The sequence below is a fragment of the Thermobia domestica genome, chromosome 3 (assembly GCF_964235325.1).
Source record: "Thermobia domestica chromosome 3, izTheDome1.hap1.1, whole genome shotgun sequence".
Taxonomy (NCBI): domain Eukaryota; kingdom Metazoa; phylum Arthropoda; class Insecta; order Zygentoma; family Lepismatidae; genus Thermobia; species Thermobia domestica.
The window spans coordinates 204317971-204462149 of record NC_137456.1 but is presented as its reverse complement, the minus strand read 5'-3'; the positions used below and the strand labels follow the sequence as shown (position 1 = coordinate 204462149).

Here is a 144179-nt window from a genome sequence, read left to right as displayed (position 1 = left end):
TAAAATCAGTTTCTGTATCAAGGAGAATCAATCAAATGGAAAAGCAAAGAAAAACACATTTATTATTACACACAATTATTGAATTTAATTTAAAATTTAAGTATTCCTATTTTTAATCATGCTCTAATGAAAACATAACTACAGGCTTTCTATTAATCAATTTCTTGTTGACTTCACATATAGTCAATATCAGACATTATTAACCCCGCATGCCAAGTATCCAGCTTTTCACATTGATTTTGTTGTCAGAAGCCAACAAAACAGGAAACCACACTCAGCAGTCCGCATACGTTAAAATGGAAAACGACCGGAAAATCATACCTCACATAATTAGCTCTGGCTCTCAAATTTTGCTCTTCAGTCAAAATATAAAATCATTTTCGGTATCAAGGAGAATCAATCAAGCGGAAAAGCAATGAAAAACACATTTATTATTACACATATTTATTCAATTTAATTTCAAATTTAAATATTCCAATTTTTAATCATGCTCTAATGGAAATGTAACTATAGGCTTTCTATCAATCAATTTCTTGTTGACATCACATATAGTCAATATCAGACATTATTAGCCTCGCATGCTAAGTATCCACCTTTTCACATTGCTTTTGTTATCAGAAGCCAACAAAACAGGAAACCACACTTTGCCGTCCGCATACGTTAAAATGGAAAACGACCGAAAAATCATACCTTACATAATTAGCTCTGGCTCTAAAATTTTTCTCTTCAGTCCAAATATAAAATCAGTTTCGGTATCAAGGAGAATCAATCAAGTGGAAAAGCAATGAAAAACACATTTATTATTACACATATTTATTGAATTTAATTTAAAATTTAAATATTCCTATTTTTAATTATGCTCTAATGAAAACATAACTACAGGCTTTCTATTAATCCATTTCTTGTTGACTTCACATATAGTCAATATCAGACATTATTAACCTCGCATGCCAAGTATCCAGCTTTTCACATTGCGTTTGTTATCAGAAGCCAACAAAACAGGAAACCACACTCAGCAGTCCGCATACGTTAAAATGGAAAACGACCAAAAAATCATACCTCACATAATTAGCTCTGGCTCTCAAATTTTGCTCTTCAGTCAAAATATAAAATCAGTTTCGGTATCAAGGAGAATCAATCAAATGGAAAAGCAAAGAAAAACACATTTATTATTACACGCATTTATTCAATTTAATTTCAAATTTAAATATTCCAATTTTTAATCATGCTCTAATGAACACATAACTACAGGCTTTCTATTAATCCATTTCTTGTTGACTTCACCTATAGTCAATATCAGACATTAATTTATTTGTACTCCATGGAAGTTTTAAAATATTTCGGTGTGTTTTGAATCCCTCCTCCCCTTATACCATACGCGCATCTGTGCTGTGCTAATTTTGGGTTGCTCACATGTAATAAGTGCCGCTGTTTTTGTCCTCAGTAATATTGAATTAGATCTTAGGTATTTTCTTTAATTATCTAAGTTAAATTTAATTGGCGCTAGTTTAGCTCTGGTTCGTAATAATTTGGTTTCAGTTAGTTGGTGGTTTTACATCATACATGCGCACGTAGTTCACGTATTTCTCGTTAGGTGTCTTCTTTAGCAGCTGGCTTTTCTCATGTGCGCATTGTATCCATCTCCAGAGCTTAGTCTCTGTTTCGTCTTGTTTTTAACGTTTAATAATAGATGTAGCTACGGTGCCTGGCTATTGAGAAAAGTCCCTTTGCTAAGCATTTAATTATTTATACTATAACTTAAGTGAATACTAATTATTCTTTGCAGTTTATCGCTCACAATTACACCCTTTGGCATAACTGAGGGTATAACTGAAGCCAGTGAATCATGATGTGACAATTAGTGAAATGAAAATGTTTGATGAAACTGGAGTATCCCGAAAAATAGTAATTCTTGTATACACCTGTCTAAAAATTTTATCGTACCTTGATGTGCTAAATATTAAAGTTTATCTATTACCGATTTGAATCCCCTCAAGAGCCGACATTGTATTGCAGTATCCCTTTGACACATGGGTAGTGATTGTTATACTGCTTAAAATGACGTTCATTTGTGTTAAACTTTTATAATGATTTTTGCTTTCATTTGCTTCTAGAACATTACAACAATAGTTTTTGGTGGTTTTAATTACCTAGGTACATCAAGCCGCAGTTACAGTGGACAGTGCGATTTTAGACGCATTATTATTCTATTGCTGATGTTATTCGATCTCTATTACACAATAGACTTTGTGTTTATCCAAATTTAAGAGTGTGTTTATTACAGTACATTTCTCTCATTTTGCTACAGTCAATAGTTACTATTTATATAGCGTTTATTATTCTATTGCTATAGTATTCAATCCGTGTTCAGGATAGAAGCTTATGCCAGGTGTTTTATATTGCTCCAGTTTCGCAGCAAATATGTTCACTATTTCTGAGTTATGAGAAAGTAAAAGAAAAAGGTTTTAAAAGAAAACGACTAAAGAAAAGAAAAATAATCGCTAAACATCACAGCCACTTCTTGACGATTTTGAAAGACATAACTCAACGTGGTAGTAGCATTCACGGACGGATTTTTCCCAGCGGGAGATGTGTTCGTTGACGTTGTTTGACTGCTGTTTTGTGGTTCACTGAGGAAAGGAACCGAACCTTTGTGTTTCTTAAATTGAACTTGAGAAAAGCGAAGGAACCTACACAAGGTGCGTAATTGGACTACGGTTACTTATAACTCATATTATTTCGTGTATAGCGAAGGGTTATTATTATTATTATTATTATTATTATTATTATTATTATTTAATATTTTCACAAAGGAAGCAAAGAAACAAGTTCTGACGCATTGAAACTCTTTAAAAGCCTTACTGATAACATAAAATAACAATATGAAGAAAAAGCTCCCTAATTTCCAAAATCAAAAACCTCAATTATAAAACTCTAAGTCATCTTCAACCTTGTGTTTATATATATGTCATCATCATCATCATAGGTATTCTGCCCTTATTGGCGGGTCACTTGCCGCAGCTGAGAACCTTCCATGCTACACGATTTTCCGCTAACTTCTTCTTCACGTATGAACTTTCTATTTATATGGTTCTGTGCATGTAGCGCCCGTAGACTTAGCGCCCAGTGTTTCTGGCTCACAGAAGGAATTTTATATTGATTTTATCTCACAATCAGGGATGTCCAGTTCATTTTACCATTCTTTCCACAGGTCGTTAATTCCTGTTATTTTCTTACATCCATGTTCCGTGTACTTAGCGTCCACTAAGTAAAACTGTTATGAAGAGGGAGAGCGAGAGAGCGATAGAGAGACAGAGAGACCAGCCAATAGCACTGATTATGACGCTTCAATGAATCATAACCTCCGTGGGAAAGGGTGAAACGCAGAAACGTAGTTATATATATATATATATATATATATATATATATATATATATATATATATATATGTGTGTGTGTGTATGTATGCATGTATGCATGTATGTAACTGTACTCCGTGGTATGCAATGCTCTACAATATTTAAATGTACTATAAACTAAGGTTACATATTTAGCTTTTAATGTGAAAACTATGTAAAACAGACGTAATCTAGAATACCGCAATGAGGATAAGGCATACAAAAAACGGTGAACATATTATCACGACTGAAAACCGGGACAAAATGTAAACTGTCGAAACACCGGGATAAGAGTCTTCATGGAGGTCACGGTGGTTCAGTGGTAGAAACACTCACATTTGGTTCATAGGATCCCTGGTTTTATCCCATCTTGCGTCAAATGGGCTTTGTGGTAGTCAGACGCTGCGTGCATCGATAAACTCGGAGTTCTCTCGTTTTCTCTCACTTTCTTCATTACACCATTTCATTCATTCTCACAATCACCGTCTCCTCTATCCTACTCCTATCTCCTTAATCGTGGGATGTAAAATCCAAAGATTTCATTTCATTTCAAGAGCTTCCAAACCGGGACTGTCCCGGTAAAAATCTGTCATATGGTAACTCTGACCATATAACAACATTGGGTTTGATACTAAAAAAGAAAATAAGTCATATTATCATATGGTATTACACAGTTTCAGAAAAAAAATCTAACAAGCTATCCGCATTAAGTTTGATACATATTTCACAGCTTTATGCGTAATATAAATCTATATAGTTAATCAATTGATATCATACACTACAAGCACTGAAAAACAACGTAACGTTCTATAATAAAAAGAACGTTGCTTTACGAACCAATAAGTTAATCGCTCTACGAACCTTATTGTACACATTATACCCTAAAGTTACAGCCTTATGCAGTAATCAATTCCAATCAGATATTGAACGAGTATGGTGTTTCTTTGAGAATAATTCATCACTAAGTTGAACAAGCGCCTTTGAAGGCTAGTCGTCTTCCATTTTACCCTCTTCTTCGGTAATTCATATCGCTGCTCTTGTTCGATGCAGTTGAAACCATGGCCTCATCCTTTTGTAATGTCCATCCACAAGGAAGGATGGACAGGTTCAACCTTTTGGAATTTCAAATTCGAAGCTTCTATCAATTTACTCGTTCGTGTCTTTTTCTGTAATTTTGCTATATGAACGGGTATGTTGCAAGGAAACAAAAGAGGCTAGCAAAGAAATTGAATCGTAAGATCACCGTAAGATGAAAGTCGCATACTCCAGATACTACCTGATGCGTAATGTTTATCAAAATAAATTAGGAATTCTTCAGTTTCTTCTGGTACGATTTGCTGTAAGTAATCCATCACTTCTGACCCTTGTCAGAGAGAAGGAAAACAAATCCGTCCACCATTCCATAGAAATCGAACTTTCTCATTCTCCCTGTAAAAATTCGCCAATCCCAAGTGCTGCAGTATGTACTTCGTGTTCGTGTGACTTGTCTGGAACGCTTTGGCTTACGACTTCCCTCACTAGCCACGTCTGGTTGTGAGTTTAATTTACATATTCCTATATATGTTTGTTTTATCCCTCCTCGCTGGTCTATTGGCAAGAACGCAAGCCTTTGGCGTATGAGGTTCAAGATTCGATTCCTGGTGGGAGAGCATTGAATGACCAAAGTGGTTCGGATTCCACTATAATCAGTAAATTCAAGTCTTCTTTAGCCTACCTGGCAAAACCATGGGACATAAAACTAAATACAAACCTATTTATTTATTTATTATTTTTATTTATTTATTATTATTATTATTATTTATTTATTTATTTATTATTTTATTTTTTATTTTTAATTTTTGCAAAAGGGAGTTTTTATTATGAAGTAAAACACTATTCAGAAGTATAATATTGAAATTTGCAAGAAGAAAACTTATTTCTGCGTAACAAAATTTAAAAATTAATTAGTCACAGGTAATTGTTTTAGAATTCTCCATGTCTTTTTAGGTACTTTTCACTACACTAATTAGCACTTTGATAAGTCGTGATGAAATGTAAACATAGTTTCGTTGCAATTCTCCATGTCCAGTAGGCATTTTTGACGTACTGTTATTAGCGCTTTTGATATTTCGAGATCAAAGGTTTGAAGGGGTCTGTGTCCCACCCAACCATTTTTCCCACGAAAATACGAAACACATATTCCATATTTTAACGTTTATAATATCTGTGCACAATTTCATTCACTCCGGCTAACTTCTTGTCTTTCGGACCTCAAATTTCTCCAAATTTTGGGTGGAGGCTTTTACCCTTAAAACAGTTTTCCCCAGAAAAGAAAAAAAACACGTATTCGTTTATTTCATGTGTAATATCTACCTGCCAAATTTTATCAAAGTCGGAGTGTTACACTTCGAAAATGTTACATGTCAGTACATTCATGTAGCTTGCATTTGCGTCAGAAAGTTCTTGTTTTGTGCCCTCTTTGCTGGAGAGAATTTCTTAGACTGTTCCTCTTCAGTATGCAGGGAAGCTTCCATTCTCCGTGATTTTTTCTCAACGTTGGCGAACTGCTAACCAGACGAAATGAAGAATTTACGGCATTTCAAACTTTTTTAATGTCTGTTTCTCGTTTGAAATTACGCTTTGATGACACAATACCATAAGTGTTGAGTCCACTTACATCAGTTATGTAAAATACTGTCATAGGCCATTTTGTTCATTGTTTTGTAATCTAACAGCGAGCCATATGATTGTTAGTGGGATCGTGTGATTTTGTTGTGTTGTAATATATGATAACTTTGAGTTTTTCCTCCGCTCTAGAAGTGACCACTTCAGGATAGTTGTGCATTGTGTTTTGCAATGGGTGATCTTACTGGGTATATATTGTCAAAAGAGACAGCGCACCCAAAAAATGAGAAATTGTTCGTCTACAGTCATATTATAGGCCTATGTAAGAATAAAATTATATTGCAGAGTGTGTGAAGAATCTGCAACTTCACAAATTAGGAACAGTTCATCATCAGGTATTCTAATAGCGCCGATGTTGTCATCAAAACATAAGGCAGCCCATGTAGGATCGCTTTTCTCCGGAGTTTTGCTTTTTGCATTAGCACGTGCTTTTGCAATAGCTATAGGTGCTACGCTTCAAACTTCTAACCAATCCTCTGGATAAGAAAACTACTCAACGTCTCATTTCAATATCGGTACCTGAACAAGAAACTTCAGTTGCATTTGTATATAAGTCTGCTAATATCTTATCGTCTGTCGGGAATCAATTTCTTCATTGTTTATTGATTTACCAAAAATATTCCTCCTCTACCATCAATAGTGACGTGCATTGTTAGTGATCTGTTTGTCTACCACGTGCAATGATCAAAACACACTAACTATAAACAAAACTTTACATACAATCAGTGGCAAAGCCAGGATTTCTATTCGGGGGGGGGGTCAGTGTCCTACTCCGGAAAACTTTTTTGTTAATGTGGAGACTGAAAGCACAAATTTAGATTTTATTCTAGCAACTTTTTAAAATTTTGGTTCTTGGGAGTTCATATCCCGGGAAACTCCCCCTGGATACGCAACTGCATACAATGGAAAAATTAATACAGTTTGATAGACAAAAGCAACTATTATGCTTCTGACAATGGGCTTATATAAGTGAATAAATAAAGAAAAGCTGCTACTAAAATAAGCAAAATTGCAAATAATTAAACCAATCAAACTAAATAATAACACATAAAGTTGCAATATGTTATATCTGACTTCATTGGGACAGTTAGAAGATTATCAGAACGTTCACTCCGCTACGAGCCACAATCTCAATCTATTCTGAATCTATCCTCATATTTCTTCATTAAGGCTCGAGTTTAATGGACCCACTCGGCACCCAATGCTATAAATTTTAAAAACTATCACTTAACTCACGGGAATGAAAAAAAAATACTTAAATAACATAATACAAGAACACAACCAGGGAAATGTCATAGAATTTCAATACTTACTAAGCCTTAATAATTATTACAGAAAGTATGCGTACGAGTGCAATGGACCCACCTGGTAGTCCTAGGCAGTGGCGGCGGTTGGACGTTAAAAGTGGGTAGGCAAGACATGATCTGAATACAGTATTTGTATGTCAATGTTACTTTTCCTGGTTGCTTGTAACACTTTGTTAGACTAAAGGCTGTATAACTATTAGGAGGCTGTTATATAGACTAAAGGCTGTATAGCTGTATAACTATCTTTTTCAGTTAAAATACCGTATATCTTGTTTCATATTTTGTTACGTAAATTGACAAGAGCAACACAAGATACTAACTCTTTGTACTCTTATACAACGAAGGTGTAAGAAGAGATCTGATTCCTTGCTCATGAAATCAAAAAATCATAAAATCATGCATCTTAAAATTCTGTCTGGAAAATTGTGTGATCAGATTAGGGACCTATTTAATAACATATTTGCAAAACAAATAAATAGAAAGGATAATATTAATCAAATAATCATAGTAATGGATAATAAGGCTTGTTCTGCAAAAGTTATATTGAAACTGGAAATTAATGAACAACTTATATTTTTAATTCCATGCATGATATTATATGTGTTATTACTCTTAGAAAGACAGTGAATACTACAAGCATATGCTACGACATTCAAAGAAATATTTTTGCAGCTTCCCGAAACATGTTCGTTGCCATTAGATACAGTTTTCATTTTCTTGGAATACATGAAAACTCAACAATACTTAGTCACTCCACATTCCAGTTATACAAAATAATCCTAAAACCTAGAATTATGTTGAATTTACTAAATTTAATTGTATAACAAAACTGTATATGTACACCCCTAAACTCGTATATTACACTGCAAAATTATATATTCCTTACTGAGCTTCTTCGTGGCTAAGCGGTTAACGTACGCACCTTTGACGTGGGAGACCTGGGTTCAATTCCCGGAGGGAGCTCACGTGGTTCGGACTCTACGTTAATCATTAAGTTCACGTATCATATAGCTTCGCTGCTGAACAGGATGTTAAACTGAAAAAAATCAAATCAAAATATTCCTTACTATAAGAAAGAAGAAAAGAACTGTCAATTTTTCAAGAAAAGAGCTGTTTTAGGAACTGTCAATTTTTGTGCAATTAAAGAATAACTTGTGAAGGACTTCTTTTCTTGCGAAATGATATCTCAATTAGATCCATAGCGGCTTACTAACATATCGAGCCCTTGTAAGATGAAATGAAAGTACGCTCGAATTGTCTCGCTCCAACAGCTTAATTTTTGGGCCATTTTTAGTGGCATTTTTAAAACGCAATTTCTGTAGCTTTCTTAACTTCATGGAAAGATAACCAATACGTACTCATGGAACGACAAATATTTTATGGCACCATTTGTATTCTATGAACCAATAATACATACAAAACTTTATATTTCCAAATGAAATTATATACATTAATGGGTCATTTCAAAAAGTGGAGGGGCAACCTTTGCCCCCCCCCCTAATCGCCGCCCGTGGTCTTAGGGTTAAAAGTGTATCCTTGTATGGATATTTAGATAGAGGAAATACTAGTTCTTGCCGAATTTCTTTAACTACTTACGATATGTTCCATAATTTTTAAACTAGGGTTTAAAATGTGATTGATTGCGTTTAGGGCGGCTTATAACACTTGACACATGTTCATTAGAACGTTTTATTTTCATTTGATATAAAGAATTACCCAGCAAATTTTGACATTTGAATTTTTTGACACCCTGTATTTACGATAGGAAATGAAGTTATGCAATGTGCATAAATAATTGCTGTTTTCCATGCAGTAGTATTTGCATTAAGGTGCGTGTAATTATTATTATTTGAAACTATATACATTTTAAAATAACGCTGGCACATGAATTCACATCCATATATGAAAATGTCATAGGTGATATGGTAATGCTCTTAAGTCGTAATTAAATTTTACGTAATTACAGATGTACATGAAAAGTCAGAGTGTTAGACCTGACGGTAATAAACAGAAGAGGAAGAAAAGAACACATTTCTTTCAACTTGCCTAAGGCGTTTTAAAAGTGGCATGACAATTGTGCAAGAAGTTTTTGTCCTTTTGTCGTCAAAAGAGAGGGGATGGGATAGATGATTTGAGTACGAAACTACATTTATACATATAAACTAGTTCTCTCTTTGGTCAACCCTAGCACACTGATAAGCATCAAATATTTTTTGGGCGCTAAGTATACGATATTATATGTGGGCGCTAAATCTACGGGCGCTAAGTGCACTCCACGATTTATATATCGTCGATTAATTGTTGCCTATTTTGTTCTATCCCGCTCTTTCCTGCCACCATACCCTCTAGCACGTCCCTCATGATACAGTCAACTTTAAAACCTTTAACGGAAATTTTTGTGAGTTCTGTTCAATTTCCCTAGGTAGTTTTTATTATATGCTAATTCCAGAAATGATTCTCCGAGTAAATTTATTCTTTATTGACAGATACTAGGCGCATTCTTTTTATTTGTAAATTTATATACTGTATATACAGGTATATATAGGTATATATTCAGGTAGGTATATATTCAAGAAGCTTTGGAGGCTTACGGAGCTGAAAATATTAAAGGCGAACTTGCGTTTATCAATACTCATTTCAGTTCGTGTGGTCCGCAGTGGCTCAGTGATAGAGCGTTCACCTCTGGTGTTTGGGGTCCTTGGTTAAAACCCTGCTCCCGCCAAGTGAACTTTGTGCTGGACAAACACCGTGTGCGTTGGTTTCCTCGGGGTTCTCCCGCTTCCTCCCACTTTCTTCATTCCACCATTTCATTCGTCTCTCATCATCACCGTCTCCTTTAGCCTAACTGGCATAACCGTGGGACGTAAAACTCAAAAAATTCATTTCATTTCCATTTTAGTTCAAAATCAAAAAATTATAACGAGATTAGAAAAGCGATTATTAGGACTTTGTAGTGCATTAGAGCAGTTTGATCCAATAATGAAACAGACGCCACCAAGACCAATCGGACAAGAATTCCTTCGAAACGCAGTCAATAGACGCTAAAATTTCTGGCATAAAATTCTTGTCTGATGTAAATAAAGTGTTCCTGAGAACAACGACTCACGAATTTCAGATTTATCGCCAAGTAACATTCCTTCTTTGAAATACTGTCTCTTAACGACCCGTGACATGGAAAGAACATTTTTCATATACAGTAAAGTTTTGACAAATAAATGAAGGCAGGCTTTTCCCAGAAAACATCGAAAAGTACATAGTTGTATATTGTAGCATAAATGCATCATAGTTATACACCAAGTATATGTAGTTCATGTAATACGCCTTTTTTCTCTACATATAATAAAATTCCTCATTTAACTTTAACTTTAGAATGGTGCATATTTACAATTTTTAGTACATATTTGCATATTTTCGTAATTTTTAACGCATATTTACATGCATATTTTGCCGTTTTTTAATGCATATCGATCCGAAGTCTACTTATAAGTGACGGGCTTAAGATTGTAGATGCCGACAATGTCCACAAATCTGTATAAATAAATCAAAAAATTATAATCACAGAAATACCTTGAGGATGAGGAAGTGAGGTAAATCATAAGAAAAGTTAAATCTTTAATTATATTTTTGTATTAATGTTAATAAAAGTAGAGAATCACGAAGTAGCACAATTAATTGGGATGTTTCCTGGAAAAGAAAAAAAAATATTCTGTACTTAAAAACATCTAAGTGGAGTGTAAAGTTCGACGACGGTGCACATTAAAATTAGCAATGAGCGCAAGAGTCCTGGTATCCAGTTTTTGCAAGAGTCTTGCATGCAAGACCAAGACCAAGACCAGGACTCAGCAGTCCGCATACGTTAAAATGAAAAACGACCGGAAAATCATACCTCACATAATAAGCTCTGACTCTCAAATTTTGCCCTTCAGTCAAAATATAATATCATTTTCGGAATCAAGGAGAATCAATCAAACGGAAAAGCAAAGAAAAACGCATTTATTATTACACATATTAATTCAATTTAATTTAAAATTTAAATATTCCAATTTTTAATCATGCTATAATTAAAAAATAAACTACAGGCTTTCTATTATTCTATTTCTTTTTAACTTCACCGATATTATATATCAGAAATTATTAACCTCGCATGCCAAGTATCCAGCTTTTTACTTTGCCTTAGTTATCAGAAGCCAACAAAACAGGAAACCACACTCAGCAGTCCGCATACGTTAAAATGGAAAACGACCGAAAAATCATACCTTACATAATTAGCTCTGGCTCTCAAATTTTTCTCTTCAGTCCAAATATAAAATCAGTTTCGGTATCAAGGAGAATCAATCAAATGGAAAAGCAAAGAAAAACACATTTATTATTACACACATTTATTCAATTTAATTTAAAATTTAAATATTCCTATTTTGAATCATGCTCTAATGAAAACATAACTACAGGCTTTCTACTAATCCATTTCTTGTTGACTTCACATATAGTCAATATAAGACATTATTAACCTCGCATGCCAAGTATCAAGCTTTTCACATTGATTTTTTTATCAGAAGCCAACAAAACAGGAAACCACACTCAGCAGTCCGCATACGTTAAAATTGAAAACGGCCGAAAAATCATACCTCACATAATTAGCTCTGGCTCTCAAATTTTGCCCTTCAGTCAGAATATAATATCATTTTCGGTATCAAAGAGAATCAATCAAACGGAAAAGCAATGAAAAGCACATTTATTTTTAAACATATTTATTCAATTTAATTTAAAATTTAAATATTCCAATTTTTAATCATGCTCTAATGAACACATAACTACAGGCTTTCTACTAATCCATTTCTTGTTGACTTCACATATAGTCAATATCAGACATTATTAACCTCGCATGCCAAGTATCAAGCTTTTCACATTGATTTTTTTATCAGAAGCCAACAAAACAGGAAACCACACTCAGCAGTCCGCATACGTTAAAATTGAAAACGGCCGAAAAATCATACCTCACATAATTAGCTCTGGCTCTCAAATTTTGCCCTTCAGTCAGAATATAATATCATTTTCGGTATCAAAGAGAATCAATCAAACGGAAAAGCAATGAAAAACACATTTATTATTAGACATATTTATTTAATTTAATTTAAAATTAAATATTCTAATTTTTGATCATGCTCTAATTAAAACATAAACTACAGGCTTTCTATCATTCCATTTCTTGTTGACTTCACATATAGTCAATATCGGACATTATTAACCTTGCATGCCAAGTATCCAGCTTTTTAATTTGCTCTAGTTATCAGAATGCAACAAAACAGGATACCACTCTCACCATACGTTAAAATGAAAAACGACCGGAAAATCATACACCACATAATTAGCTCTGGCTCTCAAATTTTGCTCTTTAGTCCAAATATAAAATCATTTTCGGTACCAAGGAGAATCAATCAAGCGGAAAAGCAATGAAAAGCACATTTATTTTTAAACATATTTATTCAATTTAATTTAAATTTTAAATATTCCAATTTTTAATCATGCTCTAATGAACACATAACTACAGGCTTTCTACTAATCCATTTCTTGTTGACTTCACATATAGTCAATATAAGACATTATTAACCTCCCATGCCAAGTATCCAGCTTTTCACATTGATTTTTTTATAAGAAGCCAACAAAACAGGAAACCACACTCAGCAGTCCGCATACGTTAAAATTGAAAACGGCCGAAAAATCATACCTCACATAATTAGCTCTGGCTCTCAAATTTTGCTCTTCAGTCAAAATATAATATCATTTTCGTTACCAAGGAGAATCAATCAAACGGAAAAGCAATGAAAAGCACATTTATTTTTAAACATATTTATTCAATTTAATTTAAAATTTAAATATTCCAATTTTTAATCATGCTCTAATGAACACATAACTACAGGCTTTCTATTAATCCATTTCTTGTTGACTTCACATATAGTCAATATCAAACATTATTAACCTTGCATGCCAAGTATCCAGCTTTTCACATTGCTTTTGTTATCAGAAGCCAACAAAACAGGAAACCACACTCAGCAGTCCGCATACGTTAAAATGGAAAACGACCGAAAAATCATACCTCACATAATTAGCTTTTGCTCTCAAATTTTGCTCTTCAGTCAGAATATAATATCACTTTCGGTATCAAGGAGAATCAATCAAACGGAAAAGCAATGAAAAACACATTTATTATTAGACATATTTATTTAATTTAATTTAAAATTAAATATTCTAATTTTTGATCATGCTCTAATTAAAACATAAACTACAGGCTTTCTATCATTCCATTTCTTGTTGACTTCACATATAGTCAATATCGGACATTATAACCCTGGCATGCCAAGTATCCAGCTTTTTAATTTGCTCTAGTTATCAGAATGCAACAAAACAGGATACCACTCTCACCATACGTTAAAATGAAAAACGACCGGAAAATCATACACCACATAATTAGCTCTGGCTCTCAAATTTTGCTCTTTAGTCCAAATATAAAATCATTTTCGGTACCAAGGAGAATCAATCAAGCGGAAAAGCAATGAAAAGCACATTTACTTTACACATATTTATTCAATTTAATTTAAAATTTATATATTCCAATTTTTAATCGTGTTCTAATGAACACATAACTACAGGCTTTCTATTAATCAATTTCTTGTTGACTTCACATATAGTCAATATCAGACATTATTAACCTCGCATGCCAAGTATCCAGCTTTTCACATTGATTTTGTTATCAGAAGCCAACAAAACAGGAAACCACACTCACCAGTCCGCATACGTTAAAATGGAAAACGACCGGAAAATCATACTTCACATAATTAACTCTGGCTCTCAAATTTTGCTCTTCAGTCAAAATATAATATCAGTTTCGGTATCAAGGAGAATCAATCAAGCGGCAAAGCAAAGAAAAAGACATTTATTATTACACACATTTATTCAATTTAATTTAAAATTTAAATGTTCCAATTTTGAATCATGCTCTAGTAAAAGCATAAACAACAGGGTTCCTATTATTCTTTTTCTTGTTGACTTCACCGATGTTCAATATCAGACATTATTAACCTCGCATGCCAAGTATCCAGCTTTTCATATTGATTTAGTTATCAGAATGCAACAAAACAGTAAACCACTCTCAGCATACGTTAAAATGAAAAACGACCGGAAAATCATACCTCACATAATTAGCTCTGGCTCTCAAATTTTGCTCTTTAGTCCAAATATAAAATCAGTTTCGGTATCAAGGAGAATCAATCAAGCGGAAAAGCAAAGAAAAACACATTTATTGTTACACATATTTATTCAATTTAATCTCAAATTTACACATTCCTATTTTTAATCATGCTCTAATGAAAACATGACTACAGGCATTCTATTATTCCATTTCTTGTTGACTTCACATATAGTCAATATCAGACATTATTAACCTCGCATGCCAAGTATCCAGCTTTTCACATTGATTTTGCTATCAGAAGCCAACAAAACAGGAAACCACACTCAGCAGTCCGCATACGTTAAAATGGAAAACGACCGGAAAATCATACTTCACATAATTAACTCTGGCTCTCGAATTTTGCTCTTCAGTCAAAATATAATATCAGTTTCGGTATCAAGGAGAATCAATCAAGCGGCAAAGCAAAGAAAAACACATTTATTATTACACACATTTATTCAATTTAATTTAAAATTTAAATGTTCCAATTTTGAATCATGCTCTAGTAAAAACATAAACAACAGGCTTCCTATTATTCTATTTCTTGTTGACTTCACCGATGTTCAATATCAGACATTATTAACCTCGCATGCCAAGTATCCAGCTTTTCATATTGATTTAGTTATCAGAATGCAACAAAACAGTAAACCACTCTCAGCATACGTTAAAATGAAAAACGACCGGAAAATCATACCTCACATAATTAGCTCTGGCTCTCAAATTTTGCTATTTAGTTCAAATATAAAATCATTTTCGGTATCAAGGAGAATAAATCAAGCAGAAAAGCAAAGAAAAACACATTTATTATTACACATATTTATTCAATTTTTATTTCAAATTTAAATATTCCAATTTTTAATCATGCTCTAATGAAAACATGACTACAGGCATTCTATTATTCCATTTCTTGTTGACTTTACATATAGTCAATATCAGACATTATTAACCTCGCATGCGAAGTATCCAGCTTTTTACTTTGCTTTAGTTATCAGAATGCAAAAAAACAGGAAACCACTCTCAGCAGTTCGCATATGTTAAAATGAAAAACGACCGGAAAATCATACCTCACATAATTAGCTCTGGCTCTCAAATTTTCCTCTCCATACCAACTATAAAATCAGTTTCGGTATCAAGGAGAATCAATCAAGCGGAAAAGCAAAGAAAAACACATTTATTATTACACATATTTATTTAATTTAATTTAAAATTTAAATATTCCAATTTTTGATCATACTCTAATTTAAACATAAACTACAGGCTTTCTATCATTCCATTTCTTGTTGACTTCACATATAGTCAATATCGGACATTATTAACCTCGCATGCCAAGTATCCAGCTTTTCACATTGCTTTTGTTATCAGAAGCCAACAAAACAGGAAACCACACTCAGCAGTCAGCATACGTTAAAATGGGAAACGACCGAAAAATCATACCTCACATAATTAGCTTTTGCTCTCAAATTTTCCTCTTCAGTCCAAATATAAAATCAGTTTCGGTATCAAGGAGAATCAATCAAGCGGAAAAGCTATGAAAAACACATTTATTATTACACATATTTTTTCAATTTAATTTAAAATTTAAATATTCCTATATTTAATCATGCTCTACTGAAAACATAACTACAGGCTTTCTATCATTCCATTTCTTGTTGACTTCACATATAGTCAATATCAGACATTATTAACCTCGCATGCCAAGTATCCAGCTTTTCACATTGATTTTGTTATCAAAAGCCAACAAAACAGGAAACCACACTCACCAGTCCGCATACGTTAAAATGGAAAACGACCGGAAAATCATACTTCACATAATTAACTCTGGCTCTCAAATTTTGCTCTTCAGTCAAAATATAATATCAGTTTCGGTATCAAGGAGAATCAATCAAGCGGCAAAGCAAAGAAAAACACATTTATTATTACACACATTTATTCAATTTAATTTAAAATTTAAATGTTCCAATTTTGAATCATGCTCTAGTAAAAACATAAACAACAGGCTTCCTATTATTCTATTTCTTGTTGACTTCACCGATGTTCAATATCAGACATTATTAACCTCGCATGCCAAGTATCCAGCTTTTCATATTGATTTAGTTATCAGAATGCAACAAAACAGTAAACCACTCTCAGCATACGTTAAAATGAAAAACGACCGGAAAATCATACCTCACATAATTAGCTCTGGCTCTCAAATTTTGCTCTTTAGTCCAAATATAAAATCAGTTTCGGTATCAAGGAGAATCAATCAAGCGGAAAAGCTATGAAAAACACATTTATTATTACACATATTTTTTCAATTTAATTTAAAATTTAAATATTCCTATTTTTAATCATGCTCTACTGAAAACATAACAACAGGCTTTCTATCATTCCATTTCTTGTTGACTTCACATATAGTCAATATCAGACATTATTAACCTCGCATGCCAAGTATCCAGCTTTTCACATTGATTTTGTTATCAGAAGCCAACAAAACAGGAAACCACACTCAGCATACGTTAAAATGAAAAACGACCGGAGAATCATACACCATATAATTATCTCTGTCTCTCAAATTTTTCTCTTCAGTCCAAATATAAAATCATTTTCGGTATCAAGGAGTATCAATCAGGTGGAAAAGCAGTGAAAAAAACATTTATTCATATTTATTTATTTAATTTAAAATTTAAATATTCCAATGTTCTTAAGTTACGGTTTGTTCCGACTGAAGTAGGCCCAGGAGCGGATCCAGAACGGACTTCTAGAGAGGGGCGTTAGGTTGTAATACTGCTACTTAGAGTTACTTTTAAACAGCTCCAAACTCTGGGATGGTTTTTATTTATATATAAAATATGAAAAACACTTTCTTTTTGTTGGGACGAGCGATGGCCCCGATAGCAGCCCTGGCAGCTTATAACTCCGAAAGCAAGCATTTGTGCACCCAGGTTGATCTATACTTTTCTTCTTCTCTTGGTGTCAAGACTCAACTCCCAAAATTTTTCGGTGTCGTTTTGATTCAACCTGTATAAATCAAAAGACCACATAGTCACTGACTAATACTCTAAATAGGAGACACCCGTTTGTTCATATAAATTGAATTTAACTTTACCTTCAACAGTGCTGTTAAATGAAACTTTAACCTACATGTGATCTGAATCACTCGAGATTGTACCGCCGGATGGCGTCGTGACATGGAAAATCAGCTCCCGGGGCGAAATATACGACGGCGCCCCCTAGTATATATGAGTGAGGTCGACAGACCAGCCGCAAAGCGTAAGGGGAAGCATTGGACGAAAAACCTAAAGATATTATCTCATTGTTTTTAAACATACGTAGTAAAACACAATGATATTCTTGTATTGTTTTTCACTGTAAGATAAAGATGAAAAAAATGAAAAATTTAAAATAAAAGACAAATAAAACAGGTCCATTATGGTATGTGAATAGTGGCAAAAGTTACAAACCTCCCTTTTCATTCTGCGACTTTCGTTTCACAGCAACTTCCACTGCACAACAGGTAATAATTGACACGCGCCAAACACGCCACTCCATTTCCTTTCCTCACGTATAATACAGTTTTTTTTCTCTCTCTCTCTCTTTTATACACTTCCAGAAATTCACAGGCTCGGTTGCTGTCTTCCCTGAAACCACAAAACAACATTCAAATAACCTCAACCGACAACCCGCCCGCTGTGACAACCCATCCGTCAATCTTGTATCAAGAACGAAAGAATATGATGGTCTTTTCCTTTTTATTTCTTTCTGTTAGCTTTTTAAAATCCTTTTTTCAACACAATTTTCATTGACTTTCCCGTTGCCCGAAATAGGAGCAATGTAACACAATAATCATAATCGTCTCCCCTGAACGCTTATCGAATACTTTAGGAATAGAATAATAAACGCTATATTAATAGTACAGTAAATATTGACTATAGCGAAATGTACTGTAATAGACCCCATTTCAAATTTTGATATGCAGGAGAAATCAGGTTTCCTTGTCTCTCCTCGTATTTTTTTCAAGTTACGCCTCGTCTCACTTTGAAGTTTTTTTTTCTCTGGTTTCGATTATCGAAAGGAGGTCCTCAACCCGTGGACATACAAAATTTATGACCTCAATTTATGACCTATGCATAAAGGTCTGAAGTTTTATAGAACGACTTTGTCCGTCCGTTCGTCTCCCGTTATGTTTCAGAGCAACACCGGTAAGAGATATAGAGAGGAGGTCAGGGTTGGATCCAGGACAGACTTCTGGGGGATGTTGTAATACTGTATAGCTACTTTTAAGAGCTCCAAACTATGGGATGGGCTTTATTTATATATAAAATAAGCAAGTTTCCTCTTCTGGGGGAGAAGACGCCCCGATCGCCCCCCTGGATACGCCGCTGGAAGAGATACTTCACCATCGATTAAGCTTCACAGAAACAGGTTGGCTCAGCATTACTGGTTTGAATATTTATCAATTATCATTATAGAACAAAAATTATAATAGACAGCGAAAAACATTTTTCTGCAATCGATTCTGGGCAGTGTTGGGTAAGTTACTTGTAAAAATGTAATGCGTTACAAGTTATTTTACTTTCCTTTAAAATGTCACGCTTTACTTGTCCCCAAAAAGTAACTGTTACCCTACTTCCAAAGTAACGCGTTATTTTTAGGCACGAAAGAGTCATTTCCATTTTCCACTTAGACCCCACCGCCACACAACTGTACAGAAACTTTACATTGACTAATCAACGTAGCTTTCCGTACGGAAGACAAATGCAACATAATTATCAAGTTGAGTTAACGCTTTCAAAAATGTTGCATGCTGAATTTAGCAAGAAACGCAGTTCCTAGGAAGTTTCCAAGAGACGATATCAAGGCACATCCAATGGATCTAGAGCAAGGGGGAACGGTCAGAATAGCAGAAGGGCAAAATGGCAGGGTACATAATGGCAGGAATTAATGGTAGGAGAACGAAATGGAACGCGGATGAAATGGCAGGAGGACATAAAGGCAGAAAGTATAATTTGAATTCTCGGGTTTTAAACTATTTTGTTTCTTACTTGGTAAATGAAGATTTCGGCATAAATTTTTGATTTATTCATCATGTTCCAAAATTCGAACTGCTAATAATATTTCAATTCTGAGAATTCTGATGTAAGAATTAAGAGAGTGCCATCAAGATTTCCACCGGAAGTTTGGATTTCTGATGAGGCAACTTTGTCTAACAATCCTCGCACAAATAACTTATGTGAGGGGTGGAATCTTAAGTATTTCCATTTGGTTGCACATAACCACCCAACGGTATGGAAATTCATACAAAGCCTACAGAAAGAGAATTCCACCGTTCATTCTACCATTTCCTAGTGCGAAAGAGGACAATACCCCGTCAAGAAAACTAAAAAGGTTTATGTTGATCTGCAGCATAGATTGAGGAACCAGTGTGTGGATTATTACACAAACAAAAGATCTCTTGAGGAATTCTTTCGGGGAATTGCTCACAACTTTAAATTAACGACAATGTGAGTAGTTAGTCATTCTTATGATTGCAAATTGTTTTTGTAGTCTATTTTACGGTTTATTTTATTCCGACACTTCCTAAGAGACCACCACTTTTACGATACTTTTTCGATACGAGACAAACACAAACTTTGTCTCCTAGACTATTGTCATGGTCTGTATATGAGTAACTTAAGACACAATCTATGCTACATTTGCGAACTGTTCTCTCGGGATTCCAGTAAATTTGATTCAAACGCAAAGTTTTCCGCGGCCCAATGCTTATTTTACTAATTTTAACGGCCCATATGTAATTTGCATATTTATGGGCCTTCATATATCCGAAATTCTATCATACACTACTATAACGCTTGGTAACAAAATTGTTTTATACTAGTTTCTTTAGATGGAACTGGACATGAGTGTGGGTATATACAAAACAAATTGGATCAAGTATTGGATCAAAGAATTGTTGTGAATGAATATTAGTCTAGTAGTATACTGAGTAAATAGGCAGAACGATATTGAGAAGAAATTTATCGTATAAGCACAACAGTGGCTTGTGATTGAAGAGGACAAAATTATGTATTATGTATTATGTCAGAAATAAGATAAAGTATGGATAATGATAATATATTGTAGATATTCACTATTATTATTATTATTATTATTATTATTATTATTATTATTATTATTATTATTATTATTATTATTATTATTATTATTATTATTATTATTATCAGAGAAATGAACTTGTTTTTCCTATTGCCTTTGTAAATAGCTGTGGGATTCTTCCTGTTATTTGAGGAGTGTCTGCAAATTTTGACTACCATAGCTTTGCTCAAATAAATGACACACTGCCGCAGAAAAGTAATATTGTTCTTCTATTTTTATTGCCTACTATAAAAAAGGAAAGAGCTTAAAACTATTCAGTGAAGAAAAGTCTGAACCTTTGTAGGGACCTCTGATTACAGATTCCGTTTGGTGGTAACTTGTTTACTTGCAGAGTTGGAGGGCTGTTGAACAATAAACCACACGTGTTTAGTTGAAGTCCAGTATCAATCTGTAAGAAAGTTTGCCTCCAATGAATAAAATAAAAAAGAATTTCCGGCCATACAAAATATTAAGAAGCGAAATAAGCACTATATTTACCATGATATGTGGGGGGCGCGGAAGCTCAGTGCTAGAGCGATCACCTCCGGTGTTTCGGGTCCCTGGTTCGATCCCAGCTCGCACCGTGTTGACTTTGTGGTAGAAAAACACCGTGCTCGTGGGTTGTTTCGGGGATCTCCAGTTTCATCCCACTTTCTTCATTCCATCATTTCACTCATCTCTTATCATCACTGTCTCCTTTAGCCTAACCGGCATAACCGAGGGACATAAAACTTAAGGATTTCATTTCATTTTTACCATTGTATGATAGGATTTAGCGAACATCATGATAATTGTCACTTCTGATGAAATTAAGTTATTAGGTGGACTGGATTGGTATTAAACCACAAGGGAAACTTGTTTGTTATGTGTCATTGTATCGAATTGCATAGGAATGATGAACTTCCTTTTCATACTTACTCGAAAGTCAGAAAATGTGGTATACAAAGGGTGTTAATGAACTATACCAACAAACTGTAAGATGTGATACCTTACAACAAAATAAGATAAAAAGTTCATATGGGTCTCTGGGGAAAATGCCATAATTTCAGAGCTAGGGCTGCCCATAATTGCGAAAAAGCCAAATATCAACAGGCCCTATTTCAAATTCCAGAAACTGTGGATAGTGGTCATTATCAGCGTAAAGGAAGTCACTCATATGTTAAGGATCTTCAGTAGCACGGTTTCTCGTACTCGGGGAAACGCATGGTGCAATGTTTTCATTCACGCTTATAAGTGAATAACACGTGAAATATACCGTGACGAAATACATAGCATCACACATTATTCAGAACACAAAAAAACAGTTTGTATCCTGTTTTGTATCTAACTATTTTGTATCCTCCTTGAAATCAGGGTATATCTGAAAACTCTATTGAGAGCATATCTAAGAATTACACCCTGTAAGGAATACTCCGTAATACTGTTGTAAATTCCTGGTGGAAAAAACGGAAATTTTGGGTTTAAAAAAAACGGTTTTCTACAGCTTTCCTTCCCGAACTTGGAAAAATCCGTAAAAATTGGGAAACATTGAAATTTTCAATATTTTACTACATTATGTTTTTAAAATGAAAACTATTTTATATTTACTAATTTTCAGTTAAGATCATTGAGTAGTTTTGTTGCTTGTATTAGAATAGGGAACTTCAGTGTCAACAAATATATTTGTACCACTCCTTTAAAGTTAGCAGCGTGGTAGAATGGAGTTATGGCTACAAAACATCCTAAAATATAATCCTAATTAGATTAATTAATATATACAGATTTAAATTAGCTTCAGTAATCTTATAAAGTTACCGTTTCATGGCGGGAAAGTGTTAAATAACAGGCCAGAATAAGTTTGGTTAATACCAGTATCTTAAAATATATATATTATGGAGATACGTGTTATCCTCGTGCTGTGTAAAATTTTCGGAAAATTTCAACCCATTAGAAAAAAATCTTTTGTTCGGAAATATTGGTAAAACCCGGAAAATAGAAACAAATTTTTGTTCGCCTGATGCTAATCTTATTTGCTGTAACATGTCTGTAGCATATATGTATACAATATATTTCGCTAGCAGGAAAAATACTTAAAGCAACAGTTTTTCATTTTACTTTTCAGTTTTCTGATAAAATAATCCTTCTTTATTATTTGTATATCTTTCGAACAACTTACAAAAAATAGATGATCATATTTACATATACACACATACACAGCAAAAGTGCGTAAATTTGAGCAGTGACAAATACATTAAAGAAATTAACATATGAAATTTCCGTTCGTTATTATTAAAGTCTAGCATAACTTAGGGACATCAAAAACTATGATTTCGACATGAGTATCAGTCATTTTCAATTACTTTTACATGTCACTTTCCCCTTTTAGAAGTAAAAAATGGGGGCTCAATTTGGATTTAAACGGCATCGGAAATATCACTCTTCATCTCAGCCACTCCGAAAACTATGGATACGACATTAATATTGGCCACTTTTTTTCAATTTTTATATATCCACCCCTTCTGCCTCCCCCAAGTTTTGGCGCTGAATTTGGATTTAAACATCATCGCAAATGTCACTGCTCATCTGAACAACATTTGGCTTCTTAGCAATTTTGACAGCTCTAGCTCTCAAACTATGCACTTTTTGCCATAGGTCCATATGAACTTTATCTCTTATTTTGATGTGAGGTATCACTTCTTACAGTTTGTCGGTATAGTTTATTAACACCATATATATATATATATATATATATATATATATATATATATATATATATATATATATATATATAGACTGCTCCATAATTCGTGTAATTTTCTACAGCACTGGAAGAAGATGATGTTTTCAAACTATTTACGTGTAATTTGTCACTCTTATTAAAAAAATATCTGAATGTTTCGAATTTCTATAGGAAATAAGAGAATATTGCTTTTTAGCCCCTCTTTTACGGGTGTAAACACGAAAGTTCATTTTCCTTATGGCAGATTCAATGTTAAACTTTGGAGGCAGCATTCTTCAATAATTATTCGTTAAGATTTTGGGGCAAATGAGTTGTATTTGTTACAGAACACTCATTCACGAAGCTAGTAAAGCCACCTCAAACATTATTTTGGGAAGGTCCCCCTTTTGGGGGGCAAGGGGCGTAAAAAGGTGGTGGATGATGTGTTACCAAAATCCAAATATTTATTTTCGGAATGCCAGTAAGCGTCAGATTAATCACAAATGTCACAGAATTAGTGCTCCAATGCTCCTTACATGTAAGAGTGACTGATAATGGGGTTACAGCCCCCTTTCAAAAATAATATCTTTCGTAGGGACATACGAAAAGCAGGCATTTTTTTTAATTAACGTGAAATTTGTCGTCATTGTAGACAAAAAGTATGCGTTTTTCAAATCTGGAATGTTATTTTGGTAACGCACCGCCTAAGGGGGGCACAGGGGGCGAAGCATTAGAAGATGGATCTGTATAAAAATTCAAAATTATGTTCCGGAATTGCCAGTGAGCGTTAGATTTTTCACAACTGTCCCAGAATTAATATTCTAATGTTCCTTGAATGTGCCACTGACTTATATGGGGCTATAGCCCCCTTTAAAAAATAAATCACCATAAAATCTCCACAATCCTTAGTAGGGACATATGAGACGAAGGCATTCTTTGTTAATTAATGTGAAATTTGCTTCGTTGTAGCAAAAAGCTATGCATTTTTCACATCAGGAATATTATTTTTTTAATGTACCGCCTTAGGTGGGGCACAGGTGGGGAAGCATAAGTTGTGGATCTTTATAAAAATTCCAAATTTTATTTTGGAAAATCCATTGTATGTCAGATTTATCACAAATAATACAAAATTAATATTCCGAAATTCCTTGTATGTGCCATTGACTGATATTGAGATGCAGCCCCCCTTCCAAAAATCACATTAAAAATTCCCGATAAATATCCTTAGCAGGGACATACGGAAGAAGCTATAATTTGTCAATTAATGTGAAATTTGGCTTTCTGATAGTAACAATCTGGAATATTATTTTGGTAACAGGAGGCACAGGGCACGGTGGGTAATTTGGTACCTTTGAGGGTCATAAGGGGGTTACTGAAATTCCAAATTTTATATTGATACTGCTCATGAGTGTCAAATTAGTTGCAAGATGCACAGAATTAATGTTCCATACTACTTTTATGTACCAGTGACTAATATGGGACTACAGCTCTCTTTGAAAATCATCATAAATTCAATATGATTGTTCTTACCCAAAGACCTAATGGCAGAAGCATTTCTTTTTAAATAATTAATGTAAAATTTGGCATTATTTTAGAAAAAAAATGTTTGTTTATAAGAATTGTTAAGTGACAATAAGATAATACCCATGTGTAGATTTCTTTTAGGGGCATTGACTCAGAATTTCTTTTGCCTAATGAGAGTGTCAATGTGAAATATTGAAAGCAGTTTTCTCCAATTAATTGTAGGAATTTTGCAGTAAATTTGCATTTTTATTTAGAAAATACAATAACACTCTTTCGCTTGTACCTATGATGGTGCATGCGTCTGGAATTTTATTACGGCCATTCCTTCTTATATTGGGTACCAGTAGCGACATGAAAAATTCCAACTTTTCGTTATTTGTGTTATTGGCGGTAGCGTAAAAATAATCACTAATATCACAGAATTTACGCTCAGAAGCTATTTCCATGTGCCGGTGGTCCTTGTGGGGCTACAACTTCCCCTTTCCGGTCCCAAAATCACTTTGAAAACCACAATAAATATCCACGCCACCTTTTTATACGACTACAACTATAAATCTATAAGTTTGGGGAATGACTTCTTTCTAAGGGGTGAATTGTCGAATGGCCATCAAATAGTCCAGATCTTCCTCCATGAATTTTTTTTTGTGGAGATTCCTTTAAAAAGTTCTATCAAAAATCATGTAACAAGGGCGCCCATCAGGGTAGGGGCAAGGTGGGGCGCTCGCCTCCCCCCGTTTAGAGGAAATTGTGCTTCGGAAGATGGAAAACCCAATAGATATTTTAGAATAGTTACTGCAAAAATTGAGACTACATTTGAAATGTCGCTTATATTGCACCCTCTTGGAAACCATAACATGGGCGCCCTTGTAGATGACTTAAAGAATTGTCCAGAGCGTAGAGATGATCATTCCAGATATATTGTACAAGGTGTTCACAGTGGCTTTAGGAGATCGCATTAATTCATGTCTTGTTCGTTCACGAGAGCGTGCTGAATAAAAGTTAGTTCATTTTATCTGTCTTACACTCAGATTAATGAAATCTTTAAACAATTTAGTTACTGACAACTGAGCAAAAAAAAAAAAAAAAAAAAAAAAAAAAAAAGTTTTTTAGAGGTAAGCTGAAATGTTTTCTTTGGTTTATGGTATAGCCTTACTCAACTTTATCCTTATTCCTCGCAAGACATTTGTTTTTAGTACAACCATTTGTCCATAGTATTCGATTTCCTGACGTGCTCACATGTACAGTACACGAGAAAGCTACTGCGCGGAAAGTGGGATCATACAGTTATTGTGTAAGAAGCAGAGCCGTAGCTAAGGGGGAGCCAGCGGGGCGCCCGCCCCGGGCGCTGATAGCAAGGGGGCGCCGAACAAGCAAGGAGAAAGAAAAAGAGATTTTGGACATGAGTAAAAGACAAGTCGCCCCCAGAATGTATTGGAGCCCTGTTAGATCAATATTGCTGTCGGTTATCAATGAAATACGTAGATTTCTTAAAAATTTTCTTGCTCGCTTCTCTCGCAATCCAAGAGTTTAAATAAGTTACAACAATTATTTACTTATTACATAAACAGTTATTATAGATGATTTCTTAATGACGTGTGATATAGAAAATGCCCAGTGTACGCAGGAGAATTTTAAAAATCAGAAACGAGCAAAGTTGTGTTCGGCGTTTTGAAAGTGATGAGTTTGTTTAGTTCAAAACTTTTTTCTAGCCAATTGGATTAATCACGACGCACAGTGGGGCCAAAGCACTGAATTCTTGGCAAAAATAAGAATTCGCAATATGAATCAGAAAATTGAAAGAAAACCAATTAGTTCGGTATGTGCAGTGGCTACAATAATGTTATTTCGACATTATTTCATCAAAAACATAGAGTTTTACATCATAAAGGGAAATATTCCTTATATTCGCGCCTAAATTATATAACAGATTATATGATTGGCATAAACAAACGAGTGGGCAATATGCTTTGATTTGGCAATTTACGATTGGCTTACATTCTTAGGCATGAAAGGAAAAAAGTGTACTTATTCATTTTACAACTGAAGAGTAATAAAATTGAAGAAAAGTTCTTGCTTCTCAAAATTATTTCAAAGTTGTGGAAAATTCGTTATGACAATGAAGATGCAAGGATGCTTCAATACATAAAAATTATCTCATCACAAGTTCTCGATATGAATATATTATCAGATATATTAAACATATTATCATTTACAAGCATCAGTAACCTGTTCAGGTTGTTTCATATATTGCATCGTGCATTATGTGAGCTCATTTCAGGGCTTGATTGGAACACTCTGAACTGGAGCGAACGGAGGCTCATTACAGTTGATTCCAATGTCACTTCTGCGTACGCATCACAAAAAACACAATACTGAGTTGATTAACACCATTTTTAATCTGGTTCTACATATTGGTCCATAGATTGTTTAGCAAACATTGGCGTTTCCAAATGTCGCCACCATTAATCAATATGTTTGACTAGAGTTTAGTTCTGTTGGTGAATGCCAGAGAAGTATGACTAGATGTTGGAAACAAGATGGGTCCTGGGGGCGAAGCCCCTAACGCGGTCTGGGGGCAAAATTTCCAGAATCGACCTATATTCAACTTTGTCACTACGTGCATGGGGAACACACGTCTAATAACCTAACACTTGTTCTCACATTCATCCCACCTCAATTTAAAAGCAACATTGCATCCAGAATGCGTTTTTCTTCAAACATTTTCATGCGCTATATTTCCCAAAAGTGCAAATATGTGCAGGTTTTCTTTTTGCATACAGTAAGAACAGCTTCCGCTAAGACATATAAAAAATTCAGACATATTTTCTACTAAAATGCCATTCTATCGTTTGACCATAGTTTATATGCTTTCAGTACCACAGCATTTTCCAAATATGATATTAAGTAGGGGATTATCATAGGGATATGATAATGATATTAGCATAATTCCAAATATGATTATTGACTACACATCACATCAACATTCTAAATATACAAAACGATACATACATGTCGGTCGTGTCACCATGTTTACCAGCCACTGAATATCTACACGCAATGTAGGAATAGTAGCATTCAAAGTCAATTTCCTATCTTCTGTCACTAAGCAGCGCCTCTCCGGCTTCGGCAGATAACCAAATTTACACGTCCCATGAGTTCATTGTGAACTGCTATCACTTCTTTTCCTGTGCACTATCTTATGTGTACACTATTAAGGTTTCATTATAACAAATTATATCGAGTCAATCTTTTACTTCATTTTTCAAGTTTTTGCTAAGAATTACCTGGCCACACTGTGCGACGGTGAGAATGAAGGTATGAAAATGAGAAGAATGAAGAGACACATTCAAGCTGCTGTTCGCGCGGGAATATTAAAAATAAAGGTAAATGGGGTGAACAAATAACATTTTCGAACTTCAAGCAGTTGTGGAATAGGTGCTTAAGGGATCAGAACTTAGCCCAACGAAGTTCGACTTTTTCAGACACTAATCACTACCAATGATTTATTTTTAAATTCCATTGACATATCAAATGCTTCCAATTTGGAGGAATTTATTGGGGTCATTTTTTCATCAACTATTTTTGTATCGCCAGCATATTATTTTGTGCATACGTGTCTAGTTGTGTGATGTTTTTATCTATCTACATACATACAAAACGTAAGTACACACACATTCTTTATACATGCACGTGTTAGTGTATTTTAATATGTTAATCAATAATAAGTATCTTAAATTCGGAACCTTCATTCATTAAGAAATTAAGTAATTACTATAATTTCAGACATATATAGTAGCCAAAGTATATTTTGGATTTTAAGTACAAACATTGAACATATTCTTCACCTCCATCGATCAATACTTAGAAATTCACAAAGAAGGCTTCTTCTGAATTTCCATTACATTTCACAAAATATTTTTACCGTAAAATGATCGAAATTAAAATGCTATTGACGTGGTCACATACAGAATAAAATTAAAAAGTTTACAATTATTGCTGGAAATTAATACTGTCACCCATTTCGAACAATTTAAAAGCACATAGTTTCTAATGTATTGAAATTTCATTTCTTATCAATAGTATGAAACGTTGTAAATAGTAGTAACTTTCCATAACTGTTTTTCTAGTAAATCTGTATACAAGCAAAGGTAGTTTTGTCAAGTTTAACAAAAAGTCCAAAATAAGACTCTTGAAAACAGCTCTTATTTGAAAAAGGATACATAATGATCGTTTTTGGTTGTTGCAATGGTCTTTCCAACAAAATTAATAAAAATTCAGCGTAGCATAACAACAAAAGCTGTTTTTCTTATATATATATATATATATATATATATATATATATATATAGAGAGAGAGAGAGAGAGAGAGAGAGAGAGAGAGAGAGAGAGAGTGAGAGAATGATCAATGAAAATTTGTGACAGCTGAGGGTAAGGGTCGGCCCTTTTCAACAACAACATGTTTATGACATTTTTCTCACGGTTTAAATAAAGAGTTTGAAGATTGTTGTGTGCGTTCAATTTCATTAGTGAAAGCAAAAGAAAACAATGAAAATTTTGATCTTCTTTCATACCAGTTTTATTTTTTTCAGGATATGTACACGTGTAAAAAATTCGAATGAAAATGTCTTTATCTTCATAAAGATAGTTATAGTGCAGATGAACGCAAATGTCGCTTTATTATATAACCTTTTCCTTTCTCGAAATATGATTTTGGATCCAAAGAAATAGCCCCCTCTCTCCTGACTATATGATTAGCTTGCACCCCGGGAGGTGCTGATCTAGTTCGGTTCAGTATTGTAATTACTCTCTGATTTTGAGAAACGATAAGGTTCATTACCACACTTAGCAAAAGCTCATAATATATATATATATATATATATATATATATATATATATATATATATATATATATATATATATATATATATATATATATATATATATATAAAATAATAATAATAATAATAATAACAATTAAAACTAGTTTCTTATGAATTATCTTGACTATATAATGGGAAAAAAAGGATAAACATACTTCATTGCAGTCATAAAATTACATTCATTCATTTAAACTAATGTAAAAGAATGTTATTAATTATCTCTATTAACATTACATTCAAACTTAAAAAAACACTCAATGCGATTTTTACGGGCGATCAGTGTTTCTGTTATAGGGATGGTATCGAGACTAGACTTTGTACAGTCTCGATCTCATCTCGGTTGATAAATAATGCATCGAAAAATTGTGTTTTCTTTGTATATTAGGGGTGGCTAAATTTTTGAACAGCATCTAAATCGAGTTTTCGTATTTTATACGGAATAACCACACCATACTGACTTAAGTGATACTTTGGGTTTGGCTACACTATATGTAGTTCTTCATATATAAGGCGTACAAGGAAATTTATCATGGCAACATATTTGATCTTTTGATCCCAAATAGAAAAGAAGTACATATTAATATACATAAGTACTATATTCGTTTTTATTGTTTTGCAATTAGTACTATGATAGATGAATATCTAAATTAAACGACAAGTTACTGGGAGAACTTTTTATTCTTTACTTAAAGATACTACGGTAACTAATTGTATACTGCAATGATAGTTATTGTTTACTGGTATTTTCTATGTTGGCCGATGATAACCATTATTATTTCATCACACATCATCAAAAGTTTATGATCAAAGGAAATGTAAGCCCTGGGAAGTGTCTTGGCGTTCGTAAATATATTCCGTTACCTATACTAAATTATGATATAATCTATATGATATCTTTGACCGTCTGTTGAGGATTTCCATATAAATGTTGTATTGTGCTGATTGCATTACCGGTACGTGTTGCTGAAAGGTAGGCAATTTTAAAATCAGGAATCATACAAATACTACCAGTTGGGAATCGCATACTCGTATTTACCTTATAGTGGCGAAGCTAGTAGGAAGACTATACATAGAATGTAACTTATTAATTCAAGTAAATATATTTAGTGTATATACACAAAGTTTCGTCAGCATGAATTTACATGTATATGGATATATAACCCTTAAGGACTTTGTTAATCAAAATAAGGTCACCATGCGTTATGTACAGCAGTGAAACATGGAAAAAATGTATTTGTAACTAAATGTTGTTAGCCAGAAGTTTCATATTCTTTTCGAACTCTCAGACTATATAGACATGAACTAAAGGCTTAATGAAGGTCCCTAACCAGCTACATTCGCACAGAGATTAAATACAATCTAAGTTTGATTTAAATTTAGTGTTCCGTTCAGCAGCACGCTATATGGGACGTCGACGTACAGTTTAACGTTGGATATGACTAACATGACCTCACGGCAAAAATAGAACCTGCATCTCCCACGCCAAAGTCGCATACGCTATTCAGATAGCCAAGAGTGAGTTTCCCTTTCCAGCGAAAGATTGGATCATGGGTCAACATTTGCGAGTGAGTTGTAGGTCAAAAGGGCGTGAACAACTGCGACCCACTACTTCCCGTTACCCACTGTGACCCACTGACGCACTCCGATCCACCAATGCACTCTGATCCACCATGACTCACAAACCCAAAATGGACTACTACGATCCAGCGACCGTAACACTTACAAGTATATTGTATACATAGTCTGAACATTAGTAAATTTGTCTACGTTTTACTATCAAGGCCTTCGTTTTTCTTCATTCTTCATTCGTTTCTATTTACTTAACTGAGATGAGTGTATGTAAGTGAAATAGAACTTTAGTTACATTTAAGTATAGCTATTGGTAATTGTACTAATAACAATAGGACTTACTGCTTGACTTTTGAGACAGTATGTGTTTTTGAATGAAATCTTACAGTTTTATGTCCCACGATTATGTCGAGCAGACTAAATCAGGCGGTGAAGATGAGAAATCGAAGGAAGTAGTGGAATAGGAAACGGTAGAAACCCAAGAAAACCCATGCACACGGTGTTTGTCCACCAAAAAGTTAACTTGGCGCCAGTGACTTGTTTTTAAATGAGCTGACGACTTGAATATATATATATATATATATATATATATAGATTGATTGATTGATTGATAGATAGATAGATAGATAGATAGATAGATAGATATGGGGTCTAGGTCGGATCCAGGATTTTCTGACGGGGTGCACATAGGCGGACTGGGAGTAAAAGGGGCCACACGGAGAATGATGCTTAAGGGTCTTAATGAAGACCGCGTTGGTCCATGGTGGCCTTTTAGAAATGAACCCTTAGCTAGGGACTTGGATGGCTAAATCCCCGCATCCACGAAATGTAAAGTTGTGTATGCTTATCTATAGGCAAATATTATGTCGCTTTCTTAATTTTCTACAGTATGAACATCTTTGCAATGTATCGTACATGTCCCTTGAAACCAGCGACTTTTCCTATTGAAAGAAATCTAAATATGATGCGATTCCATCTTAAACATGATGGGGAATTTAATGTTCATGAATAATGCATGCAAAGGAGTGAATAAGTTATAATAAACTTAATTTTAAGCCTAAAATAATAGTGTATCGTTGTAGATTTGTTTTCATGATATAGGAATGAAGAACATTGATTAACCATCTAATTATGGAGGTGAGAAATAAGAAAGTAACATTTTGAAAACACAGAAAGTGTAGATAATTGGTTTTTAAACTTTTTTGAAACACCACGTAAAATTTTATAATTAACTTCTTGTGGAATTCATATAAACTTACGCTAATTAAATTGGAACATTAGTACCATATATTAGCATTACAGCAAAAAATATTTTTTCCACTAACAGCAATTAGGAATCACCCTCTCAAACTCAAGAAAGAACAACGAAACGAACAAAACTAACTTTTGATGTAAAAATTAGCATACTTATTTACTACTTACAGATGATAGCGCATTTATCAGTCATGTATTTGATGCATTTCTTATAAAATACGTGAGTAATGAAGTTCATTTATCAAACCAACTTTTACAGCAGCACTTTTCTAAGTACAGTGGAAACATATATGTTATACCTTAGTGGCAACACAAGTAACACTGCTTACACGGATGATTTTCGTTGCATATCTTATAAGACTTGCTTCTGAAAAAGAGGTGATGCATTTCTCAGGTTCACTTTCGCCCTCCGAGGCACTACACTTATTAGAACTGTCGCATTCTGCAACATCTACATCGGCTATGACTGTATGTCAGTATAGTCTTTAATATTTGATTTATCATATCAATCAAGTAGTTTTCGAAAGTTTTTTTTCTTAATTTAACCAAAATTCAACAACTTAGTATTCAAATTTTCATGCTCAACTAAACATGTTCCCCCGTCCGATGCAAAGCACTTGGAGCACCTTCATATAGTAAAGTATTAAATCGGCGAGGATCAAGACAAGAAGCATCAAAGATTAATTTTTGGTTGTTTGTAAATCTATCCTTTAATCAGACGTGGATTTGTATTCCAGTGCCAACACCCCGAAATGGGACCTTGTTAATATTCGTGCACTATTGTTACTTATACCGAACTAGAAACCCCATCTTGCTATCCCAATTCCTCTTTGTGGACTCGCACTTTGAAAAAAAAATAAATTGCATCAGCAATGAAGACCTCCTTCTAGCCGAGGTTTGTAAACCAGTAATAATAATAATAATAATAATAATAATAATAATAATAATAATAATAATAATAATAATAATAATAATAATAATAATAATAATAATAATAATAAATCATACGATAAAAACTAAAGATTTTCAAGAAAAGAGTGATGTGTTTCCATTTGGGTCTACTATTTCCCGTGTACTTTACATATAAAAATAAATTGTACCAATCTAATGCCCTGTTAATTACCACAGCTTTCTAATATGTTTATTACTTTTTGATAAGAACATGTAGAATATTCCATGAAAATCATCCTACATTAAGGCAATCGTTTTAGACATGGAGTTGGAAACGCCAGTTATGTAGTTGGAAAGAACCGGGTTTCATGAGCACAGCGGTTATGTTATAAATCGGTTCCGTGTCCTGAAAACAAAGAAATCGGGGCCCACGTGTTAATTCTGTTCGATATGGAAAAAAAAACTCTTTCTCCTTTCGCTGACATCATAGGTACAATTAATATTAATTTCAGAAGCTTTGTAGATTCGCAAAATAAATTTTCTAGATTGTTGCGAACAATTCATTAAAGCAAACCAAGTTATTGACAGTGATTCAAATTCCTCTACAGCGTAGATTGAAGACAGTTCGTGGCATATGTTAGTGTTATAAAAAATGTGAATTGATCACACTTTATTCAGAATTTATCTAGGAAGATTTAAAACAAATTGTGGAAATGTATCTAAGGCAAGCAACATTGCTGCGATAAGATGTATTGTGGAATCCTGGCTACGTCCCTGCCAGCACGATCCTAAGAGGGTGGATATGTTGAAAGAACAGACGATATGCTCGTTGCCAACAGGAGAGAAGGGTTATTATGTTATGTATACTTAGCAATTATCTTCTCTGATGTATGTATTTAGTAATGTTATCATGTAATTGTATGTGTGACACTGCTCCAGTGTACAATGATTATTTTAAATTGTCATGACAAGCTTTTCTGTATTCATACACTGGAAAAGTTCTAGGTTCGATTCCCGGAGGGAGTTCATGTGGTTCGGATTATACGTTAATCAGTAGGTTCACGTCTCATATAGTCTCACAGCTAAAAGGGACGTTAAACTTAAAATAAATTCTTTTTAACTATCTTCATTTCTGTCATCTAGACTGTGGCAGCACCTATCAGCGGTGTCTGCGCTACCAGTTATTACAATGACATAATAACATATTGAGACGATTAAAAATGTTTCTGTTTACTCTCAATATATTGTTTATCGGAGTATCTGATATGAAAATAAATCAAAAATACTGGAGAAATAGATGACCTACTCCGCTCCACACTAGCATTCATATGTGAAAAGTTACAGTCAATTATACTGTATATTAACGTTGTATTTTTTGTTGTTGGTTTGCACAAGAATGTAGACCACACATGTGCATTGCCCCAGGGGTTGGTGCTTTTCCAGAAAGTTGCAGGTTTGGTGAGAGACGCTTTACCTCTTTTGTCTAGTGGCAAGAAAGTTTTTAGGGACTGACTAGTGGGAAAGGGTTGAGAATGAGCAACAATAGACAACACCACTAAGGTTGTTGTTCTCTTCTTTTGAGGTTTAGTCTCAGTGTGTCCGTTGAAAAGTCTGTAGCTGATTCTTCCAGTCCAGAAGACTGTTGAGAAGAAGGAATATGTTTCAGTAGTTAGTGTCAATGAAAATTCTAGAGTTAGTTCGTGGAGTAAACGATAGTAACAAAAGTAGTGAATTTCGATTTTACGTGTTTCGGACGATATATAAGATGCTAACTAGAAGTTATTATTATTATTATCCTGAATATTATCGTTGGTTTTGTTGTATTTTTACGCATCATATACTAAGATTTTGCTATACCGACTGTGTTAACAGTATTGTACCTCAGCTCGTCTCGAGTTACTTTTCGAGACAACGAGAACTTAACATTCAAGATGGTCTCAGCAGGGTGTAGTTACATAGTGAAACAGGAAAAGTGTTTGTGATATAAATAATTCATAATCGGCTACAGCCTTAATTTTAACGTAGTTTGATTTGTAACTACACCACTTTCTGAAATTCGAGACAACCATGGTATGCCAGCACCTCTCTTCTTAGGAGAGACTAGTTTTTCTTCGAGACTAGTTTTTTGGGATGCAGTAACCCCCCGTAGCTCTGAGAGGGCCCCCCGGAGTAGACCAAAATTACACGTCTATAATTTAATAAGAAATATAATATTATCAGCAGTGCCCCTCACGGAATACTATGTGTGCCCCACGGAACATTGTTTCAGAAAGACACAGTGGTACAGACTGTTTGGAGGACTCCTAATCTGACCTTAGTTAGTGTCAAGAGTTATGTTCAATTACTGCTAGATCTATAAGACACGAACTCTGTAACCACATATAGGATTCGCCTCAAATGGACAAATGGAATTTCTTATGATTTCTTCCAATCAAAATTTGGAAATAGGATGTTGGAACACAGTGGACTGTAAACTTCTTTTTCTTATTTTGTTTTTAAATCAGTAATATGTCGTTATTATTGCGAGTAGATGCTATAGAAAAATTCAGTGTTTTTTAATTTTCCTATAAATATATTTAGTCGAGCAGTGTATCGTGTGCTTCGCTGAAAATATATATTTCATGCATAAATATTGAAATGTATCCACAATGTTTTGTAATTATTGAGAAAAGTTTTGAGTGTTTTTGAGAAGTGGTGCACCTCATAGATATAGATGTGTGTGTGTGTGTGTATAGATATGTCTACATGAGTGTTTATTGGTGTTTTTCATCATTCTTGAAGTTAAAAATTTAATTCCTACGCTTGGATTCTGGATGATTTCATCTCTGTTTTGGTAAGTACGATAATGGTCTGCCCTATATAGTACAAAATGATTATCTCATCTATAACTGTCGTATTGTAAGAATATAATTTGATAATAATTTTGAAGCGTAGTTTTAATACCGATAATATGTATATAATCGGGAAATGTATATTTGTGGTAAATTTCATCGGAAACAAATTATAAATACGAAAATTAGAACGAGTGAAACAAAATGTTGCTAAATGGAAAAGAAAGTTTTATTTTAGTTTTATTTTTCTTCTTTACTGCTCTTTTGACATGAAATTTTCAACATACATATATTTTCAGATTAGACACATGTTAATATTATGAGAAATACCTGGCGAATTCGTTATAAAATTTTATTCCTACAACAACATATTTATAGACATGCGACAATAATTTTGGACATTAGTGTACACCAATGTATATTTTTTCTTTCAGAAGGGATATTGTAAGGGTTACCTCTTACGTCTCAGAAAAAAATGAAACCTTCTCTAGTTGGGAATAGGAAGGGTGTATGCATTGGTGCTATTCACCCGGTTCGCACCTGTTCACTAGAACCGGTTGTTAAAATACTTTGAGTTCACAGAGCCGTTTGTTACACCCAGAGATAAACACACACACACACACGACCTAGGCCATAGTAATAGAAGGAAGCCAAACAAATTATATGAAAGGTTGATAACAATGTCAAGTATATTGTAATCTTAATTGTTTTAATAGTCATTGTGTGATACGATCAAGCAAGAGCTCACATTTGAAGTTATACAATGAATATATTTCTAACACATTATGATTTTTTTTAAATCACAAAATAACTACCTTTGTACACTAACAAGTTACTAAGAATGCACTTGTATAGAAAGAACCACGTTTATTTGATAAATGGTCATTAATGCTTACAATGTCCAATTTTGATTCGTAATGTTTTCCATTTCTGTCCTATGTTTTAAGTTTACGTTTATACACATTGATCACACTTATACATAACAAAATTAACTAAAATTTCTATCTTTCAGAGAACCTGGTTTGATGCTCTTACGAAAATAATACATAATATATTGTAATGTTCACATGTTAAATTAAAAACCTCCAAGTGTATTTCACGTAGTCTTATACTGATTATAATACATTTCTCATCTCCCGTTGCAGTGTCTCTGAAACACGAAGTATAATCCATGCACTCCAGATCAGGAAAAGAAATTATATAGAAAAAACATAACATTACATTTCATTCATACTCTAGGCGGCTCCTAAAAGAACCTTGCCGTCTTCATTCTGTACAAATTGCGCTTGTCCACTATACATGTATATATATATAAAAAAATCGAATGTAGGTTAGCGGAAGACCGTAGGACGTATAAGCATCTCAGCTGCGGCAACTAACCTGTAAATAATAACTATGAAGATGATAAACCATGTACATTGCTAAGATTTTGAGGCATTCTGTGAGGTGACGATACTATCTAAGATAGTGAAGTATTGACTATATTCCATCGTGAATTTCTTTTGCTTTACCTGAAATGAATGTTGTGTATTAACAGTATTGTAAGTATTGTGAAGGTACGAAAATTACATACGAGGTATTCATTTAATATACCTTCAGTAGCTGTCATCGAGGTTTGATGTCTATGACCGCTAGGTATAATACCAACTTCCCCTTTGCGGGCCACAGTGGCTCAGTGGTACAGCATTCACCTCTCGTACATGTCTGGGTCCTTGTTTCCATACCAGTTCGCACCAACTAAACTGTGTGGTGTACAAACTCCCTTTGCGTGGGTTTTCTCCCACTTTCTTCATTAAACAATTTCATTCAATTCCCATCATCAACGTCTCATTTAGCCTAGAACGCATAACCATGTGACGTAAAACTTTCATGTTTCCAACTTCCCGTAGCATGACAATGGTTTTAATTCATTTGTTATTGACATTAATCATTTATTTGTTTTAAATTTGTTCATTTAGCCAATATCTACTATTACCGGTGGTGAACCCTTTAAGATGTGGAAGCATATCTCCTCTTTGTCGAGCTCTTTCGTGGCTAAGCGTTTAGCGTAATCATATTTGGTGCCGGAGACCCTGGTTCGATTCCTAGCGGGAGCTCATGTGGTTCGGATTCCACGTTAATCAATATATTCACGTATCATACAGTCTTACTGCTGAATGGGACGTTAAACTGAAAATCAACTCAACATCTCCTGTTTGTTAAAACAGTAATTAAACACACATAGATGGAGGCAGATGCTCTACTTAAAGTAAGAATTATGACCCTAAATATTTTGATTTGGAAGTGAAACACGTAAAATATTCTTTGCTATATTTTTTCCATTCTAGTGATTTTGTCTACGTTATGTACCCAGAAATAAAAATAGATGTCTGGAACATTTAGCTTTTGCTTATGATAAATCAGCAAGTGGCAAGTTGCAACTGTGGTAAATTAATAATATTCATGTAACACCTAAGGGAGTGTACGTGTTTCGCTGAATGTTTTATGAAAACGTTTCTCAAATTATTGTCCGCGGAGCACTATTCGTTGTCGAAGGGGCCGCGGTGGCTCAGTGGTAGAGCGTTCACCACTGGTGCTTGGGGTCCCGAGTTCGATCCCAGCCACTGCCAAGTAAACTTTTTGGTGGACAAACACCGTGTGCGTGGGTTTTCTCGGGGCTCTCCCGTTTCCTCCCACTTTCTTCATTCCACCATTTCATTCATTTCTCATAATCACCGTCTCATTTAGCCTAACCGGCATATCCGTGGGACGTGAAACTTAAAGATATCATTTCATTTCATTTTATTCGTTGTCGATGTATGCACACACTATAGTTGGTAACCTTAGATATGTATTGAATGTATAAATACTACATTACGAATTTTGAATATATAGATTGTACATCTTCTCAGACATTAGATACATGTATTATTATAAAATATTCATAATGAACTTAAATTATTTATTTTTAATTTTTGTAGTGTTAATAACACTTATAACTTATAATATATATATATATAACTTAGGCTAATAAAGCAATTTGTTGTACATAATTAAATTATATCCAGAGCAATTTTTAACTAAAGAATCAAAATATATATCTTCCTGTACGTAACATCACTCGGAAACTCATGTTGAGGGTAAGGCATATGATGAAGAACAACGAAATGATATCATTCAACCCTTTTGTGCGTACATTCAGTAATAACGGAAATAGAGAGACCAAATACGGATAGGAATTAATTACTATTGCTATCATGCTATCTGGTGATCTTCGTACTTCGATACAATACGGGTGAATAGTAGGTACCATGATTTCGTTGGGCTGGCACCAAATTATAGGTCAGTATGGACGTGATGAGATTGAAATCGAGACTGATCGCACCAGGGTTTGCTGGTCATAACCAGCTGTTTAAAAAAATGGTTTAAACAAAAACACGAAAAATGTTCGTAAAAGTGTAAATGTCCGTACAATCTTGATGAGTACACATTTATGGGTTATCACGTTTCACTCCCGTATATTATTCGTATTATATTCAGACCTAAATTCCCCATTCATTACTCAAAAAGATTATACTACAAAAGCAACTTTTGTATTTTTTTTATAAGTTTATGAATGCTTCTTTTGTGATTTTTTTATAGTTTGTTATTATTGTTATGTTTTCAATCAAAGAAAAATTCTAAATATTGTTTCGTTTTAATAATGTTTACTGTTGATAAAATACATCGAAATGCTGTAGTTTTTTGGGGGGAGGAGGGTTCATACAAATCCCACGAGAGGCATTTATTGAAATCAGAAGTATCTTTGGTATTTATTTATGTATGTATAAATGGGTCAGAGCCAAACTGGACTCAAATAATTCGTATCTTTATTCACTTTTCTTACTGATATGCAAATTAAGCCTATTTCTTCTTCTTCTCGGTGTATTTCTAACTTGGACTTATAAAAGTCGTAATGAACTAACTTGGACTGAATTAGTTCTTCTGTACTCTGCAGCATTTTGAAATTGTCCATATGTAATTCTGTATAATGGTTTCATTTGTGCAACTGGTTATCTTTTTGTCCTTCTGAACTGACTCTTGACAGTTACATTAACAAGTACCTAAAGATCAGGACAACGTATTTTTACCAGGAGTCCTTCATGAGTGAGTCGGCAGACATATCGCATTTGTGGTCAATTAGTCCAGGATTAAGCCGAGAAGCGGTTTGATTCCGCTTTAAGCTTATGTGACCTCTTCCAGCATAACCCGGTTGTTGCACAATAACACCAAGTTGAAACAAATTTATTTCTCTCCATATGTGATATAAATACATACAGCAAATTTTTTAAACAAAAAATCTTGTTTAAACCCAAAAAATACCGGGTTTAAACAGAAAATGGGTTTATTGTTTTCATTTATTTAATTTTTTAAACATGGTTTTTGTCAACCCTGCATCGCACCATGCTACTCGTTTCTATGGTCCAGTCACGGCATTCTGTTGCCAGTGTAAAACATTAACCGTTGTGACATATAATGACAAGTAGTAACCTCGTGTGTTATCGGCTTCTGAAGTGCATATGATGAAGCGAACATTGTCTACTAACTATCCGGCTAAACCCCTTATTCAGTTGGGTGTCCGTCTTGGTTAAGGTTTACTGGTGTTCGGTGCAGTGAGCAAAGTTATGAAAACAATTATACCTTGTTCTCTTTCATATGAGTTTCTTTTTACATTGTTAAAGTACTGTAGATTTTCAAATTATGCAGATTCAATATTGAAACCGGAAATATACCTATAACGCACGGCAGGAATAGAGTGATAGTGTGAGAGTTGCAACCTGTTTATCGGAAGCTGATTTATCATGATCTCTTACGATTTTAAATATTTAGGAATCAATATTGAAACCGAAAGTTGTACTAGTTCTTACTTTAATAGAAGACTCAAGCTGAGATGAAATCTATTCTTAAGATTTGGAATCCATACCATAATCGTTTGGATCGTTAGAGAACGTGTCGATATATATACGATATATTAGTAGGCCAATGGCAAAACCCGTTAAATTCACAAAAAAACAAAACAAAAAAAAAACGAGATAGTGGTTGCTTTGGAAACCTTTGTTGTAAAGCTATTATTTCCAAATAGTAGAAAAAGCCATTTTAACTAGTTGAAAATTGAGATTGAAGTATGTGCCAATTACCAAAACTTGTTAAATCCATCATGGCAACAGATGCAAAACCAGTTAAATTCCTCTTCCATATTCAGTTTCATAAACTGTTAAATCCCAAACCTGCAAATAACCTTATGAGGAAAGCAGAATCAAACCCGGTTAATTCCATATTTCAAACAATTTTAGGTTTCGTGCTGTATAGGATTAGTTTAGTAATCTGAATATTTATTGCAACTCTTCCGAAATCATTCGATATTTTATTTGGCAGAATTTGAAGTGTGTGCTTTCATTTTTTTTTATTTTTGGACTGAAAATTGAAAAAAAAATGAAAATGAAATATTTAGTTTTACGTCCCACGATTATACCGGTTAGGCTAAAGGAGACGGTGATGATGAGAAATGAATGAAATGATGGAATGAAGAAAGTGGGAAAAACGGGAGAACCCCGATAAAACTCACGAGCACGGTGTTTGTCCACCACAAAGTCCACACGGCGCGAGCTGAGATCGAACCAGGGACCCCAAGCACCGGAGGTGAACGCTCTACTACAGAGTCACCGCGCACCCTGGACTGAAAATGGAGACATTATATGTCTTAACCTAACTGTTCGTGAAACTTTTCTGTGCTTATTTGCTTTTCTTTAATAATTACTAGACAAATGCACGAAAAATCGAAAGAAAACGATACTCTAGGCAGCGATGATCATAATTTTATTATCAGACAACACCAAAATTGTCTAGAAAACGTACAAGACACATGAAAAACTGGAAACGAAATGTAGCCTAAAAGACAAGGTGAGTGGACTATCCTATGCTTAAAAGTCATTTGTTTTACATTTCAGGGTAACTCTTTACTTTGAACAGAACATTGTTGGATTAAGTTCTTCTCTAAACAGTATCTTCAGCTTCAGCAGAACCTCTTTCTTAAAATGTCTCGTATCAATTATCATTCAAAATTATAACATGCTTCTAGTACAACATGTTAAAAAAACTTTGCCACTTATTTACCATTTCTGATTCTCTTTCTGCCACTGTTTTGCTCAAACTCAACATTTGCATATTTTGTTTTGCTATATTTCAAATTCATATATTGGGATAATTGGCAAATTAATATTCACCCTATGTTAGTCAATAAAAGGTTACAAACTCTTCCAAAATATATTCATTCAGTATAGAAATGTATACGGATAGGTAGGCCTATAATTAACTCCGCTTGTAGTTACGAAGGGTTTAACGATTAAAAGAAGCTCAAAGCTCACGTTTTACAAAGAGGTTTTTGAGGAATAGAAAACCGAGAAAATGGTGATGCACCAGAGGACGACGACGATATGGATTTCCATTTAGTAGATGATGGAGAGGAGGTTACATAACTCAATTTTTTGCACATTTGGATCCATTGTTTTCCATTTAGAACAAAATTAATGTAGCATTTGTGTATAAATATTCATTTGTGCCAATCTTGTGCAATGTATAGTTGATAATACATTCCCCCCTCCCTCCCCCAATTTTTTAGTAGGCATAATACTGATTTCTGACTCTGACTCCCTTTCTTTTTGATAGGTTTTGTATCTTGAGCCTAAAAAAATGGCCGCTCGTCCAGATGCAAAAGCTGTTATTTCCATTTACATACGCAAAAGCTGTTAAATCCAAACTATTTTCTTCAATAACGCAATTCACAGACTAGTGTGATTATGCAGCTTTCGACAGACCCACAATCACAATATTCTTAATTCTTTAATGTTCTCTAGTTTCTAACGTTATTTTACAATTATGACGTGTTTAAACAGTTTTTCTCGATTTGTCACAAATTTTAAAATGTGAATTTAACGGGTTTTGCTATTCGCTTACTCATATATATTCGTATATATCCATGGTCCTAGTAAATACATAAAGGAGTTTTGGTAAATTTAACTTCTCGAAAATAGTTAATATAATATTAATCTATATACTTTGCATTTCTTAACTCTTTATATACTAGGGAATTTTCTCTTATATAATTTCCCTTTAGTTGAATTTCCACGGTTTTTTCTTATTGTCCGCCATTTTAGGCGTAACATGGATTAGACAAAACGAGGATCCTTTTTTTTCGCCTATAATGGCGGACACAAATCTTATCATTTATCTGTCATAAAAGTGTCAGATAATTGGAAAGGCGAAACGAGGATTAGGCCAAACATTCGACACGTGTCGACACGTTCATGTAGGCCTAGGGTTGATTGAGGTAACAATACTAACTATTCCTAAATAAATGTATTTATGACTGCCAGAAAAGAGAGGAGAACCAATAATTTATTTATTATTCGACCTAATTTCGGTACTTCCTTGACAAGATAAAAGGATTGTGTGGTTAAAAATATTATTATGATTGCCGGCTACAAGTCATGAACTTTAAAGGTTCTTTAGAGGCATAAAATTAATCTCAGAAGAATGAAATATAGACTTTTTCTAATGCATAATATTAATCTTCACTGTAGTGGACTAGCCAGAAAAACTGATAATTTTTAACTTAATCTTGCTTTAATTAACAATTTAGTAAAATAAACGATAGCACATACTACAGTAGATAAAAGGGTGAACCCGAAAAAAGTGTACGAAGAAGTTACATTTTCAGTTCATTTCTTAGAGAATACATCAGAAAATAACATCTTTAAAAAATTCCATGCATATATTGCAGCTATTTATTAAATATAACGTGCGTTTTATATCGGTATAATGAACATTTCTTTACAACGCTACTTTCTTGCAGAAACCCTCATATAAGATATTTAGTGACAAATTGTATGCATTTTTTCTTCGTCATCCTCTAGAAAATATGATTGTTAGCCAGTGAGATCGCGTGATAAATTTCAAAATGCATAATCGCATGGAATTATGAACTTTGCAAAAAATCGTAATTCTTGCAATTATTAACCTATTCTGCAATGTATATAGGAACCTATATACAAATGAAAGTGATTATGTTTGTAAGTTAAAGACTGATCTCGATCACATTTTCAACATGAATTAGTTTCGGGCCTGGGATGGTTTTCATCATTTAACTTCGAAGACGCGACTTGGGGCTATATAAAAATGATCGTAAATAATCGATATTAGTGTCGAATCCATAGTTTTCGGGATCGCCGAGATGAACAGTGACAATTCCGTCGTCGTTTAAATCCCAATTCACCCCCGCAAGTTGGGGCAGAGGGAGGAGGAGATATACAAAGAATATGACGAATATTAATGCCCAATCCATAGTGTTCGGGGTCGCTGAGATGCACAATGATACTTGCAATGCCCTTTAAATTATAATTCATACGCCATTACTACTCCTGAAGGCGGATGGTGACAGGTAAAATTCATTGTAAGTTACCGATATTAGTTTCTAATTAATCGTTTTTCGGGTCCATAAGTTGATTGGTGATAATTTTGGTGCCCTTTTATGTCAAAACTGAAACTATTCTCCCCATGCGAAGAACGGATATTCTGCTAGTTATTTACTAAATCAAACTTAGCATGCGCTAAAATCATTATTCTTCAGAATCTTTGAATATGGCAGCTGTTTTAAAGAAATATATATTTTTTCTGGCGGCGAAAGATTTAATGGAAATTAACGGAAATATCTACAGTCAGGGATGTTCGCACGAGGGAAACATGACCTCAATAGTGTCATTACAATTTTGGGGTGGGGGATTGTTTTAATTTAAAAAAATTAAAATTGCCTCTTTTCACGAAAAGACAAAAAGAAACGTAAAATCCAGTTACCAAGTTAATTATTACATTATTGTACCCAAAAAGGGAAAATGGTTAGCCTATAGCAAATCTAAACATGCGACTTTCAGCGTGCATTGCATGCTATGCCTCACCAAGATATCAAACCGTATGATCTTCAACGGGATACAAAGGGTGGATTTCTTTTTTTAAAAATGCTTCTAGAGATAGAGAGGTCACCGAAATATAAAAATGGTATTTCGAATATCAAATTGCAAGAATACAATTGTTAGCAGGAAATCGAATTGATTCAAGTGTTTTGGTGCAAAGTAATGAACTTGTAAATCATCATAGAGAAGTAATGAAGGTTATTCTTGACTGCTGAAAATACTTAAACGAGGAAATGCTGCTAGCTTTTCGTAAGATAGACTGTATGACGGAAAATTAATGAACAGATTTCGACTCTTTGCAAACCATAACTCAGACGATGTAGTGTATTGTGAAAAGGTCATTAGACTAGACGAAAATATAGGAAGATGGGATACAACCTTTTAAGCTACCGAAACATTTTTGACCTCATAGATGTTATGAGCAAGCTCGTTGTCTCGAACCATGCGAAATGGCGTGGGGTAGTTTCATGTGACAATCGCTGGACAATGGCGTCAGTGGGACATGAGGGCAACCGCCCCCATCCCCACTCTGGATTTAAGATTTTGGGCTCAGTAAGGAAGTTTTAGAAGTCTCTTGATAAGCAAAGTCCAACAAAACAAGCTTGAGGACCTTAAACCGAATAAATACGGAGAACACACAGATAATTAAAACTGTAAAGTTGCTCAAGCCCAATTACCAAATGTTAAGCAGGCTCTTTTTAATCCTTGTGCAAAAAAGTATACAACAGAGCAATATAGGCTTATAGCTCCTTACGGCCAATGGAAATGGATTATAACTGATCAAAATTCGTACTTATTAGGTGTAAGGACTTCCAATTTTTTATGTTGGACTTTGCTCAGCCAAAGGTTTCTATGTCCCCAAAACCTGAAATTCGGGGTAAAGGGCGGATGACCTCTAAACGAACACCCCTCTCTAGCGGCAATTATATAAAATTCTAGATTGCATCTTGCCATGTAGTTTTTCTTTCTTTCATCTCTGATTCGTAGTTATGAAAATTTGACGTCAACCCTCATGTTCGACTTGAGTTTTAGCATACATACGTTCGATTAAAGTTCTACGTCATGAAAAAAAGGAAAGTTTCCTTTTTTTTAAAAAAAAAAAAAGTTATTCTCAAGCGCTTTATAGATTGGCATACATTGCAATTTATAGTTGATTGTAATATTTTGACAACCATAACAAGAGAGATGATTATAGTAAGAAGAGAGAAAAATATAACTGTAAATTATGCTCCTTGGATTAATAATCCTGAAACATACTTTGTATATGCGTGTCAATGTTTCGTAGACTCAGTCATACCGTGTTTGTCACCGAGTATATCTGTTGGCTTGAAAGCTTCGGGGACATGAGTGAAAGTTAGTAACTCTTTCCGTCACTGATATAAAAATATCATGGTGCCGAAAAAAATGATTACGTAACAAACTATCAATATTATATTGTAAGTTAGCCATGCCTTATTGTTAAATATTATTGTTTACTTATTCAGTTATGTATTAATATTTAAATTTAAACATGATAACAGAGGTAGAGCGTTCACCTCTGCTGCATGTGATCCTTGGTTAGATACCCGCCTAAGCCAAGTGAACTATGTGGTGGACAAATAATGTTAGGGTGCGTTTTCTGTGAATTGTCCCACTTCCTCCCAATTGTTTTATTCCTCCATGTCCTACATTTCTCATACCCGTCTCCTTTGACGTAGTCAGCGTAATCGTGGGACACAGTAACCGGGTTTTACTTTAAGAAAAAGATGAAAAAAAGAATGAAAATTCAAAGAAAGGCCAAATAATACAGGTCCGTTTATGTGAATTGAGGCAAAAGTTGGAAACCTCCTTCTTTTTATTCCGCGCCTTTTTTTTTCCACCAACTTCACCAGCACAGCCCTTAATAGTTGACACGTGCCAGTTGACTGGGTTGCATGCAACATGCGGTCACTCAAACGGGAGACACGCCTCTTTGTTTGCTTATACAGTTTCAGAAACCCACAGGCTCGGTTCCTGTCTTCCACGAAACCAGAAAACAAAACTAAATAACATCAACAGACAACTGTCCCGCTGTGAAAACCCATACGTCATTTCTCACTCCCATACGCCAACAGCTCACTCATCCGACCCGACTAGAGCCCTCAAAATTTCTCTCAAAAGCTTTAAATGTGCGTTCATACATTAACGTAAAAGACAAAAGACAGGCAAAATAATTGTTTTATAATTCTAGTCGTTAAATTCTTAGAGTGTCTTGATTTGTTCATACTTTAAGTATATATAAGGTATTCCAATGACAATTAACACAAATTTTCTTTATAAGCAGTTAACGTACGCGCATTTGGCGTGGGAGAACTGGGTTCGATGTCGGCGGAGGCTTCTGTGGTTCGGATTCCACGTTAATCAGTAGATCCACGTCTCATATAGTCTCGCTGCTGAACGGGACGTTAAAATCAACTCAACTCAACTGACATTTTCTTTATTGTTATTGGATTTGACTGTTGGAAATATCAGTAAAAGTGTTTAATCATTATCAATTTGGACACCAGCGACATGCTGAGGTTCTCTCAGCCTTCAAAGTGTACGCGCGAAGATGCATAAATTATCAGAAATGAATTTTATTAAAACGTAGGCCAATCTTTTGACTAGAAATAGGGTAAGTTTGAATAATATGGGCACATTAAAAGCAAAATGAAAAAAAATATTTTATTGATATCAAAAATTAATTTGACAGAAACCTGAAATGTCTTGTCTAAAGTGATTTCAATATTGATTAAGTTACTTTTAAATTCCAAAGCATTACCTTGCATCAAGTTTGTCTATTCTCAGCAAGTTTGTTGCCTCGGTTCCAACAAAGGTATGCGCAGGAAGAGATCATTTAGAACACCAATGTCATACCCAAAGGAGGCGCAAGGGACCCATGATCCCACCCACCTAAACCAATGGAAGGTACTAAACACAGCTTCAATCCATTAATTCATCAAGATAGATATACAGGAAATTTATCAAGTTGGAAATTTATACCTGACTGTACAAGAACTTAGATTCGTAATAGTCTTCTTCACAGCCGAATCAAGGATTTCTTTAAACTAGACCCCAGATACAAGAAGACCCATTGAGACGAATATACAGTCACTTCCATAAAAGCCACATCTGACCTGTAGCGAACCAACTCGAACATTTGATCAGGTTAAATGACCTGAGCCTACTTTACCTACTCTAATGGTGCAATTGGTTTAAATGGGTCGACTCACGGCTTGTTCACCACAGAGCCAAGCTCAGAAGGACCGCTCACATGTCACGTCTACCGAGTTGGCCGGATCGAGCCGATGGCTCACTTGAGCAGAACCGAACCGAGCTAATGACTCATCCCAACAGAGCCGGTTCGAGCCATTGGCTGCTGAGTTGAGCCAGGTCGAACCAGGGGCGGATCCAGGTGGGGGGCGATCGCCCCCCAGAAGAGGAAACTTTATTATTTTATATATATAAACAAAGCCCATCCCAAAGTTTGGAGCCTTTAAAAGTAGCAGTATGACAAACCATCGTCCCCCCAAAAGTAGGTCCTGGATCCGCCCCTCGGTCGGACAGAGCCGATTAATCGCTTCTACCGAGCCAGTGCTAATCCTAACCAAACCGGCTCAAGCTGTTCACTCACTTGCACCGAGCCGAGCCGGTTGACATCACTATCCGGGTTCTTCTTCTAATTGGGCTAAAAAATTCAACCAGAGCTCCTTCGTGGCTAAGCGGGTTCGATTCTCGTCGGGAACTCTTGTGGTTAGGACTCCACGTTAATCAGTAGGTCCCGTGTCATATAGTCTCGCTGCTCAAAGGGACGTTAAAATCAAAATCAACTCAATTCAAAAATTCGACCGTGCAAGTCTCAGCCTAGATGGTAAGAACTACAGTAATTATATATTTATTCGAGTCGAGTTTTAGCTCGACTCGTGCCCGTCCCTAGTTTTCATATTAGTGGTACTTGAAGTTTTATCTGATACAGGCACCATGTCTTGGCGGCCATTTTGAAAACGGTGACTGATATGAAAAATCTTTTGCAACAGTGCTCTTTAGTTTTTAAAAAACTAACGAACGAGATATTACTGGATATATATTTACATTTAAATTTTTAAAGTTGGGCCCTGAGCCCCAATGAAGAGCGACCCTGGGAGGCACAGCGACAATACCATTCGACGTACGGTACCTTATGGGATTTAAATTTTAGTTGGACCCCATATATAGGCCTATATATATATATATATATAACTTATTTAAAGTAAAATTTGTAACAAATAAAGTAACGTCTACATACGAAATATTCGATTCCCGGTGGAAAATATTAACATTTGAACCCACTACAGTGGTTCGAATTCCAAGTTAAATGGTCTCTCTGTATTTTATATAGCTTCGGTGATGAGAAAGGCCTATCTAATCTACCTACTTGAAGATACCTTAGTGAACTTAGATTTAACCGATTACACCAGCCTATCAGCATTCGAAAAATGTTTCCAATAAAATTTACGTATCGAATCATCAATTAAAATGACGGGGTTTGTAAACAGTTTTTCAGTTTCGCCGTACACCTCTAAGGCGGAAGGGAATTTTAGCATAGAGAAATTTCTGCCTGCAAAATATAAATTTTATTTCGTACATTTTTTCGTCTGATGCTTTTTTTTTTTCGAGATATTTTGCAGTATGGAATAACAAAATTCACCCTATGTGTACATTTTCATCCCTCATTTTAATGAACCTACTCCATATTTTAAGTCCTTTAAAAACAAGGTCAGTGGTAGAGCGTTTATCTCTGGTGCAAGGAGTAAATGGTTCGATCACAGATTGCGCCATGTGAGCTTATATAGTGATGGGCAGTGGAAATATTCCCGGTGGAAAGGAATTTAAAAAATGGGAATATTCCCGGGTTTTTCCCTGGCCTATAAATTCCCGGGAAGGAATATATTTCCATTTCTTTACTTCATCTTCCAAATTATAAGAACCGTACGACTAATTACATTATTTTAATATTTTATGATTTACTTCTAGGTTTTAAAGAATTTGAAGGTTAAAAAATTTAAAATTCTTTGACAGTACTTTATATAAGTAATAATATGATTTTTTAAGTTCAATTTCCATTTGCACTAAAAAGTAAAGTAATTGTTTAGTATTGTGGGGCCAAAAATAGCCGAAAGTAGGATGATTTACTGAAGAAATGAGTTGAAAGTAGTGTTCAAGTAGTCAAGAAAGTATCGAACACATTTTTTTTTCTTTTTAGGGCAGTAGGGGATTTGTACAAACCGTAAAGGTAAGTCGAAGTGATTTATGTGAGAAAAGAAGGTGAATTGTTGGTAACGAAGATAGAAAACAACGTGCCCTGCGGGGCTATAATCGGCCTTCACTCGCTAACGCTTGCTCGGCAATGCTCTCTAAATTTAATGCTTGTAACGTAATTTAACGTATGAAACCATGAAACAACAACATTGGAATAGAATATCGCAAAAAACTAGGAGCAAAATTTAGGCAGCCAGAATTCAGGGGGGGGCCTAGACCCCCTGAATACGGGCCTGGAGACAACTGTAATAATATAGCTACTGTGATTTAAAAAAAAACGAACTTTGAAACCATAATATAGTAATAGTAAAACTTAAAGATTTCATTTCATTTTCATTTACAGAATTATTAATATATTAAAATAAGTTTTCTGATTATTTGAAATCAGACGCTTTTCTAAAATGAACATTATGACTATCTATTCCGTATCAATACTATAAATTATTAAGCTTTACAAAAGTAGAGGGAAAAAGGAAACCAATCGAGCATATTTTACAACTAACTTTTTATTTATTTATTTATTTTTTAATCGAAGTCTGTGCAAACCATTGAAACATTTCCAAATTACAAATGAAATTATTATTTATATACAGACAAGGTGACCAGAATTTTCACTTGCGAAAACGGGACGCATACGAATCGGCTACGGGGGGGGGGATATCTGATTTCCAGATTGTATTTTGGGACTCAGCAGTGTTCTCAATTTACAAAATACACAAGTAAGAGTGATAACACACCGTTTCTAACTTTACGTATACCACACAACAAATAATAGTTCCCGATTGCAAATTCTGCCCAACAATTCTTTTAATTAGTTGAACACTCAGAATTCCCACTTGAGCCACGAACACACAACTCCCATTTGAAAATTCAGAAGTTCTAGACTAGACACGGCTGAACCTTGGCAACGAGAGTTGGTACGGAAGAGAGTAGAATTTGCATTGACGATTTATATTTTGAATAATAATTACGGGACACCTAGACCATTTTTATTTAAAAACGGGACATTTAGGCGTCCCGTTCGATAATCAGAAAAAACGGGACAACTGTTGGAAAAAAGGGACTGTCCCGGCTAAAACGGGACGTCTGGTCACCTTGTATACAGAATAAATTAAACAAACGATGGGGCAACTTATGGTTTAATCGAATATGATGGTGGTTGCTACGATTTAGAAGAAAGCAATTTTCTGTTGGCACTGGCATCGAAACTATTTGTGTACAAACAAGAATTTCGCATAAGCATTTACTTGACATATTATTATAGTTTACTAATAATTAAATAATTATATATTCGTGTAGAAGGGGTTCCGGTCGACCTTTGGAAAAAAATCACCTCACATATCTATCTAGTTCAATTGCACATACGCGTATGCTGATGAACTAAATAACTGAATGTGTTCCAAACACTGAAGTAGCAACACTGAAGGCAAAAATTATGGAATAGAGACCATGGCGACATCTCATGAGAAGTAGGTAAACTAGAACTGGGACTGTGTAAGTCTGGCTGAGTCGCGTTATATGTGGATGGTAGCGACATTCAACGGCGTAGCAGATTATTGTTAGGATTAGCGTTGTCTTGACGCAAACCATTTCTGAAAGTGTCCACTTCATTGCACATTCAAATAATTTAGATGGTACTGGCACTCTGCGTCTAGGAGACCCTCTCCCAAGCGGCTTGTTGCTAAAGTAAGGACGATGATTTTGCATGAATGTAATGGCGGTGGGGAAGAAAGAGTAAAATTTTAAAACTCATCTGGCTACTCTGGTCTTTTCAGCCTTCCTTTACTGGTGGGGGTACGGTGCATTTGGGTGGCATAAGTTGTGGAAGGCTTGGAGGAAGGCAGAGGGAGCTGGAATTGGAGTATTATAAAAGGGATAACGTTTACTGGAGAGAAACAAAATGTTGTCCAGAATTGCTGTTCCTGCACTTCGAACAGGTATTGCCAAGAACTTAGTAATAGAATCGTTCTTCATAAGACCTTTCTTTCTACAGACTTGATTTCGGGCTATTTTTATTCCTATCTTTTTTCAGTCTTAAATGGGTATCTGCGATTGTTTTTAAACCTCTGGTGCTGATTAAGAGTAGTCAGTCATAATATATCGTAATTCTACGGTTAAAATCAGTGATTAAACATAAGCAATATAGCTTCAAAAAATAATCATTCAACTATGATAAAGAAGACATGGATTTGATAAACACATAATAAACATTAATATCATACTGGTTTATAATAGCTGATGCTTTATAAGGAACACCGATAATGGTGAAGAAGACAAGACAAACATGAGAGGTGCAGGTGGAGGAGTTATTCACAATGTAGGAAAACAGTATTTCATGTTTGTAACTGAAGAAACAATTACAGCAGTTTTATTAGAGTAGGGTTCAAACTCTGAAAAATGAAAAAAACAGCAAATCCTCAAAATTTCCCATGCTATAGGTCTAAGTGTGAAGTATATCTGTTCGGACCCATCCATGGGAACGAAATATATTATTGTAAACAGAAGTGCTTTATCGCCTGTATTCTGCATATCTTTAGTACATTCACTAATAAGCTTAATGATACGTTGTGGCATAAATAAGAAATTGAAATCGGCATTGATCATTTTATTGTATTTACGAGTAACTGCCAGTTTAAAAGGGTTAAGTTCCAAAATTGGGCGTCCGTTTCCAGCAAAATTTTTAAAATTTACAGGGAAGTTATGGAAATTTTTGATCGTTTGTGTGCTTGATAATATATAAGAGTCTCGAAGAATCTGTTTATTTGTTATATATAAGCGGTTGTAAACATGGGACTATACGGCGAGCGGAGGGAACTACTTGGCGCAAGGTAACAAAACAGTTGCATTGTGAAAATAAAAAAAAAAAAAAATGAGCATTTGTTATCAACATTGCGAATGTACAAGGGCAATGAAGTAACAGTTTTAACATTTGTGAAGCAATACGTTGATAACGAACAAAATCTTTTAAAAGTTTGTGAAGAGCACGGATTAATGAACCTAGAGTAACAAATTGCAGGAAGTGTGCAAAGGAGATAACAGCGAAACAAATGTGGTGAAAGCGGACGCCCAACTTCGGAATAAATACCGTTTAAAATTATCGAAACTGTTAAAAAGTAGTATATTAATCTTACGAAATCTTCAGCAGAAGGGGCCCAGCTATTTTTTTCTAAAAACTTATAACTTTTGTTAGTTTCTGTTCACAGGTTAGTTTGTTAGATAAAGCTAGTTTTGGTTAGGTTCTAAAGCACAGGTCCCTCTTCCCATTTAACTGTAATAAAGACTCAAAACTACGTGCACTGCGGGGCTCTAACCGGCCTTCACTCGCTGACGCTCGCTCGGCAATACTATGTAAATTAAATATTACTTTGGTGCAGAAAGGAACCGATATAGCTACTCATCTATATGGGGGGACCTGTGTTCTGTTGGCAAGGTTCTAGAACACAGTTCCTCCTTCCCATTTAGCTGTAATAAATACAGAAAACTACGTACCCTGCTGGTCTCTAACCCACCTTCACTTGCTAACGCTCGCTCGGCAATACTGTGTGAATTAGATATTAAACTTTGGTACAGAAAGGAACCGATTATTACAGTTTTTACCAAAAGCTAGGAGGACGACTAACTTCGCAATACATGTCCTTTCTTGTCCCACATAAGTAATCTAGAGGTAATTAATATTAACATTTTCATCACGGTTAACTCAGACATCGATTGCCAGTCACCATTATCTACTCACTTCTTTAAATCATTGCTTTTTGCCAGTTTTGGCTTCCCATCTCCAAACGATTATCTAGCACAAGTTTGTTTACTTTTTGCGCAGTCGTTTTTATAGCATACATCAGAAGGTGTATTTATACCTGTAAGGTGAAGTAAATCTATACCCATGAATGCAACTCTTACCCCAAGAAACAATTTCTGAAACATTGGCGAGTTAATTTCATATTAAAATAATTGGTTATAAAATTTGGCTCAAATCTCTCGACGTCTGTCGGAAGCCAATAGTGTACAAGTACTACGTTGTCGGATTTGTCTTGCTTTCATGTATGGGCATAATGCGAAACATTAACGCTCGCCCAACGGCGATGGGTCATTTTTGATCCATGGATGTTTTATTTTAACTTTTTCCCTATTTATTTGTCCTTTTGCCGGTCATCGGCTCAGGTATGCTTATTTTAACACGTACTATACAGTAGCATTTGCATTACCCTTGCATTCTTTATATGTCAGCTACGAATAATTCTGTGTGTCTTGAATGACCCGGTCTTCCCTGTTTACGTAAAGGTTTTTATGTTGTCTTATCTAGCTCACACTGTCCGATTTGTTGCCATTTTTCTCACTCTGCGTAATAATTTCTACTCTTTGCTCATTCCTTTAGTACGTTCAAACATCTTAGCAGTGTTGCCAGGTGGCAAAATATTCTCACAAAACCGAAATTCATACCTGTGGCGGGAATGCGAAATATTTCCTTCCAAATATGTAGGATACGAGATAATTTTATTGAAAATATGTGCCAATGGAAACGCGTTGTACAACTTTTGTATATCTAGGTGTGTTTGTGTGCCTTATTTATTTGTGGGAAACATTGAATCGTATTGAAAAATTTCATGTCTACGGACGGGAAATTTCCCTTAACGAGCTGGTAATACTGCCTGCCAGAGTATATATCAAACATTTTAGTCCAGTTTCACTCTTGCAGACGAATAATGCAGACATTGGAGCGAGTTTTTTTATTTATTTATTTAATCTAAAAGTATCTTGCAGTCTCTATTTTAAAAACATTAGTCTACTAAGTCTTTTTTTTTTTTTCATTAGTCATATTATTTGGATAGTGGCAAACGTACTAGAAAACGACAGTAATAAATAAAAGAAACTAATACTGATGAATAGAAAATGCCATTAATACAAGGTAATAAATATTCAGTATGTATGTGTTTGTGTGAGAGGTTGGAGGGATTTTTGTCTCTCTAGAGGGAGGTTGCCAGGGAGAACCTTCTGTGTTTCTTGCCCTTTTTGTTAACTACAAGGGAATTTGCAACCGGTTTCCATCTCTCTTTATTTAACAGGGTTTTCATCGACCTGGTAAACCGGGAAAGCGAGGGTATTCATCTAACTCAAGTCATTGAATTTGATCATAGTCATAAAACCTTTGAAAGTCAAAGAATTTTAAGTATTGATTTATACTTCTCAAATCCAGTTTCTAAACCTTTATTTCACTACAGCAGACTTTTTTTTTTTATTTATTTTTATAACATCCCGACTTAAAAATAATGTTACGGCTTAACGACTATATAAATGTTCATGCAGAGTCAACCCATAGCAAGAGGAAAATATAGATGCCTTTCTACATTAAATGTAGAATTGAAAATGTATATATCATGATCTGAAAAAGTAAGAGAATTCGTACTTGCAAAATAAGTGGGAATCCTAATTTAATTAGTTGTAAATTGAAGTAATATGAGCTAGGTAGCCTTTCACTTTGTCGCAGTGTAAATCGAGCATAGTCTATTTTAGCCTTCGATTTGAGAATTTTCCCTTTAAGGTGATGCATTCCGTAAGTTCCAATTAACTGATTTATACGAGCAAATAAAATCCATATATCTGGTCTTCATGAGTAAAGAAATGAAGTATACAATGATACACGAGTGTCAAATATAAGTACAGTCAGGGGCAAAAACATCGGACACTCCTTGTATAAGTTATACGGGGAGTGCCCGATTTTTTGTTCTTGACTATACATGTATATATTACCTCAGTGTTACGAAACGACGGCATCCGCGTAATATTATTGACTATTATAGGGTAACAGAAGTGAGGAAATCACTTCGCTTTCAGAATGTTTTGTTACAGACGCCGTTGAATGTTTTAAACGTATAATTTTCGCACGTTTTAAACAATTGAACAGTCTATCCTAAAAGATTAGTAAGGGGCTTACGAAACAATTAGCTTTTTGCCACCCTTAAAATGGCGGATCAATTCGATGTATGCGAGTTCGATACCATCAAATTTCCCTGTCAGCTATTATGAAAACTTTTGAGGAAACATACAATGTTTTGTACATGGAACTGCCTGTAAAATCCTGTCAGATTTTGATAGGTATTATACAGGCGCCTGTTTCGGCGAAAACACATGTAAAGAAAATATTACAGGCACATTGTCTTCAGGTGATATGCATGTCGAAAAAGTATCAAGCTTCTGTTGGAAATTTTGCGCGGAAACACGCGTTGTACAGAGCCTGTGCATTAAAATGAGAACATGCAATGTGCACGTAGTCACTCACATGCAAGTAAATGGAGGGAATATGTGCATGTAAAGTACCTTGAATGGATTGTTAACATTCGCATTACATGTAAATACCATGTATTAGCGTATAGCATGGGAAACGCATGATGTAGAATGTTATTTTACATTTATCATTTGCGTGTACATGCGAAGTGTGTAACTCCCCTACGTGCAGTGTACAGGCAATGTACAGGTGAACGGGAACATGCAACGATTATGATTGCCAATAAATGGATTAAACAGATACGTGTGGTGAACAAGGTGGATTGGAACTAAACATTCACGTTATAGGCATAGGAGACATGTAGTATTCAGGCACAAGTCTCCGATTCGACATTCGCTATGCGAGGTCCTGACACATGTATAATACATGGGATTACAACTAAATACATTGCCGGTATTATCTCCGTGTACGTGTGAACCCGCCTATATGCAATGTGCAGGTAAACTGAAAGTGCAATGATCAAGATTGCCAATAAATGGATTAAACAGGTGCATGCAATGAACAAGGTTGATTGGAGTGAATCATTAATGTTACAGGTGTAGGAAACGTGTAATATTCAGGCACAAAGTCTTCAGTTTGTCATGCACATATGCAAGGTCCTAACACATGTATAGTACTTAATGCGATGTACTTCACGTGTATATTCCTCTAACACGCCCACTAATTCGCTAACTTCTGTATTTCACATGTATTTCTCATGTCAATTGCATTTTTATCAAATGAAAAGCAGCTGTCGTCAGATCTTCATAAGAACGTATATGTCAGCTACATGGAATACGCCGGTTACGTACATGTTTTTCCACTCCCTACCAACATGAATACTACATGTTTCCGTGAAATGAACATGCAATGATCGTGAAAAAATCGATACCTGTCTCATGCGTTTAAAAGTGTTCCATTTTCAGGCGCCTGTAAACCACCTGCAGTCTATCCTAAAAGATTAGTAAGAGGGCTTACGAAACAATTAGCTTTCTGCCACCCTTAAAATGGCGGATCTATTCGATGTATGAGAGCTCGATACCATCAAGATTTCCCTGCCAGGGCATTTCTAGTTCTTGTATTACTTCAGTGGAGTTGTAATAAGTCAGAACATTCTAAAATTGTTCTTTTTTGACAAATTTTGTACGTTCTATTACCATCTTGATAGCCGTTCCGTGCACATTATCTAATGTATAAAAAAAACTCAATCATGCATGTACATTGAACCTGCGTGAGGTGAATCCTACGATATTCAGTGCAGAATTTACATATTAGTGCTTATTGACGTCTAATCCGGTTTTTTTTTTTTTTTTGTGTGTGTGTGTGTGTGTGAGAGAGAGAGAGAGAGAGAGAGTGAGTGAGAGAGATGAATAATGGTTTTTACGTTAGAGGAATTCCAGGAACAAATACGAATAGATGCTATAATAATTTATATATTTGTGGCTGTGTCGCGAACAGTGAAAACACCATGGGAAAGTGTAAATTCAGGAATGATTGACTACACAAGAAAGACAGCAATGGTTACCAAATACCTTGGGCAGGAAAACACAGTGAATATGAAGTGTTTTGTGAACTATGTACGCTCATGTCCAAAATTATTGTCGCATGTTTATAAATATGTTGTTGTAGGAATATAATTTGATAACGAATTCGCCCGGTACTTCTCATAATGTTAATGTTAAAGACATGTATGTGGCAAATTTCACGTCAAAAGAGCAGTAAATAAAAACAATAAAACGAAATAATACTTTCGTGTCCATTTAGCAAAATTTTGTTTCACTCATTCTAATTTTCGTATTTATAATTCTTTTCCTATGAAATTTAGCACAAATATACGTTTCCCGATTATACACATATTATCAGTATTATAAATACCCTACAAAATCATTATCAAATTATATTGTTACAAGAAGACAATTATAGATATGCGACAATCATTTTGGACATGAGTGTACATGTGTTATGAATGTTTTAAACAAAGGATTTCATTCAGTTTATAACAGCATTCTGAAGAAACAAAACATAAAAAACGATGTACTGATATTCTTGGAGGAAACCAGTTAGTCTTAACATGCATACCTGTTTCATCAGGTTCTGATAGTCTTCAGTCATCTCAAACAAGCAATAAGCTTCCAGAGTTTACAACAGAGCACAGCAAATGTGAATCAAATGTGCGTATTTACAGTGTCAGGGACAGTGTTACGGTGGCAGAATTGATATGGACAATGATGAGCATTTGTAGCAATTACTCAGCCTATTTATGTACAGATATCAAAGCTACATTTGAAAGAATGTTTCCAGGAGGATTGCCTGATAGTTTTCCCATTAGCACTAAAAAGATGCACTATTTGATCACTGATGCTCTTGGTGTGTATTTGTAAGAAATGTTGGAAGATACCGGCTCGGTGCCATTCACCATTTCCTATGATGTTACTACAAATGTTGAATACAAGAAGGGGCTCCAAGTTTCCATTACATATTGGTCAGATCTCAGGAACCAGGTAGTTAGAAGACATCTTGAGACTTTCTTCACTGGAAAAGCTGATGCAGTTACTCTCCATAATTTGATAAGCAAGGCAATGAGCAATGCCAATTTGTCTCTAACCAGAATGCAGATGATTGATTCTAATGGCCCTAACGTTAACAAGAAGGTTTTCAAATTGTTTAATGAGGAACTTATCGAACTTCGTCAGAAAGGTTTGGTAAATAATAGCACATGTGCTATTCACATAGTCCACAATGCTTTCCTAAAATAGATTTGGGGAAGATGCAGTGACACTAGTGATTAGTGTTTATAATTACTTCCATGCATGGTCTTCACGTTGGGAAGAGTACGAGACTATTCAACAGGAGCTGAATCTGCCATCGCACAGGTTTCTGAAACACACAACCACCAGTTGGTTATCATATATAGCTGTATGTGAAAGATTACTTGAACAGTAGACTGGTGTACGACGGTACTTCTTGAAGTAAATTCCATCTACCAAAAAAAAAAAAAAAAAAAATGTCGTTTTGGACAAGCAGTCTGTGAGGAAAATTGTAGTTCTACTCAAGAATCCTGGAATGTTAGCTCAGTTGCACTTTACATTGTCTTCTGCCAGGTTACATGTGAAATTTATACGTCGTTTTCAGACTGAAGTTCCGGTGGTTCATATTTTACATGCAGAGTTATTAGAACTATCGCAAGCAGTGTCTAAATGTGCTGCTGTTAATGAAGTGAAGTTAGCGTCATATGATTGGATCAATTGTAGGTTGTTTGAATCCGATAATTTACTGTCTTTAAAACAAATTGTCATTTCAGAGGAAACAAGAAAAGAACTAAACTACCAGAAGTAGATGCTCAACAGTTCTTGAAGAGTGTACAGGCACATTATATTTCAGGTGGTAAACATTTGGCGCAAAATACGGATGTCATTTAGTATCTCCCCCCAAGTCGTTTCATGGTTCTAGAACCGAGTACCTTGTTTTTGTCTAAATTGTGATAAAGGTAGAAGTACAAGGGCCCTGGGGGCTTCTAACTCCCTTCGCTAGCTGTCCCTAGTTCACCTATATTTTGTGGAGTAAGTAACGCACTGTAAATCTTATATGTGCATGATTGGGGGAGACACTAAATATCAGCCCAAAATACAGTGACTCATTCTGTTCATATTAAACGAGCACTAGCATTTCTCAATCCTGAGGCTAGAAAATCACAAAGTAGCTGCAGGTACATCAGAACTTGAGCAAGAGCACTATCTGTAGCCGTGCCGGATAATCAACTTCTTGACGAATGGCAATGTCTGCAGCTTGAGCATGAACCTGCTTGAAGTGAAATTACTTCTTCAGTATTGACAGTTACTGGGCTCTTTTTATGGGACTTAAGAAGGCGGATAGTTCACCAAAATTTCCTCTAGTAAGTAAAGTGATGAAAGTTGCACTCTGCCTGTCCCATGGTAATGCAGATATTGAAAGGAGATTTTCAGTATCAAAAAATGCTGACAGAGGAAAAAGACTCAAATGTCTTGTAGAACAAACAGTATTTTGATTGTGAAAGGTGCCTTAGTTTATGACAACAAGCCTCATCTCGTTCCAATTTCTAAAAGGATAATTATCTTTAGTCAAAATGCTCGTAAGCATTACCAACAGTTTCTGGAGGAGCAGCGACTAGCCCAGGAAAGAAGTAGAAGAGGAAGTGGTTCAAAAGAGAACAAAAACAGGAAAATGCAAGAAGTGCTAAGAAGAACATAGAAGAAATTGAAAGCTAGCTCAGTGGAAGGAAGAGGAAGTATAGTGAGACCAAAGGATCTGCACATTCTCTGCTTGGTGAAGCCACAGATAGACTTCGGAAGGCTCTTAAAAAAGGGGACCTGAAGGAGGCACAAATCGCTCAAGAGAGGTTGGAAGGTTTCATGTCATTGAAAGAAGAGGAATGCAAAGAGCACAAGGACATTCGGGCTCTTCGGAAAAGTGTTGAAAAGAAGAGAAATGCTCTAATTACATCGTTTTTTAATGCACAAAGAACAACTGGAATTTATCCAAGTTCAAAAGTTTATGTATATATATAATGCTCCTGAGATGTCAAATCATAATGATGATGTATCTTTTAAAAGAATTAAATCTTCATCCAGAACCAGAAATAAAAGCTTTGTTCTGTTGGAAGTCTTTACAGTTGAGTTGTCCTTATATATGTTCAAAATTTAACGCCTTGGATCATTTGTGAAGATTGGAAAATAGATAAATTTGTTTTTTATTTCTGGTCTTAACCGGCATCTTGGTAGGGGTAAATCACTATAAATAAGTTACATCTTCTAATTTATGACTGAAAGTTGATTTGTGGTTTCTTATCAGAGGCGGGTTGGTGTACAAAGTCTCCTTTTTTTTGCTTTACTTAGTCTACGAAGTCTCCTTTCGTGCTTCATTTGGTCTACAAAGTAGCTATTTTCAATGCCATTAGACACTCCGATGCCTGATAATGCAAATAAACTGTGTGCGTCTGTTCTCTGTGCGGTAATAATGTCCGAGTAAAAGCTTTTCAAAACTTCAGATGAGATATTTCGTAAACTGACAGCTGAAGCTATCATTGTCTGGGTTTTGGCCATAAATGTTCATTTTACTCCAATCTCACTCACCCTCGCTCGCCCTCGCCTTCGTGCTGGAAGCTTATTTTCACCCTCGCGAGGATGGTTGTCCATCGCCCTCGCCCTTTGTCATTGAGGGCGAGGTTATTTGATGGTGAGGAAGCCCTCGTAAGGATCAGACCCTCAATTTTCCAGCCTATTTGCTGAATTATTTTCTTAACATACTTCCTAAACAAAGAAAACTAAACATACCATTGTATAACTTACTACAGATCACCTAAAATGGAACAAATCATTGACTACTTCACGCTTATTGTTACTATGAATATGTTCAGATAAAATTTGAATAGTTTCCTTTACATCTTTCGGTGCAAACTGCTGTTGCCCATGAGACTAAACGAGACCAGATATAAGGTTTATCATCTCGTTTCATGAATTTTTGGGTCTCGTCTCAACTCAAAATCAACTCAACTCAATACTCTGTGTGTGTCTGTATCTGTCTTTGAGCATATAAAACTTGGTTTTGGATGGAGAAGATTAAAAAAAAAAAAAAAAAAAACACACACACACACACAAACATATCGCACCGAGGCTATACCATCCGGGTGTTCATGGACGTATCGTATCACTTAATATCTATTTTTACAACAGAAGTTGGAAACGTAAAGAAATAAATTAGTACTCAATCAACTTCAGAACATATTGCTTGGTTCCAGAAACTTAATACAAACTATTCATTTAATAATTCAGCGTGAACCTCAATGAAATAAATGAGTGCGAGCCAAACTGAGCCCGAGCGCTAGCCCAGTTGAAAGAAATGAGCCCGAGCCCAAGTAAACGCGAGCCCAGTTGAGAGAAGTGAGCGCGAGCTTAGTGCAAAATGGCCATCAATGAACAAAAGTCATTCCGTCAAGTCTTTTTTCCATCTGACTCTTTATACATGACAGTGTAGACACTTTTTATCTAAAAAGTCTCTACCACAGGCAGGGCAACAATGAGGCGCACTCGCTTCTAAACGTAGCGCTATTTCTATCCTGAAACATGCAAATATAATATTCATTTGCATTGTTATTTTTAATAATTATGTGGAAGTACACAAGAGAGATTGTCTACTGCAATTAAATGAAAGGAAGAATATGAACAATCTATAATTTTGCTATGACATCAACTTTTCATCTAGGGGACATGGCAGATCTTGTTTTAAATATTATATTCCTCTGAAAGTGGTCGAACACCAAATTCAAAATAGTTGTTGAGAAAGCTTGTCCTCCCTCGCGTGCCCTCGTTCTCCCAAAGGAAATTGTTTCTCGCCCTCGTTCACCCTCGCCATCGCTGTCGAAACTTGTCCTCGCCCTCGTGTTGGGAATTTCTCCTCGCCATCGCTGTCGGAACTTGTCCTCGCCCTCGTGTTGGAATTTCTCCGCCCTCTTGCGCCCTTACCGTCGCTGTCGAAACTTGTCCTGCGTCAGTGTGGCCGACGGAATTTGAGGGTGAGGATGCCCTCGCGAGGGTGAACACCTCTGGTTCTCGCTGCCCCATTTTTACTTTCTAGATCCGACAATAAAGAGGAATATGATTATGTTCATCAGTAATATCAAGCTTTATATCAAGTGGAAATCTAGTAATACTATGTTTTCCGTAAACACTTAAAATATTGATAGGTCAAAAATGACCCTATGTTAGAAGTTATTTCTAGTATCTTTGTTGGGCGAGTGTTAACGCGAGAAATTCATATATATTGAAAAGCAAATTCGTTCTTAAAAAATTTATTAACTAGTGACATTAATCATAAAAACGTACCTTTGAAGTTGCTTTCTCCTAATCCAGGAACAAAGCTGTTAGACAACGTCGCCCAACTTGTATTGGATATTGTGAAGAGGGGGACAAACCTTAAACGTCAGGAGGTTTGAGCCGGACTGTTAGGATAGGTGCTAGAATATTACGTAATCATTTCCAGTCAGCATTAGTGTGCACATGTATCAATTATGTTAGCATGCGCCAGGATAACAGTCCAGAAGGCCTTGGAGAAATACTTAAAGCAATAAACTACAAAGATTTTTTTTAAACATTTATTAATCTGCAATATAGCGTCTTTTCAGTATAGTTGCACAAATAAAAATGATCATTTTCATTTATTTGCTACTCAAACTTTCAAGGATGTACCGATATATCGGTAATATCGGCCAATTTTGAGAGTATCGATATCGGCAAATAGACACCGATATTTACCAATATATTTTCCGAACTATTTTAAATTTGTTTAGTTCTACCAGTGACACTTATTTTTAATCGATTTCTTTATGCATGTGTACGCCTTTGATTTGCACTACTCGTACTCAACTGATAGTTTTAGTCACTCGATGCCAAAATATTGAAGAATAGCCAAAGGTCCTCAGTCAGGATCATGGGCGCCCGAAGAAAATTTTCTAGAGAAGGCTCATTCCATGGTTGCTATATTACGTCTGGTATTTAATATACGTGGTTTGCTGTATTACGTATACATTTTCGTGAGTCAGGAAGGCTGGGCCCCACTCTGCCCTTCCCCTTCGGGCGACCATGGTCAGGATAGCATACTCGTGATTTCAATCTCAAACGAGACTGAGTTTTCGATTCGGAAAAATATGCTATGGAAGAAACCCACTAGACTCTCACTTTATTATTTTCTCCTACTTACTGGTTAAAAACAAGTAGTCCTAAAGTTAGTTTTATCGTTTTCGACTTCGCTTAAATAACTCTATTTTCTTGTGGTATATCCAGGAACACCTAGCGCACCACGCTTAATTTTTTAAATAGTAAAAGTTTGTAACATAGTGTCCCATTGCATTATATGTATGCAGGGGTGGCGATTACGGGGGCAGGAGGGGCAGTTGCTCTCCAGTTTTTGAAGTGACCCCTTAATGTATATAGTTTAATTTGGAAACGTAAAGCTTTTGTATGTATTATTGGTACATAGAAAAAATTGTACCATATAATATTTGCCGTGGCGTGAGTACGTATTGGTTATTTATCTTCCCGTGGGTTAAGAAACTTACATGAATTGCGTTTTAGTTATCACGGAGGATGGCGCAGAAATCAAACCCGAGTATTTTTGAAAAACCCAACCCACCTGCACCCATATGGGTTTTTTTCGTTTTTTTTCTTTTTTTTTTTCTAAATATTTCAATGTATTTGGGGTAAAAGTGTTAAAATGTGATTTATATTTCAAGATTGTCATTGTCGCAACTTGCAACAATTTTCTATTCACTACTGTTGTGAAAAAATGGCCGCCAATTTGAAATTTTACGTTAGTATGCCGCCAAAATCTATACAGGAAATTTAGTGTGTCGTGCTTGTACCCCGAAAATTTCAACTTAAAAGACCGAAAGTTGTGTGTGTGTGGTACAAGCAAACAAACAAATGTAGCTCGCGTCATCCCAAGAGCCTTAGTAACATTTGTCAAATATGAATACCAAATATATTAATTTAAAACAAAGAATATTTCATGTATTATAAAATGTTTGAAAATGTCTCACATGGCAAATATTTTCCTGCGTAAAATAAATGGTTTTATTGTTGAAGTTCACTTCCGATACTTTGCGCGTTCAATTACGGGAACTTGCCTAGCACTAGTAAGACGGTTCTTTCCCGAAAAATGAATTTAAAACAATTAACAGCTAATTCATATTTTATAAAGTAAATGTTTCAAAATGTCTTAAATATGTTCCAGCTTAGAATAGTTTTATTGTTGAAGTATTCACTTCCGATGCCTTGTGTGTCCAATTGCGGGAATTTACTGAGCACTTCTTTCACGACGGGTTTTCCCCGAAAATGCAACTTTCTTTCCTGTACATCGACATTTCCTCTAGTACGGAAGTTAAAATTCATCACTTGAAATAATAGCGTTACATAGTCTTCGGAACTGCAAGCATTAATCTTCTTAAATTTGACAAGAATTTTTACGCCATTGCTGGTGTTGATTCCACAGAATGCTTATTTGAAAAGTGGCAACTGACGACTGAACTAAACTACTGTTGTTGGAAATCCAAATTTTACTGAAGAATGCTTGTTACCATCAAATGTATGAAATAATACTAATAGTTTTACTAATGTATTTACATATTTGCTGGTGATACAGGCACCTATGGCCTTGAACTCGTCAAACGTATGAGGGATAACGTCCCCCGGCGTCGCCGAGCACACTATTCAGGGAAAGTATTTTTTACAATATAAAATTGCATATTTTACTTCAAATAGGCTATAAAGAGAATCCATACATTAATTTGTTCTATAATTATTTCAAGATAAGGTAAACCTTTTTATTCATTCAGAACTTTATATAGGTCTAACGTTGAATGTTGTATACTTTAATATCAAAGATCTAATTCGCTCAAGGGGGTTCAAAATCGGATAAAAATCACTTTCAATGTGATCACCTTAGTTATACCAATAATATACTAACAAAGAGCTCAAAAACCCAGGTGGGTTTTAGTTTTTTTTTTTTTTTTTTTTCAGGTGGGTCCGACCCGCTTCGAGCTGGGCCCACTTGGGCAAACCCTACCAGAAATTAACCTTTTGGAGCCCAGTAATTCCAGCGTACTTTCATTTCTTCTTACAAGAATTCCATATGTTAGTCAGCCGCTTTAAACTAATTGAGAGAACATTTCTTAAAACAAGGAAAGTCTTGCACAAGTTATTCTTTAATTGCTTAAATATCGACAGTTTTTGAATTGTATTTTCTTCTTTCTAATAGTAAGGAATATTCATTAAAAAGAGAGTAATAAGAATCAACTTCTACCTCTTTCATTGTTTTGTCTTCAGCATTTATTATATTCCGCAGTTACAATTATTAGTGATGAAAGAAAAAAAATATTTCTTTTATACTAGCAGACAACAATACCCTTTTCGCAGACGCAGCAAGACTCTTTTTGTTGGCTTTTCTCTTTAAACAGAAAACAAGAAAGAAACTGTTGAGAATGCTCTAGGAGCATTGCCACAACGAACTTGAAAATAATTATTTTTTTCGAAATTTATGTGAAATTGTATATTAAATGTGTTTCAGGTTAGTTTAAATTAGCTATAATAAGCTGTCACTTTATCACCGTATATATATTGAAAATGAAGATATAACCAATGGCTACCAGTTACTAGTTAACAAAATGTTCGGCATTCTCTTAAGCATTGATCACCACCAATATCATCTCTCTATGACTTATGAGATATGGCTTCCTAAATCTTCCGAAATCTGAACTTTTTTGGCCAATATCTTGGGAGCGGTAAGTCATAGAGAGATAATATTGATGTTGATCAATACCTAAGAGGATGGTAAACATTTTGGTACCAAATAGTGACCAGTGACCACTGAATGACTGGCCACTTGGCAAATCACACAATTTTCGAGACAGAATTTTAAGATGTTCATGAGCAAGGAATCATATCTCTTCTTAGATTTTCGTTGTTTAAGAGTATAAAGGGCTAGTACCTACTTGCGTTGATCTTGTCAATTTACTTAATAAAATATGAAATACGGTATTTTAACTGAAATAATAGTATCCTATTAATTATACAACCTTTCGTCAAACAAAATATTAGAAACAATCAGGAAAACTAACATTGATATACAAATATTCAAATCATATCTTGCTCCCACACTTTCAACTTCCAATTGCCGCCACTGTATGTATGTAAGTAATAGACTAGTCAATGCAATGTAACTATCAAAGTACATTATCACTCTAAATATCAATCACTGACTCTTAGAATTAAGTTTACACTATATAAGTATTTGCTACTTTTTAGTTCATTTTATGTGAACTGGATTAAATTTAGAGGAAATACGTTTTTCTTGCGGAATCAAATATGAAATTCTGCTTTTTGTCTTTGTATGTTAAATTTTGGCCTTATATCTATCATGCCCTATTACAATGTTGACCATTTCATTATTCTGAAAATTCCTGAAAACATATAAAAAATGTTCCAAAAGTATCAGTATCGGTATCGGTACATCCCTAATTGTTTCCATCTTTGGGAACTGTTATATTACATAAAATAAATTGTGCTGTTGTACTTTCTGGATCCATAGATTTGTAAAGTATAGATAAAATGTCTTTAATGTTATTTTCAAAGGGATATGTATAGGTAATCAAACTGTTTGGAGATCATCCCTCTGGCATCCCAAGTAACATAGGAAAACTTAATGCAAATTCTATGCTTTTAACTATACATTACGTCATAGTAAGCAAGCCATGAGGTGAAGTGATATGTGGAGGCGATGTTTTAAGTCAAGGTTTTAATATCGTTTTGTATGCGACAGTGGTTTTTAAAATGTACAGAAGTAATACGTAGTGTTATTTTTTTTTTTAATCTTAGTTTATGCACACGTCCACCGTCACTGACGCGCCTGCTCCTTTTGGATGAATTTCTGCGCTGTCTCATATGCTTCACTCCGCTTCACTTGGATAAATCTTGTTCGTAGTTGATACGTAATACAGGTTGATTTTTGTTAGTGATGCTGTAGTTTCTATGGCATATGTCCGCACGCTGTATTTCTACGCATAACTTAAATTTTCCTCCCAGGAATACAAACTCCTTCCATAAGAAACAATGATTGAAGGTAATAAAAGTCGATTTCCTAGGGGAAGAAGTACAGGGTAAACTTTGCAATGCCCGCTCCAGTTGATATCTTTACACAGAAACGGATACCTACAATAATGTATTTTTTTACGAAATGGGTCCAAACCTTCCTAACCCTAAGCTAGCCTGTCCCTACTATACTATTCTTAAGCGGTACTTATCGATTTCCAGCTAGAGCTTGTATTGTAAATTTTACCTGAAGAAACTTACATAATGTGAATTAATCAACGGATCTATAAACTACGTCTACACCAAGTAAGTACTATATTATTAAGAAAAAAATAGGCCTTTGTGCAGAGTACATCCAGCATATTAAGGCTTATGTTGTTACAGTTTGTTACGTTCTATATGAATGAACTTAAGTTTTCTGTCATAGTGGAGATTTCGTATCTTTGTGTTCTATGTATTGTCGGTGCCTTTTATATAAGCATTGAAATTAGATTAAGTTTGTTCAGTTAGGTTCCATATGCCTAGAGTTACATATTCTGGCCTACGGGAAGATTCCGTAAGTTTGTATACTATATATTATCAGTGCTTTATATATATATATATATATATATATATATGAATAATAATGACATGTTGGTAAACAATAGTGTATTATTACCCACTTCGTTATATGACGACGAACGTAGAATGCACAATACGAGGATATGAAGTCTTCACACATGCAGAAATTGTGACAGTAACGTTTACACTAATGACTGTTACAAGCACAAGTGTTAGCTTCATCGTGCCCTGAACCGGAATGGACGCAAAATGTTTCTATGGACACTAAAAAAGTCCGCATTGGTAAGGAATGTTCTCAGTGCCAAATTTTGTTGAAGTATGTGGGATTAAGGTCCATAGAAAGGGTTCAAGCTTACCTTAAGCCGAGCTAATCCTAACTAACCTACATTTCATAACATTAATATTTCTATAAAATAATGTCCGTGTCTTGCTTCACGACGGAATCAGGAAGATCTAACATGATTTATTCTTACGACACACCTTAGAGAAACTACTGACCAGGGTTGGCAAAAACCATGCTTTTCATTGGGAGAAAAAAATGTTTTTTTGGTTTAAACCGTTTTTTAAATAATTTGCTCTATGTATTTATATGACGCATGGACAGAATAATTTTAGCCTTGGTGTTATTATGCAACAACCGGATTATGCTGAAAGGGTCACATAAGCTTAAAGTGGAATTCAAGGCACTTCTCGGCTTACATCCTTCATTTGAACTCGAAACCGAGACTAATTGACCACAAATGCGATACGTCTGCCGACTCACTCACGAAGGACTCCTGATAAAAATACATTGTACTAATCTTTACATACTTGTTAATATATTTGTCAAGAGTCATTTCAGAAGGACAGAAAGGTACACACATTTGCACAAGTAAAACCACTGTATAGAATTACATACGGATAATTTCAAAATACTGCAGAGACAGAACTAATTTAGTCCAAGTTAGTTCAGAAGACTTTCATTAGTCCAAGTTTAAAAAAAAAAAAAAAATACAAAGACTTAATTTGCATATCAGTAAGAAAAGTGAATAAAGGTACGAATTATTTGAGTCCATTTTAGCTCTGACCGATTTATACATAGATACCAAAGATACTTCTGATTTCGATAAATGCCTCTCGTGGGGTTTGTATGACCCCCCCCCCCCCACAAAAAAAGTACGGCACTTCGATGTATTTTATCAATAGTAACATTATTAAAACGAAACGATATTTAGAAGTTTTCTTTGCAATTGCATAACAATAACAACAAACTATAAAAATATCTCAGAAGAAACGTTCATAAATTTATTTAAAAAAAAAGAAAAAAGTTGCTTTGAAGTATAATCTCTTTGACTAATAAATGGGGAAATTTAGGTCTGAATATAATACGAATAATGTACGGGAGTGAAACGTGATAACCCACAAATGTGTGTTGATTAAGATTTTATGAACACGTACACTTTTACAAACATATTTCGTTTTTTTGTTTAAACTTTTTTTTTTTTTTAAGCAGCTGATTTAAACTACCTTGGTTTAAACCAGCCAACCCCGCTACTGACGTATAACAAACCTAACATAACCGATACTAATCTGCTTTATTATATTCTAATCTAAGCTACGCTACTTTATTCTACGTTACTATCGTCACGGGGACACACATCCACGATTCTTGTGTCTCCATTACCCTCCAACAGATCAGCTTATTCTACGCTAGTCTATTGTACTGTTATTTTACTCTACAACACTGTACACTGCTACACTCTACCCTATTTTATGGTATGATGCTCTGACTTGCGCTACTTTGCTCTTCATTATTCTATGTCTATTCTGCTGGAGCATGTAACATGCATAGGTGCTACCTTACTGACGCTATTTTTATTTTATTTTTTTTTTTCGTTACCTATACGCAACTTCGCTCATGTGTATTTTACACACGACTCTATATTATATTAGCCTACTCTCTCCTACGCTAAAATAAACCTGTTTTATGCTGTCAAAGATATTTGCTAAAAACATATCTATGGTCATTTATTCTGAGGAACATTTAAATTCTTAACTGTAATATTGCTCAACTAGTCCCATCTACATGCCGTAGAGCATGAATAACCATCATTATATCCCGTTATATATAATTAACTTTGTGTTTTCTCTTCCTCAATTTCCAGCGCTGCAGAACATTAGTGGAAGAAGGAAGGAAAAAAAGAACGCTTCCTTCTGGCATGAATTACCTAAGTACAAGCAATAATTTACACTGCTTGCCAACAACACTTTGTTTACGTAATTAATATTTCTCGAATATTCTGGTGTTATTAACATAGTTGTCATTAGTGCATTTCATTTTATTTTCATTCATAAGTCATACGAAGAAAGACAAGCGTATGAATCGGACGCGTCAGTAAATAAGATACAAAGCAATGGTTGTTATTACATACTGAAAAAACAATAACGCTATGGTGTTATATGAAACAAAATTGTTCTGAAATGGCTTGACAATTATATTAACAAGTAGGCATAAGTAAAGATCAGTACGACGTATTTTTATCAGAGCGAGTCGACAGACGTGTCGCATTTGTGGCCAATTAGTCTTCGTTCCGAGTTCAAATGGGGGACAATTTCTCTCGGATGTAAGTCGAGAAGCGGTTTGGATTCCGATTTAAGCTTATGTGACCCCTTCCAGTATAACTCGGTTGTTGCATAATAACACCAAGGTGAAACAAACTTATTTCTGTCCATATGTGATATGAATACATAGAGCAGATTATTTAAACAAACAAATTAAAAAAAAAAAAAAACTGGTTTAAACCAAAAAACCTGATAAACCATGATTTTTGCCAACCCTGACTGTAAATCTTCCAAAATGGGGTGCGCCAAGTATAACCATAACACCAGTAAGTAACATGGTAGATAACGTGGTAAGCTACATGATATGACAGTTAAACATAATCTAACATTTTATGCTAAGCAAAGGTCTTGCTGCTCCTACCCTGTATGATTTAGATACCACTCTTGCTTTGCCTTCGGTGCGAGCGGTCTCGGGTTCGATTCCTCGTGGGGACACTCGGTCGAAAAATTGTAAAAAGGTTTTTCAGACCAGCCATCCTGAATGTTTTCCTTATCACACTAGGCAAATAGGTCCAAGGCCGCTTCCTCCCTTCCCCAGTCCTTTCTTCCTTTCCTTTCCCCGGATAGTGGGCTCGCCGATGGACGTCAACCCTCAAAAACGACAGGCTAACGTGGCTTTTGATGCCGAAAGCCCAGAAATCTAAATTCTACTATTCTCGCTTTTAGTAGCTACCTAGCACAGGTTGGTTGGTGATTTTTGTATTTACTGTTAGTTTTTAAGGCACTGTTCTATTTATACCGATAACAGGTAAGCTTTTCTAAAGTAAATCTGCGTCCAGTAATACAGCTCCTCCCTTCTGCAAGAATAAAAATACCGTTGAAAGAAATAGATATGATTCTAAATAGTGTACCTAAACTGGGACTGCACGGTTTCCACTTACTAATGATTATCCTAGTAAACCGTGCAAATTTTCGAAATGATTTTTTTTAATAATCATATTTTGCATTATTTAATGATTTCTTAATATATTGCAAAGTGCAAGTGTACAATAGTCATAAAAATGGTAATTTTATTTTTAAAAAGAGTTGACTAATCGAAAAAAGGCTAATAGGATATTGATTTCCACAGGCGGAACATTTTTGCAATATGTAGATAAGCACTATTTTATGTTTACAAATGGTATACTACGGTTACGGTGAGTGAGTCCATATGTAAGACTACTGTGTAATATATAAGTTTGAACTAGCGGAATGTTTCTCTATAATGCAGGGAAAGTGTATTTTGTGTTAAAAGGTTGAGTTATTACTGTGAAACCATGACAAGTGCTTAAATCTACACAAGGATCCTCTACTAAAAATTCTTTCATCAAAGTATATACGATGCTCCTAAATACTGTTTTCTTAATATTAATTCCCTTATCCAACACTATTTTCTTTTCTGTTCTCTTGTCACTGCTATTTTAATTTCGTCCCTTAATTATTCTGCTATAACACGGAAAATTGTTCCAATTACTTTCCGCTTGGACATCTTTAAAATTGCTAGTCGATTCGAAATCGACCATAGGAGAGCTAGTCGACAAGTAGCATTCAATTTCGGTTGAAATAATTGAACACACCCACCGATCTGATTCGGCCTAGTCGCTTCGATTTAGTCGCAAATGCAGAGAGGCGATTTAGCCGTGCGATTAAATCGACCAAGTGAATACAGGGTTTAAGTATTGACTTTTGGTGCAGATTAAGAATATGGAGAGACTACTTCCAAGATTTACGGGTGAAATCTGTACATTTACAAAGAAAAAGTAACATCTAAGGAACTTAATTATTAGCACAAAATGGTGGAAATAGTCCAAGCAGTGTGCCTCTAACTGCAGCAATACGGTAGAAGTACCACAACTGCACTGTCATTGTTGTGTAATCTACCATACAGGAAGCAGTTATACACAACATGAACTCTCTCCCAAAGTAGTTAAGTTTAATGAGAAAAAGCAGATAGGCTACTACTCACCGCAAAAAATATATAGCAGAATTTTTTTGTACATGCAACAGGTAGAGCTTTCGGAAAATGCTACTTCCTTCTTCAGCCTGTGGTAGACTTCAAAAAGTTGTAGTTTATTTTTTTAGCATGAGAAATTCTCCCTTTTGTTATCAATGTTCCATGTTCATTGGATAAGGGGCTGGAACGAAGTGCGGATCAAAGGTTAATTTGACGAAGTGTACACTATGTAGTGTGCACTCCATTTGTAAACTTCGAGCGTGCATGCTTGAAGTATGCACTTCGCACTTCTGGGCACGACCTATATTTTGGGTTTATACAAAAGCATGCATTGCATTAAATTGTGCAATATAAAGAAAGTATGATGTAGATACAGCGATCTTGAAACAATCAAATAAATAAACATAGCTGTTAGGTAGCCTAGTTGTTATGAATGCAATTTCTGGACTTCAGTTTAACATTGATCTACCTCAGAAAAGCAAAGGAACTAGAAGCAAGAGTACAAAGTTTTCATCTTCGCGTGGGATCGGTAATAAGTGCTAAATGACGTGAATATACATAAATATAAGCTACTGAAATTCTAATAAGAAATGTTATTAAAAGAATCCTGTCTTTCCTATTGTTCTTTCAGTCGTTGCATACTATTAATTTAAATTGCTAAAATATTATTTTAACACAGCGAAACATCACAATATTCTTGTACGTATTTTAAATATCCAAATTTTGCTTCGGGTGAGACCTAGAATTATCATGAAATTTACGCAAAATAGATTTTTTTTTCTTCCTAATTTATAACTAGAGGAGCACTTTTGTTTAGTTTAACGTTCCGTAGTTATGCACCGAGGCTAAAGGAGACGGTGATTGAGATGGATGATAGAATGAAGTGGGAAAACGAGAGAACTTTGAAAACACCGATACTCATGGTGTTCGTCCACCACAAACTCCAGGGATCCCACGCACCAGAGATAAAGTAACAATCGAATCAGTGTGTATATATATTATATATGTATGTATGTATGTATGTATTATATTATAAAGATTCATAAGTTTAAAGATTCCTCTCATGTTTATTTTGAATGCTAATTATAGACTTACTGCCGAAGGACTATACAGAAAATGAATTCCAAAAGTCTTCATCTGTTTTCCTGAAAATGGGGTCGTTTTAAGAGCAAGAAAGGAACAAAACTTATTCATGTCTTGATCTATTTTCCGTTAATGTGTAATACTGACATCACAAAAAAAAAAAAAAAAAAAAAAAACCTTTGTTTCTTCAAATTTCCTACCCTTTTAGAAACAGACCAGTTTCCTTTCAACCCCTTATACAAAAGATGGTTCGGATGAATCACAAACCAGAAAATAGCAAAATGTTTTCAAATATTCTTGCTGTTACTCTGATTCTAATGGGTTTTTCATTAATTAATCATTAGTTTTCACTCCAAGGAAGGTAACCGAACAAAGGTTTGTTTTGAGGTCACTCAGATTGACAGTGAAACAGATAGCATAGATGGAGATCACAATTCCGTTAACAGCAATATAATACCTCAAATCATACTAGAGATATGTAAAAAAAATGTTAGTTTGTAACACTGCTTAAAATTGGGTAATTCCGAGAACTCGTTGTAATTACACCTATCGAAAAGTATTGTGATATTGTAGAAGCAAATTAAATCAAAAGTGGTTTTGAAAAGTTTCCACGAATACCTCATTTTAAGCATCATATCCAATTGTAAACATCATTATGATCTTTGTATTTATTGAAAGCCATGTACGTAATTCCATGTGTTACTTATGTAAACACTTCCTCGAAAAAGTCTCTTTGAAAACCGGAAAATTTTCAGTTCCTTGTAACTTTGTTTATACTTGTTCGAAATACGTTGTATGATGCTCGCAATATTTGATGTGCATTATTCCGTCCGTCTCACTTCCGTTATTACTGTTGTAGAATCGTCCTAAATTTGGTTGTTTTTTCAATGTTTGTAATACTGTCGCTTCGTTAGTTTTCAACACTACATAACAAGTGCGGTATTGTATGTTTTCCTTTAATATGCATATTTGAAATATGTAATGACCTGAACTGTCCCATTTAAAAAAATATATATAAATAAAACTTCATTTGAGTTGGCAACACTGTTAACCTTCTACTATCACAGAGTATGCCAAACAGTGCCCCCTGGCGATATTTATATGGTACAAAATTCAACCTCTTGTCCATTAGTTTAAAATTTACAAAGAGATATCAAGATAAATATATGTATATATCAAACTCCCTTGCATGCAACAAGAGATCACAACTGTACACTGGCAAGAGAATATAACCTAATCAAGTGGTTCCCAACTTTTTTTTTTTTCGACGGATGACACATTTTACTGAATGTCCACGACGTCACGACACGTTAATATGATTTTGTATTAATAATATAAATTATAATAGTGTAAAAATAGTGTAAATTTGTATAATGTAGAGAATGTAAGCCCTATGTATGAGTAGTAGTGAGCATTGTTGCTGCTACTAGAGGCAGTGACTGGTATAGTATGTGTCAAAATTGATTTTAACTAATTACTAAGTACTTCATGATTTTTAAATTCTAAAATTTCGCGACATACCCTATGCGACTACGTGACAACAGTTGGGAACCACTGACTTAATAAATACAATTTCTATGTAGAGAAATTGAGTTGTGTCTTGTAACTTTCGTTTATTATTTTCTTATACTCGTGTGTTTCACCACCATTATTTTAGTATCGTCTGACTTCCAATACGAACTAATTGTTGTTCGGTACAGTGCGCTCCGTCTGTTAAAAAGTATCGAACTCACAGAATTGACGTTAGGTTGCTTACGTACTAAAGATTAGTCTTGTAATGTATATTTTAGAGCAATCTTTAGTTTAACGATAGATTCTTTGTACTTAGGAATTTCATGTATTTTTAGCTGATGAATTTTGAGGATGTAGTACTCTTAATGGCATAATATCCGGATGGTTGTTATGAGAAATTGCTTAGTGATAATCGTATAAAGTAATATAAACTTGTGGCGTTGAGAAGTACATTGTCTTCTGTTGTGCTTATTAGTTGCTGATTATATTTCTCTGACGTATGTTTTTCTAAGAGATCATTTTGTTTCCAGGCCATCAGGGAAGATCACTTCTACGAGTATGTTATTATGCCACAGAGGCTCAACCCTGTGCTCCAACGACTAAGAAAAGTGACGTTGCAGAAAAAGGTGCAGGGCAAAGTGGTGAAAGGGATGTTGTAAATTTTCCGAGACCAGTAAGATCAGAATTTCCAGGGAAAGTGCGCATGGGCTTTATACCGGAAGAATGGTTCCAGTTCTTTTATTCAAAAACTGGTGTGACAGGTACGTAAAATAATAATAGGTACTCTGCTATCATTTGTAGGTCACTTACCGCAAATTTAGTATCGTCTATTCACTACCAACCTACCTCGGTTGATTTCCTTGTCTTATTTGATTACCATCCGTCAATTGTATTGTTGTACTCCTTCTACCGCACACCAGAGGATGCAGTTCTTTCTCACGGTCAGTGTCCAAACTAGCTTCTTTTCCTAGTTTTAATTGAATCCAATATTTGCTTAACGATAAAAACTGACACGTCTATAATAATAAAATAGTTGATAAATTTATCATCCCATGATTACACAACGTCCTCACTGATATTCATTGCACACTGGTGTGAGAATACATTTATGTTAGGTTATAGTTTAGTAGGTTATAATTTAGTAAAATTTTCGAGATGTACTGTAGAAAATATCTAGTACTTTAATCAATTCTTCCTGCATGGTTATTTTAAACCTGAAGGTGCACTAATAGAAGAATTTTCCATATTCAGGTTATTTCAGCTATAATAAATTCAGGTTATTGAAAAGTATATTTTGCCAATTAAAAAACTTGGTAGAACTATAACAGAAATAAGAAGAAAATTATAGAAATGTTCGAAAATTTCTGTTAACTCTTTCATTCAGGTGAGAGAAAGAAATGAATAGAAAAAAAAACTTATCTAGAAGATACGGGCAGAGTAATTAGAGCGACGAAGGGAAACATTTAGGATTTGATTAAATCGTCATAGATTCAGTGTGAATTGAACAAATAGAATAATATAAGAAAACAAACGACCAAAACTACGAAAACCTATTTTGATTATTCATCGAAAAGAAAGATACCACTAATTTAGAATAATACTTTTATTATTTTGTGATGCTAAGAGAATGATGAAATGCTGTAAACTACAGGTGCACAAAATCAGTTTGTCAAAATGTTTACCAAAATAATTTTGAACCAAACACAGAATTGATTTGATTTTAATCAAGGAAAAGAACTGGCCGTTTTTTCTAGATGATCCATATTTCATACCATGTGCAACGTTGGAATTAAATATGACGAAACAGTTTTTATACAAATAGTGGAAATCCCTGACAAAACTATGCCATACTTCTTTTAGCCACAGGAATTTTCTTTTGGCTATATGATTAGAGTATGTGCCTTCGCCGCTGAAAATCCGGGATCGATTTCCGGAGGCACGTCATGTTGTTCAGATCCCACGTTAAGCTGTGGTCCACGTCTCATAGTCTCGGTGCTGAACTGAGCACTAAACTCTAAATCAACCAACCATCTATTTAACTACACTGAAACAGTGTCATTCAATCTCCTGTTGCTTGTTTCATATAGTGGAGACTATGCGGTTGCAAACATAGTGCTGGGGACACTATTCAGATCGTAACTGAGTTTGAAAGAAGTAAATTGGTGGGACCTGTCGAGTTGTGATATCAGTGACTAAAACAGCGACTTCGGTGTAATACGAGAGACGTATCGAAATTGATGCCAATGTACCCAGTACACAGTCGAAGATGGTCTGCTAATTATAATAGCAGCAGCAGAATGGGAATCACTGAGTAGTGATTTCGTAGAAGGAAACAATGGCCGTCACAATGCTTTCTTAAGTGAATTAGCATATAAAGAACTCGGTGTCAACCAAACCGGTAAGAAACTTATTAAAATGGATATTGGTGGCGCATTACTTGCCAATATTGACAGACCTAAATGATCAGAGGCAACGTAAACAACCTTCCAGAGTTCTCTCCACATTAAAATATTAAACCTAAGTCCTTTCCCGCTGGGCTGCACACAGGAACTTGTCTTTTCTCGTCGTACTGTCACAGAGGGTAACATAATCGTATATTTAAAGAAGATAGTAGACTATATGCACGTCGCTATCAACAGTCATAAGAAAGAGGATAAAGTAAACAAATTGGCATAATGGGTGACAGGTGATTCAAGCTTTTAGACGACACAGATCTAAGGCATCAATGGTGGCAGGCAGATTAATGGCGACTTTTATATCGTCGCTTTCATGACAGAGGGGCGTAAGTTAAATTTTTTTTGAAAATCCATTTTTTTTTTTCGCTAACTGAATCACTTACGTTACATTCTTGCACCTGGTAAATTGATTTACCTTAATTCCCAATAAAAACAAATGTACGGTGCAAAGTTTGTAAAACACTAACATTATTTTAAAAAAAAAGAAGAAGAAGAAAAAAAGAAAGAAAAGAAAAAAAACTTCGGTTTGCTTATAATCTGAGAGAGTAACGAGAAATTCAAATCAAGCAAAATCTGTTTTTTCCGCTCTCCTGTAAAAAAGTGCAAATGTAACTCACGCTCCTCTGTCATGGAAACGAGATATGTAGTCAATAAGATCATCAGGAGGTATTTTTTTGTACACTCGTCTGAAGTTTCGCTGCACCAACACACCTGATTTCAGTTCTGCATACCAACACTCAAACTGTGCTTTCTCTTGTACCGTTGCCATTTTCATAACTTTTGTTGTCACCAATGTTACCAGCATCATCATTGTGATAGTGTTGCCGACTAAAAATTTACAAACCATTGCATAATTTAAAAAGTATTTCATTGCAATATCATATTTAAAACAGTTATAAGCATTTGTCTTATATCGAGGACTTTATAACAGCCCAGCTTGATAGAAGTTAGAAATTATATTCATGTTTTAATGTGTTTAAACCAAGGTAACAATATATTGTTTGGTCTCTAGGGGATTTATTTATACATGGGAGTAACAATTGTTACGTGGCCTCCAAAAGGTAAAGGCTTCAAAAAATTCAAACTTCTATAAAAAAAAATGCCTTGAAAAAATTTTTGCAGACTTCAGTGGTTTACATGTAGCTTAAGATTCAATGATTTTACATTTAATGCTTGTCTTTAAAATAGAGATTATACGACACATGAATCTATAAAGTAATTCAGTAAGATTATGCCATTACTAAACACGATACTTTTAGCTCCTCAAATTAACACATTTGGCATTTTAGTCCTTTTGTGTTGCCTAAACTCAAATCTGCAGGCTAAAAAGCCAGTAATACTTCGAATCAAGATCTAGGACTGAAAACAATAGTGAAAGTACTTAATCAGTAATAAAAATTAGTGTTCATTTCTGTCCAGTGTTGTATACTGTATGTTTCTTACAGAGACTGTTCTGAAGAAATAGTTCGTAACAGTTATATTTTATTCATTATCATTTCATGCTCAAAACGCCCCAAGATTCCTAATAAGAGCCGAAGTATGGAGTTTATCACAAGAATTTCCTCGAACCCTTAAAGAGAGATAGCAGTATGCTTTTCAAATGATGGAAAACAGAACTTCGTCATTCAACTTGATATTGTTCATTATAGCTTTGGAAATATTCAACAATTACAGTAACAATAAATCAAAACTGATCAAAGCACACTTTTGTCAGTTGTGTTTTATTCATATTTGTCATTCAGTGTATGTTTAGCTACCGTGAATGATGGAAACAATTTTAACTTTATATAAAGAAATGTAAGCAAAAGGCTAGTACTAATCGCAAAATCAAAGTATTCTTCTAAGTAGCGCTTTCGGAAGAACTTGCTTCCATCTTTCAGCCTAGAAACAAATCGAAGTGTGTTATGTTCATTTCAATTTAAGCAGCACAGTGAGAATTAGTCGGTGCGACGTCTCTGAATTTCCTCAAATTTGGGTATGTTGTTCTAGAAGCAAAATGCATATAGCAAAATGAAGAGACCCATATTTTTTTTCTTTTGACCTCCCCCCTCCAAAAAAAAATTGTAAGCAAAGTTACAGGGGGGGAAAATTTCGTCAAGGTTACACCTAATTTTCCCATGGCGCTCTCAAAATTGTTAAATCAGAATATTTCAGAAACCAAGAGGGATATTTCAGATCTGTTTTCAATGTCTGAATGCTAGAAATCAGTAATCGATTGGCTTATAGATTGTTCTTCTACATATGAGAGGTTTCACGCTAGCAAAAAATTGAAAAATCGTGACATTTAACTTCACTGACTTCAAAATCCCCATCTTCAAAAATTTTGAAATTTGATATCAAGGAGCACGGTGGCTCAGTGGTAGAGCGTTCACCTCTGGTGCTTGGGGTCCCGGGTTCGATCCCAGCCCCCGCCAAGTGAACTTTGTGGTGGACAAACACCGTGCTCGTGGGTTTTCTCGGGGTACTCCCGTTTCCTCCCACTTTCTTCATTCCACCATTTCACTCATCTCTCATTATCACCGTCTCCTTTAGCCTAACCGGCATAACCGTGGGACGTAAAACTCAAAGATTTCATTTTTTTGATATCAAGGAGGCATACATAGAGGAACAAACCACCAACGGGTTTTGCAGGATCTTACTTCTTTTAATTTAATTACATTTTTACTGTCCGGCTCATTTTTTAAAAATTTCGCTAAATTAACATTTACACAGAAAAACACTGTAAACTGGTAAAATAAGGAAACGTGTTGAAAGCTACGTTTATGAATCATTTCGAAGAGAAAATCCTTTCCACATCCTCAGTGTCTTCCCTAGAGATAGCGTGTAGGCGTCCGGAGGAACCTGTTGGCACTGGTGCACTTACGAGTTTCAAAACATTCCTCAATGGCAAAGAACAAGTGTTCTTTTTGTATAGTTTTATCAGGAAAATTGTAACTCTTAGAGGGATCATGAAGGCAACAAAATGTTAATTAACTTCGTCTAATTCCGTACACACTTCTGCCACCCACCAATTACTATCGTACATACAGGCAATAAATATCCATCTATTGATAGCACTAATTTTTAAGGGTATTTCACGAATGTGTTTCTCAGTTTGCATTGTCTCATTGAGACTAATCACATTTGGGGGATGCTTGAATGTTCGGGATATCGAAGTCGCATCATAGTGAGCAGTGAAAGACAATACATGGATTTTCTGTATACTTCTGACTGCAGGAAAACACTGTCATTCCTGTAACTTCGCTTGACGAAATTCTGCTATTCTTGTTGTTGGTAAGACTTTCAGAGTGATGGAAGAGGTACATTTTGAACTGCACTATCGAAGTCTGATGCATTCTTGATAACTTCTGTATAGCCACGAAACAAGTTGTGGTTCGTTGCAGTGTACTTCAAAGCATGTCCCATACCATCACGTGGTTTCCTTTCCGTGTCCAGTTGAAGTGAAAATCCATTTTTGTCTACCGAATCTTTGGTAAGTTCAAGCAACTGATACCTGTGTTTTTGAAGTGATGCTGCACCATCGCTCAAGATGGTGATTGTCAATCTCGTCTTTTTCTTTCATAATTTCTGTTGTATTTGTGATCGCAAGAAAAGCATGGGCAGAGTCGTGTGAGCGATCATCTGACACCATACCGAAACTTCTGGTTGGTTTTAGCATTGAAGTAGCACACTGTAGTGAAGATACTTGTGGATTTTGCCAGTGGTATGACTGGATTTCATTCGGCAATATAGCTGTCCAGTTCTATGCAAAATTGCGTTAAAGTAAGAGGTGGTTGGTGGAACTTTTAACTAGATTTTTTCTTGAATGCTTTGCCACTAAATATCCTTAATTTTCAAATGGATAACAGCTTTCATGGTCTAGTGAGCCAATACCAATAAAATGCTCTTGGTTTTAGTTTTCTTGATGAGGTCATTCTTCTGCCACAGTGCACAAGTGATTTCTTCAACTATAATGTCAAGTCCAATAGCCTTACATGTAATGCCTGTTTTCCTGGACGTTCAGCCACTCTTGAAAGACACAACTCTCACTGTTAGTATCACATAAAACAAGTGACAATACTAATTTCTTCAGGTCTTCCACCTAATATCATACCTGGCATGCTTTACTGCAGTGATATATAACTGAAAGTTTTCAGAGTAGATGCAGAGACAGCTGTTTTTTTGGGGCGGATGAAGTATCACCCATGAAGGGCGTAAAGCATAGAATGAAGTTCTTCGAAATTTAATATGTGGATACTTCGCTATAAAATTCTGTATATTTCTTAAATGCTTGTCAAGTAACGCTTCACTTTGACAACTTTCTTATTATTTGCAGTCACACTTTTGGCATCCTTTTTGTTGGTACTTTCCTTGAACAATCCAACTCATCTTCAAGATAGATAGCCAAAGCACATCTAACAGCCTCTGGACTAAGTGGGTGGCCTGAATAAGGATCTGGTTCACCATATATCCCCTTTTATTTCACAGTATTTATTGCTTTATCAGCCAGGAAAGGTTGTCAGTAGTGCTTTCCTTCACATAGTTCCAGGCAGTAGTCAGAAGTTTCACCTTGTAATTATAACAACATTTGTAACAGCTGCCCTATGTTGTTTGAAAACTGTTCGCATTGCCTACAACCACTGTCATCAGGCGATGAATTTGTAGTACTGCAACAGGAACATTATAATTTTTTGCTAACTATCCACTGAAATGTTCATCTCTCTTCTGTATTTCCGTTTTCTTAGCAAATACGGTCTGTGCTGATGAACTTTCACCTTGTATGATTTTTTAACAGGAGACACACTAAATAGTTCTGCAAATCCATTTAGTCACGGAATTCAGCTTCACTGTCCACAAACTGCTCTGCAGTAATATCACCACGACCTTCATGAGCCTCAGAGAACACTTCATGTTGCTGCTGATACTGAGATACAGCTTCAAGTTTCCATATATGTTCAGAATAACATGACTTTTTGCACAAAAAATATTCCTCTTACACATTTTCATACTGCTTTTCTGCAGCTAAAACACCCACTTTAAAAAAGGGTCTTCTTTTTACTTATATAAAACTTTGTCTTTGTAAATAATCTGCATACCTATTTCTGTCACCAGAAAACAAACTAGCCATTATTCACTGCCTTATGTCTGCAATGACTACCTATCCGAAACCGCAGTTTCTTGGAAATTTTCTTTTCAGATGCAAAAATAGACTTCCAATATTTCCTCACCAAGTGCTGCATGATCCAACACCCTCTGATAAACAATATTGTGACTCTAGAAATAGAGAAACAAAAAATTAGCAGAATGATAATTATAAAACTTACTTGTTAGGTTCTTTCAGTACATTTCTCAGAACATACGACGGACAGTCCAAGTGTAATAAAATTTAAAATAGACAAGATTCTGCAAAATCCTTTGGTGGTTTGTTACTTTATATATGCCTCCTTGATACCAAATTTCAGAATTTTTGTTCGCGTACACACTATTTTGCTAGTGTAAAACCTATCACGCATAGAATAACAATCTATATTCCAATAGATTACTGACAGTTCTAGTTTCCAGAAACTGAAAAGAGATCTGAAATATCCTCTTGGTTCCTGAAATATTGCAATTTAACGTAATTTTGAGCGCACCACGGGGGAAATTAGGTGTGACCTTGATGAAACTTTGCCTCCCCCCTGTAACTTTCCAACATTTTTATATTATATATATGTATATAAATTGCGTATCTATTGATTTTGCTTCTAGAACAACATTCAAATTTGCGGAAAATCAAAGACGATCGACCGGACCGCCCTGCCTGTCTGGAGATGGAATAAGCCAGAGGATTTAAAACATGGGAGAGAAATGTGGATAAGTAAAAAATGGTTAACAGAATTTAAAATATGTGCAGTACAAGTCTTCTTGTCAAAAGTGAACACATGCCATTGGTCACTCACTTGTCACTGCTCAAATTACAAAATAGTTCTTTGGATTAACAATTCTTGCGATTTTGCTCCTGCCAAGGATTAACTCCGAAATTTTTACAGTTCAAACTACCATATTTGGAAAAGGTAACAGTGACATGCTTCCATGTACTTCTGCGTGACGTGCTTCTAAGGTACACTTCCATCTATACCGCTACTTCCAACCAAGCTTATCACGTTTTTCTTTCATTTTTACATATGTTATACAATTTTTTCTCTTTATAATTCCATCTCTTTTGCACTCCTACCGACTCCGCATTCTAACACAGAGCTTACCTGTATGTTTCAGTCACTTATATTACTCAATTTTTCCCTGCTCCTTACTTGTTTCCTCTCTATCTGATGAATCTTTAGTGGAAGTTCTTGTAATGTGTGATTGTTTTCACTACTTTGTGTTTATACTCTTATATATCAGTTTTAAGACTGTCTTTTTTACTGATGGTTCCGAGAATGTTGATTTTATGGGATGCATTTTTTCAGCTACATGTACTAATGGTTTTAAATTACACCCCTTTTCTTCAATATTCACTGCTGAACTGGTTGCTGTTTTACAAACTTTGCGTTGTCTCTCTGTACTTCATATACGCCGGATGTTAATCTGCTGAGGCACTCAGAGACACTTTGAATGTCCTTGATGTTCAAAGTAAACATTCTTTGGCCCAACAAATACTCCTATCAGTCATAAATTATTAGAACCGGAATGTGAGGTACAATTTTGCTGGGTTTCAAACCATGTTGGCATAACTGGTAATGAAAAGGCGGACGTAGAGCGAAAGTTGCTGTCCATGAAGAAAGAAATCTTCGTCTCTCCGAATCTGCGTTCGCTATCACTGCTCATTTGCATCAGCGCTGGCAGCTCAAATGGAACTAGGCTGTCAGCAGTAAATTACATTCACTCAAACGTGCACTTCGTATCTGGACCACCAGCTGAGACAGGATGATTTCTTGATAAGAGGAACGAATTCTAACTCGACTTTGCAGTTTATGATAACACTTAACACATGGATTTCTAGTTCATGGCGAAGTCCACCATTATGTGCGGCCTGTGAATCTAACAAAGTATTCTACATCTCCATGTGGATTGTCCTCATCATGCTGAGTTTCGAAGTGATTGCCCTACCAGCAGACTTACTAACACTGCTGGGAGATGACCACCGAACGATCTCTCAAGTTTTTGCTTCTATGTGCGCTCTTTGTCCTACTCGTATTGTGATAGTCCAAGTGTTTATATCTAACTCACTTTTTGCTTTCTATTATGTGTTTGTCCCCTCTCTGTGTCACTAAACATATTTTTCATTTCCAGTTCAATTGACACCCACCGACAAGTATTTGATTTATTTTATCTTCCAGTAATATGCCACCCTTTTACAAATTTTACCGTAGTGCTTTTACCACTGTCTTTGCATGTTTTCAACCTTATATTTTCTTTTGTGGCAGACTAGTTACTGAATTTTAGACATTGACGGGTGCAAAAAGACTGCACAATAACACTTCTACTCCCAATCTCTTACTCTTACTTTGTGGTAATTATTTTATACATCTGATTAGAGATTCATTTTCAATTTTCACTTCAGAACAAAACAATCTCAAAGCGGAAGTACAAGATAATTAAGTTACTAGAAAATAGTGAAAAATCGAATCATAACACTTGGTTTGTTCAGTAATATTTTCTTTAAAACTTATATCTTAATCCTTAGGTCCATATGCGTTTGGAGTTGGATTTATAACTTACCTTATCAGCAAAGAAATATATGTTATGGAACACGAATATTACACTGGATTGGCCATATTTGCTGGTCTTGCGTATGCAGTGAAAAAACTAGGACCTTCAGTTGCAGCTTATCTGGATAAGGAAGTTGATGTAAGTATTTTTTCTTTTCTTAATTCCTTCAACATTCAAGTAACTGAAAGCAAGTGAGTAGAGCTGAAAGTCGGCGAATTTTGTTTTGAGAAAGGGTAAAGGGGATTAATATGAAAATGAAAAGAAAAAAAAAAATGTGGTAGTTCTTAATATTCGGTTGTTATCGGTTATGCAGAATAATCCAAAACATAACACCTTGTTACAAATGCACGGTGTGTTTTATTAATATTATTCCGAAAACTAATGTCTAAATTCTTGAACGTATAAAATGTAGATCTACATGCCAGTTCGAAGCATAATAGAGCAGAATATATATATATATATTATTACTTGCCTGAAAATAATAAAATTGTTATTAGATAAGAGTAAAACTCTTTCACTAAAAGCTGTATTACATAGAGTTAGGAAGAATTAAAAATTGAAAGTGCCAGAGATACCTGCTAAAGGTCTACTCAGGCGTTTTATTGGAATGCAATCACGTGATAAGAGTTGCCAGATTGGAAGTAAAAAGTTGTAATGGAAGATATAGCTAAGGGACGGTTTGGTCAGTAACAATAGAAAAGATGAAAGCAGTGCTCCGAATAGTCCCAAAAACTACAAATGAAGCACAAGTTTCAATATTGCATTCATACAGTACTATTTGTGAAAATTGCACTAGCAAAAAGTAATAACAGAAATAGTCTAAACTCAGACGTACGACAGTGTATAATGTACAAATTACAATTAAAATTACTTGTATTAATATTTTAGTGTGGTGTCGCATGCATGGACCCAGCAACATTTTTCAGTTCAGCGTACAGAATAGTACCTTGGGAGCATTTTTCACTCAATGTTCAGGTACTTGAACATAGACAAATGAAGAAACTTGTGGTTAAGTGTCAGTGTGCTTCATTAATGTCAAACGGTGCAATATAAACCGACTAATGAGATTCGAACGGGATTGTATTGTGGGCCTACAGGAAGGGATTACTTGATCCAATACATTCGTGCACGTATGTAGAGATGCATATAAGGAAACGATAGGACAGAAGAGAACCTACGCAGCGACGATTGAGTAGTGACCCGCACAATATGACAGACATCTTGTCTATATCCGTGACGAACCGTACAGTGTCGTCCATAACTTGACGCTGAAGCACGATAACGGTTGTGGACTTCGTGTCTGCGGTTCAATGTTTGTGAACGCTATACTGGCGGCACACATTCCGTACGTCGATTTCCATTCACCCGTAATAACAAATGCCAGAGTGACAAATGGTTTTATTTTCGAACAATTCCCGCTTTAGCCTATTCTATAGTGATGGCCACATATTAATCAGACGCTATCGCAGCTATTCTAAAATGAAACGTGGTGGTTCTTAATTAAAGGAATATTAGTAAACGTGTCTTTTGCTGCTTAACCGCCATCTGTCACGAATAAATATATTTTCCGGGTAAAGTTACTTACTTCACCCTCCCTGTAAAATCCGATTCTCCTATATATAAGGAGGAATCTCATTTAATTTTATGAAGTTGTCCCCATCCTACCCCCATGAAGGTGTGACCGGGCTATTTTTGGCACAGGTAAATTTACCCCCTTAAAATATTAGCTTTTAATCTCCAATACTTTATTTCTCCAAAAGATCTGCTATCTCAAGTTAAGTCTCACTGCATCTGAGTTTATAAAAATAAATGTAATCTTGTTTTCTTGTCGGATGATGGCCAGATGACTAAACCGATTGATTTAAATTTTTGAACATAGTACACATGTCGAACTGGGTTTATCGCGTCACTTGTATTTGGAAGCGTGATGTCACCATATGTGGTAGAGATTTCATTTTATTCCTTGATAATTTTGTTTGTTTTTCTTTAAAAGTTAGACGGACAAATATTGTTGTTTACGGAACGTAATTATCGGTAATTGTTGTATCAAGCGTAGTTGGTTTATGTGATTCAATGAGTTTACACTTCCTGGTTTCGAAGTGGAAATTGTCACTAAGCTGAATTATACATAGTATGGCCCTCTTTTAAAATAAAGTAATGTTTCAGCATATTAACATGCTTTCAGCAATCCCGGATTACAACCTATTCCCAAAAATATAAAATATTTAGAAATATTTTGTACAGGACAGTTAGACAGAGCAATTAGAAAGAAGTTCATATGCAGTTCAGAGAATTAACTACAGAAAAAGAGTGCAGATTGTAAGTACCGTTAGCTTATTCCCACCATGATATGTCAGTTTACCATTCATACGAGGAAGTTATGTTAAGGGGCATTTACACTTAGTCGATTTGCGTTCGATTCAGTTGAATTGACGTCACTTTCAACTTAATCGACCGTGTAAACTGGACTTAAACTTAGTAGCTTGTTGATCGAAAGCGACTAATCGACTGGCAACTGAATTGAAAGACTTTCTATTTTCTGTGGTCGATTCAATCAGATTGCCTAGTGTAAACACCTGATTCCAAAACATTTTCAGGGGAAAGGAAAAGTGTCTTGGAAATGGTCCGTTTTGTTACAGCTGAGATTATTGCGGTTATGGTTATTTTACATTATATTACTTTTATAGTTATATGAGAAAAGTGAATGTTTATGGAATACAAAAAATACTCTTTACAGAAATATTGCTACTAGAGAAACAGCACTAGATTTATTCATCAAATGAACTTAAAAATCACAACTGCTGATCTACGTAATAAAATTAAAAATGTTAAAATGCTTCGAAAAGGTCAGATGCAGGTGTGGAAGAAATACCCCAACAAAAGATAGCTTGGTTCATGAAGCTGATCGCTTTTTACGCTAGATTATATAAGCTCCATTAGAACCTTACAGGTGTACTTTCGCCGCACCACTCGGAAGAATCGTTGAGAAATTATAAGTCTTTCACTAATATCCTTATTATAACCAAAAAAGTTTCCACTGGGCACCATGAAAATACCTCACTACGCAGAGATAAAATCCAAAGGGGCCACAAGAAGTAATTGCTGAAATATTACAATTCTCTTATGATTTGCGTATAAATACGGCTTGCGGGTGTGTAGAATAAAACCTACAGTTAAAAACGCAAACCAACCTTTGCTAGGTGGCCATTGAAAGAAAAATACTATTTAACGGTTAAACAAGACGAAGCTGGTAGGTCCGCGTTGTAGCGCGGGAGGGAGGAAGTCCAAAGGGACCAGGAACGCCAGCGATAGTATGTGTGCGCTCGATCGAAGGTAGTGGAAAAAAGTTGATTTTGGCAATGATACGAGTTTCAATAGCACTTCTTATGGTTTCATACTAGTAACGCTGCACTTGTAAACATAAAATAGAGGTCCTGTACACTGCGCAGAAATATGCCACAGGTGGAAAATAGCATCTAATAGAGCCATCTTTCATACGCACTGTTATTTTATTCATCGTAAAGCACTTGTAATAATTTCACACTAGTGACCTTACACTTGTAAACCTAAAATATAGGTGTATCACTTCGTATTTAATTCTGATGCCTGCAGAAATTTGCTCCTTATAAACATGTTTTTTCATGCAAAGTATTGAATCTTGCCTGTAAATCTTCCAAAATAGAGTGCACCAATACAGAACCTGCACCCGTTGGTAACGTGGTGTTATGATTTGACCTGTTAAAAATCTATTATTTTGTGCTAAACAAAGGTTTTGCTGCTCCTAGTCTGTGTGGTTTAAATACCATTCTTGCTTTATCTTCAGTGTGAGCGGTCCCGGGTTCGATTCCCGGTGGGGGCACTTGATCGGAAAAATTGTAAAAAGTTTTTTCATGCGAACCATTCTGAATGAGATTTTTCTTACACTAGGCAAATGCCGGGGTGATACCCAACATAGATTCTAGGCCTCTTCCTTCCTTCCTCAATCCTTTCTTCCCTTTCAATGTGCTCGCCGAGTGTCGTCATTCCTCAAAAACGTGACGTGCTAACATGCCCATAGATGCCGAAAGCCCAGAAATCTAAATTCTCGCTTTTAGTAGCTACCTAGCGCAAGTTAGTGCTTTTTGTAAGTATTTACTGTTAGCTTTTATGGCACTACGCTGTACTTGTACAGCGGGGGACACTTCTAAATGGTACACCTTAGCCGTAAATCTCCATATGGCTGTACCATTTAGAAGTGTCCCCCGCTGTACCGATAACAGGTAGGCCTTTTTAATGTAAATCTGCATCCAGTAATGCAAGTCCGCCCTTCTGCAAGAGTAAAACTGCCGTTGAAAGCCTTGGATACATTATGATTCTAAGTGTGTACCTAAACTGGGACTGCACGGTTTCCACTTACTAATGACTATCTTACTATTAAAAAAACTCAATGTTACGAGATAATGTTATTTTTTTAAGAAAACATATAATTTTTCATTATTTAATGATTTTTTAATACATTGTATAGTGAAAGTTTAGAATAGACCGTCATAAAAATGGTCTATTATAATTTGTTTTATGGTAAAGAAGAGTTGGCTATATATGAAAGTAGATTAATACGATATTGATTTCCACTGGTGGAGCATTTTTGCAAAATGAAGGTAAGCAGTATTTTATGTTAACAAGTGGTATACCGCGGTTACGATGAGTGACTTCATATGAAAGAAGACTGTGTAATATATTAATTTCACCAGAGGAATCTTTCTCTATAATATAGGAAAGTATATTTTATATTCACAAGTTTAGAATTATTACTGTGAAACCATGACAAGTGCTTAAACCTACACAAAGATTCTCTACTGAAAATTCTTTCATCAAAGTACACGTATACTATGCTTCTAAATACTGTTTTTTTTTTTTTTCTTCAATATAAATCCCCTTATCCAACACCATTTTCTTTCCTTATCTCTTGTCACTGCTGTTTTAATTTCGTCCCTTAATTCTTCTGCTATAACAACGCAAATTGTATAAATTACTTTTTGCTTGGACATCTTTAGAATTGCCAGTCGATTTCGAATCGACCAGAGGAGAGCGAGTTGACAAACAGTATTCAATTTCGGTTGAAATCATTTAACACATTCACCGATCTGATTCGGCCTAGTCGCTTCGATTTAGTCGCAAATGCAGAGTCGATTTAGCCGTGCGACCAAGTAGTGTTGTAAAAAAACTGTTTTTTTTTTCAATAAAAAACATCGTTCTTTTTCATGTTTTTTTTTTTTTCAAATGTCTGTTTTTTTTCTGGGAACTATTATTTATTGATTTATGTTGCATATTATTGAAATAATCAACAGAACTTGAGTCGAAGCCCTCGTAACTTACAAATCGTTTGTTTCTTTGTACCTATACGAGAAAATTGTGATTATTCCTTTCGGACCCAGGTCATTTTTGGCGTTTTCCTACATTTTCAGTTAGTGACTTATTGCTCAAAAACCATTCATTCGATTGATATGGTTAAGGCCTTGTTTTTTAGAAAATGGATCTGGCTATGTTTTGGTGTAAGTTGCATTGCAGTGTTGCCAAAGGGTGGGAAATTATTGAGGGAAATGTAAGGGTGAAAATTTACAAAAAATGTCCTAACCGAATTTCAAAATTTTTTGTATCTAGCACCACTGCTGCTATATGGGTTCAAGTCACCTAAAAATTTCTTTGGTATGTTGACAAGCTACAGTGAAATCCTGAACTCGCTGGCTTCCATTCAAAGAGAGAAAGAAAAAAATTCTCTGTCATCATACACACGAAATTTTGACACTTTTTACGCCTCAAAAGCAAAAATCAACAGATATGTCGGAGCTACAGCTTCTCTAATTATCCCATTGAAACTTTTTATGGTGCGTTCTGTAGAGCAAGGAGGAAGCTTTCAGATAGTGGTACGTTTGTTTCAATGTAGCTTGCAAGAGGGTAATAATAGAGGGGAAAAGAGAAATTTTCCGAATTTTTCACCTAAAATCGGAATTAATTGTTTTGGCTGGAAACACTGCAATCAGACAGACGAAAACTATCTGAAAATAAGCCTTAGTACTCCAAGAATATATCCTACAAGTATCATGGCAATATCTAATAAAGTAAGCATATTTTTTTAAAAAAAATATCTCATTCTACATCAGAAATTTACCATTTTCTTACCATTTCCAGAACATATTTTATTATAAACCTCAATTGTACTTCCCCTAATTATTCTAGTGAAACTTTTTATAATGCGCTGTGTAGGCTAAGGATGAGGCTTTTTAGACACTGGTACGTTTGTTCGAATGTAGCCAACAAGAGGGAAATGATAGAAAAAAGGGATTTTTTTCTAAAATTTGACCCTAAAATCTGGAATTAAAATTTTCTGTAGCTGGCTACACTGCTATCAGACACACACAAACTATCTTAAAATAAACTTTGGTATCCCTCTAATATATCCTACAAGTATTGTGACGATATCTAATAAAGTAAGCATGTCAATAAAAATATCTCATTCTACCTTAAAAAAATCACAAGTTATCTTTCCAATTAGAGAACAAAGTTTACTGTAAACCTCAACTGTACTTCCCCTAATTATCCTATTGAAACTTTCTATAATACGTTGTGTAGGGCAAAGACGATACTTTCAGATACTGGTACGTTTGTTCTGATATAGCCAACAAGAGCGAAATTATAGAGACAAAACACACAATTTTCCCAAAATTTCCCCCTAAAATCTGGAATTAAAAATTTTCTGTAGCTGGCAACATGCTACCAGACAGACTCAAACTATCTTAAATTAAACATTGGCGTACCACCAATATATCCTACAAGTATTATGGCGATATTTAAGGAACAAAGCTTCTAATTACCGAAAATATATTACGGTAAACGGAAAAGTAGGGAAAAACAAGAGAAATCAAGGGTTAGAACCTAAATACGAATTTTTCGTGCGTCCACTAATCACCCTATTGTAACGATCTGTACCTGCGTTTGGTAAGTAAGGAGAAATGTTCGATTGGCGTAAGTTGACTTGCACTCGGACGTATAGGTACGAATTTATAAACAAGAATTTCGAATTTTGTGCCCAATTTTAGGGAAATTTTAATTTCCCTAACTGGCAACACTGCGCGGAGGCCAGTCCAATTGATGTCAACAGTTAGGTATGCATTCAAGGTATCTACCGGGCAAGTCTTAAGGAGGTCTTTCTACAAGGAAGGAAGCTACAGGAAAAAAGAAGTAAAGGAAATTCGAAATTAGAAAATTCTCGAATTTTTGACTGGGCTGAAATTTGAGAAGGGAATTCGACACCAGAAGAAGAACAAATTAATATGAAAAACTATGGTCCAACCATATTTGGCAAAAATAAACATCCCGATATCTTAATTAGTGTCCACACAGGAGCAGATGAAAAAAGTGACACACCCGTGTGTGCCACTTTGGCCACCTGGGTCCGAAAGGGTTACGAGCGTACATTTGATTTTTTTTTTTTTTTTTTTTTTTTTTTTTTTTTTTTTTTTTTTTTTACTACTAACCCGTGTTGCTGTTGTAGTTATAGTCTCGACTAATAATAACATCGTTGTTGTAAACAATAACTTTATAGGAAAATTTTCTCTCCTTTTTACATCTTAATTCCAACACTGTTGGTGAGAAATGCAGGGTGTTTCAAAATGAAATCGGGGTTTTAAGTCTTCGTAGTACTTATTACATTTTACGTACAATTATAAACAATACATCAAGTAAAAGTGCACGTCAAACAGTCTTTGCTACAAGTGTTCAATGTGAGATTCATTCGTCACACGACGCACATCTAGTCGATAGGCGAGAAAGGCCCATAAACTTTCCGCCATATGGCACAAAACACATTCAATTTAGGGGAATCTCGTTTCAACTGTACCATCTCCTGAGGATTTGCTGACCGCCAGGTACAAACATTGAGTGTTCACATTAGCTCTTAGGTGAAATGTCGATTTATCACTGAAGACGACACGATCCAGAAAATCTTCATTGTTATACAGCAATATTTCACTTGCAAAATTGGCACGTAAACCGTAATCTGTAGGCTTTAGACCTGTAACAACTGCAAACGATAAGGATATAGTTGCAAGCGTATCCTTAATACTCTTCAGCCAGACGGTGGCACTGTAACTACAGATTAAGTATTTATTAAAACAGAAAAAGGTTTCTGCTCTCTAGTCTCCATCTTTGCTACTTGCTCTTTCTAACGGCAGACAGAAGAAACAATGCATGTGCATGCGTGCGTACAAAACTGTTTGAGTTGCTCTTCCATTTGATATATTTATAATTGTAAGTTAATTGTAATAGATACTACAAAGTTTCAAAACCCTAATATTCATTTTGAAACACCTTGCATTACTTCAAATTGTGTCATCCTATAGTCACGTCTTGTATATACATATCATCAGAGCCGGCCCTAGGCAATTTGTCTCCCCGTGTAATGGCATAATTTGCCGCCTCCCCCTTTCTCCAGAAAGAACAAATCTTAAAAGTTATGATTTTAAGTATGGTAGTCCATCATGAACAACGAAGGAGAGGGTAAGTGCAGTTGCACTCAGAAAGGCTTAAATACTTACTAAAAACGCAACCCCGTTGTGTCTGTTTTTTTCTTAAAATATTACTCTATTGTTTTAGTGAAAGATAAAGCAAACACACCTGCAGAGGAAAGATGGTAATCCTATTTATAGAATTCAATATCGAGCTTCAATCTCAATATATCAGTTTGCAATTCCAGTGCAAGTAGCTCTTTCATCTTTATTTCTTAATTTTTCTTCTACATCTGTTAACATTTTTTTTTTTTTTTTTTTTAAACTTGTTTCTATCTTCAATGATAAGGAACCTGTTTCTGATAAAAACATGACTAGTTGTCGTATCAAAACTGTGAAAACTTACTAAATGAAACAGATATTCGCTACTATTCGAGAATTGAATTCTTGCATTTGACAACAATCAAGCAATTTATGCTTGGATTTATTCGACCATTTGCTTTAGCATTGTCCATGTGATCTTAAACTAATGCAACCTAAACATAATTTATGAATGTAGTATTCAAATAGAAGGTCAGCTTAGTAAATGTAACTACCATCATCGTGAAGTCTGTTTCCAACAAGAAATATCTAATTTAAATAATATACTATGGCAGATTTTGCCGTTCCCTCCAAACTTGTCGCTCCACGCAAATGCACGTGTTGCATATATGGTAGAGTTGGCTCTGCATATCATATGTATCTAGTCGACAAATTACTTATATATGAGAGTTAGAAAAATACTATTAGGCAAATTAGTATTAGTTTTTACCTTTAGAGAAGTTATTTGAATTTTACACTGTTCGTGACATTATTTTCGTATTTATTAAAGACCTGCTTTCACGAAAAAACAAAATTTCATTTCTACTTTTATTTCTTAGTTGATATTGATGAAAACTGCTGAAACCCAAATTGTTAGTAGATATGGTATTCATGTAAATTGTAAAATATTTGCATCGTATCAGTATCTAGCGTTTAATTTATGTGATTACGCCTAGCATTAATTATGTGATTAGCATTTTACGGTGATTACACCTACATAAAAATATTTCATGCTTAAATAGATGTAAGATGCATAACAAATGACTATTTGAAAAAAAACGAAATTGAAATTGCAAAACGAGAGGCAATGTATTTTTTCTAAAAAAAAAAAAAAAAAAAAAAAAAAACGTACATTTCTGAAAAAATACGAACGGTTTTTTTTTTTCTATTTACAACACTACGACCAAGTCGACCAAGTGAAGAGGGCTTTAGATATCCAAAACGCAGATTCCTATAGCAATAAACGATGAAATGAAAAATAGAAGTCTGAAAATGTATTTAAAGACACATTGGAGTTCTGGGTTCGATGTTTGTTGTTGGCCTTTTTACCGAACTTACGGCGAAGAGTAAGAGTAATAAGGGGCATAGCAGGAATTCAAAATTTCACTCCGCAACAATGGATTAATTAATTATAAATTTAAGTATTATCCTTTGTCATTGCTATACATCAAACTATTCATTTTTTTTTTTTTTTTTAACACATTGGCCACCATGAGCCACATGTGGCTCACACTAAACTGCTCCGTGAGCCATATGTGGCTCACGCGTTGACTTTTGTTTGGCCCTACGAAAAGGATAGTTTTCCTTTTTCAGTACGATGTTTTGGTTCAAGTGTGTGACTATATTGCATGCACTTTAGCTTTTCAAATTATACATCCATATCCACGGAAAATGTGAAAATATTAACTTGCTAAAAATGTAAAAATGCAACTTGTTTGGGCTTTTATTCAGCCGTGGTACTTCGGATTTTAAAATTTATCATATTCAAATAATACATACCTAGAGACCTCAATATTCAATATTCCATGTTCTTGAACCAAATCTGGCTCCTGGCGGGGAAAAATTCGAAACTACATATGGCTCACGGGGGCCTCAAAGGAACAAATTTACATCTGGGCCCTGTGAACCATATATAGCTCACGTAAAAAAGAAGGAAATTACACTTTTTTATTAATAATACATTTCTTTTACAATTTTAATGGTATGCAACAACGTATTATTAATAAAAAAGTCAATTTCCTTGTTTTTTATGTGAGCTACATATGGCTCACAGGGCCCAGACGTAAATTTGTTCCTCTGAGGTTCCGTGAGCTATATGTGGCTCACGTATTTTTTTTTTTTTTTTTTTTTTTTTTTCCGCTAGAAGCCAGATCTGGTTTAAAAACATGAAATGTCGAATATTGAGGTCTATATTACAATATTGAGGTACGTATTATTTGAATATCACTTCGTGGCCTGGTGGTGACCATAAGGCAAACGTACGTTGTCGCCATGGTCCATCCTCAAAAATTACCATGGGCAATCAGTCTTAATGTACAGGGTAGCCCAAAAGTAGGTATACAGTCTCGTACTGATCGGCTCATGGCATTTTACATCATTTACTTATTGTTATCTATACAGGTATTGACTTAGTTTCTTCATTGTTCGTTCTTAATTTCTTTTCACTTATGCCTTAAGCTCGGAACAAACCAAAGCAAATAAATTCATTACCTTAATAAATTAATATCTCATACCCATTACTTGATCGATGCAGGTCTGTATACCTACTTTTGGGCTACTCTGTAGACTTTCTACACATTGCCATTATACTGTTTCTGAAGTACAGTACTTTCATATTATTCCTGAAGCAATTACTGAAAGTTATTCTGCAGTTAGGAACTAAAGTGCCGAAGCAATCTCTTTCCAAAACAGGAATGCTCTTTGTCTTCTAATATTTTGAAGGTAAATTATGTCTTTGTTTTCCAAACCTTACCTCTGCATTAATATATCCTTCTATTTTAATAACTGAATCGGTGCTATGTCGACTTATTTGTCTTTGAATAAACTTTTAACTTGTTTTTCTCCCATTGCTGTCACTGCTGCTCCCGTATCTAACAGAAATGTAATTATCACAGATTAAAGTGACCTTATGTGCTGCATTATGTATTACTTATTTGTAAAATTGTTGAATAGATTCTTGTTTGTTCGCTGCGCCTTTTGTAAACAAATTACTAATGTATCATGTAATTACTACACATTGAACGTAAGCTCTTGAACACTTAAGACGTAATTCATCACACTCTTCATTCGTGACTTTCATATCTTCTATTTAAATACCCACTAGGTATATCTTCTTAGACCTCTTCTTTTCCTACAAATTTGAAATTAGTATTAAACATTCACTGTGAACAGTTAACTGGAACACATCAAACAAGTGGAACACATTCGCCATTTTACAGTGAAACATGAAAAAAACACGAAATTCAACAAGAAACATCTAGACATTGATTCAAAAGATAACAGTATCAAGATAGAAAAAAAATATTATTACCTAGAAATATGTACAGTCCAAATGAAAATAAAAATCCTCTTAGAGAATACAGTGATGTGATTATTTTTTATAAGTTGTATTCTTAGTTATTATTGAATAGTTATTGATGATTATGGTGATCGAACAACGTTAGAAAGTTCATTTTGTGTGTTCGTAAACTAATAATCTTATAAAATGCCTGCAATATGGAATACTGCAATTTTTTTCTTCTAGGCTATCGAAAACCAATGGAAGGAAAGCAGACAGAGCATCATCAGGTCGTACGAGGAAGCCGTTGAGAATGAAAAGACAGAGCAATGGAGAGCTGAAGGACAAAAAATGTTATTCGATGCAAAGCGAGAAAATGTTGCACTTCAATTAGAAGCGGCATTCAGAGAGCGCCTAATGAATGTATATACAGAAGTAAGTTTATTATTCAACTATTGCTGGCTACAGAATTAGCGTTAGAAGTTTCCAGATTTGTTTAGTTTCTTTAATGTAAAAGTTTAGTGTCCGGTTGGCTTGTAGGTTTACCTGACTGTACATTAAACGCTTTGCTATAGATTCAAGGTTACTCTTGACATGTTTTTGTTTATCCTGTATGAAAGGAAAAAAAAATTTCAAGCAACATAGTTCTACACACTGACACAACTCCATAATAGAGATGTAAGTAATAGAGTAGAATGTTTGCTCTTCTTTCTCCTATCATGGGATTCCTCTTGACATGTTACAAGATTATATATATATATATATATATATATATATATATATATATATATATACAGGGTGGGCCATTTTAATCAATCCACGGAAATATCTGAAAAATTATAAAACATAGAAGAAATGTTTGAAGTACACGTTATACAGATGGTGATCAGAAAAATGGAAACACCTGAACGAAACTGCAACTTACCAAATTAATATGGTGCCGGGCCACCTTTCGCCTTCAGAACAGCCTTGATGCGACGTGGGATGGAGGCATAGAGGTCGTGAATGGTAGGAAGTGGAATTTTACACCATTCCTCGCGCAGGGCATCGGCCAGTTCTGTGAGAGAGGATGGAGGTGGAAATCGTCGCCGGAGTCGTGTTTCCAAGACGGACCACAGATGTTCAGTTATGTTGAGATCTGGGGATTGGGCGTGCCAGGGGAGGTGTTGAACTTCATCCCGATGTTCCTTAAACTACGCTGCAACAATGCCAGCTGTGTGAATGGGTGCATTATCATCCTGGAAGATGGCGTCATTGTCCGGGAACAACATCCGGACCATAGGATGCAAGTGGTCTCCTAAAATTGCGACATAATCGTTGGCAGTGATTCGTCCGCTAAGTGTGACCACAGGACCCAATGAAAACCATGATATAGCGGCCCACAGCATCACTGAACCGCCGCCATGTTTCACAGTTGGGCGGAAACACTGCAGATCATAAGCTTCTTTGGGCGTTCTCCACACATAAACACGGCTCGTGGTTGGGAATAGGGTGAAGGATGACTCATTAGACCATATCACACTTTCCAGTCCTCAACGGTCCAAGTTGCATGATCGCGGCACCATTTGCGGTGTGCAAAAGCGTTATGGTCCCTGATGAGCGGTTTGGCCCGTGCAAAACAACCCCATAAGTTCATGTCATGTAATTCGCGGTGGACTGTGATTGTCGAAACAGGGTGGGGGAGGTGCTGATTGAGTTCCTCCGTCACTTGCACCACAGTGGCACGACGGTTCTGCGTGACAATGCGCTTTAATACCCGGCGTGACCTGTCACTCATGATCTTCTTCCGCCCACTGTTCCGCTTCCCCGATGTGGTTTTCCCTTGTGTTGTGTAGGCCGTCATCACCTTCGACACTGTCCCACGCGACACACCTAACACAGTAGCCACTGCCGTCACACTCACTCCACATAACCGCGCACCAACAATTTGCCCTCTTTGAAAATCTGAGAGGTTTCCCATTTTACACTACCTCCGTCTGCTGCAGCCACTGGACACTGCTGTTCCACTGCGCCTGACGTAGTATGGAGACCGACCTAACACACCACCACCAGCGGTCCGGCGCTGCGGGCGCCACGAAACCACTGCCAACCCATACATCTGACGTGTTGCCAACTACAGGTGTTTCCATTTTTCTGATCACCATCTGTATATTGCTAAGGGGGAAAACAAATTCCGCCAAAAGTACCCCTCTCCGCCCCCCGTAAATGGGGGTAACGGGGGGTAACTTTGAAATGTCAAATGGGAAAATGGGTCGAGTAATACCTCGTTCGAAAGGTCTTGGAAAACTAAGTAACGCTGTACCAAAAGACGGGACAGGACGTTTGGGCGCAAAGCCGTTTAGGCGCCAGACGTTTGGGCGCGAGGTACATAGTAAAAATCACAATTTACGACATATAAAGTAAGTTAGGCACTGAAAACTAAGCGCGAATCAAGATATATACACATTTCCTACACTTCTATTTTTATCTCACCTCATTTATCTGTATATTTTCTAAATTAAATAGTTTAATGCGTTTGTAATATTTGTTGCCTAACCTCGTCATGGACTGATTTTTCGCTTGTTCACTATTCTTGTACTTCTGATCTAATGATCTAATTTTCGTATTATATAAGGAAGCTAGAAAATGAAGGGATCAGACGAACTGTTAATAATGCCGGAATGGTATCTAATTTATGGGTCCAGGCCGCTTCCTCCCTTCCCTTTCCCCGGATAGTGTGCTCCCTCAAACGTGACGGGTTAAATGGTCTTAGATGCCGAGAGCCCAGAAATCTAAAAATCCTAAATCCTAATCGAGTTGAGGGAAAGATGTTAATACAGGGTGTCTAAGACATTGAGTTTAGGAACTGCAGTATGCCGTATTTCTGGTATCACTTTTTTATATTAACATTCCAATATAAAAATCAAAACTTACCACACTTTTTTTTCGTCCCATTGTAAGCATTTAATCTACATTAAAGAAAGTGGCGAAAGGAAAAAAAGAACGATTTCAAAGTGAAAAATATTGTTAAGTGTACATATATTGGTCATTTAGCCACTAGAATGTGACATTCACACTTATTGCATAACTACAGTAGAAGGCCTGTTTAAATTTTTTTAATGGAATAGGCTCACTATGTATGTAATGCAGTCAATTATATCTAGTTTGGTCTACTTACCTTTGGCTTGAAAAGTTATCAAATAAAAAGCACACTTAACTTTGGCTGAAACTTAAATTTACAAAATTTAATTGTTAATTCAGTTTTTAGAATTTTGAAATTCCAGTATTTCTAGTATGTAAAACAAAATCCAGTATAATTCAAGGACTTCCACTACAGTAGACACCTTGTGATATCTTGGTTGAAACTTAGTACTCAGCGCCTAACATAATGACTTTTTAATTTAACTCGCGCCCAAACGGTGGGGCCCAAACGGCGGCCCCCAAACGTCACGTACCGACCAAAAGATGTTTCATATGGAGTACCAGTTTCAAAATGGCCGCCATGATATGGTTCCGAAAATCCAGTACCCGTAGTATGAAAACCATGGAAGGTAAATGAATGGAACAAAATTGAAATACGTAAATATCATAGGGCATATCGAATGATGTGATCCCGTGATCCCAGTGGCCTGCATGAGGGGGTCTTGTGGGCTAACTTCAAAATTGCAATGTCCGACCGGACAACGGTTCGGGCGTACGCTTGACCTACCCAATGCTGTTTGGAAGGCAGACTTCATGGATAGAGAATTGGTGCACTGAGTTAATGCGGATGGCCACATTTACATTTTGATTAACTATTAGCACTCATGCCATATTGTGAGTTTGACGGACGAAACTGTGTGTACGTATATCCCCGAAATGCTTTCCGAATAACCAGCACGCATTGCATACAAGTTTCTGTGGCGACGGAGATTAGCAAATTCACACTTTTGTAAGTTCAGCAACTGCATTATTCGACAACTTCTTTCATATACCGTTCCTTCTGTTTTCGCATCAAATCATACTCAGCCATACAGATATGCGTTACCATTCAAATAAAATTTCACCTTTTTTTAGTCACTACAGCGTCATTCTTACAAACAAATGTTACAACCACACCATACTTATTTGTATCGTAGCCTTAATTTGCGAATTAAAGTAGAGTTCTCATTTGAACTTTCACAGTTACTTTCCACCCCACTCACATACAGAGCGCAGGGAGAGATTATTTTGCAGGACTTGGATTTCTCTCTATACATTATGGCAACTCTACTCTAACATTTTTATCTCTGTTGTATCATCCTCGAGCCATGGACCGCCTCCGTGGTTTTCCTATTTAATTTTCGTTATTTTCATTTATCTCTAACCGTATTCATACTATGGGCACTAGACGTTTTCTTAGACACAGTCGCCATGTCTTGGCGATCATTTTGAAAACGGTGTCTCATGTCGAATATATTCGTACAGAAGCTGTTTAATATTCATTTGTCTATGTAACGTGATGTTACTCACTTTAAGTTGCTATTTGAAATTTTCAAGTTGGCTCCGGATACCTTTCAGTTGGCCCTTGGAGCCACCCCGACAACACCTCTCGATGTGCCTTACGTCAGTTACCTACTCCAGTTTTCTTCTGTTGATTTATCTCTAATCGCTTTCATACTACGGGTACTAAACCTTTTCTCTGGCACGGATACTGTTTCGGCGGCCTTTTGAGAACACTGCCATTTCACTTCAATCGTTTTCTCGTGCAAGATGGGGGGCGCGGTGGCTCAGTGGTAGAGCGTTCACCTCTGGTGCTTGGGGTCCCGGGTTCGATCCCAGCCCCCGCCAAGTGAACTTTGTGGTGGACAAACATCGTGCTCGTGGGTTTTCTCGGGGTTCTCCCGTTTCCTCCCACTTTCTTCATTCCACCATTTCACTCATCTCTCATAATCACCGTCTCCTTTAGCCTAACCGGCATAACCATGGGACGTAAAACTCAAAGATTTCATTTTCGTGCAAGATGTTTGATTTTGCAAGATTTATCGAACGAGGTACCACTCGACTCGTGTTACTATTTGAAATTTTGAAGTTAGCCCCCAAGACCCCTTCAGGGAGGCCACTGGGATCACAGGGACCACAGCATTCGATATGCCCTATGATATTTACGTATTTCAATTTTGTTCCATTCATTTACCTTCCATGGTTTTCATAATACGGGTACTGGAGTTTCGGAACCATATCATGGCGGCCATTTTGAAACTGGTGCTCCATATGAAACATCTTTTGGTACAGCGTTACTAAGTTTTCCAAGACCTTTCGAACGAGGTATTACTCGACCCATGTTCCCATTTGACATTTCAAAGTTACTCCCCGTTATCCCCATTTACGGGGGGCGGAGAGGGGTACTTTTGACGGAATTGGTTTTCCCCCTTAGCAATATATAACGTGTACTTCAAACATTTCTTCTATGTTTTATAATTTTTCAGATATTTCCGTGGATTGATTAAAATGGCCCACCCTGTATATATATATATATATATATTCCTTTTAACATGATCTTTCTATCTTCAACTTCAATGAGAATACAATATTTTACTATTCTTGGTATTCGAATCACCGTTGCAGCTAGATTTCAAAGTGCGGTCTGGAATGGACTTCCCTGTAAAAGGACTGATGGAGATTTTATGTGATGCGTGAAAAGATGCTACTAATTTCAACATCTACTTCGTATTGTTTGTAATTTTGTTGTTTTGAAGTACTGCGTATATGTTCATTTTCAGTTCAAACGTGTTAAGAGTAGAGACCTTCCGTTGTTGAAGATAGAAAACACATTCATCATCGCCTGATGGTTGATACGTTTGATGGTTGTTGCAATCTTTGCTACTGAAAAGTTATTAGGACACAAGAAGCACTGCAATGAAGACAAAGACGAAAAACATCAGATTTGTATTTACAGTGCATACAATTTTGTGTAAAAATTGAATCTTGAGAATCATTGGAATAAACAGTCCAATCGAGGTTCACTGTTGGAATTTATGCATCGATCTAAACATGTTGCTTATTTTACACCTTGATCCTCCTTTCCGTTTGTAGATATACACGCATATCTTTAACTTGATTTAGGAAACATTCTGTTGGCTGATTTGTAGTTTTCATCTGAATTTTCCACTGCAATTAGTCCCAATGTAGCATGTTTCTCTTGTGGCCAATATGTTTTTATCTTAACTACATTGCGTACTTTATAATCCACCTCCATTGTTTTTGTTGTAGTCCTCCCATCGTACTAGCCCATTCATTCTCGATACTGTTCACTCACGTTTAAATAAACTCATGATTTGAAGAACAAGTTCGGCACGAGTAGTGAGTCCACCAAACTGAAGTTCCTTTATAAAAAAGCTGAAACCAAGATTTATAAAATTTCTAATAATAATAATTTTCAAGTTTCCTTGTAACTATTTTTATGCATCCAAACAGATATGTACGAAATACTTATGCAAGGTAAATTATATGCTCATGCACAACTAACATATTCATGCACCTAAATCATGCAGATTACATCCTATCATTAATTAACTTTATATATTACAGCAGGGATGCAGATAAGCAACAAAATTTTACTCTCCCAAGAAAAAAGCTACTAGCCTACATCCCACAATAGAAATCATTTACTTGCCTTGGGTATGATATTAAATACTCGCCCGCACCGATGAACAACTCGCCCCGGGCGAGTGGTTATTTACATCCCTGTATTACAAGCATCAGTATGCTTCCGTTAATGACAAGAGGTACATATAGAAATGTTATAAATCAGACCTCGAGATACGGAGAATTACATGCTACCTAAGTTACTTTAAATTCAGATACAGAAGAAAATATTCATAATCAGATCATATGTTTTCCAGACGATTAAGTAACGTAGTTTCTATTTATTTGATCGTATAATAAATTCATTCCGACGTAGCTTCACTTTCAATAACATATTCCATCAATTAACTTTATTTCATTTCAAGAAATTCATATCGTTTACTATTGGAAAACACAGCTGATCATATTCTAAATTCTTCCTTTTAATATGTATTTGTAGCGTGGCGATTAACTTTTAGATCCTCCTTAAGATGAAACAGAACTTTCTGGCACTTTGCCTGATGCTAATAATTTATTTTGATACCTACATAGATATAAATAAATAAGCAGTTATAGTAAAGTGCATGATGAATAATTTATTATATTATGATCGTAATCATGGATAATTTAGCTATGAAGTTCAGCAATCAAACATCGACGGAAATTTAATTATTTAGTGCTTAATTACGTGTTTCAACATTATCACAAAATTCATTTAACTTACGAACGGTTTATAATTATCTCAGTGATAAGACAATATCACTTCTCGATTGAATTACTTAAAATGTAAAGAATAATATATCTAAATTTTCTTATCACGTACATATCTTGTTATATTTTATTCTCACAACAACCCATTAGAAGAAGTAGTACACTTACTCAGTATTTAAAGAGGTGACATGGTCTCTAGTGCACAAAGCTTATAAGCCTGAATGCAAAACCCTAATAAATATTAATGCACTAGAATAACATTCAATAATAAAAATAAACAAACATGCAAATTATTAAACATTGAATACAAAGGTTGGCTGATTTAAACCAGCTGGTTAAAAAAAAAAAACATGGTTTAAACGAAAAATGTTCGTAAAAATGTAAGTGTTCGTAAAATCTTGAACACTCGTTGAAATCTTGGGTTATCACGTGTCACTTCCACATATTATTCGTATTATATTCAGACCCAACTTTCCCATTCATTACTCAAAGAGATTATACAAGTACTACAGAAGCATTTTTTTTTTGTAAGTTTATGAATGTTTTTTGTGATTTTTTTTAATAGTTTATTATTATTGTTATGCAATTGCAATCAAGGGAAAATTCTAAATATTGTTTCGTTTTAATAATATTTACTATTGATAAAATACATCGAAATACCATACTTTTTGGGGGGTCATACAAACTCCACGAGAGGCATTTATTGAAATCAGAAGTATATTTAGTATCTTTGTGTAAATGGGTCAGAGCCAGGCCGTGTTGGCCCACCGTGATATGTCCCCTCCGAAACATAACATTATAAATAAAGGTACAAGTTTTTTTTAATAATAAATTCTTACAGTTGTTATTGGTAAAGAACCCGAGAAAGGTACGGCGCGTCCTTTCCGTAAGGCGCCTTGCGAAACATCACATTATAGTAGATAAGTGGTTCTAGTTGTTCTCCTGTATACCAGTTTTGCATAGTAAATTCATATAGTGGCTGTTAATAAAGATCAGGTGAATGGTACAGTGCGCCCTTACAAAAGGCGACGTGTGAAATCACATTATGAATATTTTTTAAATTCTTCTGTATACCAGTTTTGTATTACATTCATACAATTATTGGCACAGAACAGGTAAAGAGTACAATCACTTTTCAAAAATATGTATAAAGCCAGTAAAGCAATTAACATGTAGGTCTATTTGGTAAGATAATATAGGAGTTTCCGGTGCTGCTGCTCATTTATCGCAAAAATAAATAAATAAAATAAAAATGAAAAAATAAATAAATAAAATAAAAACATTCAGAAGCTAAGTGCAATCGATATAGTGCAGTTTAAACATTCAAGTTTTTTTAAGTTCTTTATTTACAAATTTGATTGTTCCTGTGTTTTAGAGCAGTGTCGAGTGATCAGTACGTACGACATATCTATATCTATATCTATATCTATCTATCTATCTATCTATCTATCTATATATATATATATATATATATATATATATATATATATAATATACATTAGCATCAATTACCAGCTTCGCTGGGTTAAATTAAGAAAAAATAGTAATATGTTTCGTTAGTCAGTCACTTTTTACTATTACTAAAGCGCTCCTTGATATTGGTCATTTTCGATTTTTATATATCCCCTTTCCTCCCCATGTTGCGGGCCACGGCATCGGAAGGGTCATTGTTCATCTCAGCGAGCCCGAAAAGTATGAATTCGACACTGACATTGGTAATGTATAATATATATATATATATATATATATATATATATATATATATATATTTTAGACGTGGACAAATTATATTAGTCAACAAGATTTTGGCACAGAAATGAAAATACCTGATTCTAATAGAACTTTTCACGTAGAATTCAAATCTGCAATCAGTTTTTCTCCATCACCCTCAGTTTCCCCGTGACAGAGGGATTTTCGGGAAATTTCCCCTCATTTTTTTTTTAAACATTTTCATACCTGTAGCTCGGGTACCCTTAGGTATATAAGCACACAAGTTGTATTGTATGTTAGCTAGATTTATACTTAGTAAGCCCTCTAAGTTACATAAGAATCGCATTATTCTTTCTAGAGAAATAAACATATTTATATAAAAATATGCTATGTGTACTGTTCATTTTACCATATTCATTAGTGCTGATAAAATCACATATAAATTCCACGAAAATTACAATATAAGCACGGTTTATACCTCATTGGACTTCCAATAAAACATATTTCCAATGATGTATACACTATTTCGCCATTTTTGTATGAGGGACTTTCTGGAGGGATTTTGTGGGAAATTTCCTCCAAAAAGCAGTTTATAAGATTTTTTGTCACAACTTGCTATTTGTATATAGTGATACAGAAACAGGAACTGCACTAAAACATAGTTTTATGCCTACTTAATAAATAATGTTAATTTCATGTAAATCACATTGTTCTGTCTAGAGATATAAACTATTGTGTCTATTTGTAGGTAATAAAGAATATACTATGCAAGACTTCACCAAACACAAAAACCTAACATTGACGTATTATTGACGGCACATAGATGGGTACTCAAATACAAGTACAAATACACGCATGCTTTCTGTGGAAAATAGGCCACTTTTAATATTTTGATCTGGCAACAGTGCATAAATAAATTGATGAATCACGTAGCCTGATGACTGTTAGTAGCGTTGAGTGACGGTCCAAGCTGGACGTGTTTTAGATGTGGCCGCGTGTAAGTTGAAGTGTTTGTGCATTGTGGAGTTCGAATAGATTGTGTTGTGTGGTGATGCATTCAGTTAGATTACGTTTGTGCTGCTTCATGGTTGATGGAGTGTAAATTCGTGTGTGTATGTGTGTGTGATACCTTACAGGATACAAGATGCCGAGGAAGTGTGTAAATCACCCGGACAATTTTTATGTATGTGTGGAGCTGACATTTAAATCGCAACGTCGATGTTTTTACTCCACTTGTGAGGAAGTGTTATCAGTTATATTTTGGTTGCTGTGTAGGAGACCAAGATAAGAATTTGGCTCCTCACTACATTTGTTGTACTTGCGTGAAACGTCTGAGTGAGTGGGCAAATGGAGAACGAAACATAAATTTCGCATTACCGATGATCTGGAGGGAACCAAAAGATCATTCTTCAGACTGCTACTTTTGTATGACACAGATAAAAGGAATAACCAGTAAATCTAAGCACACAGTACAGTACCCTAATTTGCCATCAGCAGTTAGGCCAGTTTCACATAACGCAGAATTACCTGTACCAGTACCTTCTGTTCGTCTTACGGTAAATGAGGATTACGTACTTAAGGCAACTACTGAAGTTCCAAATGAAGATGATGATCCTACTTATGTAGGATACACATCTACATTGGATCCCCATCTGATAACTCAGGGTGAATTAAATTACCTCGTACGGGATTTAAAACTCTCCAAGATACAGGCAGAACTTCTTGCTTCTAGACTTAAAGGCTGGAATCTACTTCATCGTGACACTAAAGTGTGTAGTTTTCGAAACCGTCATACAGAGCTTCAAAATTACTATTCTCAAGAAAATTATTTAGTGTATTGTAATAATGTCTGTGCTGTGATAGATATACTCGGACATGCACATAGAAGTACAGAGTGGAGATTGTTTATTGACTTTTCCAAAACTAGTTTGAAGGCTGTCCTTTTGCACAATGGCAACAAATTTCCTTCAGTGCTTTTGGCTTATGCAACTAATATGAAGGAAACCTATGAAAACATCAAAATAGTGTTAGAAAGAATTCAGTATGAGAAATACAAGTGGACCGTTTGCTGTGATTTAAAAGTTATTTCTTTCTTAATGGGTTTGCAGCTTGGATATACGAAATATTGTTGTTTCCTTTGCGAATGAGACAGCAGTTACAAAGCAGAACATTACATCAAGAAGGAATGGCCAAAGCGTGTGTTAACTCCTGGGCAGAAGAATGTTGTTTATTCCTCATTGGTGAGCCCTGATAAGATAATTCTACCTCCTCTTCACATAAAGTTGGGGCTCTTCAAAAACTTTGTTAAGGCAATGGACAAAAGTAACGCAGGATTTTGTTACGTCAAGGAAAAATTTCCTCGAATTAGTGACGCTAAAATCAAGGAAGGGATTTTTGTAGGCCCCCAAATAAGATGTTTGATTCGTGACCAAAAATTAAGGATCTCTTGACTCCGGTTGAGAAAGCAGCTTGGTGTTCATTTAAATGTTTAACAGAGATTTTTTTTTAGGAAATCAGAAAGCCCCAAAGTACCGTGAAATTTAGTGATTTCAAGCAATCATTCAAAGAAATAGGTTGCACCATGTCCCTTAAAGTTCATTTTCTAGACTCACACCTAGATTTCTTTCCTGAAAACCTTGGTGCTCTTAATGATGAGCATGGGGAACGTTTTCATCAGGACATTTCCTCCACGGAGAAGAGATACCAGGGACAGTGGTGTTGTTGGACACTCAAAAGAGATGTTCCAGAAGCCAAACACAGAAGAAAGTCGACAACTAAAACATTTTAAGGGAAGTAAGTGTTCATTTATTAAGAAGATAGCACTCACTTCTTTTGTATTACTTATTAAGTAGACATAAAATTATGTTTTAATGCAGTTCTTGTTTCTGTATCACTATATACAAATAGCAAGTTAAGACAAAAAATCTTAACTACTTTTTGGAGGGAATTTCCCACAAAATCTCTCTAGAAAGTCCCTCATACAAAAAATGGTGACACGGTGTATACATCGTTGAAAATGTTTTATTTCAAATCCAATGAGGTATAAACCGTGTTTATATTGTAATTTTCGTGAAAGTTATGTGATTTTATCTGCATTAATGAATATGGCAAAATGAACAGTACACATGGCATATTTTTATATAAATGTTTATTTCTCTAGAAAGAATAATGCGATTCTTATGAAACTTAGAGGGCTTACTAAGCATAAATCAAGCTGACATAAATATAATTTGTGTGCTTATATACCTAAGGGTACCCGAGCTACAGGTATGAAAATGTTTTAAAAAAAAATGAGGGGAAATTTCCCGAAAATCGCTCTGTCACAAGAAAACTGAGGGTGATGGAGAAAAACTGATTAAAGATTCGAATTCTACGTAAAAAGTTCTGTTAGAATCACGCATTTTCTTCCGTGTGCCAGAGAAAAAGTATTTTTTGTCGACTGGTGTTATTAGCAATTTTTTAAAATTCATATAAATTTGTGGATTTATTATATATCCTAAATTTTGTTGAAGGGAGCTAGTCATTTGTGAGACACCACATGACAATGTTATCACTGAGGAACATTTATAAGTTGTGTACGAATTCTTAAGTAATATTTGATCAAGTAATTTTGGATTAATGGATAAGAGAAAAGATATGTTGCCAAAGAAACGAGCGACAATTGTTATTCTGTTGAACTTGAAAAGCATGTCCAAGTTAGAGATTAGCAGAAACGTAAGGGTAGTGCATCGTATGTTACAAGATTTGCACAAAACTTGAACTGTGGGAATGAACTGTCAGCAAAACGTAAAGGTGCCTGCGACCGAAAATCACTATCAGCCTATGCTGACGGACTGCTAGTGAGGGAATCAAGAAAAATCATCGAGCAACTTCTACACAACTACAAGGAATTCTCGCAAATGTTGGTGTCCATGTTTCATCGAGAATTGTTCGTCGCCGATTGTTTGAGAAAGATTGAAACCTAGACGTCGCAGCAAGAAACAAAAACTGACTTCGGCGATGGTGAAGAAGCGATATCAGTGAGCCAGAGATTATCAGGATTGGACTGTAGATGATTGGGGAAAGATAGGTTAATATTTTATTTGTCATTTGAGTGTAATAATACATCATTTAAGTGTAATTTGGTAGATTGCAAATGTACAGGGTGTCTGTATTGTTGGTTAGTGAGCGAACTTTAATATGATTCATGTGAACTTCAGTAATTTTAAAGTCATTAAAACATGGTCATTTGTCCATAGGTTGTATTCAGAGATGAGACCATAATTCCTGTAGAAGAGAACTCCCAGTATGTGAGGAAAACCAAAGGCGAAGCCTTTAGGGCAGATTGTGTAAGACAAAGTGTGAAATATCCAACACGAGTGATAGTATGGAGCTGCATTAGTGTGAAAGGAATGGAACGTTTCTATGTAGTAGAAGAAAACATAAACGCAGGGCAATATTAAAAAGTCATCACAGAACATCTTTTGCCACAGTTGCGTCAATGGTTTCCATCTGGGAACCCGAGTTTTATGCATGATGGTGCGCCACCCTACTAAGGCTGTTTCCAAGACTTTGGAACATAAAGGTGTCACAGTCCTTCCGTGGCCAGGAAACAACCCAAAAATGAACCCCATAGTCTTTGTGGGCCTTCCTGAAGAAAAAAAAGTTCCGGAGCAGCATCCAACTTCAAGAAACCAGCTGATAGAAGTGGTGAATAATATATGGCACGGTGATCCAGAAATGAAGAACTTCTGCTGTACTTTAATAAACAAAATGCCAAAGCGAATCCAGGCACTACGTCTAGTCCAGGGTTTCCATACAATGTACTAAAATACTGTAACAGTACGTAAAATGTAATGAAATAGAAAATTATTCATATATTAAAACGTTTACACACGTATTCTTTCTTTGATTTGTAATTTTCTTCAATTTTCGCGTGAAAATCCTAAAATTGCTAATTTGTCCACGTCTCTCTCTCTCTCTCTCTCTCTCTCTCTCTCTCTATATATATATATATATATATATATATATATATATATATATATAATATCCCTCCCCTCTCACAAATTTTTGCTGGGCTCAATCTGGATTTAAATGGCATCAGAAGTGTCACTGATCATCTCAGCGACCGCAATAACTATATATTCGACACTAATATCGGTCATTTTCGATCATTTGTAAATGTCTTTCCCCTCCTTTTAAGTTACATCGTCAGTCATATAACAAAAATCATCTCATGTTCGAACTTAATCTAGGTTGAAAAATTGATCGAGATTGGTCTGGTGGTTCAAGAGTTGTTTTATTTATTTTTATATATCTCCCCCTCCTACCTCCTCCCCTAAGTTCTATCGTCAAAGTAAATAGATAAATACCATCCCAGGACCGAACCTCATCTATGTTGAAAATTTGATCGAGATCGGTCAGGGGTTCTAGAGTGAAGTCACATACAGTCACTTTCTATCTCTCTCTCTCTCTCTCTCTATCTCTCTTTTTTTTTTTTTTTTTTTTTTTTCATATATCTCTGCCTCCTCCACCCATACGTAGCACTGTCAGTTAAATGATAAAAATTATCCCAAGCCCGAATGTAATCTATGTTGAAAATTTGGTCGAGATCGGTTGGGTGGTTCAAGAGGAGTTTTATCTTTTATATATTTGTCACAGGGTTTGCCCAAGTGTAAGGTAATTACATTGAAAGTTATTTTTTATCAGATTTTGGACTTTCCTGGGCGAATTAGATGCTTTCACTTTAAGGTATACAACAACATAATACTTTTATAAACTTCTGAATGCACTGAATGAATTAAAAAAAAAAAAAAAAAAAAAAAAACTTAGCTTGAGATAATTATAGAACAAATTAATATATAGATTATGCTTATAGCCTGTTTGAAGTAAGATATGAAATTTTATATTTTAGAAAATATTTTCTGTAAAAAGTGTGCTCGCTGACTCGGCGACGCCCAGGCCCGTATCCAGGGGTTCTAGTGGGGCCCCTAAATTTTTGCTAGCCCCCCTAAAATTTTCATGGCAGGCTTGCAAATGAAGTATAATATGGTGATGAACCATCAAATGGTTTGATCGGCCCCCTAAATTTTTGGGCTGGCGACGCCGAGGGACGTTATCCCTCATCGGGTTTAAGGCCATAGGTGCCGGTACTACCAGTAAATATGTAGTGCATTAGTAAAACTATTAGTATTATTGTTTTAGTACCTTTGATGGTAACACAAGTATTCTTCAGTAAAATTTGGTTTTCCAACAACAGTAGTTTAGTTCAGTTATTTGTTTCTACTTTTCAAATAAGCGTTCTGCAGGATCAACACCAGCAATAGCGTAAAAATTCTTGTCAAATTTAAAAAGCTTAATGCTCGGAGCTCCGAAGATTACGTAACTCTTACTATTTCAAGTGCTGAATTCAAACGTCCTTACTAGTGGAAGTTTCGATGTACACCAAGAAAAAGCTGCATTTTCGAAGAAAGAAAAAAAAACGTCGCGAAAGAAGTGCTCGGAAAATTCCCGCAATTCAACGCACAAAGCGTCGCAACTGAATAATTCAACAATAACACTATTTATTTTACGCTGGAAGATATTTAATTTCATTTAAGACATTTTGAAACATTTACTTTATAAAATATGAATTATGTTTGTGTTAAATTGTTTTAAGTTAATTTTCTGGAAAGAGCCGTCTTGCAATAAGTGCTCGGGAAATTCCCGTAATTGAACGCGCAAAGTATCGGAAGTGAACTCCAACCAGTGGCGGCGGTTGGACGTTAAAAGTGGGGAGAGGGGAGTAAGACATGATCTGAATATTTGATATCAATGTTAGTTTTCCTGGTTGCTTGTAACACTTTGACGAATGGTTGTATAACTATTAGGATACTGTCTTTTTCAGTTAAAATATCGTATATCTTGTTTCATAGTTTAAGTAAATTGACAAGAGCAACGCAAGTAGATACTATTCTAAGGCCATCGTAACCTGAGCTCTGACAGATCTAACACCGTGCAAGTTGACGACAATGTTGCGAGCTGTCATATATATATATATATATATATATAAAAATACGTATTCACGTTTGTATGGGCGCCCGTTTGGTTGACCTGTCCACCGCTCTCTCTAGTATCCCAGCACGGGCCTGGTCAGAGCCAAAGTGGACTCAAATAATTCTTATATTTATTCACTTTTCTTACTGATATGCACATTCATTAAGTTGTTGTATTTCTTGGACTTGGACTAGTAAGTCGTAGTGAACTAACATGGACTCAGTTAGTACTTCTGTACTCTGCAGTATTTTGAAATTGTCCATATGTAATTTTGTATAATGATTTCACTTGTGTAACTGTTTATCTTTGTGTCCTCAAATGACTCTTGACAATTAGACAATATATTAAAAGTATGTAAAGATCAGTATAGCGTATCAGGAGTCCTTCGTGAGTGAATCGGCAGACGTATCGCATTTGTGGCCAATTAGTCCCGGTTTCGAGTTGAAATGGAGGACAGTTTGTTTCGGATGTAAGTCGAGAAACGGTTTGGACTCCGTTTTAAGCTTATGTGATCCCTTCCAGCATAACCCGGTTGTTGCATAATAACACTAAGATGAAACAAACTTATTTCTGTCCATATGTGATATAAATACATAGAGCAAATTATTTAAACTAAAAGAAAAACCTGGTTTAAACCAAAAAACAGTTTTTTTTTTTGGGGGGGGGGATTCAATAAAAACCATCCAACCCTGTTGAATACAATAATGGGGGCAATATAAATAAATAGTCTGGAACATAGTAAATAGTCTGTTTACCAACACGAAGTATGTTTCGAGAAAAATGTGACTTGAAACAATTGTAAAAAGTCACGTGAATCAACTATTGTATCATCCCTTACAAGTTGTGGCGACCAAGAACAGAGTCAGAAATTACGAAAGAGAAAATTTCTTTTCATTTTGCTGTTACCAACTGCAAATTATAAGTAAGGAAGGAAAGTTCTACAGCACTGCGTTGATAATGTAAGAGACTAGTGAGGCGTATGATGCATACATTGAAAAAATGTAATCTGACATACAGGCGTATGCACCACTCTGTCGATCACGTCCATTTGTCAGATAACACTAATTTTTAGGTGTTTTCGCCATACTTATGATTTTTTATACAGAGGAAAGTAATAAAATTCCAATTACACTGGTTTTTCGAGTCGAGGAACAACCCATTTTAAACCACTGGGACACGTATTTCGAATTTTCAAAATTGACGCTTACGCCCTTTGTCATAATGGTGTGACGGTTTTAGGTTTTCTTTTTGAGCCGGAATCCTGTTCTGATCAACAGAGAACAAGAAAGCTATGTCAAGTAGGTGCCCTGGGCTGTGGGCATAGTTCCCTTCCTTTCCTTATTTTGATCTTTCTCTACGTAAAGATTTCTACAAAAAAGAAAGTGCATTTTCAAGACATCATTGACGTTTGTTAATGGAGCTAGTCCAAACAGCACATTATCAATTTAATACCTGAATTTCGTTTTTTCACATGACAGAGGTATCATGTGGTAATTTGTAAAATGCACATGAAACATGCCGGAAATTTTCTTCCACCAGTAGAAAGTTACCAGTACAACATATTACAACTTAAACCTTCTTTATTGTTTTAGTTTCGAGGTTAGTCTACATGAGAATTTCTCTTGATTTATAGCAAAATAATAGAAAATATTAATGATCTTTTCAAATAATACAATAGATTAAAGGAAAGCTGACGAAAGTAAACAATTGCAAATTTATTTGCAAACGGAAACTTGTAATATTGTACGCTGACAACTTCCGTCAACACAAGTGATTGACATCAAGTTAGAACCAGTTACTCTGGGTTCTCAGAAGATCTCACAGAAGAAAACCTGAACAATGAGTTGGGTTCAAGGTGGGCTAAACACTTAATGCGGTGAAAATCTGCTTGCCTTCAAACTCAGACTTTCAGGTATGTATTAGCAAACTGGTTCGTAAAATGTGCGAAATGTAAAAGACAATATGAGCTGAATCGTAGAGAAGAACGCGTTCTTTATACCAAATTACAGATTTTTAGCTAATCTGTATTATGGTGGAGGTAATAACTTTCTGACCTTCCCTCGTGTAGATAACTTTATAAACCATAGGGAACATCTATTGAAGTTGATTTTAACTCACCTACACGTTTCTTAGGGTGGCGAGCACCAACCGAGAGTAAGTGAAACTAAAGTAGTAAGTTACTAAGAGAGAAGGAAATCGGCGACTTCCACTCGAGAGTACTGAACTAAAGGAGTAAATTACTACAGGAGTAAATTTTTCATTTACTACTGTAGTAAATTTATTTACTCCAAAACAGGTGGAGAGCACCATCAAAGAGTACGCTACTACATTAGTAACTTAAGGAGTAAATAAGGCCAAAATTTACTCCTAAGCAGTAGTAGGAGTAAAGTTAGAGAGTAAGATGAGTTCTTTGGTTTCTACGTGTTAAATATCGAATTCTATGGATTACCTGGACTACGAAGAATATATGGAGATGGAGGAAGAAGTAGATATCAAAAGAATGGAAGTTTTAGTGGAGAGAAGAGACCTATTTGCAATGTATAATGACATTGATTTCAAAGAGCGTTTTGGGTTGCTTAAGGAATCTTTTGAGCGGCTGCTTGATATGTTGGAGCCGTTACTGCAGCATAATTCTGACAGAAACCGTGCTTTGTCTCCTAGGCTACAACTTCTTTGTAGATTGCGAATCCTTCGCACTGATACTTCTCAAATCTTAGCAGGGGATCTCATTAACATACATCGTAATACTGGTGGAAGAGCTTTCAACAGTGTAAGAGACAGTTCAATTGGCTTAAAGCCACTGTGTGTATGTCCACGACACAGAACATATATATATATACAGTGGCGGATCCAAGGGCCCCCCTTGACGCTCAGGTTTACACTGGATAAAATGGGCTTCAATCCTGCTTTACACTGGATAAAACGGCAAACTATGGTTTACCCCTCCCTTGATCATATCCTGGATCCGCCACTATATATAAGAAATTCTTGCAATTTCTGTATAGTTCTGCTTGTGCTCCAAAAGGACAAAGTATGGGTATAGGTACACAATCCATGGCCCCTATTACAATTTGGTAATCAACCAATTTGATAGAATTCACTTTTTTCCTATATATATATATATATATATATATATACTTCCTACATATATAGAATTCACTTTTTCCCTACAATAAAGCCCATATTTTTACAAGATGTGTAATAGAACGTACATTCGGTGTTTGGAAGAACCGTTTTCAAATTCTCAATAAAACAATGAGATATAAACAAAATATGTGTGGGAATGTTATTGAATATACTGCAGTTCTGCACAACTTTGGAACAGAAGTACGAGGCCTGTCTATAAAAAGTATCCGACCTTAATTTTTTCCACGCAAAGTAGTGATTCTCAGGCGGTAGTAAAGTAGTGAACCTTAATGCGCATGCTTGAATTTTTTCACCGCGTTCGCGTGTGCCAGTCGTGAGCTGGTGGTCGCGAAGTGAGGTGCTGTTGGTAGTGTTCGTCGGATTTAGTGTTTCTCGCAAGACGACTGAACGAATTGAGCAAAGATACTGCATCAAATTCTGTCAAAGGCTGAGTGATTCTCAAAGCCAAATAATTCGTAAGATTCAGCAGGTGTTTGGAGAAGATGCGATGGGTGTAACACAAATTAAACAATGGTTCAACCGATTCAAAGATGGCCGCACATCAGTCGAGAGTGAGCAGCGTAGCGGCAGGCCCCAAACTGCTCGGAATTCAGCTGTTGTTGAGCGGGTGCGAAATTTGGTGATGGCAGATCGCCGTTTGACAGTGCGGGAGATTGCAGAAGATGTTGGGGTGAGTAAAGATTCTGCACATACAATTTTGCGTGACGATTTGAACATGAAACGAGTGGCTGCTAAATTTGTACCCAAGTTGTTGTCTCAGGAACAAAAAGACACCCGTTTTGACGTTGCACAGGACCTTCTGGACACCACCAACACTGATCCTGGGTATCTGAATTCCGTGATAACTGGAGATGAGTCATGGGTGTACGGGTACGACCCAGAAACAAAACAACAATCGTCTCAATGGAAGCATCCCGATTCTCCAAGGCCGAAGAAAGCGCGGCAGGTGCGAAACAAAATCAAGGTGTTGCTCACTGTTTTCTTCGATGCCCGTGGAATTGTGTATCACGAGTACGCACCGGAAGGACAAACAGTGACAAAGGAGTACTATCAAGATGTTCTCAGGCGACTCCGTGACGCAGTCCGGCGCAAAAGACCAGACATGTGGACAGCGAAGAACTGGCACGTCCATCATGACAACGCCCCAGCACATTCATCCCAATTGATCCACACGTTCTTAGCCAAACATGGAATTACAACCGTTCGCCAACCTCCCTACTCTCCAGACCTGGCTCCTTGTGACTTCTGGTTGTTTCCAAAATTGAAGACGCCTCTGAAGGGATCCCGTTTTGAGAGTAGAGAAGACATAATGCGGAACACGACGGCGGAGCTGAACAACATTCCAAAAGAAGACTTCCAGCAGTGGAAGGATCGGTGGGCTAAGTGTGTGGAAGCACAAGGGGCCTACTTTGAAGGGGATTAGGGTCCCAAATCTCTCAGGTATTCGCAACTATTTTTCTGGCCAAAGGTCGGATACTTTTTAGACAGCCCTCGTAGGTGTGTTTCACCCTGATGCTGTGCAGTGTTTCTTTCAGAAAAAATGTCCCGGAGGAACACTTAGTATTCGAAGGGGATCATATTATTTTTACGTGGTACTATTCTATTTATTATTATATTATAGAAGTATTATTTTCGTCTCTTCCCGGAGAAAACTCTCAGAGCTTCCGAGGGGCATTCCCGTCCCCCCAAAAAAAAACATGTCTAGAGGAACCACTGGTGTTGTGGATGTGAATGGCATGAACCAATATGCATTTCACCCAGAAGCAGATGCTGCAGGACAAGCTGTCAGAAAAATTATACCTAATTTGCTAGTAAAATAATAAATTGGTATAAATACTTTTCCTTCTTAAATGAATAAATAACGCACTGGATCGTCACTACTGCAGTGAAATGTCACCCATTTTATTTATGTATACTTTTAGTTTTCTCTTTTTCTTTCTTTCTTCTTTATTTTGCAATTAGGGGATTAAGATTTTCATTTTATTTCTTCTTCAGTGCACAGAGTTATACAATAAAGATGTTTTGATTATTTCTAAGAAAAATAAGATGTCTACTTTTATAACTTCGCCGATACAAATAAATATTAGAATGTAGTAATTAGAAAAATTAAATGTACTGATGCTTAAACACAAATATTATGTCATGTGAAAAACAAGAACATATTAACCATTGGAAAATATATCAAGCAAACAGAATATGTTTCATACATATAAAATATATTCACATTCATTTATAAAAACATAAATTTCTGGAGCACATTGCCTGAAGAACCGGAACCTGAAGTCTGTTCCATTTCGTTCTTGAATTCGTTCTTATTCATAACTTTCATTTTAAGGTTATGCTCTTCTTCGACGATTTCTTTTTGTCTTTCAATTAACAACATTTTTGTATTATATTCCTCTCGTATTAAACGCATTTTTAACGAATGAAGCTCGTCTGCTTTTTCCAACAACTTGCTGTTCTTCACTACAACCGCATGTTCTCTTCCTTTTTTCATGGGCATTTCTGATAAGCTTCAGCTCCCAATAGGAAACGAAATGGACGTGCCAGCAGTGGACAGAAATGGCTTACTTCTTTAGTAAAATGGCGTGACTACTTTAGTTACAACTAAAGAAGTAAATAGAAATTGAGCTCTCCAACAGTTACTAAAATAGTATATTACTTCGGAAGTAATTTACTAAAGCAGTCCAGACTAAAGAAGTAAGAGTTACTACAAGAGTAATTTACACTAGTTTGGTGCTCGCCACCCTTACAGTAGCCAAAATGTTTAATAGCTTCTAAATATTTCAAAAGGCTGCTTCGCTTTCCCTTCAGCAGGCCAAGGCTTATAGTCAAACCTATGAGGAATAATCTCACATATTTATTGCTAAATCAAATTGTAATGGAATTTCGCACAAAAACAGATATTAATGAAGTAGGAATATTCTAGGTGCCGTTATTTTTTGTGTAGTAAAATTTATCTTGTGTATAATGAAATAGGTACTAGCATACATATACAATACTTAAGTAGATGCACGTATGGTATTTAATACTCGCGAACTAATTAACATTAACATATATATAAATGTATAGGTAACCAAGAAAATTCTGTCGCTTTTTATGGAGGTATGTGTTCCATTGACCCTCACACCGTGAGTTGAATGTGAATGGAGATAAGCCGAAGGTCAGTTCTTGGTAAGAGTGAACATGGGACTTCCATAAAACGTCATAAGGGCGTGTATGCTGTACTAGTTTAAACTGGGGTCAAACGCCGCTGCTGCGGGTTGGAAGATACGCTAGGCCTTTGGTGAGGGTGTCGTGACTACGCGGACAGTGCAACGGTGGTTTAACAAGTTTAAGGATGGTGATCAAACACTCGAAGACGCACCACGTGAAGGGTGACCAACACATATACAAAATGAAGATCTTCAGTCAGCAGTTGATTCGAACAGTGGCCCGACATGAGAGAAACTGGGACTATAATTCAGTATGAGTGGAGAAACCATTCGGCAGCACTTCCATCAACTACGGAAGCACTATAAGTTGGGTCGATGGGTCCCACAAGATTTGACTCCGGGCCAGAAGGCAACGCGAGCAGACACCTGTGTTTCTTTGCTGTCTCGTCTGAGGAAGGAACCATTTCTGGACAGGGTGTTGACATGTGATGAGAAGTGGGTCCTGTACGTAACCCCACGGCGTCGTCAACATTGATTAGCATCCCGTGAACCGATTCCGAAATAACCAAAACCAGCACTGCACCAGAAGGTCCTCCTGTGTGTTTGGTGGACTGCTCGCGGCATCGTACATCAGGAACTACAACTAGCTGGTCAGAGCATCAATGCAACTGCGTACTGTCATCCGTTGAGCGGTGTTCAAGAAAAATTAAAAACACTGGAGCTAGCACTTCTGAATCGCAAAGGATCCTCCTGTTACAGGACAACGCTAAGCCCCACATGGCTAGGATAACCCGGGACACCATTCTATGCCTTGGATGGGAAACTTGCATCCGCCATACTCCCCGAACATTGCACCGTCCTATTATCACCTGTCCCATTCCGTGGACAGTCACCTTAGAGGACGCCAGTTCAAATCCCTAGTAGAGGTGCAAAATGCACTTGATTCCTTCTTCACCTCACGGCCTACCAAGTTCTACCGTAATGGAATCCATTGCCTTCCAGAACGTTGGCAGAAGGTCGTCGAAGCTGATTGGGACTATCTATGATCTTCAGGTACGTTTAGGTGACATATCGATGTTCGAAGGTGGTGGGTATAAAAGCGACGGAACTTTCTGGGTTACCTTTATTTATATGCAAAATTAAAAAGAAACAAACTTTCAAATTTAAACAACAATCAGCCATGTTGGTATTTGTCTGTGAATCAATGTTGCAACTTCCAATCATGGACTTATCTTTGTTAGTGAAAGTTTATTAAATTTAGTGACTTTTTGCATAACGTAAAATTGAATGTAATAACAGTTAACAGAAGAAATTTTTACTTTATGCGTTTGTTAATATATATATATATATATTTTTTTTTTTTTTACTCTTATCCCAATCTCTGTCCGAATTGCATTTTTCGGTATTTAATTTTGGATTTTTCGTCCTTATGTATGTTTTGAGTACTCCTATCAATTAAGGGTAAAGAATGATGTAATATTGTAATGTCTTCACAATATGTTTGAACGTTCTTTTTAGTCATGTCAATGTACATGTCATCATACGTACACATGATCAGGTAATCTCTCCACCTCTCCCTCTTAGATACTTTATACCCAAAATAGTTCATGTAGTTGCTTAAAATCCTTTCCGTGTGATAGTGAGTATAAAACTTACTGATTTTGAATCATAATCTGACTTAGTGTCATTTAAACAAGATAAAAAGTTAGATGGGTTTTTGCAACATTGTTAATCTGGTGGTATTGCAGGGTATCTGAAAATAATTCTTACGGTTTGGGAAATGTTTATGAAATATCACTGTAATTCGTCATTAGGGATTACTAAATTGAATTATTTTATTAAATCTTGGCAATAATTTGATCTGTTTCACTTTGGAAAGCATAAATATTACATTTTTCTTGAAATGGTAATTGAACTTACATATATTAATGAAGATTTATCTGTAGGTGGTACTAGTTTGCAGATTTTAGTGTGGTGACTTAACTAATTCGAATGGTATCACCTTCCTAACTATCTGTTTGATGTTGGGCATAGTCTGCGGCTCAGTGATCTTCTTAGTTATCCATTAAACCCAAAACGTATAATGTACTTAAATAAACCTGTAGCATGTGTTTACAGACTATTAGCAATTGTGTAGACATTAAGTACGATGTCTGCTTTCGTGTTTCCTATTTATATTTCAATCTTGTTGATCACTTTTAGATCCGAGTTCTCCTAGTGAGAAAACTTTATTGTTCTCAATAATTAAATTAATCCAGAGCCTTTTGCTTACCTTTAAGTATAGATTACTGTCATTTACTAAAAATAATTTCACTTAATACAACTTATTTGACTAAAAATCCATTTCACTCAACACAACGTACTTGCTTTTACAATTCACAATAAAGAAAACACATATGACAAATGAAACTACTAAAACTTGTGCAAAAACTTTGAATATGTACACATTTCGCATGTTATATACTAGACTACTAACATTAAATGCAAAATGACTGTGTTCTTTTATTAGTTGATTCTTTACTACTATTATTATAATTTAAAAATATTCGTCGTCTCGTTTCAGGTGAAAAATCGTTTGGATTATCATGTTGAAGTCCAGAGTGTTCAGCAACGAGTCATACAGAAGCATGTAGTGAATTGGGTTGTAAACAACGTTCTTAAATCCATAACTTCGGAACAAGAAAAGCAAAGTCTATTGAAATGTATTGATGATTTGAAAACGCTGGCGTCAAAGGAAACCTTATAATTAAAATAGTGTACAGTATAGTTAATTATAAAGAATAAACACAAGAACATCAAGTAGAATTAATGTTTGTTCTCATTTATTGCTAAAGTTGAAAACAGTAATATACTGAACATAGTGATTAAATATTATTTGTAAATTACGAGAACAAGATGTGGGTTATAGTGTAATATTTCAAGGTTATTTAAAACAACTTTCACAACACATTGTATTTGTTTTCTTTTCCACCAAACATTCCATATTTGGTATAGATACTTGAGGGGTAGCGAGTGCGTCAGACTTTGAAATGTTGCGCCCTGATTTAAGTTGTCCTCATGTCCTGTAACGGCGGAGTGAAGCTTGTTGGCGTCTATCTGTACTGGATGGAGTGATGCCCTGAAAGGGAAAGCTAGGAAGCGGCATGTTTGATCTCCAAAGAAGCCTGGCTTCGACCATGAGCCGGATGTGGCCCCCGTCGCCCAGTTCTTCGGAACTGCAATCAGCCACTGGTCCTCCAGGTTAGGGGTTGTGCCGGGCCGATCACCCGGCATTTAAAACCTGCGATCGATCGTCGTTACAATATAAGTCTCGGATATGGACTGCTCTCCCTAGACGACACCCTTGCTATGGACTGGTTTTGCTTTTGGATTTGCTTGGATGACTCTGGACCCGGGGCCGTGGGACGGAGGAGTGAAGCGCATGTGCACCCAGCAGGACCGGAAGGAGTGATGCCCTGAAAGGGAATGCTGGGAGTCTGCGGAGCGGTGGGACGTGGGTCCTCTCAAAAGTACCCATCAGTCGGCGGTGCAAGTGGCTCTGCCTCCTTGTCATTTTGACTTGGTGTCACAGTTTAGCTTGCTGACAAGGGTCATGCAGGTAGGACCTGCTAGCCTCGTTGGCCGCTTCGAACCAAGGCGGGGAAGCTGAGAGGATTTTGGGCTTCAACTATGGCTTTGCATCAACCACCCACCCAGGATAGAGAGAAAGGAAAAGCTTGGTCTTGCACCAAGATATTTAATCATCAAAGACAAATCAAATGACTCAGTTGGAGCCTTAAGTAAATTGTCACCATTTATCGTACATCGTCAGCTATATCATATTGCCACAGGAACGTTTCCTCCTGGACATATTCGCTAATTACGAAATGGGACGTTACTTGTTCAAACGACCTCAGATAAACAATCTCAATTACTTTTAGCTAGTACATAGTTAGGACCTGTTCCTATTCAGGTTGAGCCTCATCGGCAATTAAATACCAGCAAAGGAGTTATCACATGCTTCGATTTGAGAGAGTTACCAGAGGCGTAAATATGTGCCGAACTTAAGGATAGCCATGTGACTGACGTCCATCGAATTACCACGAAGAAAAATGGTACGGTACAGCCCACGGATTCATACATCCTTACTTTCGCCCTACCTGACCTTCCGACGCATTTGGACGTTGCTTACCACCGTTTGAAGGTCCGGCCGTAGATACCATTACCCTTACGGTGCTTTAACTGCCCCTTCTTGTCATGCCTCTGCCATCTGTTGCAATTGTTGTTCCGCAGCTCATGGTCAGGCCCCATCGAAATGCGCTAATTGTAAAGGTGGCCACCCAGCTTGGTCACGTGACTGTCCTACTTTTATTGCTGAGATGATCCGTGAACTGATGGTAATAGAGAAGATATTCGCAGCTGAGGCTAAACGAAGGCTACAGCCGAAGGTTACCTTTGGCAGTAGTTTCTCTTCCCTTCTGAAGACCAGCAGGTCACACGGTACTCAGACAGTAGATTCCGCTACCCAGACGGAAGTTGAGGTTTCCAGTGTGCCAGTCTTCCAAGGCGTCCCGTCCCACTGCTTCTTCTGTAAACTCAGGACTATCCCGTATGAAGCACAGATCATCTTTCGCTTCGCAGTCTAAGCCTCAATTGACTGATCCTTCGCCTCCACGAATCGTAAAGCCAATTTCTGCTTCTCAGCCTCCTGCGCTTAGGCTGCTGGCTCTACCTCGTCTGCCCCTAATCAATCCATAGCCCAGTTTTTGAAGCAGTCAAACAGCCAGTCTCCTTCCAAACCCCTCACTAAGAAGGAACGTAAAACACAGCTCAAGCTTGCAAGGAAGCTTCTTCTACCAAGGCACCGAAGAAATCTTCACGCACCCAGTCTTCTAGCCCACCTGGGTCGAAAAAACAGAAGCATGCGTCACGCAGTCCACCTAGTGATGACGAGTCTCTTATAGATGATATGGTGGAGGAGGAGCTCGATAATTTTACTCTTGTGGAAGGCCAGGAAAAAGGCAAGCGTAGTACCTCGCTTCTTGTTCTCGACGCTTGTTGAACATGTCTCTTCTTCAATGGAATTTAACTGGCTATTCACACATTACGAGGAATTTAAGCAGTTATTGACATTGTTTCATCCTATCATATTCTGTCTTCAGGAAACGCATTTTACCTCTACTAGCAACTCAGTTCCCTCTGGTTACACTGTATATTGTCATGATCAGCTTACTGCAGGTCGTGCAGCAGGTGGTGTTGCAATCGGAGTATCTGATGCCTACCACTCTGCCTTCATACATGAGAAAAGTGCTTTCCAGCTTACACCTGTTCGTGTCGTCTTACGACAACCTGTTACTTTTTGTTGTGTCTACCTTACGCGTCATGACGTCTTTACTGCTGTCAATCTTGAACAGATTGCCCGACAGCTGCCATCCCCATTTCTGTTTGTGGGTGACTTTAACTCCTACCATGCACTGTGGGGCTCTCCTCTTACTGAGTTGCGAGGTCAAGAGATTACCACTTTCCTTGACAACACTATCTGATTGCTCCTCAATGCTGGCAGTCCGACACATTTTACTACTGCTAGTGGTACCTACTCTCATTTGGACCTCTCCATTTGCAGTCCTCAACTTGGTGCCCGCCTTACTTGGCGCGTGCATGAAGATCTCTGTAGCAGTGACCACTTTCCTATTATTGTCAATGGCCTTCCGCTCCGTTCACTGCCTATAATCTACGTCAAGCAGACTGGGATCATTTTTCCGCAACTTTTCATTTCACTTTAGAACCTAGTTTTACTGTTGATGGTCATTGTGAGGCCTTTCAGCAGAGTATCCTGGCAGCTGCACACGACTCTATTCCTATCTATGCTGGTTCCCGGTGTAAACGCACCGTTCCCTGGTGATCTGAGGAGATTCGTGACGCTATTCTGGCCCGACGTCGAGCACTCCGTACTTTTCATCGTGCTCCTACAGCTGATAATTTGGCTCAATTTCGTCGTCTTCCTGCTCGCGCCCGCTACCTGATTAAGCAAGCTAAGCGTCATAGCTGGTGCACTTGTGTTTCTTCTTTTACTGCTGGCAGCTCCATGACAGCGGTCTGGTCGCAGATTCGTCGTCTCCAGGGCCATGCTTTCTCTGTTGCGGTTCCATCCCTTATTAGCGATGGTGTAATGGTCACTGATCAGGACAGAATTGCTGCTGAATTAGGTCATTTTGCGGATGTATCCAGTTCTACTCACTACTCAGCTGGATTCCTCACTTATAAAGAACGCACCGAACGTACGCCACTTCAGTTCCGCTCTGCAACCTTTGAAGCTTATAATCTGCCTTTTACTGCTGCTGAACTTGCTGCTGTTTTGGATTCTACGAAGGACACGGCACCTGGCCCTGATGGCATTTGTTATGCTATGTTCAAGCACCTTCCTGACGATGGCAAGCAACATCATCTTGACCTGTACAATCACATCTGGCTTGAAGACTCCTTCCCCGATGCCTGGCGTGAAGCGTATATTATTCCTATTTTGAAGCCTGCTAAATCTGCCACGTCCAGTGGAAGCTACCGCCCGATCGCCTTGACTAGTTGTCTGTGTAAATTTTTGGAGATGATGATCAATACCCGCTTAGTCTGGTTTCTTGAACACCATGGCCTCATTTCCAATCTTCAGTGTGGCTTTCGGCGCTTCCGTTCCACTACTGTTCATTTGGCGTATCTTGAAAGTGCTATTCAGGATGCCTTTCGTCATCAAGAACATCTGATAGCAATCTTCTTTGACCTTGAAAAGGCCTACGACACCGCTTGGCGATATGACATTTTGCGGCAACTCCATCTCTGGGGCTTACGTAGCCACTTGGCTCTCTTCATCCAGAACTTTCTCCAACATTCTTCTTTTAGAGTCAAGCTTGGAGCTACTCTTTCTGCTCCGTTTCCACAAAAGAATGGCGTTACACAGGGTAGTGTGTTGAGTGTCACATTGTTTGCTGTAGCAGTGAAGAGTGTGATGTCGCAGCTCTCCCCTTCTGTTAATGGGCTGCTTTATGTGGATGACTACTGTCTACGGTCGCTCACGTGATCTCCGTACAGTTACTCGACAGTTGCAGTTAGCGCTCAACCGCCTTCACCGATGGTGTACCACTACTGGTTTCAGCTTTTCTCTCACCAAAACACACTGCGTACATTTTTGTCGTCTTCGTTACTGTGCCTATGATCTTGAGCTGTTCTTGGCTGTTCTCGATTGTCCTATGTGGATCATGTTCGTTTTCTGGGCTTGGAGTTTGACCAAAGACTTACCTGGGCTGTTCACGTTCGAGACCTGAAGTATCGCTGTCTCCGCTCCATGAACTTACTACGTTTAGTGTCCCATCTTTCGTGGGGTGCTGACCGTTTGGTGATGTTGCGTCTATATCGTAGCCTCCTCCGCTCCCAATTGGATTATGGCTGTGTTGCATATGGTTCTGCTCGACCTTCCATCCTACGTCATCTGGATTCTGTCCATCATCTTGGCCTTCGTTTGGCAATTGGAGCTTTCCTAGTCTCTGTCGAGGCTCATGAACCATCACTTTCCCACCGTCGGGACTGCCTGCTCCTGCGTTATTACATTCATATCCGTGCCGTACCTGACCATCCTTCGGCCTTTGCCCTTGAGGCTGGTGCTCGCTATGACAGATATCAAGCACGATCTATTGATACTCTGCCTTTTGGCATTCGTGCTATAGACCTTGGGGCTTCTCTTGGACTCAATATCCCTGCCATCTATCCATTGGGCCTCCTGCCCATTCCTCCATGGTTAGTTCTTTCACCAGTTGTCAGCTTTCATCTAACGCAATTTAGGAAATCTGTCACCAGCAATCAACAATTTTGTCAGGAGTTCTCTTTTCTGGATGCGTACCGTAACTACGCTGTCTTCTACACGGATGGTTCGAAACATGAAGATTCTGTTGGCTCTGCCTTCGTCACGGATGATCATAGCGCTAACTTGAAGCTCCATCCTACTTCCACTGTGTTCACTGCTGAATTGGCTGATATTCTGGAGACTCTGCATTATATTCGTTGACGCCATCTTCGACATGTTCTGTGCTCTGATTCCAGCAGCGCTTTACGTAGTCTCACTGATTTGTCAACTGTGCACCCTATAGTTCAGCAAATTCTACTCTCCTGCCATTCCTTACGTCTTGCAGGTTGCGACGTCCAATTTTGTTGGGTGCCTGGCCATGCTGGTATTCCATTGAACGAGCGTGCTGCCCTTACAGGACCTGAGTATCCGTCACCGCTCCTCAGCTCTGATATTCATCCTGTAATCAACCATCTTCTTCAGCGCTGGCAGACACACTGGGATGAGCACCTTCATAATAAATTGCACGCTGTCAAACCGCGACTTGGTGTTTGGGCCACGAGTTTTCGTCCTTCTAGACTGGAAGACCGACGATTGGCACGCCTACGTATCGGACACAGCCATCTGACCCATGACTACCTGTTACGTCGGCAAAACCCGCCTTCCTGCACCCATTGTGGTGCATTACTGATCATCCGTCACCTTCTTATGGAATGTGTTCCTCTTGCTCCTGAGCGAGCTCGCCTTGGGTTACCAGCTGATATGTCTACCTTGCTTGGTGACGATGTCCAGATGATCCAGCAAGTTTTCACCTACTTGCAGCTTCTGCACGTCTTCACTGATTTGTGAGTGCATTTCTCACGTTTCTTTTAATTTATTTCCGATTTTATCTACTGTTTGTGTTTTCATGGTGGTTTTATGCTTGTCATAGCATTTCTTTGCCTTTGTCTTCTTTACTGCACTGTCATGTTCATTACTAATTTTGGGCTGCCCCACGTGTGTGCACCTATTGCCGAGCTGCCCCGGCAGAGAAGATTAACATGCAGTTGTGTACTAACCCGTCCTTTTGTTTGTGTATCGAGTTTGCACATTTCTTCAATGCTATGACATTTTAATTCATATATGACCGAACACCGTTTACGTCCTCCAGACTTCGCTTTTAATTTATTATATCTGCGATAATATGCATTTTTGTTCTTGGGTACTTCATTTTTTCCTGTCAGAGAAGGGTGCAAAAGACCTTGATGACGACGCGCCCATACAAACCCTGTCAATAAATCGACCATAAGCCGGTGGGATGGTTTACTCCTTAAAAGTACTCATCAATGAAGGATAAAGTAGGCTGGCTGGCTCCTCGCACATCGGGCCTAGAGTCATCGCTCAGCTTCCTGACTGGTTGTGGTGGGTAGTACCTGCCCGCCCTTTTGGTCTTTTAGAGCGATGACACGGAACATGACACAGCATCAAATCCCCCCCTTAAAGCCAGAAATACAAACACTTAGGGAAAGCGAACGAGGAAAAGATCGTGGAACATCCCACAATATTTGGTTAGTAAAGGAAGAAGCTGATCATAGCTTTAATGAACTGTCACCTTTTATTCTACTTAAACATACCCAATATATTGCCACTGGAACTTTTACACCAGGCATATGAGTGAGTATTCGTAAACTTAGAAACGGAGCTCTTCTTATATAGACTGTAAATAACCAAATTCTTGGTCAAATGTACCACATTGGGCACAGTTCCAATGCAAATTGAAGTACATCATCAACCGAATATCAAAAAAGGACCTGATAACTCGTTTTGACCTTCGAAGCTTATCGAAAGCCAAAATCGAGGATGAATTGCTTGAGCAACATGCTATGAACTTCAAGCGAGTCCACACCGCAAGAATAGCGAACTAAACCGACAGACTCCTATATCATTAAGTTTTGCGTCCCAGATTTATCTGCCAACCGTACTCTAGCGTCCCAGATTTATCGCTTAAAGGTGAGCATACATTCCTCTACCTTTGGGTTGTTTTAAATGACAACATTTTGGCCAGCCATCTAAATCATGCAATACCTCTACCATCTGTGGCAATACTGACGTACCACATGGTCAAACACAAGTGCGACCCCGTCTAAATGAGCCAGTTATAAAGCAGCACATTCAGCAGTCTCGTAACTGTCCCACATTCAAAGACGAAAAAGGAATCCGTGAACTTACGGCTACTGAAAAGATTGCTGCCATTGAGGCAAAGCACCACATCAAATTGGCGCGTACTTTTGCCCCAACTCTTTGATCTGTTGTGAAATCTGCTCATTCAAAAATAACGAACTGTTGATGTAAGGATTCAAACGTGGTCTTTTTATTGCATCAGCAATGAACACTGCACAACAGCAACCAATATCTATTGATTCCCATGCATATATACCTACACACACATATACCCCTACACACGAATCTGCTCCCTTACATACCCCCTTCCCCCATACCCTCATACTATTTATCATAAAAACAAGAAAACTATACACACCGCATACACAGAACGATATGTGTATTCTTAAAAGTATACTACCTTACATTCCCCCCTCCCCACTAACCTAGTATTATAGATACATACCTCAAGTTTCTGTTTACAATTGGTTGCTACTGCTCAGCTTTATGGAAAAAAAACATCATTCCCGAGATTGGTGTACATTGGCTAAGGCTATCAGATATTGCTTCAAATTTCTTTTGAATGTCGCAATTGAAGGTGAATTCCTTACATCTGGTGGAAGTCTGTTCCATTCTCTAATACCAGAGATTGTGAATGAATTAGCCATTTGATTCGTATTATGACGAGGTATCGACAGCAGTGTTGATCTGCTAGAGCGAGTATCACGATTGTGGCTATCACTAACATACTGTAGTTTATTGTGAAGATATATAGGCACACCAAATGTCAAAACTTTAAATAAAATTGTCATTGATTGATATATGTACCGAGCTTGGATATCTAGCCAGCCCAATTCATTAAAAAATGGCGTCAAGTGACCTGAACGTTTAAGATTAAAAACATACCGAACGCATGCATTCTGAACCCTCTGTAACTTTTTTAGCGCTTCTTTATTTACGTTGCCATAAGCTCCAATGTAATAATCAACATGTGATAGTACAAGGCTTTGTACTATAGATGCCTTAATTGGATAAGGCAACGTATTTTTCAAACGTATAGAGAGTGCAATGCACCAAACGCCTTTTTGCATACATGATTTATATGATCCGCCCATAGAAGATTCTGATCAAATATGAGGCCCAGATTTTTCACTTTTTCATCCAAAGCTATATGTGTGCCATTTAATGTAATTTTAGGAAGTGCGGTGCTCTGCAGTCTGGAGAGGATATTTCTCAAACCTATTACGATAAATTTAGATTTAATGGGATTTAGATATAAATTATTAGATTGGGCCCAGGCACTTATGCGCTCAAGGTGTAAATTTATGAGTGAGATAGTGTCGTTTATATCTCCAAGATCAGTCGATGTATATACTTGAACATCATCTGCATATAAGTGATATTTAAGGTGGCGAATTTGTTGAGACAAGTCATTTATGTACATAGAGAACAGAATCGGTGCTAAAACCGTTCCTTGACTAACTCCACAGTGCACAGTTGTCCATGAACTTTGATTGTCCAGAACAGAAACATGCTGATATCTATTCTGAATGTACGAACGAAACCATTTAACCGACGTATCTGTGAAATGAAAGAGTGACTTAAGTTTTGTTAGAAGAATTTCGTGATCGACCGACTGGAATGCTTTAGTGAAATCTAAAAGTAACAGTATTGTGAGTTGTTTCTTATCTATGCTTTCTCTAATGTCATCTGTAATTTTTATAAGAGCCGTATGTGTGGAGTGTCCTTTTTTAAAGCCAGATTGATATGGACATAAGAGATCATGGGAAGTTATAAAATCAGACATTTGATTTAATACAATATTCTCCAAAACTTTCGAAATACACGGTGTCACGTTTATTGGTCTATAATCGTTCGCCGTTAATGGTTGTGCTATTTTCTTGAGATGATGAATGAGAGAAAATTTCCACTGACTAGGAAAACAACCCGAAAGTAGAGAGGAATTACATATGTCCATTAAAGGGAACAGAATATATCTTCTGATCTTCTTAAGGAATTGTAGTGGGATGTCATCCGCCCCTATTGAATTGGATGTAAATTTTTTCAGAGCTACCTCTATTTCTAGGACAGAAACCGTTCTAAATTTAAATTTTTCGTGGATGCTTGGGTTTTCGCGTATGTTTTTCATAGTAGATTCTTTTGTAACATCGTCTATAGTAGGGACCTGAGCAAAGTGATCGTTTAGTTCGTTAAGCGGAATGTGTATAGATTGTACGTCAGTCTGACGGTTTCCTATACCGAACATGCGCAACTTATTCCAAAGATATTTGGGGTTATTACTTTGAGTGCATAGATCAGCCGCAAATCTAATTTTAGCAGTTCGAACTTTTTGTGTACATTTATTTCTGAGGATTCTATATTCTTCAAAAGTATTGGCAGAATCACTAGGATTAATTTTCCTGGACCATTTAAATTTCTGATATTCCAAGTCCCGCTCTTTCATGAGCTGCAAAATGTCTGGTGTGATCCATGGGTTAGCAGGTTTTTTAAATCTTTTGGTTTTTTTAGGTGCATGTTTATTGAGGAGAGTGTGAATAAAGCTATTAAATAATTCTAGCTTGCCTTCAGTGGAAGGTATAATTAGAATGTCATTCCAGGGTATTTGCGCTGCGTCCCTTTCTAATGCTTCATCATTTATGTGTTTTAAATTTCTAAAAGTGGAGATTTTAGGTATATATTTAGGAACTTTTAGTGAATAGCTAGCGTATATTAAATCATGACGTGAAAAGCCGGGGGCAGGAAATTGCCCATGACTGACAATTCTAGAGGGGTCTGCAGTTATAATATGATCTAGGAGGCTTTCACTATTGATTGTATGGTGCGTTGCCTTCAACGCACACAGTGAAAGGTTGAGTTAGAGAAGAGATTCTTTGTACTTTTTACACTCATCTTTCATCGAAAGTAAATCATAGTTTGTATCCCCACAAACCATGATATGTTGGTATACAGGAATATATTTAGATATCTCGTTTAGGAAGTTGTCAAATTTTGCTTTAAGTGGTCTATACATCACTGCTAAAAGCACCTTCTGGTGGTTTAAATTCACTTCTAATATAAGGAATTCACTCTCACATGTATAAATATTAGGCGATTGGCTCACCACTTTCACTTTTAGGTCGTTTCGTAGATACGCACATACTCCTCCCGCCCCCTTCCCCGTGCGATCGACTCTCAAAAGTTGATAATTTGGGAGTTCGATCAAAGTGTTACTCAATGATGGTTTCATCCAGCTTTCCGATATTAAGATGGCATGCATGTTTAAGGAGTTAAAAGTAGCTTTGAATTCGTCTATTTTTTTCAAAAGAGACTGTGCATTGAGGTGACAAATGTGCATAGCTTGTGGATGTTTACCAACCACCCCCTGCAGCTGGGGAGAGAGGCTCAGAGCGGGTGGGTTTACGGTACAGCCATTGTCTCGCGAGGGAGATTCTTCTAGGTCATTCACCGTGACATCACCCAACCTTGACAGCCATTCGGGGAATAGTGTTTCTAACTCAATATCAGTATCACCATGTACCATACTACTTAGAAATCACAATGTAAAAAAGAAAGAGAGAGAGAGAGAGAGAGAGGGAGAGATAGAGATTAAGTAAACAGAACATCAACACTTACCAATCTCGGGACATTGCGGACTTTATAAGTTATCATCAGTAACACTTCAAACTCCACGTTAGACGTAAGCACATAAACTCTTACGAGGCTATTATAAACTTTGCGAATAACACTTGATAATAATAATGTTAGTACTATATCTAGTTCACACTGAGAACGTAGCACACTAATGGGTAAAAACATTGAGGTATCAAGAAACTCACATAAAAGAATATACATAAACACCCAAAGAACACACATTGACAAAGACACAAACAAACATTGACACATAGTACACCCATCTTCCCACTTCATTGTACGCAATATATACTACACCCTCTGTCCTCCTCACTACCATCGTCTCTAGATTTTTTTAAATTTTTTTTAATGAAAAAGGTTTGGCTCAAACTTTGTGCTTAAAGTCTACTAAGACATATGCACTCCACACTGTTTAAGTTTGTTCCTCTCCCATCTGAATCATGGAAAGTTCATCTGCATTGCTAACTGTGTATTTCTGCCGTCCACATAAAATTACAATTCGTCCATCGGAAGTCCAACAATTCCGTATCCCAAACTTTTCCTTCGCACACCTAAGCAGTTTCTGTCTATTCTTGGTGAGGGACTCCGTTACAAGTATTTTCGAACCCTTTAGTTTTTTATTGCTTTTCCATACAAGGTCCCTGTAGCGATAGGAGATAAACTTCACTATGAGAGGTCGATGACCTTCTTTCACCACTGTAGCAGCATTTCTTCTACGGGGAGTTCCCACCCTATGACAACGATCTATTACTGCGACATCTAATTCAACATTCAGTTTGTTTTTGAAAACATCTAAGATCATGGTGGTCGAATCTTCATTAGGAGTCTCCGGTAGCCCATGGATTAGCAGACAGTTACGGCGACTATATTGCTCCAATTCATCAATTTGGTCCTGGTTCGAAGCAAGGGACGACTTTATGCTGTCAATATCTTTGCGCAGTATCGTGATTTCAGTTTTAATCTTTTGTATCTCATTTAATACAGACACCAAGTCCGCATCCTTCTTGTCTTCGTCGCTCAACAATCCACTGCCCTGTACACTTGCTGATGATTTCGGAGATTCTAGTGCCTTTGAGACAGTTTCTTCTAATTTACTAATTGTTTTCTCCAGGGAATCACATCTATTTTAGAGACTTCTCCACAGACTTTTCCACCTTTTTACACTTTGGATTCACCATTGCTAACGAAGTTTGCAACACTGTATGAAGACACCAACAGAAGACAAATGAAGCAAGATCTTTGTCACATATATCTGTTAATAAATACCCGGCTATCAGTTCATATGAAAGCACGGACACTATTTATATACTGAGCCATCACTGTTGGTCAGACGTTGAACTAATAAAATTGTGAGGAGCAGCATTTACCACAAGAAACTGACAATAGTAGAGAGAGCGAAATTACACACCAACCAGCACCTCCGCCATGGTCGACTTCCACTACTTCCGGAGAAACTCTTATGGGCCTACTCAACGATTGTGAGGGAACAGTTCGTAGAGAGTACATCTCTTTCCACCGAAATAATTTTAAAAAACCTACTACAGAATTAAAGTCCACATCGGACGGTGCAGTTGAGCGATCTGTTAAATCTCAGCCTGTTCCTCCCACAACCTCTACTGTCAAACAAAAACCTGCACGTCAGCAGTCTGGGTCCTCCGGATAAGATAAAACATACTTATCACTCAGACCCGCACAGAGTGATCTCTATGATAGGCATGGTGAAGGAAGATCTTAATAATTTCCTTCTGTTTAAAGGTAAGAAGAAAAAGTAGTAAACCTTCAGTCGTTCTTAATTTTAACGAATATAGTATACAACAGTTCCTCATCATTTCCCGAGGATTCACGAAGTTCAGTCTTTTACGGATTATTCATTGAGGATCTAGGAACTTGAAAATGGGGTAACAAAGCGACTTTCATTTACTTATCGACTGATACGAAAATAAAAAAGAACGAACCTGTATTCACCTTTGTTGTTCTTCTTACATGTTGTTTTCTTCACGACTGCTGATGTTCAAATGTCTGAGATGTACGTAGTAGTACCAGGTCAAGCGTGATTGCTTAGCGGTGTTTGCAGACAGACAGAAAGGAAGGTTTTACATAGTGTAAAGGTTAATATAAAACGCCTAACAGCACAAAAACAAACACCCACACGATACGGAAAGAATAAGGGACACGAGTGGTTTAGCAGGCTTGCGGGCCTCCCATGCAAGATGAAGATGGGACACTAGCTATAAACTCAATAATAAGTCTTTTTCCCTTTTAAAATCTGACTCTGCTTAAGAGTATGTCTGTATGTAGCGGTCATGTGTGCACTTTTTGTCAATGAGCGATCCCAAAGGCCAAAAGAGGTATAATCTCCGAGAAAGAGGAACAAAAAAAAAAAGAAAACAGTATGATAAATTCTGGGTCAAAGTTCTAGGTCGAAGCACTTGCTTTCACAGGTGATTTTTTTTGGGGAACAGAACAATTCTGACTACTGAGAAATTACAGTATATAATATTGCAAATTTGCAAGTGAATTTATTTACATTGTAATTTGTGATAATAAAGAAATTGTCGTTAGAAGACATTGTAAAAATTAAGTTTTATTTCTTCGTCCATCCCAAGTCTTAGGGTTCCCCTATACCTCGCCCCTCCCCCTTGAATATCGATATCGAAAATTTAGGATGTTGATATGTCGATATATTTGCGATATCGAATGTTGATATATGCCAATATCGATATCGACATCTCAGGCCTAGATCCGAGAAAGGATGCTTGAAATATACTGGAATCAACAATCAAAATCTAAATATGTTCTTCCATTTTTGTATCCAAGATTTAGAGGGAAGGGGGTGATTCCGAACAAATATTGTAAGCAGAAGAAATTTCTTAAAATAGTAGTTATACGTCCTCTTAATAGAAAACTATTACTGTAATTTAGCTTTTACTTCCGTTTCTGATTGTCATCACAAATCAGCGACAGGACACAGTATAGCAATATACCCTACAATTGTTCACAACTAAGCAAACCGGAAGATGAAATTCCTGTTATATTAAAGTGGAATGTTGTACGAAATAATCCTGATTCATTGTCTTTATTTCTATCAGTACTTTGGCACACTCAGAGCTACAAGGCTAATAAAACTAGAAATTAGATATTTCATTTCTTTCTCAGACTAAAAGACTTCTGCATTTTGCTGAGATTGTCATTTCTTTAAATATCAGTCCTTATCCCAGGCTTACTCTGGCTACCGAGGTTTCGAGGTAATGGGTACCCGAAAGTGTCAATTTTGTCTAGTCTCAATTCTCGACAGTTTGTTAAGATATTTCACATTTCATGTTATTTTTTCGTTACAAAAACACTTCTGTTTGACTCTATTCATGGTGAATTACTGAACTTACACATTTAAAATTATTGAAAAATGAGAAATTATTTTTAAACAAATCATTACCGTTCAGTAGAATGCAATAGTAGATACATATAAATAAGAAGGAAATGGAAATATTGTTTATTTGTTTAGACGTGCAAACTAAATATGAATAGTAAGTGTTTATATACCCATACTCTTGCGTGGCAAGACTTTTTAGGCACGAGGCTCGTGTGATTACTGATCCGCTTTCTAGGGATGGGCATAGGCAAGTTGGAGCGGTTTTATTTGAAACTTGACTCGCAAAATTTTCTACAAACTAAAATCGAGTCCATTCAGAACGAAGCATATTCTGTGCGTAGTGTAAATTTTCTGGAAAGAAGACGTAAGGACGTGAGGAACAAGAATACGAAGGACCATACAGAATTTTAATATCCACTGCACTCTAACTATACCAATAATAATATATAGAGGATGCTTGAAACATTCCTTGTTACTTTCGAAATGAATACCAAACTTGGTGATCAAACAAAATGCTCAACTTCAAGTAGAACTATGGATCTTCAAGACACATCTAGGATAATGTCAAAAGTTGAACACGCTTTGTTTCTGCGTGGTTCGGTTGCAAATTCGGTAGTGTTTATTGGACGTACTGATCTGATATACATTCTCATAAACCCAGTAGATAGCGTAGATCATACCTTCCATTCCAGACTACTAATGTAAACTAAAAACAGAATGGGCGCTATTTTACTGCTAAATTTCTATCAGAAACACCCTATATTAAAAATTCAAACTGTATCATAATGAAAGATTACAAATGTTCAAAAAGAAAATTGGATGAATCTCTGCAGCAATTATATTATGCAAAAAAATGATACTGCCTGGCGGGGAATCGAACCGATATTTCGATTTGGATGTCTTGGACCATACCACTATTCAACCGACTGCTTTACACAAACTTTGTTTAACAAATGGTGTAGTGTTTGTTTCTGAGAACGATAACACGCAAAATGTATGCTACAGATCAATGAATTATTTCGAATGTCCTGATAATTTCCTTGCCTTTACGCAACCAACATTCGTAAATCGTCTATCATGATACAGGTGTTAGCTCCCACGTTCTTAAGGATTGCTCGTGTAGTATGAAAAGTCGATTCTTCACGATCACTTTGCAAAAAGACAACTTTGGCGTTAAAGGATTTGAACCTATGTTGGATAGCTGTACTACTCATAAGTCCCTACATTATCAGTCCATCTCAAATTGTAACCCAAAGATTACTAACTTCAGACTGATATTGTTCATCTTCACAATAAAGTTTGCAATTATTATTATTAGCATCAATTATTCGCTTCGCTGGGTTAAATTAAGAAAAAATAGTAATATGTTCCGTTAGTCAGCCAATTTTACTATTGTCATCACTAATCAAGAAGCAACAACCAAGCAATTTTTAATTATTTAGTAATATTTACAAGAAAGAAAACCGAAGGAGACAAACAAGAGATACGAAGAATAAATTAGGTAGCATGAAGAACAAAGAATAATGGTCTAAGTCATTTACATTAAGAAAATGAAATGCGTAATACAGCAGTTAAAAGACTATCAAAGAAGTGAAGCTTGGTTAGGGTCAACATACTAAAAAATGTAAATTAGTTCATAATAAATTATTCAGATCGTCATCATGATAGGGTATCGGAGGTTGATAAATAATGTCAAGGAATAGTTCGGTAGGTGACCGATTAAAAGACATATTAGTAACAAAAAAGCGAAGCACATGTTAGCTTAAACTTAGTTCACATTAGGAACTGCAATAGAACAAGAAAAGAGGAGCATCAGTGGTACTACTAACAGAAAAAGGAGACTTATAGTTAGAATTTATTCAAACAGGAAATTATGTAGTTGAATGCGGACACAATGAAATTATTTATCGATTCACAAACAGAAATATTACTTACACAAAGAAACAAATATATTACTTGACAACTGAAGATAGGCTGGGTTATGTTAGGTTAGATTAAGAAAAATAACTTACAAAGCAATTAAAAGGCATAATAGTAACAAAAGAGAAGCAAGAATAAGTTAATTTAAAACTTACAAGAACAACAAACCAAAGGCATAAAACTTCAAGACATAACTCAATTAAAGTTTACTTGTAAGTCAGAGGTAATAGCGTTACGGTTAGGGTAATACAGAAATTAAATTGAAACAAACATGAAAAGCTTAAGATTAGGTTAGGTTATGTGAGAATGTAGATAATTTTTTAAAAAATGAGAGACGCCTAAAACAAGAAATTTTAAATTGGTAAAGTACAAGTGATTGCCTAATACACAACGTGACCTCCATTACGGGTAGCGAGTTGAACATTCAGTACTAATAATTCAGAAACAGAACATCCACCGCAACTTAATTTCAAGGATCAACGAATTTGTACACCGTATCATTAATTTTGATTTACGAATCCGTGCAGTAAGTTTGTCTGTCATATCCAATAACTGACGCCTTGTTTTGTATAAAGTTGTTTTAACTTGAAAAAAGGATTCTATTATTTGAAAAACACAACTGAAAAGTATTCCGTGCTATCATGTATACTATCAGCTCACTAAAATTCATTCTCAACTCTTTGCGTTTATTGTTATTCCCATTGTTTCTTGTATTCAACTACCACTGTATTCCTAATTCCAAAGAATATTTCGTCTCACGCAATGATACTGCGGGTGTCCATTGTAATATACATTAAAGATTTTCTCCCATTATGATTTTTAGCAAAACCGGCTGTCTAAATACTAGTGTTGATACTCAAGAACGTCAGAGAATCTCCGTTTGAAGGTCCATGAAATTCTCATTCGGTTGGTATAACAATTACTAAGACGGGCATTTTATTCTTCTCCATACCCACATTTCGCAAAAGTTGCACGAAAAATATTTCATATATGCCTTTAACTTAAAGTTGAATTTCGGATGTTAATTATGACCAGAATGATCTATTTTCTCCATACCCACATTTAGTAAATGTATTGTAATTTTCCACAGCACGAAGCGTATCAGCGGCACATCTACTTTGTAGCTTATATAGAATTTGTGTTCTATGCAGACATGTATAGTATTTTTTCTGGCCCCCAACAAAGTTTTTCTGAGTACACCCCTAAACCAATATTATTAGTCTTTACTTAACATCATCACAAGTTTCTTCTCTACATAAAATATCACTAGTACTGGAAAATAATGAGTGACGTCACAAAGTAACACTAAGGATACTGAAGTAATATCAGAGCAATACTAAGAGTAGTAACATTAATAATAAAGAAATAATTGTAATAATAATAATAAAGTAATAATAATTGGGTTAGTTACCAAAAGCATGAAATAGCTTAACAGCACTATTACAAAAGAAAAGCAATCAAAATAAGTGTGGGGTAAGTCTAGGATATGGACTTCCATCCTCTATATAGAAGAAATTATGAAAGAATTCTTTAATAAAGTTTTCATAGCATTGCCGGTTGCATAATGTTCGCTTAACTCCTGGTTGAGCGAAGCCGAACTTATTCGTAGCGGCAGAATTAAACCGTAGTCTGTTGCACAATCAGTTTTCAAGTGTGGCTTTGTTAAGCATGAGTTTCTATGGAGCTGGCAATATTTCAACTAAACTTCTGACGTTTCGATTTTCTTTTTTCAGCGTTTGTGTCCTATGATTGATTCAGGGAATGGTCTCTGATTGGTGTTCGTATGCGGTAGAAGTGAATTGTTAGCAAGAGATCTTGGATCTGTATGGATACTGAAAGTAGGAAAAGAACTTCAAACTTTTCGCAGTCTGAAGTAAAACTGCTATCGGCCTTTATGCAGAGTCATTTTGATGTATGATTAGCGTCATACTAAAGGCCTGAGTACTGTTGGCAACGTATGTTAGTCCATCTCCTTAGTATGGCACTAATCATGCTTCAGAGCGACTCTTCATAAGGTCCCTGATGTCTAATCGTATCTTTCTTTCTTTCAAAACCATCAACAGTATAAGTAAGGCGGCATCTCTAATTCTACCCAGCATTCAAGCAGAATTTTCTAAACAACGAAGCATCGAATGCGCAAGAAAACTCTGCTTAGGAAGTTGAGCGGTAGTTCATCTGCTGCCTAGATTTAAGCGGCTTTTAGCTCCGCTTTGCATAAAGCCAACATTGTGCGAAGTCAAATTTACCGTAAGCTGAGCTTAAGCTCTTAAGTGGACATTGTGCAACCGGCCGCAAATTATAAAAATATGCAAAATGAAGATAAACAAGAAGAAGAAAAACAAAGTGCAGGGCAGAAGGGAGCAAACGTATGATTAGAGGGTGCCGCCTATTTAAGAAGTCCTCGGACGGCAAACACGTAGGTTTCAGAATACCGTAGGCATTCAATAAGAAAAGACTACTGCTAACATCAAGAAATGTGTCGTTTGTAAATGATTTATTAATACTTTGGTATGAAGGGTGGCGCTTATGAGGATTGAGAAAAGCTGAAAGTTTTTGAAAATGGCGCATAATGCAGTGAAAGGGAGAGACAACAGTTCATGAAACACAGTGATGTAGTGCTAATATTTTAGGTGGGTATACGCTCCATCCTATTACACTCACCCACACCCACACAAACACATATATAGTTTGTGTGAGAAAGTACAGATTGAACTTTGAGCATTAATAGCTCAAAGGCTAATAGTGTTAGAAGAAGCTGTAGTATGGTGAATTTCAGGGGAAACCATACTTGTATTTTCGAAAAATGCCACATTCAATATATTCGGGAATTACGCAAGACTTAATTAAACCTTGCTCCATTTAATCCACAATTATCTATGAGACCTTGACTTAATTTGTGAAATTCTGTATCTACTTTCTCCATACTCTTGACTTGGTATTTTCTGACAACACAGGTGTAGTTTCGTCTGAAATTAACCACAACGCTTCCTCTAATACTTATTAGCCTTTTGGCTATTAAGGTTAGAACAAGCAGGATACGTATATGAAGTAACAAAAACAAAAATATGGAAGGAGAGCTACATTTTGGAGAATAGTTATCGAACCACTTAATCTAGCAACCGGAGACTAAGAAAAAGATTACCTACAGTATCATAGGTTAATTTAAGGCCTTATTTAACTCTCTGTGTTAAGTAGGTCAGGTTGTAGAAATGGTTGTACTTCCAATTCAAGGCCAATTTATGGCTGAATTAAGCCTTGATGCCAGCTCCGACGTTAGAGTCGGGTAGTATCGTTATACCCACCTAAAACTTTAGTCCAATAATTTATTTCGGGCCGAGGCTCAAGTTTCCCGCAGGAGCAATTCAAAAAGAAAAAAATCACAAACGACAATCTTACCGAGCGCGTTCATCTCGCATTTGGAAGGTCGTGGGTTCGATTCTCATTGCCAACCATCCTGAATAGGATTTTCCTCAGTCCTACCAGGCAAATCCCGGGATAATACCTACTAAACAGGCCATGGCTGATACCTTCTTAAATCCTTTCCATTGTTATTATTATTGTAGGTATCCAGCATAAAATGCTCTCTTAGCTGTATCCAATGATTGTTAAATGAACAAAATAAAATAAAATAATATAAAATAAATACACACTCTGGAAAAAGACGAAAAATAGATAAGGTCTAAAGACACAAAATACTCTCCTGCTTAAAGTCTTTCCTAAAAGAAATAAAGTTGTAAACTTAAAAAAGGAAGATTTTTCACTTTTTAAATTCAAATTTGGATTTTTAAGATTTTTTAGAAATTAAAACCGAGGAAGCAGATAAGAAAACCCACTTGTCTAGCTCTTCTAGGTAAAGTACAATTTGGGGGTGCGGTGGTTCAGTGGTAGAGCGTTCACCTCTGGTGCTTGGGGTCCCTGGTACGATCCCAGCTCACGCCGTGTGGACCTTGTGGTGGACAAACACAGTGCTCGTGGGATTTCTCGGGGTCCTCCCATTTTCTTCATTCCACCATTTCATTCATCTCTCATCATCACCGTCTCCTTTACCCTAACCGGCATAACCGTGGGACGTAAAACTTAAAGATCTCATTTTTCATTTTCATTTTTAAATTACAATTTCCCTGATCAGACATTTTCTCAGATATTGAACGCTGTTCTATCACTGCTTATTAAATTATTAAGCCTTGAGCACACTGTCAGACAAAAGGATTTGAAAAGGGCGCTGCCCGAACTTATAAGCTGATGCACTATTCCACCATTCACTTAATGTCAAAAAAAAAAAAAGCTTGGAAAGAACAATGAGGATGGCCGGCTATCATTTAAAAAAAAAAAAAAAAAAACATAACTACTCGCATAGCTATTTCCAGCAAAATTTAAACCTGGGTCGTTCCTATAATAATAATAATAATAATAATAATAATAATAATAATAATAATAATAATAATAATAATAATAATAATAATACATCGGTGAAGAAGGTGTAGAAACTAGAGATCTGCACGGGCCGGGCCGGGCTTGGGCTGGCCGACACTGATTTCTCTTGAGCTCGGGCCGGGCTGGGGCCGATCAATTGCAATTCTTTAATAATTATTGACTTTCGTTAAACGATAATTGGAATAAAGCCAAACGTTGAAGAAGTGTGTCCGTGAAAAGTATGTTACAAGGAATGCAATAGTTATTTACATTTTGTGTTGCTTAGCTGCTCCACTTCCACTATAGAGGATTGCAGGCATTATGCGGTAAATTGAGCTCTGACCTTACCTTCACTGAACTCAAAATATAAAAAGAAGGGGTGGGAATGTTTTGTCTGTCGCTAAACAATATTGCCA

General features: G+C 36.1%; 1 protein-coding gene across 1 annotated transcript; it reads left to right on the top strand.

Annotated features, from left to right (window-relative positions):
- The first annotated feature begins 52404 nt into the window (after positions 1 to 52404).
- On the top strand, positions 52405 to 123410 carry ATPsynB (ATP synthase subunit b, mitochondrial). Its single transcript, XM_081752111.1, has 5 exons — positions 52405 to 52570; positions 76728 to 76958; positions 86296 to 86459; positions 98409 to 98597; positions 123027 to 123410. The coding sequence occupies exons 1-5, from the start codon at positions 52534 to 52536 to the stop codon at positions 123207 to 123209; spliced, it is 804 nt and encodes a 267-aa protein (XP_081608237.1). The 5' UTR covers positions 52405 to 52533; the 3' UTR covers positions 123210 to 123410.
- Positions 123411 to 144179: the final 20769 nt, after the last annotated feature.

Excerpts from the sequence above, each read along its gene's own strand:
- ATPsynB (XM_081752111.1), top strand. The coding sequence starts at position 52,534 with ATGTTGTCCAGAATTGCTGTTCCTGCACTTCGAACAG. Across the intron at positions 76,959-86,295 it reads TTCAAAAACTGGTGTGACAG|GTCCATATGCGTTTGGAGTT; the intron begins GTACGTAAAATA and ends CTTAATCCTTAG. Across the intron at positions 98,598-123,026 it reads TAATGAATGTATATACAGAA|GTGAAAAATCGTTTGGATTA; the intron begins GTAAGTTTATTA and ends GTCTCGTTTCAG.